At 48.3% G+C, this 118,851-nt stretch overlaps 3 protein-coding genes and 1 pseudogene across 11 annotated transcripts; 2 read left to right on the forward strand and 2 right to left on the reverse strand.

Annotated features, from left to right (window-relative positions):
* The first annotated feature begins 744 nt into the window (after nucleotides 1-744).
* Nucleotides 745-96,741, forward strand: MARK3 (microtubule affinity regulating kinase 3). 9 transcript variants are annotated; one of them, XM_056113749.1, is made up of 19 exons: nucleotides 745-937; nucleotides 9,149-9,340; nucleotides 24,993-25,046; nucleotides 42,728-42,776; nucleotides 47,842-47,907; nucleotides 55,769-55,839; nucleotides 60,545-60,601; nucleotides 61,608-61,844; nucleotides 62,182-62,301; nucleotides 62,561-62,660; nucleotides 64,280-64,392; nucleotides 65,257-65,362; nucleotides 70,983-71,200; nucleotides 74,747-74,850; nucleotides 84,999-85,160; nucleotides 85,836-86,093; nucleotides 90,851-90,877; nucleotides 92,740-92,784; nucleotides 95,960-96,741. In XM_056113749.1, the coding sequence occupies exons 1-19, from the start codon at nucleotides 887-889 to the stop codon at nucleotides 96,303-96,305; spliced, it is 2,376 nt and encodes a 791-aa protein (XP_055969724.1). In that variant the 5' UTR covers nucleotides 745-886; the 3' UTR covers nucleotides 96,306-96,741. The 9 variants fall into 9 exon arrangements, with proteins under 9 accessions (XP_055969724.1, XP_055969730.1, XP_055969722.1 ...); XM_056113747.1 differs by having other exon boundaries at nucleotides 746-937; nucleotides 65,209-65,362; XM_056113748.1 differs by lacking the exon at nucleotides 90,851-90,877 and having other exon boundaries at nucleotides 746-937; nucleotides 65,209-65,362.
* Nucleotides 15,864-15,961, reverse strand: LOC130023277 (uncharacterized; annotated as a pseudogene).
* Nucleotides 96,742-104,845: 8,104 nt separating the features above from the next.
* CKB (creatine kinase B) lies at nucleotides 104,846-107,488 on the reverse strand. Its single transcript, XM_056113761.1, has 8 exons — nucleotides 107,347-107,488; nucleotides 106,851-107,048; nucleotides 106,610-106,764; nucleotides 106,407-106,539; nucleotides 106,138-106,309; nucleotides 105,586-105,709; nucleotides 105,309-105,498; nucleotides 104,846-105,227 (listed from the first exon to the last, which is right to left on the reverse strand). Exons 2-8 carry the CDS (start codon nucleotides 107,041-107,043, stop codon nucleotides 105,049-105,051), a joined length of 1,146 nt encoding a protein of 381 aa, XP_055969736.1. The 5' UTR covers nucleotides 107,044-107,048; nucleotides 107,347-107,488; the 3' UTR covers nucleotides 104,846-105,048.
* A 3,545-nt stretch (nucleotides 107,489-111,033) lies between these two features.
* Nucleotides 111,034-116,307, forward strand: TRMT61A (tRNA methyltransferase 61A). Its single transcript, XM_056113762.1, has 3 exons — nucleotides 111,034-111,401; nucleotides 114,541-114,807; nucleotides 115,742-116,307. Exons 1-3 carry the CDS (start codon nucleotides 111,071-111,073, stop codon nucleotides 115,996-115,998), a joined length of 855 nt encoding a protein of 284 aa, XP_055969737.1. The 5' UTR covers nucleotides 111,034-111,070; the 3' UTR covers nucleotides 115,999-116,307.
* The last annotated feature ends 2,544 nt before the right edge of the window (nucleotides 116,308-118,851 follow it).

A 118,851-nucleotide genomic window follows, 5' to 3' on the forward strand; every position in this document is an offset into this window, starting at 1 on the left:
CTCTCGCGGGCCCAGCAGGTGCTCAGCCTGGTCCGTTCTCACTCCGTCCCGGACCCCCGGTTCTGATGCAGGCGCTCCGCGGTGCCCGGGATACGACCTCGGCGGTGGCCCACAGCAAGCGCCCCGGCAGCCCCGTCAGCGCCGTCTCAACCGAGAAACGGGTTCAGGCCGCGACGTCGGCCCCTCGCCGGACTTTTCCGCAGAGTCCGCGCGGATCGGCCCCAGCGCACCCGCCGCTGCCCACCGACTCCGCCGCCCCGAGGCCGCGGCGGGCGCCGCCCCCTGGACCGGGCCGGTGTCAAGTCGCCCCTAGCAACAGCGGCGAGGCCGGCTCCCGGGGGCCGCTCTGATTGGCCGGGCGCCGGGAGCGGCGGCGGCGTCACTTCCGGCCCCCGGAGGCGGCGGCGGAAGTCGAGGGGCGGCCATCTTGGGTCTGTGAGGCTCGGCGGTGCCGGCCAGCGGCGGCGGGGGCGAGCGGGCGGGAGCCGCGGTGCCGAGTGAGCCGGGGGGTGGACGAGCCGCCGGGCGCCCGCGCCGCTTCCGCAGCCCGCTCCATGGTCGGCGCCCGCAGCCCGCCGCGGCCAGTCTGCTCCGGCGCCTCGCGCACCTCCTCCGCCTCCTCCTCAGGGGCCGCCGGCGGCGCTGCGTGGAGGCCCGGGCGTTGAGGTCCGCGGCGCGGCGGGCGGGAGCGGCGGCCGCGGCGGCCAGGAGGGTCCGGGCGCGCGGGGGTCGAGCCGCCGCCGCGGGGCTCCCCGGCGAGCATGAGCCCCGGGCCCCGCCGGGGGACGGCCCGGGCCGGGGCCGGCATCTAGACGCCGAGGGGGAGGGGAGCCGCCCTGCCCGCTGCCGGGTTTCGCGTGTGGGGGGCGACGCGGAGTGAAGTAAGATGTCCACGCGGACCCCGCTGCCCACGGTGAACGAGCGGGACACCGAGAACGTGAGTGGCCGCGGCGCGCGGGGACCCCCGGGGCCGGCGTCGCGTCCCCGCCCGGAAGTCGGTGCTGGGGCCGCCGGGGTCCGCGCGGGCCCCACCCCCGGGCCGCGCCGCCCGCCGCCGCCGCCGCCGCCGGGCTCGCCTTTGAACTTGGCCGGCCGGGGACGGGCCCGGCGGGCGGGGCGGGGCCGGGGGCGGCGGGGGGACCCCGCGGGGCCCCCGCTTCGGCCCACCAGCCCCCGGAGGTGCGTGGCCAGAGGCTCTCCATCCCTGCCCGGCTTCCCAGTTTCGGGGAACGGACGCTCGGCATCTCCCCCGCCGGCCTCTCGCTTCGGAGGGTCCCGAGGTCATTCCTGGCCAGGAAAATGCCTGCTGCCGGGAGTCCGGCCTAGTGGTCTCAGATGCTGCTTTTTCTTCTCCCGAACGCCTCTCGCCCGCCCGCTGGGGTATCAGATGGTGGCGCCTGTCGGTGTGGACCTGCCCGGAAACGCCCCAGTGGGGTCCGGAGGGTCGCCCCCCCCCAGACGGATGTCTCTCCCACGGCCGCGGAGGACTCGGGAAACCCCTTTCCCACGCCTTTTTCAGATGTGCATTGTTTGTGGCCCCTTCCTGGCCCTGCTCAAGGGATCATTCAAGGGATCATGTGGTGCTGGGGATTGCGCCCAGGTGCCCGCGTGGAAAAGCCGGTGCTCCGGCCCTTTGGGCTGTATCCTGATCCTTGCAGGGATGTTGGAGAACCTATTTCCGAAGTTAATTTGGGGGTGGTTGGTGGTGCTGGGGGATCAAACCCAGAGCCACACACAGTAGTATGTTGTCTACCACTGAGCCGCAAGCCAGGCAGTGGGGAACCGCATCCTAACTAATGTCCCTCGAGTTGGACAAGCAGATGTGAGTTGATTTGCCATTGTGGTCGTTATTTGGTTTTGGGGCCCCACTCGGCAGTGCTTCGTTAGGGCTTGCTTCTGGCTCTGTGCTTAGGGCTCCCTCCTGGCTGACTTGGGGAGCATAACGCCCTACCTGCTGCAGTATAGCTCTGGCGGGGATTTGCTGTTACTTCTGTCATTGGGCAGGGACTCAACCCTTTTTCACCAATGTAAGGCATTACTACTAAGTTGCATCCATCCGTCCTTGGCCAAGTTGACTTTTTTTTTTGATAATTTTGAGCCACACCTTACAGTGCTGAGAGGACTAAATGGGGTACTGGGGATCCAACCCAGGTAGGCAGTGTGCATGGCAAGTGCCCTATCTGCCGCACTGTTGCTCTGGCCCTGAGCTTTTTTCATTGACTTTTTCACTCACAGAAGCAAAAATCTTAAACTGACCTAGAGACGGAGCTCCATACTTTGTAAATAAGATGAAGCTAAAAACTGACATAGTAGAATTAAGATAGTAAAGGATTTACTCTAAATTGATATTTTTCTTGCTCTCTGTGGAAGTTAATGTATTACAATGTAATTTTATTTGTTACTAGAAATGACTACTTTTATCCTATTTTATTTTTGGCTGTGATCAGGAGTTGCTCCTGGTGGTGCTGGGTAGCACGTGCTGAGGAGAGAACCTGGGCCTCCCCCCATGCAAAACCGGCTCTCCATCCCATTGAGCTGTCTTCCCTCTCTAATGTTGCATTGTTGAAATGGGATATGCCTTTGTTTTCATGGCGTCATAGGATATTTTTATGGGCTATGGAATTTTTGGCTTAAAACTCAGATTTGTAACACATTATTGCATTTACAATTGTTTGTTTTTGGTTTTTGACCCACACGCAGTGGTGCTCAGGAGTTACTCTTGCCTCTGCACTTAGGAATCACTTTTGGTGGTGCTTAGGGGACAGCACCAGGTGCCAGGGATCAAACTGGGGTGCGCCCGCACCCCAGGGCAAGCGCCCTACCCACTTTATTATGCTCCCAGGAAGATGTTTTGTTTGTTTGTTTTTGGGGCCACTTTCATCCTCCGGATTTATTCTTTTTTTTTTTTTAGGATGATTCTGGGACCGAATGGGTGTACTATCCTGCTGTACTATCACTCTGTCCCCTAATAGATGGTCCCCCCCCATAGATGTTTTAAAGGCAACAGAACGTTATTATTTTGTTCTTGGTGCCATATCTGGTGGTGCTTAGGGAACCTTGTAGTGCAGGAGATTGAACTCAGTCCTGCATGCCAAGCATGTGCTCAGCTCATTGAGTTATCTCACTGATTCCTAATCTATTTAAAATTTAAACCTGAAGGATAAAACAAATCTCTTTTCTGGGAATCTCCCAGTTCTAACAAATATCTTAGTGAGGAACTTAAAGAATGTGCTTGGAGGAGGTATGAAAGTAGTTATAAGGGGATTGTGGAGATCACCTGTCTATGCAAAGTAGTTGGAGGGGCAGTAGTTGACTCTGGAAAAAGGGAGTTTCTTTTGGGATGTTGTTTTAATTTTTCTTCAGTCATAGTGTTGTTGAGCACTATAGGCACTGAACTGCTTAGCCCTGGTTAGCTTAATATAATTTTAGGTGATTAGGTAGCATTATTTCTATGGGTTAAATGAGACTTCGGTGTTCAGAGTTGAAGTTTGAGTGAAGCCAAAGGTTTATTGTTTGTATTGTTTATAGTTGGGCAGGTGGTTTTGGGTTTGAGTTTTAAATATTGTGGGTTTTGGGAGGAGAGATGGGTCAAAAGAATGAAATGCAACCTTTCCATGGGGAGCCCTGGATTTGATCCCTGGCACCTTATGGTTCCCCCTCATCATTACAAGGAAGCAACCCTGAAGCATGGCTTTTTTTTTCTTTCTTTTCCTTTCCTTTCCCATCTCCCTTGAAGCATGGTGCTTTAAGTAGCCGTGAGTCCCACCACCAGGTGTGGGCCCCTCGAAATACTGTGGGGTTTGATTACGGACATTTTTGTTTTGTTTTGATTCAGGACCATATTTAGTGGTTTTTAGGGCTACACCCAGCTTGGTGCTTGGGGTCACTTCAGTGTTGCTTTGGAAGACCATGTGGTGCCGGGAATTGAACCCATGCTCCCTTGGGCAAAGCATGCACTCCAGTCCTTTGAGCCTCTTCCCTGGCCTCTGATCATGGGCATTAAATCCTCTTCTTTTTTTTAGGCTATGCTGTGCTCAGGGTTTACTCTTGGTTCCGTGGTCAGGGATCACTCCTGATGGACTCAGGGCATCATAAGGGGTGACAGATTGAACTGTCAGCTTCATGCAAGGCAAACACCCAACCTGCTATACTGTCTATTCAGTTCCAACCCCCCTCACACACACCTTTTTTTTGTGGGTTGTACCCACACTTGTGCTCAAGGGTGGTTCTCGGGGATTTCATGCTTTTCCAGGGTTCAAACCTCAGCCTACTGCATGCAAACCATGTGCTAGCCTGTTGAGCTATCTTTCTATCCCCATTATCAGATTCCTTATGGCTTGATTGACTGTAATCCATTCTAGAATGAGAATCTTGGAGAGGAGTAGGCCTGGAATCAGTTCTCAACCCAGCCTTCTGCACTTAGATTTAAAACGCTTTCTCTGTCCAGAGGATAGCTTAAACTGGGGCAAGCACATTTTGTTGTTGAAGGCCGTTGAGGTGTTTTTGATGACATTTTTTTTCACATACTATCTTACCTCTTTGCTTATCAGTTTTCCCTTGCTTAGCTTTTGCCATTCTAGGACTGCCTTGGTATCTCCATAGGCAGGTATTATCTTTACTAGTGGATGGTTGAAGTAGTTTGTTTTCTTAAAATAAGATTGTCATCTAGATGATGGGCTGGAGCGATAGCACAGCGGTAGGGCGTTTGCCTTGCACGCAGCCAACATGGCCGACCCGAGTTCGATTCCTCCGCCCCTCTCGGAGAGCCCGGCAAGCTACCGGGAGTATTCGATATGCCAGACACAGTAACAACAAAGTCTCCAATGGAGACGTTACTGGGCCCGCTCGAGCAAATCGATGATCAACGGGAGGGCCTTTACCTTTACCTTTTATCTAGATGGTAAAGATATTCAATGATAAAGAACCTTTCCACACTATGGTAATGTGTTCCAACTTTGCTCTTCTATTCCTATTCTTTTTTTTTCTTTTTGAGGGCAGGGAGTTTGGGTGTGGGGGAGGCTTCAAAGCAGTGCTTAGTGGGGCCCAGGAGCTACTTGTAGAGATACTAGGGCCAGATGGTTCAGTGCTAGACCCTGGGATACAAAGCTGTTTGGACTCTGCGATGCCAGGAACCACCACGGCCACCTTGGTGATGCTTGGCACCCACTAAGGCCCTTCCTGAGTGCTCTTGAGCTTCAAGAGCTGTGTACTAGAGTTGGCAGTTCTGGGGCAGGGGAAGGTATCCTCTGCTGGAGATTATTTGGGAGGGCACACCAGTAGTGTTAAGGGATTGTTCCTGGGGATGCTCTTGGGGGGTGCTCCGGGGGGTGCTTAGGTGACCAAATGGTGCTGGGGGTCAAATCCTGGTCTCCTGCATGCAGAGCATAGTTACTAGCCTGAGCTCTTTCCTTTCACACCATAAGTTATTTTCTCTTTTTGCAGTTGCCCGGAATTGTACCCAGGGCCTCACATGCAAAGCAGTGCTAATCTACATCCCTCCCTGGCTCACCACTGGACTCATGATCAGTGACTACACTGACCCCTCTGGCATGGAGGCCTCAGTGTGATAGTACTTTTTTATGAGGTGGTTTGGTGTTCCATCAAACAAGACAGAGTTTTGCCTGCCTTTAGTAGCCACAGAAGTCAAGTAGTAGGGGCAGGAGCGATAATACAGCGGGTAGGGCACTTGCCTTGCATTTGGCCAACCTGCATTCTATCCCTGGCATCTCAATCTGGTTCCCTGAGCACCACAAGGAGTAATTCCTGAACATAGCCACAGTAATCCCTGAGCATCTCTGGGTGTGGTCCAAAAACTATAAACAAAAGAAAACAAAACAAATCTCTAAAAACCAAACACCACAAAAACCAAAAACAAAGAACAGAAGTCGCATAGTAGTAGCACTTCTTTTTTCTCGAAGCTATCATTCACACGCACATATTTGAGTGGAAGAGACATGAACCGTAACGTGGTATATTGAAGACTTGGGGTCATGTTTTCAAGCCACTGTGATAGTGACTATTGGAGTCTATAATCTGACCCAGCATTAAGTTCTTTGTACCCCAGGTATCTCATTGATAAGATCGGGTTGGTGTTGTAGGGGTAAGGTAGGCTTGGCTCTAACAAGGGTTAAGCCTTCCATGTGTTGCTCTCCTTTACCTTTTTGTCATGATCCTTAGCCTCTTGTCATTCTTTCTCATTTTTATGCTCTTATGTAGTGGATCTCCAGGTGTTGTCTTGCCTAATTTTTCCACCCTCCTCCTATCCGGTTTTTTCGTTTTTGATTTTGGGCCACACCAGGCTATGCTTAAGGTTATTCCTGGCTGTGTGCTCAGGGATCGCTCCTGGTAGTACTTGGGGACCATATGAGATGCCGGGCATGAACCCACGTCAACCACAGTCAAGGCAAGCACCTTACTTGCTATACTGTCTCTCTGGCCCCAGGACTTCTAATGTTTCTTTGGAGGCATGAAAGGGGCTTCCTAAGCAGTGCTCAGGGGGTCAGGGACTACTCTGGGTAATTGGACAACTGGATGAGATGGTTCAGGTCCAGCTAGGAACTGAAGATACGATGCTGGGGACCACTAGTGCTTAACTTCAGTGGTGCTTGGGGCTCACCACATTACACTCTGCAGCAAGGACCATATGGTACTAGAGGTTGAACTGGGGTCCTTATCATGTAAAGCATGTAACCTGACCACTGTGTAATCTCTCTAGCTCCAACTCCAAGACTTTAGTTATTTTGGGGGCCCACATTTGGCAATGTTCAGGGTTTTTTCCTTGCTCTGTGCTCAGGGGACCATATATGGTGTTGGGGATTCAAATTTGTGTCTGCTGCAAGTGTCTTGCCTCCTGTGCTATCTCTTTCGCTTTAAGACTTTTTTTTTAATATTTGGTTTAAAAATATATATATATATATTTTTTGGAGTGACACCCAGTGGTGCTCAGGTGTTACTCTTGGCTTCACGCTTAGGGATCCCACCTTGTCTGTCTCAAAGGAACACATGGCGTGCTAGAAAGTGAACCTGGGTCAACTCTGTGCCAGGCAGTGCCTTTCACGCTATACTGGCACCCAAGGTTTTACTTTTTTTGTCATTTTTTTGGTGGTGTTTTTTGAGTCACTCCTGGCAGTGCTCAGGGCTTACTCCTGGTCCCTTATTCAGGATGATTCCTGGGGGGCTCGGCAGACTATACAGCATGCCTGGATTGGAGTCAGGTCTGCCATGGAAGGCAAATATCCTTATCTACTGTACTCCACTCTGTTCCCAAATTTACTTTGTGTTTGTTTTTAGGCAATGCCTGGTGGTGCTCAGGGCTTATTCCTGGCTCTGTGCTGAGTCCTGGCGGGACTCAGACCATGTAGGATGCTAGGGATCAAATCCTGTCGGCTCTGTGTAAGGCAAACACCCTACCTGCTGAATTATTGCTGTGACTCCTGACTTGACTTTTTAAATAAAAGATACTTTAAAAAGTTTTGGACCACACCCAGTGGTGCTTTAGGGACCATGTGGTACCGGATATTGAACTGAGGCTTCTTGCATGCAAAGCAGGCTCCCCAGCTCCTTGGTTCATCTCAGCCAGTGGTGGCACAGGTCACAGATTCTTTTACTTTATTTGTTCATTTATTTATTTTGCTTTTTGGGTCATACCCGGCGATGCACAGGGGTTACTCCTGGCTCTGCACTCAGGAATCACTCCTGGTGGTACTCAGGGGGTCATATGGGGAGCTGGGAATCAAACCCGGGTCGGCCGCGTGCAAGGCAGACGTCCTACCCGCGTGCTATTGCTCCAGCCCCCAGATTCTTTTACTTTCGAATATGTGTTTGTTTCCTCATACTAATGTATGACAAAGTAGTGGTTTTTTAAAATTTATTTATTTTTTTCAAGTCTCAGCTATAATCAGGTATTTAAAAAAGACCATATTTGGAAAGAGAAAGCAAGAAAAAGGAGGTAATTTTTTCCAAGATTGAGAAAAAAAATGGATAAAGGGGGTTATAAGTGGAGGGCTGTGAGTGTGAAACTTTCTGGAGTAGAATTGGTAGTCCTCACAGGGGTAAACAGGAGGTGTGGCATCCCGAGCAACTGTGGGGAAGGAGGAAGCACCAGTTAGCTGGATGGTTGTTCATAAAGAATTGTATACACCTTAGGGATGAGTGTAGAGCCAGGAGTAACCCTGGGCATTGGTGGGTGTGGCCCACAAACAAAAAGAATCCTACACATCTGCTGTAACTCTGCTACCTTTGTACTTATTATTTAAGGCCTATGTGATTTATTTTATCTTTATATAGAGCATAGTGAGTACCTTATCCATTTAGTCAACAGTTACGGGTTACCAAGTCTTTGTTTTATCATGTTATTTTGAATTATTATTATTTTTTCTTTCTTTCTGGGTCACACCCGGCGATGCACAGGGGTTACTCCTGGCACATGCACTCAGGAATTACTCCTGGCGGTGTTCAGGACCATATGGGATGCTGGGAATTGAACCTGGGTCAGCTGCCGTGCAAGGCAAACGCCCTACCTGCTGTGCTATCACTCCAGCCCCTGAATTATTGTTAACTGCATTGTGTAGAAAGAAATTAGGAATTCAAATTCTCTTTGGATTTCTCACTAGTGATGTGGCCACAGATCTCTTATACGTGGTATTTTTCTTCTCAGTATTCTCATTTCTTTCATGAATTTGCCCTGTCTTTATTTTTTTGCCTTTTGGGTCTTACCTGGTGGTGCTTAGGGGTTATTCCTGACTCTGCACTCAGGAATTACTCCTGGCAGTGCTCGGGGGGACCATATGGGAGTCTGGTGATTGAACCCGGTCGGCCGAGTCCAAGCAACTGCCCTGCCCACTGTACTATGGCTCTGACCCCAGCAAATTCTAGTTGGGCCAGAGTGATAGTATAGTGGGCATGGCGCTTGCCTTGCGTGCAGCCAACCTGGGTTTAATCTCCATCGCTGCTTTTGGTCCCCCAGTGCTGCCCCTGTGCAATTCCTGAGCATCATTGGGTCTGGGCCAAACTCCAAATAAGAAAATAAACTGCTAGGATGTGTTTGGACTAAAATTTAAGCAGTAGTTTTTGTGTCTGCAAGAAAACAGCTCTTAAAACTTGGCAAGTACTATGTGTTCTCTCATTTCTCTGTCTCTCTATGTTTTAGCACACTTCACATGGAGATGGGCGGCAAGAAGTTACCTCTCGAACTGGGCGCTCTGGGGCTCGGTGTAGAAACTCTATAGCTTCCTGTGCAGATGAACAGCCCCACATCGGAAACTACAGACTGTTGAAAACAATCGGCAAGGGGAATTTTGCAAAAGTGAAATTGGCACGACACATTCTTACAGGCAGAGAGGTAAATACGAATTACATTTGATTTCTCTTACAACTCTTGTTCTTTCTAATGTTGGAAATAGTATTTATTTCTAAGCTAATTAGACTTTTTTAAAAATTTTTTGGCATTTTGGGTCATACCTGGCCATGCTCAGGGGTTAGTCTTGGCTCTGCGCTTAGGAATTACTCCTGGCATTGCTTGGGGAACCATATAGGATGCTGGGGATCAAACCTGGGTCACCTGCGTGCAAGGCAAAGGCTCTACCCACTGTACTATCACCCTGGCCCCCAAAGACTTATTTTTTGTTATGGGGCCCATATCAGGTGTGCTGGGGGGTACTACTGACCCTCCGAGGCTCAGGGATCGCTCTTGGAAGAGCTCCAGGACCAAAAGGTGCTGGGGATCAAACCCAGGCCTCCTGAATAAAAAACATGTGCTCAAGCTCAGCTCATTGAGCTCTCTCCAATCATAGATATTACAGAACTTTGTGTGTGTGAGAGAGATATGATATATACATATGTATGTATATATATAGTGTGGATGTTCTTGTTTTCTATTTTAAATGCTATGAATATTAGAGTGTTTAGTCTTTTGCCTATAAAATGTATATTGTTGGCTGTGGATGTAGTTCAATGGTAGAGTACATTTTTCTTTTGTAAGAAGCCTTGTCTTTTTTTTTGCTTTTTTTGTTTTTGGGCCACACCCTGTAGTGCTCAGGACCTGCTCCTGGCTGTGCATTCAAGGGTCATTTCTGGTGGATTTGGGATCATTTGGGTTGCTGGGGATTAAGTCCAGGTTGGCCATGTGTATGGCAAGTACCCTGCTTTCTGTACTATCTCTCCAGTCTCTGGATTTTAAAAAAAAGTATGTGTGTATGTATATATTTAAATTTTACCAAAGCACCACAATTTACAAAGTTAGTCTTTTGATTTTTTTTATACATTTTATGTTCCAGCACCAGTCCCACTCCCAGAATCTTCTTCCCTTCACCATAGTTCCCAGGTTCTATTCTATTATGCCCCTACCCCATACCTCTCAATTCCCAGCCTCCCACCTTAGTAGGCAGTTTTGTTTTATTTTTAATTTATTTATTTTGGTTTTTTTGGGTCACACCCAGTGGTGCTCAGGAGTTACTCCTGATTCTGCTCTCGGGAATTGCTCCTGGCGGTGCTCAGGGGACTATATGGGATGCTGGGGATTGAACCTGGGTCGGCCATGTGCAAGGCAAACGCTCTACCTGCTGTACTTTTGCTCTGGCCCCCTTGATAGGCAAGTTTTAATTTTGGTTGTTGAAGTTTGAATCTCTTGTTTTCAGTGTTGTTGACTGTTTGGTTTGGATGTTTAGCAATACCATTATTTTATACCACTGATGTACTTGAATCCCCTTTGACGCTTGATACTTGTTACTTCATGTCTGTCTCTTCTTCCCCTCTTAGTTTCTTTTCCTATCTGCTCTTCTCCCTACACTCTGGGGCCAAGAATGATCTAGACATCCCCCTATCAAAAACTGCATTCCCTTGTCCAGTTTTTCTGTATGACACTTATACATGAGGTCCTCCTGTGTATTGTCCTTCTGGCTTCATTTGACCTGGTATCTTCCAGTTTTATCCATATTGCAGAAAATTGCATGAATTTCTCTTATAATTGCATAGTATTCCATCATGTATATAAACCACATTTGCTCCTTTTATTTAATTGTTTTTTTGGGTCACACCCAGTGATGCTCGGGGGTTACTCCTGATTCTGCACTCGGGAATTGCTCATGGTGGTGCTGGGGCGACAATATGGGATGCTTGGGGATCAACCTGGGTCAGCCGAGTGCAAGGCAAACGCCCTACCCACTGTACTATTGCTCCGGCCCCCGCTTCTTTTTGTCTTCAAGTTTATTCCTTGTATGGTTCTACTAGAGTTTTTAGTCACTCCTTCTTGAAGGACGTTTGAGTTGTTTCAAGTGTTTGAAGATTATGATCTACTATTATATATATATGAATGTTTATAGATCTATGTTTTTAGATTTATGAATATATAGTAGATCTATATGTTTATTCTCTCTATATAGGCTTTTTGAGCAATGCTCAGGGATTTCCTGGCTCTGCACTCAGAAATTACTCCTGCCGGTGCTCAGGGGGCCATATAGGAGGCCAAGTTGATTTTTAAGTTTTCAGTCCTTAAGATTCACAGTCAGATCCAGATGTAATAATGTCTTTACTATGTGTATTTCATGTAGATATATAATGGTTTGTGTACATATATATGTTTTTGTATAAATACAAATTCACAGAATTCATCTTTAATGTTAGTGCTACCTGTTTCTCTAATTGTTATGAATCATCTAACCCATATTTTCTTTGGACTTGGGGGTGTCAGTTCCATCTGCTTTTTGAAATAAAAATATGTATTTTTCAATGAATCACAGTGAGATCTACAGTTACAAAGTTGTTCATGTTTCAGTCATACAGTGTTACAATATCCAGCCCTTCACCAGTATATATTTCCTACCACCAATGTCCCCAAGTTCCCTCCTGCCACTCCTTCCAGCCCGCCCATCTGCTATCTTCTTTTTGATCAGCTCTTTTTCAGTGTGTTTGTTTTCATTTTGGGGCTACACTTGTGGTGCTCAGGGCTTACTCCTGGTTTTGCTCTCAACTTGCAGTCCATATGGAAGGCCCCTGTGTTGGTGCTAGCAAGACAGGCACCCTATCCATTGATATGTACAGTTGAAGGTTTTAGCTTCTGAAATAGTCTCTGTTTTGGGCCCTACCTGCTTGTGCCTCAGGGCTATGCTGGGGATGGGAGAACCCTGGTGCAGGTCTAATGCCTTATCTGCTATACTATCTTTTCAGCTCCATGAAATAGTCTGCTTCTTTACTACAGGGTTTTTTCAGGTTTTTTTTTTTTTTGCTTTTTTTGGGTCACACCTGGCGATGAACAGGGGTTACTCCTGGCTCTGCACTCAGGAATTACCCCTGGCAGTGCTCAGGGGACCATATGGGATGCTGGGAATCGAACCCGGGTTGGCCGCGTTCAAGGCAAATGCCCAACCCACTGTGCTATTGCTCCAGCCCCAAGGGTTTTTTTTTCTCCTTTATTTTCATAACCTCACAGGTATCTCATACCTTATGAACTACAGAACTTGGATCTGTCACTTGGTACTTAGGTGAGACTATTGGTTTTTGTTGTTGGGGTTATTTATGGGTTTTTGGTCCATCCACTGGCGCTTAGGGCATTCTCCTGGTTCTGTGGTCAGGAATCACTCCTGATGGTGCTCAGGGTAGCATTTGGGGTGCTAGGAATTAAATTGGGATCAGTTGTGTGCAAGGCAAGTCTGATGCCAGAGGGTATTCTTGATGATCTTATTTTCTGATATGAAGAGGGGTTGTGGTATGTGTTCAATAGTAGTTCCATCCCCAGCATATAATAAAATAAAAAATAACATACATGTAATTTTTTCTTATTATTTTGGGGGTCTTTTAGATGGTGCTCAGAGGCCTTGGAGGCCACTTCCTGCTATCCTTCACTTGTTCTTTATTTTCTTCTGTTCAGTAATTGACATGCAGGCATGACATTTGCAGTGGTTTACTAAATATGTTTGACACACTTGTGAAATGAGAGTGGAAGAAGATTGATTTAAAACACTGGGGTAGCAGTTCTGATTTTTGGTTTTATGTTGGGTATAACCCCAGCCTTTCGCTCACGAAGCATGCTGAGGTTATTGGTCATCCTTGAAGGACTATATTGAAGGATTACAGATTAAAGTGGGATAAACTCAGGTGAATATTGGAATTGTAGAGTAAGGATGAGTGGGAAGGGTAGGAGAAAGATACATATTTGGTCATTCAGATGATCAGAATTTCTCATCAGCCTCTAATCTACAGCTCCTAGTTCACTGATTTTAAAGGCTTTGGAAGGACTGGGGCTGTAGAGTAGTGGTAGAACTCTTGCTTTGGTTGTGTGAGGTCTTGGGTTTAATCCCTGGCACTGCAAAACAGAACCAGAATCCTTGGAAAAGTGTTGAGTAATAAAGGTGTCTCTTGTTATATTGCTGAGGTGACTTAGGGAAACACTTAGGGATGCAGTAGGCTGGTTGCCATGGAAGACATGATTAAGAGTGTTGAAAATCCTGTTCCCTGAACTTGGGCAAGAGGAGAGTTGAATGCTGATTTCATTGTTACGGAAGGTTAAATCTGTTTTGATTTTGTTTGTTAAATTTTTGGGCTATACTGGTGCTGCCCAGGGCTTGCTCTTGGCTGTTTGTTCAGGCAGGTATTACTCATGGTGGGGCTATTTTTGTTTTGTGGGTCATGTGAGGTGCCAGGGATCGATCCGGGATTAACTGCTTTCAAGGCAAGCAGGTGCCCTATTTGCTGTACAATTGCTCTGGCCACTGAATCTGTTTTTGATAGAAATGTGTGTCATGCCTTAAAAAAATCTAAAGGAGGGGCTTTGCAGAGAGCTCTTGGTTAGTGAACGTGAAGATTTGGGGGAGAAAGTTAGGGAGAACCTGGAAACTTTGCCCTTTCCCCCCAACCTGCCCTGCACATCTCCTAATCTGGCTGTTTTGAGTTACTTTCTCCTTTGAAATAAGTGGGGATGTTAGCTTCTTTACAGTCTTGCTGAGTTCTTTGGCCCCTAGTAAATTCCTGGAACCCTGGCAGTCTTTCTTGAGGCCCTTTGATCTAAATCAAGTTGCAGCAGAGGTAATATTGGGGAGTCCTGGGACCCTTCCGTTTGTGGTCAGTTGGTAAGGAGCCCAGGTACCACGTGGAATTAGGCCCTGCTTTTCAGTGGAGAGCAGTTTTGGAGAGGGTGCTCTTCCCCCATGTCAGAGGCTTTTCTCTGTGCCAAGACTGAGTTAAACTGAGCTGAGTTTTCAGACTCCTACTTGTGTTTTGAGAACTCCTTATTGGTGTGGAAAAGCCCACCCCTAGCCTGGGGAATCATCGTGCCACAAGAAACTGATTAGAACATGGCATTGTAAGTGACTATTTTTCTTTCTTTTTTTTTCTGTTCTTGTAGTGCCAGGGATTTAACTTTGGGCCACTTTTATGTGAGGCATATGCTCTACCACTGAGACACAGCACTGGCCTTGAAGTATTTTGTCAAGGGGGGGTTGGGAGGGATGCTGGGATCATTGGTGGTGGAGAATGGGCACTGGTGGAGGGATGGGTATGCGATCATTGTGTAACTGAAACCCAAGCACAAAAATTTCTAAGTCTACAACTGTACCTCATGGTGTTTCACTAATAAAAATTAAAAAAAAAGTATTTTGTCTTTTTCACTTTTTCTTTGCTAAAAGCTTTTTGTTTATTTATTTTTTTTTTTTGGAGCCACACCTGGTGGTGCTCAGGGTTTATTCTGGCTCTATGCTCAGGGATCACTCAAGCTGGTATTTGGGGGATCAACCACCTGAGTGTGGTGCTTGAGATCAAACTGGTGCTTCACTGCATGAAGGCTCTAACCTTTGGACAGATTCTCAAGCCCTTTAATATGGAGGTTTCGGTTTTAAAGAATTGTCTCATTTTACTACTTAAAAGTCTTTCTTCTGGAATTCTTATCCTGACATGGTAACTGTTAAAATACCTCCATTAAAAAATAGCAACTTTGCAGGCTGGGGAGATAATTGCAGACATAACTGAAAATCATAGACTTGATCAGTGTTTTTTTTAATTCAAATAGAGTATTTATAGTGTGCAGCAGAAAACCTTTATTTCTACAAATTAAGTTGTGAAATATCACATAATGAGATCTTATTTTATTTTATTTTTTGCTTTTTGGGTTACACCCAGTGATGCTCAGGGGTTACTCCTGGCTCTGCACTCAGGAATTACTCCTGGAGGTGCTTGGGGGATCATATGGGATGCCAGGGATCAAACCCATTTCAGCTGCGTGCAAGGCAAATGCCCTACCTGCTGCACCTGCTCCGGCCCTCATAGTGAGAATACAAAAAATATTGTGGGGGCTGTAGCAGTAATACAGTAATTAAGGTGCATACTTTGCTGACCCAGGTTCAATCCTTGACATCATATATGGTCCTCCAGCACTTCCAGGAGTAATCTCTGAGCACTGCTGGGTCTGCACACCCTCCCCATGTTGTAAAATATGAAAAACAAAATCTACCATTTAATAATCTAATTTTGGTGAGGGGTTTTTGGGTCACACCCGGTGATGCACAGGGCTTATTCCTAGCTCTTGCACTCAGGAGTTACTCCCGGCGGTGCTCAGGGGACCATATGGGATTCTGGGAATTGAACCCAGGTCAGCCGTGCACAAGGCAAATGCCCTACCTGCTGTGCTATTGCTCCAGCCCCCAATAATTCGATTTTCAAAATTCTTGGGTCACAAGCCCCCAGTAGTTTGTTTTCCAAAATTATTGGGTCACATCTGGCTGTGATCAGGGTTACTTCTGGCTCTGTGCTCCAGAATTGCTTCTGGCATTGCTCAGGGGACCCATATGCATGCTGGGGATCAAACCTGGTTGGGTATGTATTAGGCCTTATCTGTTGTATTATCTCTCTAGCCCTACCATTGACCAATTTTTGAAAAATTATATATAGGACACTTCACAAATTTGCCTGTCATCCTTGAGACAGGGCTGTGCTGATCTTTTCTGTATCTTCCAATCTTTTCTTTTTGGGCCACACATAGTGATGTTTAGGGTTTGCTCCTGGCTTTGCACCAAGGAATCACTCCTGGTGGGATCTGTGGACCATGTGGGATGCCGGGAATCGAACCTGGGTTGAACTCAGTAAATGCCCTGTCTGCTGTACTCTTTTTCCAGTCCCTGTTATAAACGCCTGCTGTTTTACCTTCTGTTTGTAAATGGTCACCAATTTTAGGCCACTTTCATTCTTTTTTTCCTTTTAATTTTTATTTTTGAGTCACACCAGGGACTCTAAAACAAAGCTCCTGGAAGTGCACGGCCGCGTGACCTCTTATACTCTAGCCCACTGATGTACCTAAAGCAGCACACATGTGTTTGGTTTTATTATACTTGCTTGTATTCTCTTATATACATTCTCCATCCCTCTCGGAGAGCTCGGCAAGCTACCGAGAGTATTCCGCCTATACGGCAGAGCCTGGCAAGCTCCCTATAATGAATTTGATATGCCAGAAACAGTAACAATAACGGTTCACATTCCCCTGACCCCGAAAGAGCCTCCAATACGGCACCATTGGGAAGGATGAGTAAGGAGAGGCTGCTAAAATCTCAGGGCTGGGACGAATGGAGACATTATTGGCGCCTGCTCGAGCAATTCCGTGAACAATGGGATGGCAGTGACATAGTCTGATGTCAGTGGTTCTCAGGGGTTACTCCTGGCTCTGCAGTCAAGAATTAGGCCTGGAAGTGCTTAGGGGACCATATGGGATGCCGGGGATCTAACCTGCCTTGTCTCTTTGCAAGGCAGATACCCTACCTTACCCCTGCTGTACTATCACTCCAGCCCCACTTTCATTCTTTTTTTTTTTTTTTTTTTGCTTGTTGGGTCACACCCAGGAATGCTCAGGAGTTACTCCTGGTTCTGCACTCAGAAATTACTCCTGGTGGTGTTGGGGGGGGGGGTATATGGGATGCTGGGAATCGAACCCGAGTTGGCTGCGTGCAAGGCAAATGCCCTACCTGCTGTATATCCAGCCCCCCGTGTACCATATTTTTTAATTTTTTTTTTAGAGAAGCATAATGGTTTTATTGATTGATTGATTGCTTTTTTGGGTCACACCTGGCGATGCACAGGGGTTACTCCTGGCTCTGCATTTAGAAGTTACTCCTGGCGGTGCTCAGGGGACCATATGGGATGCTGGGAATCGAACCCGGGTTGGCCACGTGCAAGGCAAACGCCCTACCTGCTGTGCTACCTCTCCAGCCCTGCAAAATTGATTTAGTAAGAGAAATTTACTTAGAGAAATTGGAATGGGGCGAGAGATGTGTCCAAGAGAGAAAATTTGTTTCTCCAAGGGGGCATAAGGCCTATATATCTGTCATAACTTGCCTTTTAAAATGAATCAAGAGTAATGTAATTAAGAATATAATGAATTAAGAGGATAGAGCAAAAGTGTGGAGCTCAGGTTTTGTATAAAGGAGGCCTAGTGTTTAACCCTGATACCGAATTGCTTACCAGCACCACTGGCTGTAGCTCTGAAACAAAATTTATTATGTTAAGAATAAATGTTACTTAGTTTTAGGTTTTCTCCTCCTTTGTTGTTGGTGTTATTGTCTGGGCAAGGTATACTTATGCCTTTTTTGTTATGGCAGCCTCGGCAGGCAACTGTTCCAATCTACTGTGTCTCAAATAATCTGTTGGATTTTTGGGGGGTTACTCCTGGTTCTGCAGAAATTGCTGCTGGGGCGTGCTCAGAGAACCATATTAGATGCTGGGGATTGAACCTGGTACCAGGAGTAAACACTAGGCCTCCTTTATACAAAACTTGTATGCAAGGCAAACATACTACCAGCTGTACTTATTGCTCTGGCCCCCTAGGGATCTTTTTTGACCTGCATTTTCAGTAGTTGTGGATGCTTGAACCTCTGCCATAAGCAGGAAATGAGTGTCTTTTCACCAGTAGCAAATTGATGGGGACGTTGCGCATAGGGAATATTGTTCAGTGGGTGTTTTTTTTGCTTTTGTTTTTGGACTATACCCCATGCTTCTCAGAGCTCACTCCTGGTGGATATTGGGGGAACCTGTGGGGTGCCGGCTGTTAAACCCAGGTTGGACCCATGGAAAGACAAATGCCCTACCCGCTGTACTGTTGTTCCAGCCCATCAAGTCGGTGTTTACAGAAGGGGGTTGGTGAAAAGTGTGTGAATTCTCTTTATGCCTGTTTTGTAGTTTTCCACTTCTTGCTTCCTGCATTTGGATGAGTACTTGGCATTTCCCAGAACTGCACATCACAATTAGCAGGGACAGTTCTTTCACCTGTTTTTAAATTTTAAATAAATGTTATTTATTTGCTTTTTTGGGTCATACCCGGCGATGCTCAGTGTTTATTTATTCCAAATATGTTTTATACTGTACCACTTCGTAGTATAGCTTGAAGTTGAGGAAAGTGATGGTTCCCCTCTTTTTCCCAAGGATTGTTTTAGCTATGTTGGGGTGGAGGGTTTGTGGTTATTGTTCTTTATGAATTTCAGGTGTGTTTGATCTATTTCTTTGAAAAACGTCATGAGTAGTGGTGGGGTTGCATTGGTGAGAGGGACACTGGGGACATTGGTGGTGGGAAATGTACACTGGTGGAGGGATGGGTGTTGGAACATTGTATGTCTGAAACTCTGTCTTGAATAGCCCTGTAATGTGCATCTCACGGTGATTCAGTTGAGAAGGAAGGGAGGGAAGGAGGGAGAAGAAAAGATGTCATGGGTATCATTATAGGGATTGCATTGAATCTGTACAATGTTTTGGGGGGAGCATTGCCATATAATGGTATTAATCCTCCCAATCCATGAGCTGGGAAATGTTTCCATTTCCTCCTTTCCTCTTGAATTTCTTATAGTGTTTTGTATTTTTCTTTGTATAGATCTTTTATCTTTTTAGTTAAGCGGATTTTGAGGTACTTGATTATTCCCAGTTGTGAATGGGAATGTTTCCTTAATACCACTCTCTCCTGCTGCCATAGAGGCAGGCAGGGGGTGGGGGGCAGGATGGGAGGGATCCTGTGGACATTGGTGCTGGGAAATGTACACTGGTGGAGGGGTGGGTGTTGGAATACTGTGTAACTGAAGTCCAATCATAAACAGCTTTGGGAGGGTCTATCACAGTCATTCAATAAAAAAGTTAAAAAACAGTATCGCTCTCTCCTATTTCGTTGTTTGCATATAGGAAAACCATGGACGTTAGTGTGTTTATTTTGTAGCCTGCAACTTGACTATGCGAATCTATTGTTTCTTTTTTTAACCCATATTTTATTTTACTTATCGCCGTATTTCATGTGCTGTCACATTTAAAGCAAAAGACAAAAATGTGTCTTGCTTCTGCTCCAGTAGACAGCAAGAATCGCAGATCCCTTTCCCCACAGGAAATCTCAGTGAGTAGGAGAGAGCAGGTAGAAAAGTGTGGAAAGTACGAGGATTGAGATGGGATGAAGGAGACGTTACTGGGGCCTGCTCGAGGCAATCGACGATTAACAGGATGATTTGTGATTGTGATTTGTGAGATCTTGTAACTGGAGGGGGCTGCCTGGCCCTGGGGGCTGAGGGCTTTCGGAACCCCCCTTGGCAATCACAGGGCTCCTGGGCCCTTCGTGTATGTCAGGCACAGGTACTTAACCCATTTTTCATTATATATTTTTGAGGGGGAGGTTTGGCTTGCAAAAGGGTTGTATCTCTGACTGTGCTCAGAAGTGACTCGTGATAGTGCTCTAGGACTAAAAATCTGTTGCTTTTGTTGTTGTTGTTTTTGTTGTTGTTGTTGGTAGTCTTGAGGGCTTTCCAAATAAAGTATCATGTCATCTGTAAATAGTGATAACTTGACTTCTTCCTTTCCTATATGGATGCCCTTAATATATTTTTCTTGCTTAATTATTTTTTGATTGTTTTGTTTTGTTTTTTTCATTTTGGGTCATACTCGGTGATGCTCAGGGGTTACTCCTGGCTCTGCACTCAGGAATTACTCCTGGCGATACTCGGGGGACCATATGGGATGCTGGGAATCGAACCCAGGTCGGCTGTGTGCAAGGCAAGCGCCCTGCCTGCTGTGCTATCACTCCAACCCCATCTTGCTTAATTGTTAACGGCAAGTACTTTCAGTACTCTATTGAATAGAAGTGGTGAGAGTGGGCAACCTTGTCTTGTGCCTGACCTTGGAAGGATTTTAGTTCCTCCCATTGAGCCATAGAGTATAATGAATGCTGTGGACTTGTAGTAAATGGCTTTGACTATATTGGGGAAAGTTTCTTCAATTCCCATTTTGTTGAAAAATTTTTTATCATGAATGGGTCCTTGATCTTGTCAGATTCTTTCTCTGCATCAATTGATATGGTTATATGGTTTTTACTTTTTCTTTTATTGATATGGTGTGTTATGTTGACTGACATATATGTTAAACTGTCCTTGCATCCCCGAATGAATCCTACTTGGTCATGATGTGTGATCTTTTTGATGAATTTGGAGTCTATATGCTAGAATTTTGTTGAGAATCTTTGCATTTTATTCATCAAGGATATCAGCCTGTAATTCTCTGGTTTTTTTTTTTTTTTTTTTTGGCAGCGTCTTAGTCTGCTTTTGGTATCAGGTTAATCCTTTGAGTTTCTATCCTGTCTGTTGTGATGTCTCTCTCTTCCTCTCTCCCTACCCCCCTCCCTTCCTTCCTTCCTGAATTTTTGGCCACACCCAACATTGCTCAGGCTTATTTTTGGCTCGGCACTCAGGAATCACTTCTGGTGGTGCTCGGTACCATATAGGATGCTGGGGATCAAAGCCAGGTTGGCCTCATGCAAGGCAAGTGCCCTGCCTGCAGTACTATCACTCTGCGACCCCTTCACTCCACCCCTGCTTCATTTCTGTTTGTTAAAGTTCTCTTTGTAAGTCTTGCTAGTGGTGATCTTATTTAGTTTTTCCAAGAACCAGCTGTTGGTTTCATTAATATTTTGGAATTTTTTTTTTTTTTTTTTGCATTTGGGTCATACCCAGTGATACTTAGGGTTTATTCCTGGTTCTGCACTTGGGAATTTCTCTTGGTTGTGATTAGGGAACCATAAGAGATGTCAGGTATTGAACTTGGTCAGCTGTGTGTTAGACAAACACCCCATTTTTTTAAAATTCCAGTTCTTAATTTCTGCTCTTAAGTTTTACTATTTTTCTTGTCTGCTTTGGACTTTTTTGGGTAATTTTCCAATTTCTTAAGCACTGCAGTATTTATATGGGCCTTTCCTTCCTGATGAATTCTTGCAGAGCTATAAACTTTCCTCTTAAAATTGCATTTGCTGTGTCCCACAACTTTTGATAGCTCCTGTCCTCATTTTCTTTTGTTTCTGGGAATCTTTTGAGTTCTTTGTTGATATTCTCTGTGACCCACTAGTTGTTCAGTTGTGAGCTGTTTAATTTTCAGGTGTTTGATTTAATTCTCCATTTCTGTTTGTGACTAACTTCTATTTTCATTGCATCATGGTCTGAGAAGATAGTTGATACTGTTTCTATCCTCTTGATTTTTGGCAAATGCTCTACCTGCTGTACTGTCCCTCCAGCCCCCTTCAGTTCTTTTTTTTTCTTTTCTCTGTCCAGAATCACTTTATTTGCCACATTTTGTACAGATTGAATCCCATTGTTTGTTTTCTTTTTTTTTTCCCTTCAGTTCTTTTAATGGCAGTTTCAAGTCTATGAAGTTCTTGAGCTGTTGTTGATCGATGAAATTGTGTATTGTTCCTTTAGATCAGAATGAGAGTCTGGCTGGGTAAAGTATTCTTGTTGAAGTGTTCATTTCATTGAGGGCTTAAACATATTTTTGTTCTTGTTTTGCTTTTGGGCCACACCGACTGATGCTTAGGGCTTATTCCTTGCCCTCCACTCAGGAATTACTCTGGGTAGTGCTCCAGGGACCAAATGGAATGCTGGGGATTGATTCCCAGTCTGCTGCATTCAAGGCAAAAACCCCTACTTGCTTGTTATTGCTCTAGCCTCTCTTTTGCGTTATTTTACTGTCTCCCACCATTGTGTTGGACTGGAGGGTCTCATTTAATAGGTCTGCTGTAGATCATAGGGATAATCCTTTGTATGTAACTTCCTTCTTTATCTTGTTGCTTCCAGTTCTGTTTCTCTTGTCTGGTTTTCATCATTCTGTTTAGGATATGTCTTGGAGTGTTTTATTTAGGTCTCTTTAACTGGTACCCTTGGGTCTCTTAACTGGCTTCCTGGATCTGGATGCATGCACTCTCCAGCTCTGGGATCTTTTCAGAAATAATGTCTTTGAGTGTTACTACTTCTTTGGGGTTGTCTTCCTGTCCTTCCAGAACTTGGATGATTCATGTGTTGTTCCTCCTGATTTCATTCCAAGTTCTCTTGTCCGCTGCTCATTTATTTTAAAGGTATTCTTCTATCTTCTACTCTTGCCTGGAGGTTTTCTGCATCTCATCTTGGAGCTCACTGCTTCTGTCCTCAGCTGCTGTTAATTTACTGTTGAGAACTACCATTGAGTTTTTAAGTTCACCTATCAAAATTTTAATTCTGACTTTTCTGAAATGCAGTTTTCTGCTCTCATGACTGCCTGTATTTTACTGGCTGTCCATTCCATTGTTTCTTTGAGCTCATTAAACATCTTCAACATTTCCTTTTTGAAAACTTTTTCAAAGAGATTATATAGGTGGATATTCCTGGTTGAGACTTCAGGGTTCCAATATTTGTCCACTTCTGTGTTGGAGTTCTGTACTTTTCCCCCATGGTGCCTGTGGTAGTCTGGAAGTGTTTTTTGTCCAATACACTATTGACATCCCCACCACTGCAAGGTATGACTCTGGGAAACTCAACGGGTGGTAGTCTCTTATTCCCTTCCAGTGTGGTGTTTCTGTGTAACTGTGTGGAATCTCTTGTGCTGATTGACGGAATGTGTTCTTTGACCTGAACTTACTGTTACTCTGTGATTACGGTCTGTTGTTTCTTGCTATTGTTTGTGGGTCTTTGAGGGAATGTTGATTGGAAATGGGTTAGTCAATTATTGGCCTAATGTGGTTGAAGTAGCTAGGCTGCCCTGATGAAAGTTCAGTACAAGGTGCCAGGATGTGGATGTTTGGGATATAGAGAGGGAGCTGATCTGGTGGTCTCGTTAGCGGCCACTCAGTTTGGGAAACCATACCTTCTCTCTTCTGACCTATTAGGGTCTGGCCATTTTGATATCTCCCAGTTCACACATACTATACACATACACACACACACACACGTATGTATGTACATAGAATATATAGACATAGTCTCCAATGGAGACGTTACTGGGCCCGCTCGAGCAAATCGATGATCAACGGGAGGGCCTTTACTTTACTTTACTTAAGTATATATAAACATACAGTTATTAAACATGAGTTTAGTTATATATTTGTGCATATAAATATATAAATGTATAAATAAATATACATAGTTATTGTGATTGAACCCAGGTTCTCACACACGTAAGGTAAATATTCTACCACTGAGCTAAATCCCTGACTCTTGGGTCTGTTTATAAGGAAATTCACATTAGCGATAAGAGAGATAGTATAGTGGTGAGTGCGCTTGCCTTGCACATGCCAACACAGGTTCGATCTCTGGCATCCCATATGTTCCTATGAGCCCCACCAGGAGTGATTCCTTAGTACAGAACAAGAAGTGATCCCTGAGTACAGTCAGATGTGACTCAAAAACAAACCAAAAAAAGAAGAAAGAAAATCCACATATAAATAGATCTGTGCTTTTTTTTTTTCTTTTTTGGGCCATACCCAGCCGATGCTCAGGGGTTACTCCTGGCTCTGCACTCAGGAATCACTCCTGGCAGTGCTTGGGGGACCATATGGATGCTGGGAATTGAAACCGGGTCGGCCACATGCAAGGCAAACACCCTACCCTCTGTGCTATTGCTCCAGCCCCAAATCTATGCATTTTAAACTTGATCAGATTTGTTGTTCAGAGATCACCTTTGCAAATAAAAATTTAGCATCTTTATTATTATGTGTATTACATATTTAATGTATCACAACCTTGTACTAGGTTGTATAGACTACTCATGCTTCCAAACTGCAAGTTTTCCACCATTCAGCAGAAACTCCCTCTGCTGTTTCCTCCCAGTCCTAACAGCCACTATTCTACTTTCTCTTTAGATTATTATCATTTCTTTGCTTTTTGGGTCACACCCAGCAATGCACAGGGGTTACTCCTGGCTCTGCACTCAGGAATTACTCCTGGTGGTGCTTGGGGGACCATCTGGGATGCTGGGAATTGAACCTAGGTTGGCTGCATGCAAGGCAAACACCCTACCCGCTGTGCTATCGCTCCAGCCCCCCTTTAGATTTTTTTTAAAAGCTATTTTGTATACCTCAAGAGTGAAATCATACAGTATTTGTCTTACTGTGACTTATGTTTTTTTTCACTGAGCATAACTTCCATGTTGTGGCATGTACAAATTGCTGTTCTTTTTCAGGCTGAGTAACATTCCATTTATGTTTGCCACATCAGGCTTATTCATCCGTCTCTAGACACTGTGTCATGACCGACCCTTAGATTTTGGTATTCAGTAGTTTCATACGATGAGTGTTGTGCTGATTTTTTTCTCTCCCACTCTGTGGAGATTTCTTTTCTCCTGTCTGTATGCATTAAATATAAAATGTTATGGTTGTGTACTTATTTACATGAATTTCCTATTTCATTTGTTGTGTTTTATTGTTATTTTGGTTTGGAGATTTCCTGAGTACCTTAGGTTACTCACAGCTTCCTTCTGGCTCTGCTCAGGGCTGACTTCTGGCGGTGCTCAGGGGACCATATGAAGTACGGGGGGCGGGGGGTCAACCACGGGTGGGCTGTGTGCAAGCAAGTGTCCTACTTGCTGTACTATCTCTCCAGCCCCAGAGTTCTTATTTTTTATAGTAAAATTTATAAAATATTTTAACTAATTGGTCTTTAGGTTTTGACATGTACTTTTTCAGACACTGGATATTTATAAAACTAATATTAGGTTATGATTATTAAATACTTAAAATTCACAAATACTTATTTTTTCCCTAGGTTGCAATAAAAATAATTGACAAAACTCAGTTGAATCCAACAAGTCTTCAAAAGGTAAGACTGGTCTGTTATACAGATTTATTTATTTACTTGTTTAAAGGTTTTTTTGGTTTGGTGTCTGGGAGGGGTAGGGGGAAGTGGTCCATTCCTGGTAATACTTAGACATTATTCCTTGCCCTGCACTCAGGAATCGCATGTGGCGGTTCTTGGGACCATATGGGATGGTGGGATCGAACCTGTGTTGGTGTTGGTGGCATTCAAGGCAACCCCCTACCTGCTGTACTATTGCTGTGGGCCTCTATTACACAGTGTTTAAAAAATGATTTTCATTAATGCTGATTTGTTATTTAGGGTATCTTGACGTTTTTTTTCCTTTGGCTTTGGGTCACACCTGACTGTGTTTTGGGTGGTATTCCTGCCTTGGTGTTCAGGGGCTGCTGCTGGTAGTTTGGGGTGGGGCAGGGGGAGACGGACCTTTGGTGCTGCTGGAAATTGAGCAGGCCTTCCATATGCAAAGCATGTGCTTCGCCTGTTGCTGTTCCCTGACCCATTACTTTGGGGTTGTTTTTGGTTTTGGCTCTGTTTTGGGGCCATACACACAGCAGTGCTCAGAGCTTACCCTTGACTCTGGGCCCAAGGACCACTCCTGTCAGGGATCAAGACACCATATGGATTTCCAGGGATTGAACCCTGGACAGTTGAATGCAAAACAGGTGCCCTACCCACTGTTCTATTTATTGCTTTGACCCCTGAACTACTTTTTTTTTCCAATGTTTTTTATACAATAAAGCAAAGTCCCAGAAGATGGCTCTGTGGCTTAAAGTGCTTGTGTAAGTGCAAGATTATAAATTTGAACCTAGGTTCTTCCTGCTTTGCTGAGGTGATCAGGACTGTCCCACTCTTTGTGAATCCCTGCAAGTAAGGCCAGGAAAATGCCTCTGACTCAAGAGCATTCGGAAAATGGGAATTCCTGAACTTAATCACTGGTGTCATAAGTGTGTGAAGGTGATCCTGATTGCCCCATGGACTAGCGGCCCTTGTGAACTAACATTAAAATATATATGTGGTTTTGGAGCAGTAGTACAGTGGGCCAGAGATAATTCCTGAGCGCAGAGCCAGGACTTGGCCCTGAGCACTGCCTGGTTTGACACCCCTCTGCCTCAGACATATACATATATTTCTTTTTGCATATTTTATGCTGTATATATTTTTGTAATTCCTGTTCTAACTCTGGTCCATAATGTAAATATAACCCTGGTACCAGAAAGGGTCCTAAAGCCATGCCAGGAGTGTTCCTGGAGCACAAAGCCAGGAGTGTTCCCTGATCACAGCTGGGTGTGGTCCAGAAACAAAAAGCCCAAACAAGGAAGGACTGCGAGCTACCTTACCTTCCATGCTGCTGTCCCTGGTTAGATCCCTGGCACCACATAGTTGGCCTGGGGCCGCTTTAGAGCCTCTCTGGCACCATCAGGGTGGCCTCGTTAATCCCCAGCACTGCAGGGCCAAGTAGCACCACATTTTGGGATCCTTGAATGTGGTTCAAGGAAGCCAGTAATTCAATGAACCACTGGCTTCCGTGGCTGAGAATTGCTGTTAGGGGCTCTTTAGCATTGCTTGGGAGAAACCCCCCCCCCCCAAAAAAAAACACCCACAACCTCACAGATATGTAAATTTTAATATATATGTACATAATATATATTCACTTGTATTTTATGTCTGTGTGTCTAACTTTGTGTTCAAATGCATGAAACTTTAGTGTAAAAGAAGTTTCCCCTCTGGGGGCTGGAGCGATAGCACAGCGGTAGGGCGTTTGCCTTGCACACAGCCAACATGGCCAACACAGGTTCGATTCCCAGCATCCCATATGGTCCCCCGAGCACCGCCAGGAGTAATTCCTGAGTGTCCTGATTGCATGAGCCAGGAGTAACCCCTGAGCATCGCTGGGTGTGACCCAAAAAGCAAAAAAAAAAATAAAGTTTCCCCTCTGAAAATTTAATTTTTGACTTGGGTTTTTTTGTTTGTTTTTGGACTATACCTGACAGTGCTCAGTGGTTATTCCTGACTGCACTCAGGGATCACTTCTGGCAGGCTTGGGGGAACATAAGGGGTTTCAGGGTACGAGCTCAGGTTGGCTGTGTGTAAGCTAACTCTTACAGACTGTACTATTACTGCTTGATATATTTTTGTTTGTTTGTTTTTGGGCCACACCCAGCTGTTCTCTGGGCTCACTCCTGGCTCTGTGCTCAGGGATCACTCCTGTGAGGTCTTTGGGGACTCTGTGCGGTGCCAGGGTTTGAACTCAGGCCGAGTGCACAGAAGCAGGCACCCTACCCACTGGACTATATCACCATAAAGATACTTGGTTTCATATTTGGGGGGTTGTTTGGTGTGTAATCACCAAAGGGCTAAGAAAGCTGCGTAATCACAAGATGATTTGGAAATTCCCACGCCTCTCACTGCCTGCATTCCGTGGTCTCGAGCCGCTCTGTCACCCGGGACAGCCGATGCCATTGGCATGAGCATGGAAGGAGGAAACAAGGGCCAGGCTGGTTGATGATCAGTTGCCATTTATTCCATTCTTCCACACTCCTGTTCCAATCTCACTAAACTCCCATTTCAGTCTCATACTGCCCCTCATTCCCGTCTCCTCCTGTCTCTCCCACTCATCTCTCTGTGCTCCATCTCACAGCCTGGTCTCACTGTCGACTCTCCCATCTTCCCGCATTGGAGGTAGCCACCACACCCTGGGAGTACAGTTCAGATATGAAAGATCAACATATGAAAGGGCAATATACCACTTAGGAGTGTTTCTCCTCTCCTTAGTCCAATAACTTAATTAACATCGGGGGGGGGGGGGGAACATAAAGTACTCAGGGATCAAAACCAGGTCAACTGCATGCATGGCAAATGTCCTACTTGCGGTACTGTTGCTCCAACCCTGAGGGCTACACTTTTAAATGGGATACTCTAAATTTGGTGGTTTTTTTTTTTAAATGACAAAACACTGTAGTTTCATGTAGTCTTTATGTAGAATTATACACCCTTCTTAAAACTAACACGTATGACATGGGTTTGATCCCCAGCATCCCATGTGGGTCCCCTGAGTGCCACCATAAGTGATCCCTGAGTGCAAAGTCAGGAGTTGCTCCTGAGCACCATCAGGTGTGGCCCTAAAACCAAAAAAATTTTTTTTAAGGGATTGATAAAACATAAAAAAAAAAAAAGAAAGACTGGGGCTGGAGAGATAATGTGGTATGTAGGGTGTTTTTCTTGCATGTAGCTGACCTGCTTTGATCCTTGGCACCCCAGTGTTCGTTCCCCTGAGCCCTGCTAGGTGTAAGTCCTGAGCACCGCCAGGTGTGTCCCCCCACAAAAGAAAAAAGGGAAAAGAAAAATCCTTGACTTTACCACATAGCTGAATGACTGACATGACCTTGAGTAATTCAGGTAGTTTAGAACATGTGTGTGAAGAGAGCATTGTATAGCCACTATTTAATTTTTCTTAAGGACAATAAAAGTTTTTTAAAAAATTGAATCACTGTGAATTGCAAAGTTAAAAAGATATTTATGATTGAATTTCAGGTGTGTATTGTTACAATACCAGTCGCTTTACCAGCGCCTACTACCCTCCACCAGTGTCCGAGTCCCCCCCCCCCCACACACACACACATCCTGTCTCTCTGACAGGTACTATTCTGCCCGCACAGCAGAGCCTGGCAAGCTACCCGTGATGTATTCAATATGCCATAAACAGTAACAACAAGTCTCACAAATGGAGACGATACTGGTGCTCGCTCAAGCAAATCGATGAACAACGGGAGGAGACAGTGCTAACTTGTGCCCAATGCCATGTTTCCTACTGAAAAAAAGTTCTCCTGCTCTTTGTTTCTATTGCCATCGGGCATTTGACATACCTTTGCAAGGTTTCTTTATATCCCACATATGAGAGATCATTCTGAATCTGTTTTTCTCCCTCTGACTATTTTTACTCAGCATAATACTCTCCAGCTGAATCCATCCAGGTAGCAAATAATTACATAGCTTTATCTCTCTCTCTTTTTTTCTTTAAAATTTTTATTAGTGAAACACCATGAGGTACAGTTGTAGACTTACAAATTTTTGTGCTTGGGTTTCAGTTATACAGTGATCAAGTACCCATCCCTCCACCAGTGCCCATTATCCACCACCACCAGTCCCAGTATCCCTCCCACCCCCCATCCCTCCATCCCACCCTACCTCTGTGGCAGGGCATTCCCTTTTGTTCTCTCTCTCCTTTTGAGTGCTGTGGTTTGCAAGAGAGGCATTGAGTGGCAGTCATGTTCGGTCTATAGTCTACTCTCATCACATATCTCCCATCCTGAGAGGAACCTTCCAATACCCTTTATTTGGTGCTCCCTCCTCTATCTGAGCTGTCTTTTCCCTTCGCATGTGTGACTGGCTTCAAAGCCATGGAGTAATCCTCCTGGTACTTATCTCGGCTATTCTTGGGTATTAGTCTCCTATTTTGTTACTTTATGTTCCCCAGATGAATGCAATCTTTCTATGTCTGTCCCTTTCTTTCTGACTCATTTCGCTTAGCATGATACTTTCCATGTAGAGCCACTTGTATATGAATTTTATGACTTCGTCTTTTCTAACAACTGCATAGTACTCCATTGTGTAGATGTACCAAAGTTTCTTTAACCAGTCATCTGTTCTCGGGCACTCAGGTTATTTCCAGTTTCTAGCTATTGTAAAGAGTGCTGCAATGAACAAACAAGTGCAGATGTCACTTTTGCTATACTTTTTTTCCTCTCTGGGATATATTCCCAGGAGTGGTATTGCTGGGTCAAATGGGAGCTCAGTTTCTAATTTTTTGAGGATCGTCCATACTGTTTTACAAAAGGGCTGAACCAGTCGTCATTCCCACCACTAGTGAAGGTGTGTCCCTTTCTCACCACATCCGCGCCAGCACCAGTTGCTTTTGTTCTTGTGGATAAGGGCCAGTCTCTGTGGTGTGAAGTGATATCTCATTGTGGTTTTGATCTGCATCTCCCTGATGATTAATGATGTGGAGCATTTTCTCATATGTCTTTTAGCCATTTGGATTTCTTCTTTGAGAAAGTTTCTCTTCATTTAACCCCCCCCACTTTTTTGATGGGGTTGGATGTTTTCTTCTTGTGGAGTTCAACCAGTACTTTGTATATCCTTGATATCAACCCCTTGTCAGATGTTTATTCGGCAAATATCCTTTCTCATTCTGTAGACTGTCTTTATATTTTGGTCACTGTTTCTTTTGAGGTGCAGAAGCTTCTTGGTTTAAGATAGTCTTGTTTGTCTATCTCTTTCCACTTGCTTGGCCAGTGGCAAGAGAAATTTTTGTGCTTGGGTTTCAGTTATACAATGATCAAGTAACCATCCTTCCACCAGTGCCCATTCTCTACCACCACCAGTCCCAGTATCCCTCCCTCCCATCCCCCATTCCCCCATCCCACCCTGCCTCGGTGTCAGGGCATTCCCCTTTGTTCTCTCTCTCCTTTTGGGTGCTGTGGTTTGCAAAAGAGGCATTGAGTGGCAATCATGTTTGGTCTAAAGTCTACTCTCAACACGCATCCCCCATCCTGGTAGGATCTTCCCAACACCCTTTATTTGGTGCTCCCTCTATCTGAGCTGCCTTTTCCCCTAGCATATGCGGCTGGTCTCCAAGCCATGGAGTAAACCTCTTGGTACTTAGCTTGGCTATTCTTGGGTGTTAGTCTCCTATTTTGTTACTTTATGTTCCCCAGATGAATGCAGTCTTTCTATGTCTGTTCCTTTCTTTCTGACTCATTTCGCTTAGCATGATACTTTCCATGTAGTGCCACTTGTATGTAAATTTCATGACATAATCTGTTCTAACAGCTACATAGTACTCCATTTTGCATTTTGGGTCACACCCAGCCGATGCAGAGGTTACTCCTGGCTTGTGCACTCAGGAATTACTCCTGGTGGTGCTCGGGGGACCATATGGAATGCTGGGAATTGAACCCGGGTTGGCCGCATGCAAGGCAAACACTCTACCCACTGTGCTATTGCTCCAACCCAATATGGAGTATTTTTTAATATGCTTTTTGGTCATTTGTAGTTTTTTGAAGAAGTTCCTGTTCATCTTTTCTTCCCATTTTTTGATAGGGTTGGTTTTCTTTTCTTTTTTTTATGTAGGAGTACTGCTATTTATTCAGCCACTGATTAGCTGATTGAATTGGGCATGAACTCCACGGTTGTTTTTCTTTTAGACTTCTACCAGTGCTTTATATATCTTGGATGTTAGCCCTTTGTCAGATGAGTGGTGAGCACATAATTTCTCCCATTGTGGGCTGTCTTTGTATTCTGGTCATAATTTTCTTTGAGGTGTAGAGAAGCTTCTCATTTGTTATTTCTGTTTCTGCTTGCTTGGTCAGTGGTGTTTCATCCTTTAAGATGTCTCCAGGTTCCATGTAATGGGGCAGTCTGTCTAAATTTAGGACTTTTTAAGCTTTTTCATTTGTGAGCTTGTTTCCTGGGAATTCATCTTGGATGAGTATTGTCAGAAATATCTCAAATTCATCACATCATTGATTTTGAATTAATTATTGATTATTCTTCAAAAATCACCTTTTTTTTTTTTTACAGCTCCCACATTGTTATGTGACCCATAGTTCAAGAAATTAGACCTTAGTTTATTTAGAGGATCTTCAATTTCTCATCTTTGGAATGGAGATAACTTCGGGACTGGAGATGTGTTTTAGTGATAGAACGCATGTTTGCATGTGTGAGACCCTAAATTTGCTCCCAGCACTCCTCCAAAAAATAGATGGTTTGGGGCTGGAGCGATAGTACAGTGGGTAGGGCCTTTGCCTTGCACGTGGATGCATATGTAATGTATTATGAATATAATTTTTTACGTATTCCTAATTTATGATTATTTTTCTGTTTACATCATAATTTTGAACCCATGTGTGTACACACACACTCATAGATACAGGCTTTATCTTGCATTAAACTTGGCATTTAAAAAAAGTGGTTTTGAGGACTGGGAAATAACTTAAAGGATTTGAAAATGGGATATACCTGGGTTGGATTCTGACACTGCTTCATATCCCAAACACTGCCAGCATTCTCGCCCCACCCAGCGACTTGCCAGGACTAGCCTTTAGCATCCCAGGGTGTGACCCAACAAACATACAAGTGGGATTTTGTTTGTTTGTTCTGGGGTCACACTTGGCAGTCTCAGGGCTTACACCTGGCTCTATGCTCAGGGATAACTCCCGGCGAGATGTGGTGATGAATACAGGGATTGAACCTAGGTTGATGATGTGCGTGTAAGTTCCCTATTGGCTGTACCCTTTCTCTGGCCCCAATAAGTGGTTCTTTAGGGTGTATGTTCTCATCATGACCTTGGAGCTGGTAAAAGCTGTGTCCTCTCTTTGACCTCAGTAAGTGGTTCTTTAGGGTATATGATTTTCAGCATGACCCTGGAGCTGATAAAATTTCTAGTCTTGGACTGGGGATATTGCTCTAATGATGATTGCAAATGCTTTGCATGTGGGAGGCCTGAATTCAGTGCCCATCACTGCAGGAGGACCCACTACTCCCCTGTCCTGCGAGAGTTGGAATTTGCCATCACCATGGACTTGTACCTGGTGCTTCATGCTGGTTTCTAGACAATGGCGACTGCTGGAGCTCTTAGAGGGCAGGTTGAGGGACAACATCCGCCCCTGTCTGGAGCAGCCCAGCAGAGAAGGCCTTTTGCAAAGTCCAGGGCCACCTCTGCCTCAAGTTGCTCAGGTCCGACATTCATCTGTGTGTTGAGAGAGAAGTTTCTTGATCTTTGATTTCTTAATGTTTCTGTGAACATGCTACTAAGTAAATTAGAAGTTATTGAAATTTGGTATTCAGAACTAAAATTAGCAAAATAATGCGTATTTACTGAATTGTTTTTTTTTTTTCATTTTTATTAGCGAAACACCGTGAGGTACAGTTGTAGACTTAGAAATTTTTGTGCTACTGAGGTTTTTAATTCAGTATTCTTAAAATGTAACAAAATCTACTATTTAAATCTACATTTCAAAAGTATTTCAGGGGAGTAGATGGGATTGGGCAACAACTGGCGGTGCTCAGGGTTTTCTCTCATTTTGTGCTCAGGGATAACTCCTGATGGGTCTCAAGGGACCAGTTGAGGTCCTGGGAATTGAACCCAGGTTGGCCATGGGGAAGGCAAATGCCCTTCCTGCTGTACTATCATTCCAACACCCTAAATGTTTTTTTGGTCAGTGTTTAATTGCTGTGATTCTATCTAACTGTGCTCTTTGTCACATCATCAGCTTCACATATGGTAGGTTGCTTAGTGTGGTGATTTGATTAGAGGTATTTGCAAAAGCAATAACTGGTTCATAAAAAAAATAGCAATACTTTAATATTCCTTTGTGGGGACAGGAGTGATAGTATAAGGGTGAGGCCATTGAGCTGTCTCTCTGGCCTTTCGGTGAGTACTCACTACTGCTGACCAATCCATCTAGAACTTGTGGTCTGGCTCCTAAACCCCGGGAGACACTCCTGTCCTGACCATCCCAGGGCCTATCGACTACTCCAATGAACCAGTCCTCAGCATTCTGCCTGGCCTTGTCTTTCCCTGTGAAGAGCAGGATAAGGACTTGGCCAACTGTCCGTCTAACCTCCTGGTTGCTTATGCATGTAATCCTGGGCACCCTTTTCTCTCTCGGAAAATGTAACTAGCTTTTCAGAGGCAGGTCTTTCCTCGTCTTTTTGCTGACTCAGACAACAGTGGCAAAGTCAGCAGTTTACGACAGCAAGGTGAGAGGATTAAAAGGATCATGTAGGATTTCAATGAAAAATAGGAGTGTCTTCAGTAGTGCCTCTTGAACCAAGTTTTGTCATGTCTCAGGAATAATTTCAGTCAGCATACTCTGAGTGAACCTATCTGTTGTCCTATAGCATTTTGGTTATAAATGGTGGTAATAACTTTTCACCAAGTGAAAGCACTGTTTGTAGCACTGTCCTCCCATTGTTCATTGATTTGCTCCAGTGGGCACCAATAACGTCTCTATTGTGAGACTTGCTGTTACTGTTTTTGGCATATCGAATATATCACGGGTAGCTTGACAGACTCTCCTAGAGGGACCAAGGAACCTGCAAGGCAAATGCCCTCCCTGCTGTGCTATCGCTCCAGCCCAACCAAGTGAAAAAGATGTAAAATTTGCATATTCTCTTTATTTGGGGTTGGGTCATGCGTGGCAGTGCTTGGGGCTTACTCCTGGCTCACTTCTGGAGGGAGTTAGGGGACATCTAGGTGCTGGGGATCGAACCCAGGTTGGCTGTGTGCAAGGGAAGCCCCTTTCCTGCTCTACTGTCTCTCCGGCCCTGCATATTCTTTTTTTTTTTGGGGGGGGGGTCACACGCAGCGATGCTTGGGTTACTCCTGGCTCAGCATCCTCAGGAATTACTCCTGGCGGTGCTTGGGGGACATATGGGATGCCAAGGATTGAACCCATGTTGGCCGCATGCAAGGCAAACACCCTACCCACTGTACTATCTCTCTGGCCCCATATTTATTTATTTATTTTTTGCTTTTTGCGTCACACCCAGCCCATACTCAGGGGTTACTCCTGGCTCTGCACTCAGGAATCACTCCTGGTGGTACTTGGGGGACCATATGGGATGCTGGGAATTGAACCCGGGTTGACCTCGTGCAAGGCAAACGCCCTACCGCTGTGCTATCGCTCCAGCCCACTTAGAAATACTCATTTGCAGGTACCGGGGAGGAAAAAAGAAACACTTTTTTTTAAGGTGGTGGAAACTTAGTTGTTAACCACCCTGGGGCACAGTATTTAAAACAGTAATCCCTTTTTCTTAAGCTGAAGCTGTTTCATTAAAAATAAGAAATATACCTGGAATGAAATTATTTGCTGGCAGCTTAACAAATGTAGGGGTAGAGGTATACTCTGCCTGTGCTGTCTTGTTTCAGTATTGATGGTGCTAATTGAGGTTTTTCTTTAGTTTCTACTGTCTTCTTGAAACTTCTGCAGCACTATATTCTCTGTTCTGCTGTAAGGAGCTATAGAGGCTAAATTTACCTCTCCAGACATGACTAGTTGTTATTTTAGGTCTTCTTGGTTTCTTCTCTAGAGAAAATTAATACTCAGCTTCTTGGGCAGAAACATAAATTGGATTTAACATAGGTCATGGTGTGTGTAATCACCAAGAGACCAGGAGAAATCCGGTGGCTCTCTCGCTGCCTGCGTTTGGTGGCCTCTGGCCACTTCCCTTCCTGGGACAGCCGATGCCATGTGCAGATGAAGGAGGAAATGAGGGCCAGGCTGGTTGGTGATCATTTGCCTTTTATTCTTTCATTCTTCCCACAGGCCAGTTCCAATTTCACTAAGCCCTTCATTTCCATCTCATCCTTGTCCCCCTTGCGCCCTGACTGGCCACCCTGGTCTCTCTCTAGTCTCTCACCAACTCCCATCATTGGGGGTAGAAACCACACACCTAGGTCAGTAGCACAATCAACATATCAAAGCCCTTCCTGATATTACCACCTAGGGGGTTTCTCCTTTGCTTAGTCCAATAACTTAATTAACATTTAATTCTACTTCTTAAGATTATCTCAATATTATTCATTTTGTATGGACACAGTCAGAGATACAGTAAGTTTGTAGGGTGGCTCTCCTGGGGACATCTCACTATAGATCTCAGACTACAGTGCTCAGGCCAGATTCATCTTTCCTAACTCTAGCAGGGTCTGAATTTAGTTATTACTTTTTGGATCATGACAGAATTTGTCCATGACCATGCTCTTAACTTATAGTTAAGTATTATGGCGCTTTGACCTGCCCCATTTTGATCCCAGGGTAGCTCACAGCTTACCCTGGGTCCATCTGTTCCCTCGTCGAGACCCCGCTTTTGGGGTGCTAGGAAGTAAGGGCAACTGAGGCTTAAGTAGAGAGAACAGATGCCCGAGTGGACGCCCCAGTGAATATTATTAAGTCAGTTAATTCCCAGGTTACAAAAGCATAGCACTAACTTTCTTCCTGTGTCTATACAAAAAAGGACATTGCTCTGTATTAATTATGCAAAGGACCTAGGGAGAGGAGAAAAGCAGTATTTGCAAGTTAACAGAGTGAATAGGAGATAAAGGTGATTGGCCTGTTGGGGAAGCAGAACACAACGAGGTTACAAATAAATACAGAGGAATGGGAGCACTGTGGTGGGAGTAACCCAATAAACCTAAGTCCCTGTGGCGAGCCAGAATGCAGAAACCAATGTTATCCTACAATGGTGGGACCATATAAATAATGAAAATAAACAAAGTACATGCCATGGGTGGGTGTGTTTTTTAAAATTTTTTTCATGAATAGTTATGTGTGCGCATCCAAGGTATATACTGTACCATTGAGTCACATCCTCAACCTCTGTTGAGTATTTGTTTATTTATTTTTGCTTTTTGGGTCACACCCAGCAATGCACAGGGGTTACTCCTGGCTCTGCGCTCAGGAATTACCCCTGGCGGTGCTCAGGGGACCATATGGGATGCTGGGAATCGAACCCGGGTTGGCTGCATGCAAGGTAAACGCCCTACCCGCTGTGCTATTGCTCCAGCCCCCAAGTTTTTATTTATTTAATTTATTTTTTTGTTGTTGAGTTTTTTTAAATGAGGACTTTATTTGTTTTGTTTTTTGGGGGTCCACACGAGGCTGTGCTCAGGGCTTCCTCCTGATGCTACAGTTAGGAATCACTCCTGGCAGACTTAGGGGACCATACAGGAGGCCTGGGTATGATCCTGGATACCCTGGATATCATATGGTGCGCTGTGCACCATGTAGAGCAGACACTCTCACTGCACCCCATCCCTTGCCTCATCCCCCATGTTGGGCTTAGAACAGCACACTCACCCCCTGCCCCCCCCCCCAAAGTATCTTCATTTCCTTTAAGAATGTTTTCCCTAGGAAGACCCTGGATGGATAAGACTAAAGCCAAGGGGAGAGTGATTAGAAGTCACTTTTTCTTTGGTGGGGGCACACCCGGCAGTGCTCAGGGTTTACTCCTGATGGGCTCAGAGGACCATATGGGGTGCCGGGGATCAAACCCAGATCTGCCATATACAAAGCAAACATCCTACCTGTGGAACCATCGGTCCGTTCCTATATGTCTTTATTTCTCTGAGAAGCTCTGAATTTCTCTTCTCCAAACAAGGGCCCGTTGTAAAGAGTCCCTTCTCCAGTGGTTGCCTGCACCGAAAATAGATTATGTATACTGCTCAGTGCTATCTCCTCTAATTTCCTGGGAATGTTTTCTTACCCAATTACAGTTTTCCTTTCCTTCCCCCTCAGTAAAGCACATAATTTTTTAAATCATTTTCCTTGTACAACTCAGCCTATCATTTCCATTCTTAACACCATTTCTTTTCTTATTTCGGCTTGTTTGTAGCAGGTGACCAATTCAGGTCATTTACAGAAGTAGTTATTAGAGTTCTATTAACCAACCATCTAGAATTTGTATTCAGATCAGTGTAGTATTTGTGATAAACTAACACAGATTATGGTACATTACTCGAAGACAAATCCTTCTCTGATACATATATATTTTTATTTATTTGTTTATTTATTTATTGCTTTCTGAGTCACACCCAGCAATGCACAGGGGTTACTCCTGGCTCTGCACTCAGGAATTACCCCTGGCGGTGCTCAGAGGACCATATGGGATGCTGGGAACTGAACCAGGGTCGGCCAGGTGCAAGGCAAACGCCCTACCCGCTGTGCTATTGCTCCAGCCCCTACGTATATATTTTTAATTTCTAAATTTTATTTTCATAAGGTTGTTCACATTAATTGACTACATTCAGTATTTCAACACCAGTCCCACCACCATTATACCCTCCCAACATCATTATTTTGGATTTTCCCACCACCATTCAAGCCTGCCTGCCACAGGCAGATGCTGGATAATTTATTTTCTATTGCTTATTATGAATTTCATGAGAGGTTACATGGCCCATGCTCCTAGAATTCTAAAATTGTAAATGATTGGGTCCAGAGACATCTCTGTAGGAGCTAATCCATTCTGAGATTCATTAGTGAGTGTCTAGATCAAGGCCGTTGCTGCGCTTTTAAGAAACCCACAGGCATGACAGCCAGGACCCCAAGGAGCGGGGAGATGGGAAGGGACGGCCTGTCACTACCGCCTTGTAGCCTGAAGTCTTCAATCCATGGTCCCACGTTCCTGGGTCTTTCTCAGAAAGTTTGTGTCCACCGGGGCTTCATTTGGAGTGGGCATAGAGAGGACACCTGCTCCATCTGAGCTGCCCCGGGGAGGTCGGCTCAGCATGTGTTCCAGAGAAATCTCCGGCGAGCTGCTGTCTTTCGGGATTCATTGCTGCGTCTCTGGTCTGATACATATTTAAAGAATTGGGGCCAGGGAGCAAGCTCAAAGAGCTGAGTGCATGTTTTACATGCAGGAGCCCCAAGATTGATCCCCAGAACTGCATGGTCCTTTGAGCACATCCAGGAGCAACCCCTGACCATAGGAATGGGAGCACCCCAAACACCTTCGACTTGATGGGCCAGTGTGATAATCTAGGAGGCAAGATACTCTTGCATGAAGCTGACCTAGTTCTTTCCCCTGCACCACAAAAGATCTGAGCACCCCAGGATCAAAGTGCCAGGTGTTACACAAATCTCCCTAATTGAGAATTTTAAAAATGTATGCTTATTTATTTTTTGATTTCAACTGTTAATAGAAGTTCAAGAAACTGTCTGTAGCTTTATTGTTGCTGGTGGTTAATGACAAGCTTTTTCCTTTGTTGCTCGATAATTGTCACTTTAGTAATAATAATAGCACAACTTGATATTTTAGGGTAAATTGTGAGTTAAGACTATTGGAATTTAGTTTTAATTGTACCAAGGATTGAATATGCTATTTTAGAAAAGTCACTGAGGAAGCAAAATTTTTATTTATTTGGTTTTGGGGCCAGACCTGATGATGTCGGGGATTACTTCTGGCTCTGCAGTTGGTAATCATAATCATTCCTGGCAGGGCTCAGGGGGCCATATGGGATCCTGGGGGTCAAACCTGGAGCTGTGTGTAAGGCAGGTGCCCTACCCACTGTACTGTCTCTCTGGCCCTGACCAAAAATTTTAATTAGGTTAAACTTAGAGCAGAGCATTAATCTATTAGCAGAAAATCTAATATTGGACACAAATTGAGCCTTTGGAGAGAGTAATGATAATGATAACAACTTGGGTCACAGATATGTATCAGGTTTATTGTGTGTGAAGCACTGTCCCAAGATCTGTACATGTCAGATTCCCTTACCTGAGGGGCCAGGGAGGTGGCTTATTGGTCGCACACATGCCTCTAGTGTGTAAAACCCTGGGTTCAATCTCCAACACCAAGATCAGAAACAAATGCTCTGCTCTGCATTGGGTATATGTACCCGGTTTCATGAGTGTACATATTGGCTCCCAGGGTATTTGTCTCCTTCGCCATCAGAGGAAGCGGGGTTGTTTCCAGATCAGTTTTGCTATAGTTCATGTCTCCACAGAGTAATGTCATGTCCTCATTAGCATTTGATTGACCTAACTTTAGCTTTTCAGGTCATGCTAAACATGTTATGTTTTGGAGCCAGACCTGGCAGTCCTCCAGGTCTACTCCTCACACATTGGTGATTGGGTGGGGGCAGTCACTTTTAGTTGTTCTCTGGGGACTGTGATGCCAGGTATTAACCCCAGGCCTCCTGCATACAATGGATGCATATTAGCTCCATGAGTCTCCCTGTTGTCATTGTCTCACGCCTAGCTCCTCTGAGTACCATGGGGTGTGAACATATCCCCTCACCCCCAATTCCCCACAACACTTGAAATTGCTTGTTGAAAAGTAATATTTTTATAATCCATTTGGATCCAGTGATGGCTCTGATTTAGGAAGCTGCAGCTTGCACAAACGTCCTCATGATTCTGGTGCTGGACACCTAAAATCCACATTTGGAGACACTCTGTTCCCTCAGATGGACCATATCGTCCTTAATCACCTTAATCTGTCTTACCTCCTTATCTTTGCCCACATAGGGAGTACATGTTGCACATTTTTAAGTTCTGGAATCAGAGTCATGGTACAGCAGGTATAGCACTCATCCTGCACAGGGCCAGCCCTTCTGTCCTGACCATTCCATATGGTCCCCTGATCTCGCCAAAGTCGGGAGTCAGCCCTGAGCACTGTTGGGTATGGGGTCCCCCCCCAATAAATAAATAAATTAATTAAATAGAGTTCTACTTAGATAAGGTTTCCAGAGAATTCACCCAGGACTGCCTGAAATTCTAGGAATTTAGTATGTTCTCATGCCTGCGGGGAATCACAGTGGCAAGAACTGAGCTTGATGTACACTCAGCCTGCAGTGCTCTCTTGGAGCTCTCTTTGTAAAAATAAGGATTCAAATTATAAGTACAAATTTGGCAGGTGGAGGGAAAATGGGGACATTGGTAGTGGGAAAACTTGCAAGTGTTGGGGCTGGAGCACAGTGCATAGGCGTTTGCCTTGCATGCGGTAGACCTGGGTTCTATTCCCAGCATCCCATATGGTCCCCTGAGCACCGCCAGGAGTAATTTCTGAGTGCCAAGCCAGGAGTAACTCCTGTGCATTGCCAGGTATGACCCAAAAAGATTTAAAAAAAATAAACAAAAAACTTACAGGTGTTGGACCATTGTATGACTGAAACCCTGTTGTGAACAACTTTGTAATTATGTGTGTCATGATGATTTGATGAAATAAAATGAGAAAATAGAACTATAAATTTAGCAATAATGGATAGGAAAACAGGGCTTCTTTCTGTGTCAGTTTCTCCAGGGGAAGTTCAGAATACAAGCTGATGGGTTGTTAGGATGGTTGTCTTCTCATGTCAGGATCTAATATTTGGCAATGACCGGTTATGTTGGAGAGAAAAGTGCTCCTTGTTTCAGTAATTTAGAAATTCATCTGACTCCTTTTTTTTTTGAACTGCCTCTGTAGATCAGATATACCCTCCATGTCCATCCTTCCAAGCTCAGTAGTTAGCCACTGGTCCAATCCAGATTGGGTAAACTGGATAGAGTTCCTGTGAGTGCCCTGTGGTTCTCAGCAGCTTCTTTCCTGTGGTCTTTTTTTCAGTTGTTGTATTTTGGACCACAGCTGGGTTTACTCCTAGTGGGCTGGGGGACCATATATAGTGCTAGGGATTGAACCCCAGTTGGCTGTGGGCTAGAGAAGCGCCCTGCCTGCTGTTGCTCTGGCCCCTCAGCAGCTTCTTTTCTATGTAAATAACTAGTTCTCATCTTTCAAAGCCTTTGCTTCCTGCAGATTATAGTGTACTAGAAACCTTCTAGATGAATATCGCACAGAAAGAGAGCAGTTGGAAAATCTCTTCCATTCATTTTCTTTTTTCCCTTTTGCCTATAAGAGGGTTGGATGAGATGTCTGCTGAAATTCTGGGTTTTTGTTGTTGTTTTGGGGCCACACCCGGCTATATTCAGGGCTTGTTTACTCCTGGCTTTGTGCTCCTGGATCACTCCTGGCAGGGCTTGGGGAACCATATGTGGTGCCGGGCACCGACTTGGGTTGGCTGTATACAAGGCAAATAAATGCCCTACCTACTGTGCTGTTGCTCTGGCGCCAACAATTCTGTTATTTTTTTTAGATCTTCTGTTAATCTCTGCCGTGTGCTTTCATCCTCCTTTAAATTCACAACACATGTTTATACAATAGTTTAATTTTTTTCTTGTTACTTGTGTCACAGCATTCAGTTGGTATGTTGGTGAGAGTTATAGTCATTCGAACAGTGTCCCCATTCCTCCAAATGATCTTTCAACATATTGTGGCAACATCATCCCAAGGGGAAACTTCAGTGCATGAACTTTTTTTTAAAATATTTATTTATTTCTTTATTTTTTGGGTCATACCCAGCGATGCACAGGAGTTACTCCTGGTTCATGCACTCAGGAATTTTTCCTTGCGGTGCTCGGGGGACCACGTGGGGTGCTGGGAATCAAACCTGTTCTGCCGCGTGCTATTCTACCGCGTGTTCTACCCGCTGTGCTATTGCATGAACAGTAGCCCCAGTGCATGAACTTTTTAATCAGTTTCTGTTTCTTTCAAATTGGTGAAATTCTTTTGACAAACTCCAGTCATTGACCCAGGTATAAGTTGAGCATTGTGGGAAGTGGGGCCTTGCACAAAATCATGAGCAAGTGAGGTCCACCTCATTAGTGCATTAATGTAACATCTCTCACAACCACCATCATGCTCATTCCCTTTTTTCTCTGAGGAGGATTTCCTTAGGGTTTTTTTTTTTCCTAAATCTCACAAAATTGATTGGAATTACCTGTTTAATATGATGTAGTTGTTTGGACCAAATAAGAGTTTGATTCAGAATTGTAATCAGAAACTGTTCTTACATAAACGTGATCTGTATAAGTGTGAATTCAAGGTTGCAAAATACAATGCATGTTGTGGTGTCATTTGGTACCTTTGCTTGTTTTTATTTGGCAAAATTGAAGTTTGAGGTTCATAAAGTTTTGAGGTTATAAACACAAAATTACTTCATCGTTAACCCTAAATATTGACATTCACCATAGATGAGAACTATTAAACGTTATCAATGAGTCAGTTATCTAAGAGAATTGAATTTATATTCCAGCTGTAAAATATTATTTTTAATAATCTAATTTGGGGGTATTGTGTTTGTTTTTTAGCTCTTCAGAGAAGTGAGAATAATGAAGATTTTAAACCATCCAAACATAGGTACTACTTTACATTTTTAAAATACTTTTGGGTCTAAATGTATTTTTAAACTATGTCATAAAACTATACTATATTGTAAGAGTAATAGATTCCTTCCCTTCCAGCTAGGCATACTTTTAGTTATATATTATCAATTGTATTCAGGTGTCTTGGTCCTCCCTTTGTTCATCAATTTGGAGGACCCAGTAACATTGTGAGACTTGTTACTGTGTTTGGCATATGGATACTTCACGGGTAGCTTGCCAGGCTTTGCTGTGCTGGGCGAGATACTCTTGGTAGCTTGCCGGGTTCTCTGAGAGGGGCAGAGGAATCAAACTCGGGTCAGCCATGTTGGCTGCGTGCAAGGCAAACGCCCTACCTGCTGTGCTATGGCTCCAACCCATCAATTGTATTAACTCTTTGAAATTACTAAGGAGTTGTTAAAAACTTAGGTATGAAACATTTTAATTTAAAGCTTTATTAGATTAGAAACATAATTAGATTGTTCTATTTTTCAATAAATTTTAATGTATTAATTTTTTTTGTTTGTGTGGAGGGTTGGGGATCTCAGGCATACCTAGTGATGCTCAAGGCTTAGTCCTGCTCTGCACTCAGGAATTACACCTGGTGGACTTGGGGGACCATATGGGTCATTGGGGGTCTCATATGGTTCCCTAGCACCTCCAAAAGTGATTCCTGAGCAAGGATTGACTCCTGAGCATCCCTGGGTGTGACCCCCAAAAAAACAAAAAAATACAGAATCAATTAAATTAGTAGACTGAAGGGAATTACAGTCAGTTTAGATTTGCAAAGGGTATTACTTTAGTGTTGTTCCTAAGGAAACACTGATACATTGGCTATTTTTAAAGATTATAACATATTTGCTAACCAATGGAATTTGATAGGAATTGTTTTATGGAGCATAAGTTTCTTTCAGTGTATTCTCTGTGTACACAACTATGTCTGAGGTGTGACGGATTTGGTTTACAGGTAAAGAAGGTCCTTTTCCATCTCCGTAGTTAAGAAATAAGATGAATGTATCCAGATGTTTTGATACCACATACACTATATAGGGCTGGAGTGATAGCACAGCGGGTAGGGCGTTCGCCTTACAAGCGGCCAACATGGCCGACCCGAGTTCGAATCCTCCGCCCCTCTCGGAGAGCCCGGCAAGCTACCGAGAGTATTCAATATGCCAGACACAGTAACAACAAAGTCTCCAATGGAGACGTTACTGGGCCCGCTCGAGCAAATCGACGATCAACGGGAGGGCCTTTACCTTTACCTTTTACACTATATAGAACTCTTTAGTGTTTCTTACACATTGATATCTACTGCAGTCTAAAAAGATTATTTCAAAAGTGATGATACGTTTCAGGTCGCAGAGCTAGTACAGTGGTAGAACGCTTGCCTTGTATGCAGCTGACTCGGGTTTGATCTCCTGCACCCTGTAATGGTTTCTTGAAGCCCACCAGAAGTGATCCCTGAACATGTGGCCAAGAATTAGTCCTGAGCACCTCTGGGTATGGTCCCAAACAAAACAAAAGGTGATATATTTCCTAAAATAACAGTATGTCCATTTGCCATCAGAATCAGAAAATCAGTTTTTAAAGTGCGAGGGGAATGTTTGTTATTAAGGATCTATTAAGGGGGCTGGAGTGATAGCATAGCGGGTAGGGTGTTTGCCTTGCACCCGGCCAACACAGGTTCAATTCCCAGCATCCCAGATGGTCCCCTGAGTACTGCCCGGAGTGATTCCTGAGTGCATGATCCAGGAGTAACCCCTGTGCATCATCAGGTGTGACTCAAAAAGCCAAAAAAAAAAAAAAGAAAAAGGATCTATTAAGCATTTTTGTAGCGGAGGAATAGAGTAGAGCCACTGTAGTGGGGAATAAGCTTGTACCCTTTCTCATCAATTCTAAGTCATCATTTATTTTTATTTTGTAGTTCCTGTTCTGAGGTGTCTCATCCAGCAGTGCACAGGTGTTATTCCTGGTTTAGTGCTTAAGGGTAAACTTCCTCTGGTGCCCTGGAGAAGGGGGATGGGGTGCCGGGTATTGAACCTAGGGCTGAGCCATCTTACCCATTCGGCACCAGTATTGGGCCAGGAATATAGTTCAAGTGGGAGGTCCTGGGTTCCCTCCCTGCTACTTGGTGCATGACCTTTAGAAGTACTGGATGTAATTCTCATGTCAAGTGAACACTGCCAGGAGTAGGTCAGAAGAGGTATGGTACTATTTATTCTCTTATACCACTTAGAAGGTACCAGAAAGTCAATATACCGTTATCAACTATAGGTTAAAGTGTGTGAGTGTGTGTGTTTGTTTATATGTTTATATTTTGGTTTGGGACCATAGCTGGCCAACCATGTTTAGATTGTTATTTATGGCTCTGCGTTCAGGAATCACTCCTTGTGGTGCTCAGGGGACCATATGGAATGCTGGGGGTTGAACCTATGCAAGTCAAATACCTACTGTATTATCACTCTGGCCCAGGGAAATAATATCTTAAAATCAATGAAATAGGGGCTGGAGTGATAGTACAGCAGGTAGGGCGTTTGCCTTGCACATGGCCAACCCAGGCTTGATTCCCAGCATCCCATATGGTTCCCTGAGCACGGCCAGGTGGAATTCCTGAGCACAGAGCCAGGAGTAAGCCCTGTGCATCGCTAGGTGTGACCCAAAAAGCAAAAAAAAAAAAAAAAAAAGAAAAAGAAAAAGAAAAAAAATTTGCTTCGAGTAAAGGAAAATAACAAAGAATAGTGAGGAAAAAAACTTTTTCATGTTCTATTTCAAACTTTTTGGATTAACTAGTCAACTCTGATTTCAGATTTTATTCAAGTATTTTAACATACTGCCCGGAAATAGCTCACTTTACCTTTTTTTTCTAACTGAAGTACTAGATGTGACTACTTATTACTAAATGACATCTTTATTATAGACATTTATGTTTGATAAATAGAAGTTTGTTGTTTAGAGATAGATGTCTTTGATAGATTATTGAAATATTAGAAAAAGTTTTATTTAATGATTTACTGCCTTCTTCCCTCCTTCTCATCCATCATCCCTCTCTCCCTCCCTTCTGGGTCAGATACCTGAAAAGCAAGGGCCTTATCCACTGATTTGGGCTTTTTCTTTTTCTTTGCACTGCTCAGGAGTGCTTCTGGCTCTCCTGGTAGTGCTCAAGGGACCATGCAGGATGCCGGGAATCAAACCTAGGTTTGCCATGTGCAAGGCAAGCTTCCCGTTGTACTGCCGCTCTGGCCCCTGATTCGGTGTTTGTTTTGGTAGTGCTATGGTTTGAATTCAGGTCTCATTCATTACCTGAAAGGCAAGTGTTATACTGACCTTCATTTCTGGCCTATTTATTTATTTATTTATTTATTTTTTAAAATTTAACATCTGAGGAATGGTGATTCATCAGTTTAAGAAACATCAGGGGCTGGAGCAATAGCACAGCGGGTAGGGCGTTTGCCTTGCACGCGGCCAACCCAAGTTCGATCCCCAGCATCCCATATGGTCCCCTGAGCACCGCCAGGAGTAACCCCTGTACCTTGCCAGGTGTGACCCAAACAGCCAAAAAAAAAAAACCCACATCAATTGGCCAGAGTGATAATACAGCGGGTAGGACATTTGCCTTGCATGGAACTGACCTGGGTTCGAGTCCCAGCATCCTATTGTTCCCTCAAGCACAGCCAGGAGTGACCCCTGAGCATTGCGAGTGTGACCCAAAAAAAGACCCCCCGCAAAGGAAAAAAAAAGGAGTGTCAAATTATGTTATCCACTTGGTTTGGTCTAGTACTTTATATTAAAGTGTCAGAAAATACTCCCAGGGAATATAAAAGCGGGACTATCCCTTCTCTCTAGCTTTCTGACCTGCTCCTTTTTAGTGAAGTATGATTTTATTTGATTTTAAAATTATTTTTGTTTTGTTTTTGGCACACTAAGCAGTGTTCAGGGCTTGTTCCTGGCTGTGTTCAGGGGTGCTCCTGGTGGGCTCAGGAGACCATTTTTGGTGCCTGAGATCAAACCTGGGTTGGGTGATGGTACCCACTGTACTATCACTTTAGGCCCTGAAATTTGTTTTGGAAGTCTCTATCACCAGCATAAAGGAGGGAAAATGACAGTGTCATTATTTTAGGAATTTCATTTATTTTTTAATTTTTGGCCTTGCTCCTAGCTCTATACTCAGGGTTCACTCTTGACAGGCCTCAGGGGACTGTAGGGGGTTCCGGGGACCTAAAGCAGGTCTGACATGTGCAAGCCTTACCCACTGTACTATCACTCTGGCCGACCACTTTTAACAAGTGGCAGATATAGCAAAAGCATTCTGGTCCACTTAAAATAATTAATGATGAGTATAATCCCTTCTACTTCTTGCCACTTCTGGCTTCATAATAGTAATTAAAAAAATCTTACTCACTTGAGAGTTATGATGTTTGCCCATCAACAGAAGGCTCAGGTGATGAAAATATATATTCTCTAGATGAGTGGATTTGACTTGAGTGCTCTTTCGGTTGAATCTGAAATAGGATGGAGTTTCTTGAGGTGCAAAGGAAGACTTGTTTGTGCCCTAACAGCTTAGCTAGCAAGCCTGCAGGACAAATTCGGGAGAGCTCGGAGGCTGGGGAGATGGTCGGTGGTTAGGGTAACCTGGGTGTGAGCCCCAGCATCCGTTTGGTCCTCTGAGCACAGAGCCAGGAGAAAGCCCTGAGCACTGCTGGTGTGGTCCTCAAAACAAACAAGACAAAGACAGAAAAAAATATATGCACCTCACTAGACTGCTGAGTGCAGGATAAAGTTACATTGCTTGAGTATCCAAAAATTCATTTTTCTGGAGCATTAGGCTTTTATAAAATCACATCCCCCCCGCTCCCCGGGTAATGTATAAGATTCCCTAAAAGCATTTGGGGGGTGGGGGGCTTCAAACACTTTTCAGCAAGACAAAGGTTGCTTTCTGTACTTACTCTGTATCAAGTATTTGTATATTCTATAGATATATTGTGGATTGTGGTTGCTGTCTTTATAGTGTGGCACATAGACATGCTTTTTTTTTTTAACCTCCCATATTTCTTTCCTTCTGGCAGTGAAGTTATTTGAAGTTATTGAGACTGACAAAACACTCTACCTAATCATGGAGTATGCAAGTGGAGGTAAGAAATTTATATATTTTTTCTTTTTTCACTTACATTATCCTCCTTTTCCTTTCCACTCCCATTTCCTTCACCTCTCTTATTTCTCTCTTCTTCCCTTCCTTTTAGATCATAAAATCATACTGCCTAATTGATAATCCTCCAGAGGATTAATACACTAGGCCGAGGCTCAGAAAAGTTGGCTCTTAGCAGTTCTTTGGGGTTTGCTTTGTGTGCTTCATTTTTCACATAATTGATGATCCCCATCTACTTGAAATTTTTATTGTAAAATATAACAATAAGTTGTATTCTCTTTAGCCATTCAAGTACATAGTTAGTGTCATTAAGTACATTCATATTGTTATATAATTGCTCAACTTCAGAACTTTTGATGCCACTCTGTCTAACGTTCATTGATTTAAAGAAGGCCTTTGATTCTGTTGAGACGGAAGCGGTCATGGAAGCCCTAGCCAATCAGGGCGTACAAACTCAATACATCAGGATCCTTCGTGAGCTCTATTGCGGATTCACTACCAAGATCTCACCATTCTACAAAGAAGTAATCATCCATATCAAGAGAGGGGTTCGGCAGGGTGATACCATTTCACCAAAACTCTTCAGTGCCACCCTCGAGAACATCATGCGACGACTGGAATGGGAAAGCATGGGAGTGAAGATAGATGGTCGGCAACTACACCACCTCCGCTTTGCTGATGACATTGTTCTAATAACACCAAACATCAGCCAAGCAGCACAAATGCTGGCCGACTTTGACCGTGAATGTGGAAAGGTAGGACTACAGCTGAATCTTACGAAGACAATGTTTATGAGAAACAGCCTTGTTCCTGACGCTCCATTCACTCTCAACAGAGCCACCATCTCCGAATGCAACAGTTATATATACCTAGGTCGAGAAATCAACATGATGAATGACCTGGCACCTGAGTTGCGCAGGAGGAAGAGAGCGGCTTGGAATGCCTTCAAGAGCATTGAAGAAATAACTAAAAGGACAAATAACCTCCAGCTACGAGCACATCTCTTTGATTCCAGTATTCTTCCTGCATTAACATATGCCTCAGAGACCTGGACCCTATAAAAACAGGATGAGAACGCTATTCGGTTCTCTCAAAGAGGAATCGAAAGAACTATGCTTGGAATATCACGATTCACTCAAATGAGAGATAGAATCCAGAGTTCTGATCTTCGTCAACGCTCAAGAATCAGGGACGCTGTCTCATTTGCCAAGACATCAAAAATCAGATGGACTGGACATGTAATGAGGTTTACAGACAACCGCTGGACTAGAGCCATTACTGATTGGATTCCACGGGACATCAAAAGATCACGTGGACGCCCACCTATAAGATGGTCAGACTTCTTCGTCAAGACCCTAAATGATCGGTTTGAGGCTCTGCATGTTCCTAGAACGAACAGATACCATTGGGCTACGCTAGCACGCAACCGGGATGAATGGAGACGTTACTGGCACCCGCCCGAATAAATTGATGAATAACGGGGATTAAGTGATTAAGTTGATTGCCCCCTTCCCAATCACTAGCACCCAGCACTCTTGGTTCCTCATGTAAATGGAGCAGTGCAGTGTTCCTTCTGTTGGTCCTTCACATAATAAGATGTCTTTACGCTGCGTCAGTGTTGTTGAATGTGTCAGGATTCCCTTATCTTTTAGGTCTAAGTTACAGTCCTGTGCGCTGACACACACGAACACCTCAACATTTGCAAAAATGATAGAAAGTTGAATCACAGTGTCTCCATAGCAAGTTAAGTGCTAAGTGAAAGGTTGTAAATGTTTTGTGGGAGAAAGAATGAGTTACAGAGAAGCACACCTCTGATGCCCCGTTTTGTTTGTTCTAAGTTCTTAAGACTTTTTTTTTGGGGGGGTAGTGCTTTTTGTTTTGTGATGCCAGGAGTTATATGTATGAGAAATGCAAACATTAACACATTTCTGCCCTTAGTTTTGGGGTTTTATTCATTAGGGCCACAACTGATGGAGCTCAGGGCTTATTATTGACTCCGCTCTCAGGGATAACTCCTGGTGGGCAAAATAGATTATATCAGATGCCAGCATTGAACCTGGGTTGGCTGTGTGCAAGACAAATGCCCTGCCCATTGTATGCTCTCTGACCCCTCTTGGGTTTTATTCATTTGATGGATTGATGGGGTGATGGTGTTGTGGACACCATTGCTCTATACAGAGATTACTGCTGGCAGAGCTCAGGGGACCTATGCGGTGTCTAGGATCAAATCTGCCACATAGAAGACAAGTGCTTTAACCATTGTTCTACTTCTCTGCCCTTCACTAGCTAAGGAAAGAAAATTAGATATCTGATCTATCTTTTGTCTGATCCTCCAAACAATGCTGTGGGCCATCTCTGACAGTACATTTAGACCAAGCTAAGTTTCGGGGCTACCAGGACTTAAACCTGATGATGCTGGTGGGGTGGGGGTCATGTGATGCTAGCAAGTGATGGACCGGTGTGTGCAAGGCGTGTGCTGCGGCCCTTTGAAATATCTCCTGGCTTCTTATTGAGTGCACCAATTTATTAGCCTATTTAGTTTATGTTATATATTGAATGCTTTTCTTTTAAAAAATTTTTTTTTCTTTCTTTGCTTTTCTGAGTCACATCTGGCAAGGCTCAGGGGTTATTCCTGGTTCTGCACTCAGGGATCACTCCTGGCGGTGCTCAGAGGACCATCTGGGATGCCCGGGATTGAACCTGAGTTTTGTGTGCAAGGCAAACACCGTACCCTCTGTGCTGTTGCTCCGACCCCTCTTCTTCATATTTTAATGTTACTGGTAGCCATCTTTTCCTAAAGCTAGAAGTGGTGTTTGAGGTACTTTCAGTTAGATTATCCTTAAAGTAAGCATTAAAGAACCAATCCCTGGGTTCAGTTCCTAGTATTACATCTCTCCCCAAGCACTGCTGGGAGTTGCCCCTCAAATTAGTAATTATCTTCTGGTAAGGTTCTATGTAAATGTAGGCATTTTTCTGAGCTGTTGTAGGTAGCTGGGTTTTTTTTTTGTTTGTTTGTTGGCAAGTGTCCTACCCATTATATTAATCTCTCTAGCCCTGATGTAGCTCTTTTGTTTGCCTTAACAAGGAGTTTCTATTTTGGAGTGGAGGTGGAGTTGATGTATGTATCATATATACAGGTAGCCTGTATGTTTGCATCCCATGATAGTTTCATTGTTTGGCGAGCAGAAGCTTTGTGTTTGAGTGTGTTCCTTGTCTTTAACTCTGTGCTTGGTGCAGATGCTCAGCAAATAAGAATTGAACTGAAGGGGCTGGAGAGATAGTATCTGGGTTGAAGCACCTGTGTTGCTTACAGTGATGATGCTGGTTTAATCCCTACACCACATGATCTCTAAGCATCACCAGGAGTGACCCTAGGCACAGTGTCAGGAATAGCCCTGAGCATCGATGGGTGTGACTTAAACTCGCCACCCCAAAAAAGAAATAAGAATTAAAGAAACTTATAGCTCAAAGGTCTGAAGTACAGGTATTTTGGGGAATGAGGGAACACACCCTGGGGTTACTCCTAGCTCTGTGCTCAGGTATCACTCCTGGTGGTGATCAGGGGACCACCAAAAGTGTTGTTGGGGATCACACTTAGCCCTATACAAGGCAAACAACTTAACCACTGTGTTACCTCTGTGGCCCTTTAAAGTGAATGTCTCCCAGGGGTCAGGCCCCAGGTTCAATTCGCTTACACAGAATGGCTCCCCAACACCATTGGTATGACCTTGGTGACCTCTGAGCATTATGTGGCCAGGTGGGGAATGAGATTTTTCTACCTGAGGCAGTGGAGGTGGAGATGTCTTGCTCCAGTCTGGTGCCTTGTAGACTCTCCAGCTTGGCCTTCTGTTTCCGTCCACTTGAGTTGCCAGGTCCTAGAGAGTGCTCCTCTGTGGGGCAAGTCAGAAGCACTGGGAAGCATTCCACTTGAGTGCGAAATGGTAACCTTGGGGAAGATGGGCATGGTGTTGTTCTACCTGATCCGTACCTTTCAGTCTAACCCAGTGAGTCGCTTGTCCCTGGATTTTTTTCTTTGAGGACGCTGTACTTTGCTCAGTATCCCAAAGCAGTATTAGGGACTTGCGACATAGCTGAAGCACGTTTAGTATGCATGAACCTCTGAATTTGATCTCCAACACCAAAAAGAAAGAAAAAAAAAGAAAACTCAAATTATTCAGTGGTGGTTCATCGTACTGGTTTATTTGTTTTAATTAGCTCAACAAAATGCTGTCAACTTTCAGCAGTTATTGCTAATACATTTGCTAGAAAACAAGATATTTTATTAAGTTGACTGCTTCCTTTTCCTGGCCCGGTGTCTCTCAATTTGGTAGAATAGAATTTTGGAATTGGAAGGCATCTTAGAAGTCATTCAAGGTAACTGTTCATTTTTACTGATGAAACTAACCATTGAGAGATTGTTCTTTGTCAGTGGACTAGTTAGTGGTAGAACCTGAGCTCTCCAGTCCACTGTCCTTCCATTTAACTCCCTGAACAAGGAAACCCACTTGTTTGCTATTTTTTTTCTCTAATCAACAGTCATTTCAGCTTATTAATCCAAGTGCTAATATATCTTTAACAAGGAAAAGGAAACCTGGAAATTTCTGACTTTATGATTCCAGAAATCTTTTTAAGAGGTGTATACTGCATATGAAATGATAAAAATACATAGAAGCTGTATTGACAGATATGATCCTTTTCTAACAACCTTTTTTTTTTTTTTTTTTTGCTTTTTGGGTCACACCTGGCAATGCACAGTTGTTATTCCTGGCTCTGCACTAAGGAATTACTCTTGGAGGTGCTTAGGGGACCGTATGGGATGCTGGGATTCGAACCCGGGTCAGCCGCATGCAAGGGAAATGCCCTACCCACTGTGCTATCACTCCAGCCCCTCTGCCAACAATTTTGAGTTTAATGTACTTTTTTGGTTTTATATTTAGACCATACCTGGTAGTGCTTAGGGCCTCCACCAGGGTCAGCTTAGGGTTTGCTCCTGCTGTATTTGAAATTTAAAACCCAGGCCTCCTACCTGCAAAGTTTATGCTTCAGCCAGTTGAGAGAGCTCTCTAATACCTTTAGAATCAAACTTGTTTTGGATTGGGTTTTGTTTTTGTAATTTGCTCGGGGAGGTTGTGTATGTGTGTGTTCTGTTTTGTTTTGTCATCTGGCTGTGCTTAGGGTTTATCCCTGACTCTGCATTCAGGGATCACTCTTGGTGGTGCTCAGGGGACTCTATGTGGTTGTGAGAATCACACCTGGGTCAGTACCTAACGTACTGTCTGTATTTTATGATGTGCATGTGTCTTTAGTTCTTTTTTTTTCCCAGGGGAGGTCCACAAACAGTGGGGCTTCCTCCTGTCTCTGAGCTCAGGAGTCACTCTTGGCAGGATTCCAGGAGAGCCTATGGGGTGCAAGGTCCTTACTCCCTGAGTTTACACACACTTCTTTTAACATTGTATACTGTTTTGCCAGTGGGTCTTTTTCTTAGAAAGTGCTAGCAATTTACTCATCTGACATTTCATGGTTCATAATTAAAGGAATTGAATTGTGCACTGCAAATTAACAATATATTTTGTCTTTCAAAAGATGCAGTCAGTTAATATGAGATTATTTTTTTCCCTATTCATTATTTAAATTTTGTTTACTAATTGATTTACAAACCTTTTTTGGCTGGGGGGTCACGTCTGGCAATGCACAGGGGTTACTCCTGGCTCTGCGCTCAGGAATCACCCCTGGTGGTGCTCAGGGGACCATATGGGATGGTGGGAATCGAACCCGGGTCGGCCACGTGCAAGGCAAACACCCTACCCGCTGTGCTATTGCTCCAGCCCCACAAGTCAAAATTTTTTAAGTAAATAGTTTTATTTAGGAAATACCTGTGTATAAGGGAGAGGAGAATGAGGAAGAGCAACAGGCAGGATGCAGAAGCTTTTGCCTTCACACAACAAACCTGGGTTCGATCCCTATGGCATCATTCAGAATAACTTTCCCCTCAGAATTATTTATGTTCTGAAACTAGCTTTTTCTTTTCTTTTCTTTTCTTTTTTCTTTTCTGTGTCAGTTCGATTCCTCCACCCCGCTACAGTGCTGTGTCAGTATTTTTTATTTTTGTTTTTTTTTTTTGGGGGGGGGGGCTACACTTGACTCTGCCATTTGATTGGGCCACTTATTCCTGCTCTGTGCTCAGGGATCACTCCTGGCGGACTCAGGGGACCTTACGGGGCGCCAGGATTGATTGAAACCAAGTCATCCCTATGCAGGGCAAGCACCTTACCATCTGTAATTTCTCTGGCCCGGTCAGTATTTTAGTTGAATATTGTCACTAAGCTGATACAAAGTATTCTTCATTTGTATGAACATGGAAAGTTGGTAGTAAAGTTTTTCCCAAATACATTCTATAACTATTTCGAGAGTATCTCTCTGCATGGTAAAGCCTGGCAAGCTCCCCATGGTATTAGATATGCCAAAAACAGTAACAGCATGGTGCCCACTCGAGCAAATTGATGAACAATGGGAGGGCAGTGCTACAGTGCTCTTTTTATAAGGATTTCAGTGTTATTTCTTTCATACAAATTGAGAGGAATTGTCAATACTGTTTATTTTCTACAAATGTCTCTTCTCTTCCCTGAAGAGTTGATACTGACTAGATGGTGCCAGTGATTCTGTTGGCTTCCTCTTCACTGTGAGTCCGGGAACCACCCACCTCTAACTTCCATTATTCCTTCCCAAAGAGCCAGCCATGCCTCCTTCCTGTCTCCACACCAGACCCTGTCATTCTCCACTGCCTTCCCCAGCCATTGCCTTCAGTAACTGAGTGATCCTTTTAAAAGGGCAACTGAAGAAGAAAAAAAAAATATTTGAACTTGAAAATTAATAAATTCTCTTTCTAATAAAACTACTAATAATAAAAAAGGACAGCTGATTCGGGTTGGGCAGCGAGCCCAAAGGACTGGGGCCTAGGTCTCCCTTCAAGGCACAAAGCTCTGCATTTAAATCCTGTCACCTTGGGTGTAGGTCGTTCGGGGCAGCCCTTTGCCTCCAAAAGAGCAAAACAGCAAAACTTGATTTCGAAGTCTCCCTTTCAGCAAGTCCTGAATACCTGGCACACATCCGTAGAACTCTCCTGAGCTTCACCCCTCTGCCCAAATCTAGGATGATTGACTCCCTTCTTCTTCTTCTTCCATTTCTCTGTGACCTCCACGCTGGTCCTTGACTCTTTCTTTCAGGTAAAGAACGGGTCCACTCCCTCTCCAGTTAGCACAATGCTCACATACTTCCTACTTGTTTATCTTACTGTCTAGAGGACTTACCATAGGAGAGATACAGTTAGCACAGTGCTCACACACTTCCTACTTGTTTATCTTACTGTCTAGAGGACTTACTGTATGAGATACTGTTTTCATCTGTTTTGATCTCCCCTGCTAGAAGGAAGTTTGATGAGGAAAGGGACTTTGCTGTCTTCACTGCTGACTGATGTTTAGTATGTACTCAGTAAATGTCTGTTGATTGAATGGAAACACATCAAGGAAATACTTTTTACGTATATATGTATATGTTTTACATATATATTCTATAGTAAAAACACTTAAACACGTACATCCCTTTTAACTTTGAATTTTTATTGATAATCTTTTTATTAAAACATTGACAACCTGTAAATAAGTTATATCATTTAAATTTAGTTTTATCAGTAAACATATGTGTTTGTAGTTAAATCACAACTTTTAAAATTCAGGTTCCATTTATTTACAAATAAAAACTAGAGCATTGCTGAAAATGGAACGTTATTTTAATGGAAAAATTAATGCCAGAAGTAGGAATTCACACAATTTCATTTCTCTCAACTATAGGTGAAGTGTTTGACTATTTGGTTGCACATGGAAGAATGAAGGAAAAAGAAGCAAGAGCTAAATTTAGACAGGTATGAATTAATGCATGTTGAGTTTATTAAAATTTATTCTTAAGCCCTGAAGCAAAAAAGGTGTTTTCTTCTGTAAAATGGTTTTAGAGCCCATTGCATGGTGTAGAGGTGGGGTTGGTGATTCAGTTCAACAAAATTTTATCTTTCCATCCCTAGAGCCCCTGTTAAAGCAGGGATTATAACTTTGAAATTAGGATTATAGGGGCTGGAGTGATAGCACAGCGGGTAGGGCGTTTGCCATGCACACAGTCAACCCGGGTTCAATTCCCAGCATCCCATGTGGTTCCCTGAGCACCTCCAGGAGGAATTCCTGAGTGCAGAGCCAGGAGTAACCCCTGAGCATTGCCAGATGTGACCCAAAGAGCTGGAAAAACAAAAGAAATTGGGATTACACCCTTAGTCTTTTCTTTAGTGTTTTGGCGTGTATGTGTAGCAGGGACATACACTGGTGTTGCTCAGGATTTACTCCTGGCTCTATGCTCAGGTGATCTTAATGGGGTTCCAGGAGCTGAAAACAGGTCAGTGCTTGAGAATTAAACACTCTACTGCTATACTATCATACTAAACCTCGCTTTAATTTTTGACAGTTGAGCTTCTAAAAATTACTGCTTTCAATGGATTACATCTGTTGCATACCCCAGGCCCTAAGTTCAGTCCCCAGCACAGCACCATTCCCCAAACACAAAATAGGACCCCAGAGAGGAAAAATCCCTAAATGATATTCTAATTAAAATTAAAGTCAAGGGACCAGAGAGAACAGAGGTACATGCTTGCCTAGTGGGGTCATAGCAATAGTACATCTATGACTATTGTCATAGGTAGGGTGCTTGCCCTTGCACATGGCTGACCCAGGTTCGATCTCTGGTACCATATAAGGTCCCCCAAGTTCGCCAGGAGTGATCCCTGAGAGCAGAGCCAAGAGAAAACCCTGAGCACCGATGATAGTGGCTCAAAGACAAAAATAAATAAAAATAAAGAGATTCATGCCTACCGTATGGCCCACCTTGGTTTGATTCCAGGTACTGCATATGGTCTCGTGAGTACCACTATGGGTGATCCCTGAGCATAGAGCCAGAAGTAAGCCCTGATCACAGCCATGTGTGGTTCAAAAACCAAGAAACTAATAATTTGTTTTTCATCCAACACCTCTAGTCACTTCTTCTAACTGTGAAAATAGAAAGTTACGGACTCAGAGAAGTAGTATTTGGTTTAAGGAGCTTTCCTGGCATATAACTCTCCTTGCCTTGATTGAGGCACCACTTGTCATTTCCCCAAGCCCCACCAGAAGTAATCCCTGAGCACAGAGCCAGGAGTAATCCTGGAGCACTGCTAGGTGTGGTCTCAAAATGAATAATTAAAAGCCGTACATGATTAATTTATTTGTAATCATTTGTTCTATGTTGGCTGTGTGCAAGGCAAACGCCCTACCGCTGTGCTGCACAGAGGTAGGGCATTTGCCTTGCGCACAGCCAGCCTGGCCGAGCCAGGTTCGATTCCTCCGCCCCTCTTGGAGAGCCTGGCAATTTACCGAGAGTATTCAGTATGCCAAACACAGTAACAAGAAGTCTCACAATGGAGACATTACTGGGCCCGCTCGAGCAAATCGATGAACAACGGGAGGACAGTGTTCTATAATCTCTAGAAGGAAACTTACGAGTAGGTTCCGAGCATGTACAAGAGGCTCATGGGCCCCTCCTAGCTCTCCAGCTAGCCAGGCTCACTTTGCACTGCGAGGGCCTTTGGTGCCAGGGCTTAGTTGGGCCACCTTTTTTGCTCCGGAGCTCCTAGTGCTGTGCTCAGTGGTTCTGGGGAACCATCTGGTGTAGGTAATACACTGTGGTCAGGCCTATCACCATCTTACTCCATTTTTTGGGCCCTAGAAACACAAACTTTTTCATTTATTTTTGTGTTCTTAAGTTAGAACCTAGTAGCCCATGAGTGCCATGTATGCACTCTAGTAATTGTCTACATCCCTGGCCCCTCCAGTTTCTCTGTGTCTGCTCCATGGCCCCTCCAGTTTCTCTACGTCTGCTCCATTCTCCCATTACTATAGCCCTAATTATTGTAAATTGACCACCACAAAGCCAGGTTAGTTTTGCTTTTTCACACTTAAATTTCTCTCCTTTTTAATGAGACTGACTTTCAAATTTTCATCAATATAATTTATGGGAGCATGAGCATAAGAATAGTGCAGGCCAGCCACAGGACTGCAGAGCTGGATTCACCCAGGGTGAATTAAACTCAGAATACCTCCCCTCCCTTTTTTTTTTTTCTTTTTGAATGTTTTAATGTCCATTCCCAGTAGCGCTCAGGGCTTTTTTCTGGCTCTGTTTTCAGGGATCACGCCAGTGGGGCACAGGGCCCTTATGGGGTGCCGAACCTTGGTTGATTATATGTAAGGCTGCCAGCTAAACCTACCAGCTAACCTATTGCTCCGCCCCTTCCTGTTTTTTATTTATTTATTTTTTGCTTTTTGGGTCACACCCGGCGATGCACAGGGCTTACTCCTGGCTCTGCACTCAGGAATTACTCCTGGCGGTGCTCGGGGGACCATATGAGATGCTGGGTATCGAATCTGGGTTGCCAGGCAAACGTCCTACCTGCTGTGCTATCACTCTAGCCCCATTATATGTTCTTTTTTAAAATATTACTTGTCTTTTTTTGAAACTTCTCTTTTGTGGGGGTGTACAGAGAGAAAATACAGCCGGTAGGGCACTTCCTTGCATGCAGCTGACCAGGGTTCAGTTCCTCACATCTCATATGGTCCCCTGAGCATTGATGGGTGTGGTCCCAAAACCAAAAGAAATAAATAAAACCTCTTTTCTCATTTTTGTATATATAATTTTTAAAAATTGAATCACTGAGATAAACAATTACAAAGCTGTTCGTGGTCGGTTTCATTCATACATTGTTCCAAAACCCACCCCTCCCCCAGTCTACATTACCCACCAACAATGTCCCAGTTTCACTGCTGCCACCCCAAAACACACACAGCCTGTGTCTGTAGCAGCAGGCGCGCGCTCTCTCTCTCCCCCTCTCGCCCTCTCCCTCCCTCTCCCTCTCTCTCTCTCTCTCTCTCTCTCCCCTTTTGGGCATTATGGTTCGTAAGTTTTACTAAGAGATAATACCTCTCTCTTTTTAATTTTTTTTTCTTTTTCACCCCTCTCTTTCTCCATCCCCTGTGGGATATGACTTATCAGAGGAACATGGACATTTGCTAATCTGATTCTTGAGGAAATGACTCAGATTTTTATTTTTAACACCCATTAGAAATTCCACATTTTTTATGTAACCTTTTGTTGGTTCAGGAAAGATAGATAACATGCATTACAGTTATTGCCTCACAATTCAGATTCATCTTCTTAGTACAGCCCGTTTGCTTATTTGTTTTTGTTTTATTTTTAAGTCACATTCTGCACTGCTCGGGATCTGCTACTGGCTCTGTTTGGTGGGTTGCTCTCTGCAGTGCTTAGGAGACCATGAAGTGCCAAGAATCTAAGTTGGGCCTTTTTTGGCCGGGTGAGCTACTCTCGATGGTGCTCAGACCTTATTTCTGGCTCCGCACTCAGAGATCACTCATAACATGCTCGGGACCATATGGCCAGGGATCAAACCTGTGTCAGCTACATGCAAGGCAAATGCCCTACCCTCTGGAACAGTTGCTTTAAAACTCATTTTTCTCTCATTTTTCACATTGGAATTTTTGTATCCTTGGTTAATTATCTTCTGAACTTTCACTTTATAAAGCAAGAACTACTTAATGAAGCTCTGATTCTCTCTTCCTTTCATCTTAATCCCACCATCTTAATCCCACTTAATAACCATAGTTTCTCCTTGCTGCTCTGGTAACCAAAATTATCAGCTAATAGATTAGATCTGTCTGAGTCTTCATGCCCAGCCTAGCTGAGTGTCAGTACTCCAGACTCTGCACTCACGAATTATTCCTGGTGATGCTTGGTGGACTATATGGGATACCTGCGGTCAGACCCAGGTCGGCTACATGCAAGGCAAGCACCCTATCCACTGTACTATCGCTTCAATCCCTCATTCTACGATTTTAAGAAAGAACATCCCTTAAGAAAGTGAAATAGGGTTTGGAGCAATAGTACAGCAGGTAGGCACGCGACTTGCATACAGTGGACTCAGGTTCAGTTCTTGACATCCCATATGGTCCCCCGAGCATCACCAGGAGTGATGCAGAGCCGGGAGTAAGTCCTGAGTACTGCTGCGTGAGACCCCAAAACAAAAGCAAATAAAATTTAGAAGGGGCTGGAGTAGTTTTTGCTGTTCTTGAGCCCACGTCACCTTGAGGGAAGGGGATTGTCAGGAAAAGGAGGACCAATTTGGATTACACGTTGCTGTGGATTATCTGTAGTAACTGCCATTTTGGTTACATGGATTTGAAAAAAGTTGCTAAGGACCCACATCCTCCAGATCCTAAAGATGAGAAGGGACCCTGATACCACACATACAAGCACTTGGGGTGAGGATGGCCTGGAAGAGATTTTCCAGGTAAAACTAGAAAGAAAGAAAATCCTCACCTTATCCTTTAACCCCCGATTTCCCCAAAATTCAAAAGTTTTAAAGCATAGGAGATTGATTTTTAGAAGCTTAGTCATTCAAATGCTGGACATTTTGCACGTATGAGCATTATTCATGGATCTGTGGCAGGAGGTGACTGTTCGCCTTGCGTCTCTCTATCCAGATAGTCTCTGCAGTCCAGTACTGCCACCAGAAGCGGATTGTGCACAGAGACCTCAAGGTAAGTCACCGCACCTCACCTCACCTGTCTGTGCTGTTTGTGTGTCTGCAATTGACCTGGTAGTGGTCACTACAAAGAGGAAGCATCAGATTGGAGAGATAGCACAGAGGGGAGGGCACTTCCTTTGCACATGTTTGGACTGGGTTCAATCCCTGGCACCCCATAGTTGCCAGAGAATAGTCTGCTGTGTGCCTTCTTTAACAGATTAATGCTTTCTACTGTGATCACTGTTGCTTGTGCCTCTCACATTTTATTTTTTCCCAATCCATAAATATAATATAATCTATTTACCATTCTGCCTTTTGCCTATACTAAGGCATCATCTCTGAGGGCTTGCCGTAACTTTGATAGCCTGTACTTTTATCTCTTTGAACTGACATCACTCATTTGTTATCCTTCACTTTCTGCTGGTTGCCACATCTTATTTATTGCTAGCAAATATACTAGAATTGGCCTTTTCCTTCCATCTGCTTCATCCAAGGGTCATGATTTACTTGCACATGAACTGTGTACAGTTCAGAGCTCTTTTACTATCTCAACTTCAGACTGATTTCTTCAGACTTCTCTCTTCAGTGCTGATAAAATTCCCCTGCTACAGTCTTCTAAATATCACTTCTCTTTTCTTAAGCATAATCTCTAGGGGCCCAAGGCAGTTCACTGGGTCAGGTCCTTGCCTTGCATGGAGCCAACTTGAGTTCAGTCCACAGCACCCTCATACGGTTCCCCAAATCCCACCAGGAGGATTCCCTGAGCATAGATTCAGGAGTAATCCCTGCGTTCAGCTGGAATGACCCTAAAATAAAATTAAAAAGTAAATCAGTGATTGGATTCATACTTAATGTTAACAAAATTCAAAATTCAATTTTACTGCCTGTTTTTGGAAAAATGTTTTCTCATTTTATTAACTTTATAATTAGAAAGACTTATGACATGCCTAGTTCTTTTATAGTTCTAATTCTGTATCTTTTGGTTAAATTTCACTTTTGTTTTGATGTTTTTCCTCTAGGCTGAAAATCTATTGTTAGATGCTGATATGAACATTAAAATAGCTGACTTTGGTTTTAGCAATGAATTTACTGTTGGCAGTAAACTGGATACGTTTTGTGGCAGTCCTCCATATGCAGCCCCAGAGCTATTCCAGGGCAAGAAATACGATGGGCCAGAAGTGGACGTGTGGAGCCTTGGCGTTATTCTGTACACACTTGTCAGCGGATCACTCCCCTTTGATGGACAGAACCTAAAAGTATGTATCTAAAACAGTTGCCTCCATGTTCTTAAATACGAAAGGATTTATGGGGCCAGAGTGTGATAGTACAGTGGAGAGGGGGTTGGCCTTGCATGTGACCTGCCTGGGTTTGATCCCTGGCATCCATTGTCATCCCCTCAGCCACAGTCGGGTAATTCTTGAATGCAGAGCCAGGAGTAACCCATGAGCATCACCAGGTGTGGCCCAAAAACAAAGAAATGGAGGGACAGAGGGAAGTCAAAGGATTTATAAAATGATCAGCATGAGGGATTTCAGTGGGTTTGCGATTTTTTTTTAACTTGAAACATTTCACTGCTTTCCGCTCTTCCCAAAGGAACTGAGAGAAAGAGTATTAAGAGGGAAATACAGAATCCCTTTCTACATGTCCACTGACTGTGAAAACCTTCTCAAACGTTTCCTGGTGCTAAATCCAATAAAACGAGGCACTCTAGAGGTAATGACATAAATGAAAATCACTAACCACTTTAGGGACTGTTTTTTTAGAATTTTGCTTGGTTTGTATGACATAATTGAATTTTTTTTTATTGGTAATTCAATAATCTGGAACTTTAAAGCAAGCCTTGAGACATCAAAAGCTTTTGAAGTTCCTTTGGAACATTAATTTATGAAATGGTGCATTTTACCCCCCTAAATAATGTTATCAGAATGTTTTAGTTTATTGCTGATAATGAAATGAATTCTTCTCCTTTCAGCAAATCATGAAGGACAGGTGGATAAATGCAGGACATGAGGAAGATGAACTGAAACCATTTGTTGAACCAGAATTAGATATCTCGGACCAGAAAAGAATAGGTAATTTATTCTGCGTATGTCCCCTTTTGCGTGTAGTATAAGTAACATTTCTATTTTGACGCATGAATATGTCTAAAATACAAATAGTGGATAGTTAAGCAAAGGTTACATGAATAAGTGCCTCGTATTTAGGAAATTACCTGAAGTTTTTTTTATAACATTCCATATTCAAGAAAGAAGCCAACTTGTAGGATAACATTGAATTGTCTTTCTCCCTGGCCACAGGAAGCTCAGGTTTATTGCATTACTCCATCCACAGTCCTCCCAAGATGCTTGCTCGCTATCCTGTGTTTATCTTAAATTTCTCTGTGCTCTCTTCCCCAACCAGTTAATCACTCACTTCCCCTAAGCAATGACTTGTAAAGTCAGATTATTCAGAAATCTCTGGATTGGTGTTTGTAAGTGAAATACGGCTTTTCTCCTTCCCTTATGTCCTTTTGCATAGTTTACTTTAGAGCAATGTTTTTTTTTTCGTATAGACACAGGAAGAGAATTAGTGCTACGCTTTTGTAACTTGAGAGTTAATTAACTTAAATTAATACTCTCTCCTGGGCATCTGTTTACTCAACTTAAGCCTCAGTTGCCCTTTGTTCCTAGCACCCCCAATGCAGGGTCCTTACGAGGGCTGGATGGACCCAGGGCAAGCGCTGAGCTACCCTGACATCGAAACAGGCCAGGCCAAGAGCCATAATACTTAACTATAAATTAAGAGCATGGTCATGGACAAACTGTCACGACCCAAAGAATAGCAACTGGATTAGGACCCTGCTAGGGTTAGGAAAGACTAATCTGGCCTGAGTTTTGTAGTCTGGGATCTATAGGGACATGTCCCCAAGTGAGCCATCCTACAAGCTTAATTATCTCTTACTGTGTCCATACAAAGTGACTAATATTATTAAGAATACTAATAAGATGAATGTTTAAATGGTTGTTGGCTCAGGGAAGGAGAGACACACCCCTAGGTGGTATGTTTCTTGAGCTGATCTCCTGCTGGCAGGAGATCTTTGTCTTCTACAGTTTCCCTGGAAGGAAGGGCTTTCGTATGTTGCTTGTGCTACCTCACCTGGCTGTAGTTGCAGCTGGAGATGCTTGGAGGCTGGGACTAGATCAGGGTGGCTAGACCCTTGGAGTGGGAAGAAACGGGAATGAGGGGCAGTGTGAGACTGGAACGGACTCGTGGAGGGAATGGAATAACGGCAACTATCACCAACCAGCCCGGCAGCCCAGTTCCTTCCTTCATGCATTGGCAGCAGCCTGCGGCACACGGCCACCAAACACAGGTGGTGGGTGAGAGAGACCGCCGCTGCCTGCTGTCTCCGCCCTCATTGTCATTTCTATTATAAAATCTAAGATCTTTGAGCTTAGAAAAATTATTTTACCGGCTGGAGTGATAACACAGCAGGTAGGGCATTTGCCTTGCACACGACTGACCCGGGTTCAATTCCCAGCATCCCATATGGTCTCCCGAGTACCGAGAGGAGTGGTTCCTGAGTGCATGAGCCAGGAGTAACCCTTGTGCATCACCGGGTGTGACCCAGAAAGGGGGGGGGAGAGTTATGTTAGCCTTTGACAGTGATTTCTTCCGGAAAAAGCATGACTCTACTGTGTCCTTCTTCTAGATATTATGGTGGGAATGGGCTATTCACAAGAAGAAATTCAAGAATCGCTCAGTAAAATGAAATATGATGAAATCACAGCTACGTACTTGTTGTTGGGGAGAAAATCTTCAGAGGTAAGAATAGTAGAAAGAAGTCTAAAGTGTTTTTAATGCAGATTATTTTTTTAAGGTTTTCTTCTCTGTGATACACATAATCTGTTTGGATTTTTTTAAATTCTAAACAAGTCTTACTACTTCAAGATAACTGTAACGATGGATATTGTCACCAATTTGCTTATTTTCTTTTTGTATTTTGAAGTTTATTTTATTATTATTTTTTTTACTGGCATGCTGGCATAGTTTACAGCAATGTGGGCATGAACCAGGCTTGGAATGCCAACCATTGAGATAATTTCATGGGAGCCTCACCGGGTGGTTCTTGTTCAGCCATGTGGCATGTGGTGCTGGATATTGAACGTCCAGTGCACTTACTCTGCCACTTGAGCTACATCCCAGCCCCCAAACCTAGTTTTATTCCGTTAACATATAGTCATTATTCATTTAGAAAAGGTACAAAGCATCAGACAAAGTAAATAAAAATCTTTGGAAAAATCTTATGGCCCTGAAACTAATAGAGTATTGTATCTTAATTATAATATCTGTCAAAGGGAGATAAAAATGGAGCTGGAGAGATAGTGGGTAGGACACTTAACTTGCATGTGGCTGTCCGGGGGCGGGGGGCGCGGAGAGTGAGATGAAAGGGAAACCTACAAAGATCAGAGGTCCCGAGTTTCTCCAGTAGTCACCTGAATTTAAGGCTGTCTTTATTTGTACACTGAGATTCTAAATTAATAAGCTGCATTAGACTAGTGTCTTATGAGAAGTTTACTTTCATCATAAGCCATTTCGGTTCGTGTTGTGGTTTGCTCTGTTTTTCTCATTTTTTCTTAGCTGGATGCTAGCGATTCCAGTTCTAGCAGCAATCTTTCACTTGCTAAGGTTAGGCCAAGCAGTGACCTCAACAACAGCACTGGCCAGTCTCCTCATCACAAAGTACAACGAAGTGTCTCCTCAAGCCAGAAGCAGAGGCGGTACAGTGACCATGGTAAGTGTGACCATTTCAGGAGTCACTCAAGTCTCCCTTACACAGGCAGCCTCCATCTTCTTGCTCAGGGCCTGCCAGGACTGAGGTGAGGGTGGGTTTGATTTTCTCTCTTGGCTTTTCTTTCACCACAAACCTCAAAGGCCTAAAACGCAAGATCCCTGGAGCACGTATATAAAAATACAACCTCATGTGGAATGCTTACTCAGCTCATTTCCCTTTTCTGGACATTGTAACCTTGAAATTTTCCCAGAGTGATCCAGGTAGTGTGGGCAGCTTTGGTTTTGTGTTTAAAGTGATGGCACATTGTCATTGCCTTTTCTCTGTTCTGATACCAGGAATTTTGTTTGTGGCATTAGTAAACAAAGAGTTGCTATGAATCTTATTATTTTTTTTTTCTTTTTGGGTCACACCTGGCGGTGCTCAGGGGTTACTCCTGGCTCTGCACTCAGGAATCACTCCTGGCGGTGCTCAGGGGCCCCTATGGGATGCTGGGAATCCAACCCAGGTCGGCTGCATGCAAGGCAAACGCCCTACCCGCTGTGCTCTCGCTCCAGCCCTGAATCTTATTCTTGTGTCTTGTGTTCATGTTGCTTGCTAACTGGGAGATGATTTCAATGCTTGTGCGCTATAAGACTCTTTGCAGATCACCTATGTACATTTCAGCTCTAAAAGGTTATTCCTGGGGCCTGAGCGATTGTACGGCTGGTAAAACTTTTTGCCTTGCGCGCAGCTGACCCAGGGTTGATCTTCAGCATCCCAAATGGTCCCTCCAGCACTGCCAGGAGTAATTCCTGAGTGTAGGCAGGAGTAACCCTGAGCATTGCCAGGTGTGACCCAAAAGACTTGAAAAAAAAATAAAACAAAAGTTATTCCTTGTGCTGGAGAGATATGATAGGGGTTGAGGTGCTGACGTGCTTATTTTGCAAGGGGTTGACCCCAGTTTGATCCCTTGCACTGCTGGTGTTCCTCTGTCCTCTGCCATTGCCCCCCACTCTCCCCGTCCCCGCCCAGATTTCAGAGAGCAGGCAAAGTAGGTGCTGTCTTTCTCGTGACCTACTCTGATTTGATCCCCCCTTACGGCATATGAAACCCCACCCCACAAAATGCCTCCAACACAACTAGAAGTGATCCTGAGCACAGAGCCAGGAGTAAGCCCTCAGAGCACAGCTGGGTCTGGCCCAACCCAACCTCAGCCATCCCACAAGAGCTCATTCAGAAGCCCGTGTGTATAGAAAAGCCTAGTTTTGGGTTCTTTTTTCATGGGTGAACCTAGTGACCAACAAGAGAAGATCTGATTATGCCTTTGGACTTTTATTTACTTAAATGATAAAACTAGGATAGGTTTATAATCTCAGTGACTGGGAAACCTCGAGGCTCTCTCTTGACGCCTGCCTTCGGTGGTCTCACACCGCTCCCCCACCCAGGACAGCCGATGCCGTGGGCAGATGAAGGAGGAAACGAGGGCCAGACTGGTTGGTGATCAGTTGCCGTTTATTCTATTCTCCCCATGCGCCTGTTCCAATCTAACTAAGCTCCCCATTCTAGTCTCACACTGCCCCTCATTCCCACATCCTCCTGTCCCCCATGCTAATCTCTTCGTGCCCTGACTCCTTGCCTTGGTCTCTCCCTAGTCTCTCCCCATCTCCCTGGATTGGGGGTAGCAACCACACCTCCTCAGGTAGCACAGTCAACATATGAAAGCCCTTCTTCCACTCAAGGGCAAAATATCACTTAGTAGTGTTTCTCCTCTCCTTAGTCCATAACTCAATTAGCTTCTTTATTAATATCTTACTTCTACTTCTTAATATTATTTTGTATGGACACAATAAGAGATACATTAAGCTTGTAGGGTGGCTCTACTGGGGACATCTCACTATAGATCTCAGACTACAGTGCTCAGGCCAGATTCATCTTCCCTAACCCTAGTAGGGTCCTAATCCAGTTTTTAATTTTTGGATCATGACAGAATTTATCCATGACCATACTCTTAACTTACAGTTATGGCACTTTGCCCTGGTCCATTTCAATCCCAGGATAGCTTACATCTTGTCCAGGGTCCATCTAGTCCCTCATCAGGACCCTGCTTTTGGGGTGCTAGGAAGTAAGGGCAAATGAGACTTAAGTCAAGAGTACAGATGCCCAGGAGTGAAGATCATTCAGAGTCAACTAACTCCCAACTTACAAAAGCATAGCATTAACTGTCTTCCTGTGTCTATAACAAATAGAACATTGCTCTGAATTAAACTATGCAAAGGACTTAAGGAGAAGAGAAAAACAATGTTTATAAGTTAACAGTGTCTGATTAGGAGATAAAGGTGATTGACCGGTTAGGGAAGCAGAGCACAAAGAGGTTACAGGGGCTGGAGCAATAGCACAGCGGGTAGGGCCTTGCACGCGCTGACCTGGGTTCAATTCCCAGCATCCCATATGGTCCCCCAGCACCGCCAGGTGTGATTCTTGAGTGCAAAGCCAGGAGTGACCCTGTGCATCACTGGGTGTGACCCAAAATGACCCTCCCCCCCCAAAAAAAGAAAGAAGTTACAGATAAACACAGACGAATGGGAGCACTGTGATGGGATTAACCCAATAAACCTAAACTCCCTGTGGCAAGGCAGAAAGGACAAACCAATGCTATTCTACAGATTGGCTCTAAACATGATGTCTAGTTAACCATATTCACCTGATACTAAACCTTAGATAGAACAGCTTTTAAAAGCTTTTCTCTCACTGTCTTGTTTTTCCCTGTTTCCTTACCTCTTGATGCTTGGACATACTGAAATACAAGATACACAGTAACAGAAATAGTGACCTCTGCTTGAGTAATTCTTTGTTTCATATCCTAAAATGTTTCAACCAGGGCCTTAATTGTTGTTTGTTTAACCCCAGCAATGCTCAGGGCTTACTCCTGACTCTGCACTCAGGAATTACTCCTGGCTGTGCTGCGGACCATATGCCGGGTATCAAACCTGGGTCAGGGATCAAACCTGGGTCGGTTATGTGCAGGACAGACGCCCTTCCCACTATACTATCACTCTGGCCCCCAGGCTTAATTGTTTTTTCATGAAAAAAATTTAAACGTTTATTTTTTCCCCAATTTCAGATTTATTTGCCTTGTAGATTTTTGTCCCAAGAAGTAGCTTTTGTAGACTAATGAGGTTTTTCGAAAGGCTGGAGTGCATGTGGGAGTCCCAGGTTCAGAGCCCCTGGCACTGTACTGGATTTATTCACCAAGTCCTTCTGAGTGTGGCCCATCCCCAGTTTTTCTTTTTCTTTTTTTTTTTTTTAAATGAGTACATTTCGGGTGGCTGGAGAGATAGCACAGCGGGTAGGGCATTTGCCTTGCACGCGGCTGACCCAGGTTCGATTCTCAGCATCCCATATGGTCCCCTGAGCACCGCCAGGAGTATCTCCTGAGTGCAGAGCCAGGAGTAACCCCTGTGCATCACCAGGTGTGACCCAAAAAGCAACAAATAAATAAATAAGTAAATAAGTACGTTTTCAGCCCATATCCTCCAGTCCTTCCTCCACCCACCAGTGCCAGGGAGCTAAGCCAGGGTCTTAGCCATAGAAGGCATGTGTTCTAGTGTTAGCTAACATCCCAGCCCTGTTCTGCCTTTTTTTGTTTTGTTTCTGGACTATACACCACAGTGTTCAAGGGCTGCTTATAGCTTGATGCTTGGGTGACCTTACTTCGAGATTAAATCTGGACATTCCGCATGTAAGTCATGCTCGCTAGCTCATTGAACTAACTCTAGCCTTTTAAAATAGATCCAAAGTATAAAGTCTGTTCCCTTTTCAAGCAAATGATGAGAGTTTGGGTTCATTTCCTTAATATAACCTTTGGCTATAACATACAATGTTAGATATTGTAATGATTTCCAAAACTTTTTGAACTCCAAATTTCCAGTGTTGGTGTCTGCAAATGGTTTATTGTACATGGTTAATTGTTCACTTGGGGTGATTTTACACCCACTCCTTCAGGGCAGGGCCATGTTCAGAATCTGTCTCCTTCCTCTTTCATGTATGTTGCTGCACCGAGGAACATTCTTTTCTTTGCTTATACTGTCTTCTACTTATCAACTCAAATTTTGATTTTTTCTAAATGATTATGACAGCTTTATTTTTGGGGAGGCCATACCCGGCAATGCTTAGGGGTTACTCCTGGCTCTGCTGTCAGGAATTACTCCTGGTGGTGCTCCGGGGACCATATGGGGTGCCGGGGGTCAAATCTGGGTGGGCTACATGTAAGGCAAGTGCCCTCCCCACTATACTATCACTCTGGCCCAATAATGGCTGCTTTAAAATCATTCAAGATAGGGGTCAGACCGTTTGCACAAAGGGTGGGCTAAGCACATGACTGCATGCTTCACGATAAAGCCTCAAAAGGAATAATCCATGAGACCTGAGAGTTGATTCAAAGGGCTAGAGCACATCCTTTACATGAGGGCGGCTGCACTTCCATCCCTGGCATTGCCACGGCCCCCTTAACACCAAAACAAACCAGAAACCATCACTCATAAACCTAAATTTTGGTATTCAGAAAGGTGGAAACCGAAAAAAATGTGAGCTGGGTGTAACCCGCATTAGAGTGCTTGCCCGCTTGTATGAAGCTCTGGGTGTGGCCCTGGCACACACAATATGAGGGAGGGTGTATGTGATCCAGGGCAAACTACTAGGCAGTGTAGATGATGTCTGAGCATCAGTTTGGTAAGTACCTGTAGGGTAGCACCTCCAAAGATGTTTTTTTTTTTATTTATTTTTGGTTTTTGGGCTACACCCGGCAGTGCGCAGGGATTCCTCCTGACACTGTGCCCAGGAATTACTCTTGACAGTGCTCAGTGGACCATATGGGAATGCCAGGGATCGAACTGGGTTGGCGGTGTACAGGGCAAACACCCTACCTATTGCGATATCATTCAGCCCCTGAAGATGTGGTGTTTTTTGTTTGTTTGTTTGTTTGTTTTTGTTGTTGTTGTTGTTGTTTTTACACTTTTTGGGTCACACCTGGCGATGCTCAGGGGTTACTCCTGGCTCATGCACTCAGGAATTGCTCCTGGCAGTGCTCGGGGGACCATATGGGATGCTGAGAATCGAACCTGTGTTGGCCATGTTGGCTGTATGCAAGGCAAATGCCCTACCCGCAGTGCTATCGCTCCAGCCCCCATGAAGATGCTTTTAAAGTCATAGCTGTACAGGTTATTTCAGGCCAGAGGGTTAGAAGGTGAGTGCATGCTTTGATTGCAGGAGCCCTGGCTTTAATCCCAAAACACCACTGAAAGTGATTCCTATCACTGAACCAGGAGTGGTCTCTAAATGCCACTGACTGTTACCTTTAAAAAAAACCCAGGGATGGACCAGGGCAACAGTACATCAGGTAGAACTCTTGCCCTTTGTGTGGCCAACTTGGATTCAGTCCCTGCACCCATGGTTCCCCTAAGCACAGAGCCAGTATTAAGCCCTCAGTACTGCTGAGTGTGAGTTGTCCTCTGTCATCACCCCCGCCCCCCTCCCCCAAAAAAGGGGGAAAAATCCAAGGAAAACTTAAAGACATTTCAAATTTATTACATAAGGAACACATGGGAGTGGAAAATATCTTTAAGGATTTTATTCTTTGTTTTAGCTGGGCCAACTCTTCCTTCAGTTGTGGCATATCCGAAAAGAAGTCAGACCAGCACTGCTGATAATGACCTCAAAGAAGATGGAATTCCCTCCAGGAAATCAGGGAGCAGTGCTGCTGGAGGAAAGGGAATTGCTCCAGCCAGCCCTATGCTTGGGAATGCCAGTAATCCCAACAAGGCGGATATTCCTGAGCGCAAGAAAAGTTCCACTGCTCCCAGTGTAAGTGTCAACTGCAGAACGTTCCTCACACGAGAGAGTTGAGCAGACATCGTCCAACTCTCTTCTCACCTGTCTCTGCGGGCTGTAGAGATTATCTGCTGCAATTGAAGGGGTTACTGCCCCCCCCCCCCCAATTTAATGATAGCAATCAGATTCTTTATATCAAGGGTACTTTTTCTTTTTTCACAACCTTCTGCTGAACTTCAGGTTGTATCAGATGCTAAGAGATAAGATAGTAAGACCTGTTAGTAAATCTAACAGGAAATAAACCAAATGATGGGATCAAAGAAATAATATAGTGGCTAACACCCTACAGTACATGGCTAATCCAGGTTCAGCTCTTGGCACCACATATGCTCCCCCCCCCAAATGATGATAGTACACTAAGGTGACTGCTGAAGAAGGCTGCCTTGAACCCTCTTCTGTCTCTCAAGCACATTGCTGCAATGCTTAGCACTTGTCAGGGAGCCACTCCAGAACTTTCCCAAATATTCAGTAAATTATGCAACCTAGGGTTATGTCTCATGATAGACTTCACTTGCTTTGCATCTGTGAAGGTCTGGGTTCGATCCTTAGCATCGCCAAAAACAAAAATAGTATCACGTATTACCTAAGTTTAAAATAACGAACAATGAGGCGATTGCTTAAAATTATTCTGTGAACCTAAATTCAGCTTTCTAAAATGTCAAAATTGGGGAGGTAGTGTTGTTTAGTAGTTCAGTGAATCGAGTCAGCTTTAGAAATGGTGGTATGATTTGAAATGCGTGCTCTCTGGCCTAATACAGTAATTTTTCACAGCATTCTTTTTTTTTCTATTTTTTATAATTTTATTTATTGAATCACCGTGAGAGCAGTTACAAAGCTTTTGGGTCTAAGTCTCAGTCATACACTGAAACACCCGTACCTTTACCAGTGCCCATTCTCCACCACCAAAAATCCCACTATACCCCCATTCCACACCCTTCCCCTGCCTGTGGGGCAGATGATTTCCACATTACTCTCTCTCTACTTTGATCACATTCACTATTTCGACACCAGACCCACCATTATTTAAGATTTTACCCCAACACTCAGATCTGCTGAAAAGGCAACAATAGACAATTTGTGTTCTATTGCTGGTTATGAATAACATATGATGTCGTGCGGCTGCAGTAGGGCCAAGTGGTTTTGAAATTCCGAAATTTTAACACTTAAATCTGGATGAATTTCTGCCAAAAGCCACTGGGTTTTGAGATCTGCTCCTGAGTCTCTGGGATCATGGCCGTTGAGCAGCTTGATGAGGAGCCAGAGAGGCCGTTCGTGGGCGATGACTTGGGGTCTCGTTGGGGTGGGGAGGACAGGCCCGGCTCCACCCCCCCTAAACCCCCCCATCCCGTGAGGCCCAACAAGTTTCGTCACTGCGGGCCCAAGCCTGACTGTCCAATGGCCTCTGAAGGATGACAGCCACCAAGTCGCCAAGAGGAAGCAGGCGGAGGGACAACACCCTTTCCTCCCTGGGGTGGTCCGGCGACATTACCCTTCTGTGGGGTCCGGATGCATTTCTGCCAAAAGCCACTGGGTTTTGAGATTTGTTTCTGAGTCTTTGGGATCATGGCTGTTAAGCAGCTTGATCAGGAGCCAGAGAGGCCGTTCGTGGGTGATGACTTGGGGTCTCGTTGGGGTGGGGAGGACAAGCCCGGCTCCACCCCCATCCCGTGAGGCCCTGTGTGTCTCGTCACTGGGGCCCCAAATGCGACTATCCAGTGGCCTCAGACAAATGGCGGCCACTGGGCCACCAGGGGGAACAGGCCAAGGCACGAAACCTATTCCCACCTGGGTTGGCCCAGCACCAGTAGCCTACTGCAGAGACCAGACGCATTTCTACCTAAAGCCACTGGGTTCTGAGATTCGTTTCTGAGTCTCTGGGATCATGTCCATTAAGCAGTTCAATCAGGAACCAGAGAGGCCATGCCTCCAATTATATAGCTGAGCCGGAGGTGGTTTGTGGGTGTGTTTCCCACATACCTAACTTTTGGCCGTTTACTTTCTTGGTAAACTTTGCCCCAAGTTTTTGGGGTCTGGCCAAAGGCACAGTAGCAATTTGGGGGTTTCTGGAAGTCTGAAGGCGCCATGAGGCTGCTGATGCACTCGCCTCACAGGTACAGATTGACCTGCTGGCGGCACCATACCCCCAAGCATTCTTTTTTGTTTTTTTGGTTTGGTATTTTATTTGCCCATGGCCGCCCTATTATAATTTGCACAAATAAGACTATTTTTTGTTTGTGTTGCTTTTTGGGTCATACCCAGCGGTGCTCAGGGGTTTCTCCTGGCTCTGCACTCAGGAATTACTCCTGGAGGTGCTTGGGGAACCATATGGGATGCTGGGGATTGAACCCGGGTCGGCCTCATGCAAGGCAAACACCCACTCGCTGTACTATAGCTCCAGCCCCAAATTAAAATCTTTTGTTCCTATACCACACTTGGTGGTATACTCCCAGCCTAGTCTTGAGGAATGCTCCCAGATATTCTTAGGGGTACCATGCCGAACCAGGGATTAAACCTAAGATTCCTACATGCATAGGCTCGGGTCCCTCAAACTATCCCTGTCGGTGGTGTTTGGGGGATCATATGTGATCCTGGGATAAAATTGGGCCATTTGACACAAGCATCCTACCTACTATACTGTCTTTCCTCCCCCTGTTTTAAGGGGAATGCACTCCGGTGGTGCTTGGTCCTGGGAGCGCTGGGGGTACATTTTGGTGCTGGCCTCACCCATCCAGTCAAGTGCTCTCCCACTTGAGCTCCGTGCAGCATCTTGCATTTTCGTCTTTACTTTTTGAGTTCTTAGCTTTCAAAGATAGCAGGTCTCCACCAAATACCACGGGAAGAACCCATGAGCAGCACAGAGCTGGGAGTTGTGGAGCACATCTGTGTGAGACCCAAAGCAAATTGAGAGTGGATGTCTTCTACTTGGAAGTAATCCATGAGTTCTTTTTGGAATTTTTTTTTCTTTTTTTTGAATTTCTAATTTGTTTGTTTGTTTTTGGGCCAAACCCAGCAATATTTAGGGTTTACTCCTGACTCTGCACCCAGGGATCCCTCCTGGTGTGACTAAAGAGACCAGAGCCACCACCGTAGCGATTTTTAGTTATTTCTGCCAAAAGAGAAGGTAGAGATTGTTCTCTTCATTTCTTTTGTGATTTTTTTTTGGACAGTATTGTTAATGGGTTTGGGGAGTGAGGGAGCGATACTGGAATGCCAGGGACAGAGAGTATGTGCTCCAGCCCTGTGAACCATTTTCCCCATTTCTACTATTGATATTTAAGGTGGGTGGAGATTTTTTATTTCCTTATTCATAGGGGTGTGGCTATAAGGTCTGGAACACAGGCCTCACAGACCCAATGCCTTGGGTTCAGTCCCCAGCACCAGATGGCCTCTACAACACCACTGAATATAACCCTGGTGGTCCCCAGCAACATGGGGGAAACCTTTACACAGACACACACACACACACACACACACAGAAACACACTCAAACTTAGTGTGATAAGTGGTATTGTTTTTTAGAGCAATACTGCATCAGGTGGAATGACAAGACGGAACACCTATGTATGCAGTGAAAGAACTACCGCTGACAGGCATTCAGTGATTCAGAATGGCAAAGAAAACAGGTAAGCTTTCAATAAATCAACAAAAATTGTTTTGTGAGAGAACTGGAAGCGTACTATTTCCCATTTTTTTATAAACAAAATTCAAATAATGGTAAGTATTTTCTACTGGTAAGTTAAATTTGAACGTTGTTAGCAAAACTGAATTTCAGTCCCTCTCATTTTCCAGAGTTAATCCCCTGGTCTTTGTATGATTGGAAGGTTTTCCTAAGAAGCTAATAAGCATAGTTTAGTTGCGGGATAGTAGAGAAATTAAAATTCTTTTGTGTACGTTAATGCTCGGCGTAGACTCAAAGGGGGAAGGAAGGGCCAGTCTGGAGAGAGGAGCCACAGCTGTGGGGACATGGGGCCCAGGCATGAGCGCGGCAGCTCAGTAGCCTCCCAGGAACATGGCTTCCGGATGAAAGGAAGCTTCACTGGAGTCCCCCAGCAGGGTCAGATAGAGGGTACAGTGGATTAAGACCCACGCCTGGTCCCCTGAACACTGCCCGGAGTCCTGAGCATGGCGGAGTGTAGCCCTGTCACTGTCCTCCCATTGTTCATTGGTTTTGCTCGAGTGGGCCCAGTAACATCTCCATTTTTTTGAGACTTGTTGTTACTGTGTTTGGCATATTGAATATGTCGCGGGTAGCTTGCCAGGCTTTGCCACGCAGGGTAGCTTGCCGGGCTCCCTGAGAGGGGCGAAGGAATCGAACTCGGATTGGCCGGACTGGCTGCGCTCAAGGCAAATGCCCTACCGCTGTGCTGTCGCTCCAGCCAGAAACCAAAGAAGAAAGATATCTTTTCATTTAATGCAGAGTGAAATCTTCTGGTAGAATTTTACTCTGGTGGAGAAGCAAGCATACATAAAGTTGATTTAAAATGTTAGTAACTGAGACCTGGTGAGAGTACAGCGGGTAAGACACTTGCCTTGTTTGCAGCCAACCCTAGTTTGATCCCTGACATACCATGTGGTTTCCAAGCCCTCCAGAAGTAACGCAACAGGGGCTGGAGAGATAGTACAGCAGATACGGCACTGGCTTTACACACAGCTGACCCAAGTTTGATCCCCAGCATCCCTCTTTCTTGAGTGTGGCCCAAAAACAAAATAACCAAAAAGCTTATAGCAAAGTAATAGATTAATAACAAGGGAGTTGTATCTTGCAAATAGCCTTCTGGAGTTGCAAAACTAGAAATTTTATAGTTCTCAGAAGTGGTGTGATTGAGTAGATTAAGATCATGGGATAAATTAGTCTGGGAGGAGAGAGGAAGAGAGAAGCGCTTAGATGGGTAATATTGAAAAATGCGATTGTAAAATGCTTTTCTCAGATTGGCATAGATTTCTCACCCCAGTTTTGTTTTGTTTTGGTTTTGGTTTTGTTATTGGTGCTTAGGGATCCCAGCTGTATTGGCGGGGTAGGGGACAGTCTACTAGTAGTGCTTGGGGGATCATGCAGTGCTGGGGATCAAACTGGGATCTGGTCACATAAGAGGCAAGTCCTCTAACCCTCGTACTATCTCTCTGGCCCTCTTTTGTTTCTTTCTTTAAAATATTTGCTGGAGGGCTGGAGCGATAGCACAGTGGTAGGTAGTTTGCCTTGCACGCGGCCAACCCGGGTTCAATTCCCAGCATCCCATATGGTCCCCAGAGCATTGCCAGGAGTAATTCCTGAGTGCAAAGCCAGGAGTAGCCCCTGTGCATTGCCGGGTGTGACCCAAAAAACAAATTTTATATACACATATATTTATATAAAATTCGCTTCGCTTCTTGTGGTTCTCAGTTACTATGAGGTGCCAGGGATCAAATCCAGGCTTCCCACAGAGAGCCACTTTAGGGGTTGTACCTTGCACACAGCTGACCCACTTTAGTCCCAGCCACCACCTCGGGTTTCCTAAGGACTATTAGGTGTGATCCCTGAATGTAGACCAGCGCCTCCCACATGCAAAGTAAGTACTCCAGCATTTTAACCTGTCACTTAGTTTTAAGTCTCTCTTTTTATTTATTTTTAAGGTTTTGTATCACAACCAGTAGTGGTCAGGGCTTACTCTACACTCAGGGATCACACCTGACAGGCTCAGAACATGTGGAACACTGGGGATCAGACTGGGGTCAGCCACATGCCAGACAAGAACCCTACCCTCTGTACTATTGCTCCTGGTCCTCTTTCTTTTCTAAGAATGATAGGTTGTTAAATATGGTGATGTTAGCTATTGTGCTGGAAAGAAGTACAGTGGGTAGGCCACTTGCCTTGCACATAGCCAACCTGGCACTACCTATGGTCCCTCCACCCCCAACACAGCACTGCCAGCTGTGGCCTCCAAAGAAAAAACAACATAAAAGAGGATTTATTTTCATTTTGTTTTGCATTTTGTTTATGGACTTTGCCTTGCTGTGCTCAGGGCTTCCTCCTGGCTGTGCTCTCAGGGATCCCTCCTGGCCAGCTTGGGACCTTATGGGGTGCCAGAAAGAGCCGTGTGCAAGGCCAGTTCCCTACCTGCTGTACTATGACTCCAGCTCTGATGTAGGTTTTTGAGTGAAGGTTTAGAAATACATCCCAGTGTCAGAGTGATTGTACTAGCCAGTAAGGCACTTGACTTGCATGCAGCTGACCCATATTCAGTCCCTGGCATTACACCCGTGAGCCCTGCCAGATTCCCTGAGCACAGGGAAAAGGGTAAGCTCCTAGCACCACAGGGCATGGCATTGGCCAGTCCCTTCTGTCCCTCACAGAAATATATCCTAGTAGTATTCTTCAGAGGTTGGTTTTTTTTGGGGGGGGGGGTCACACCCAGCGGTGCTCGGGGGACCATATGGGATTCTGGGAATTCAACCCAGATCGGCTGTGTGCAAGGCAAACACCCTACCTGCTGTCGCTCCAGCCCCTCTTCAGAGTTTTTAGAACTGTAGAATAACAACTTGGCTTGTGTAGTTTTCAAGTAATGATTGATGAATTTATAAATAATAGTTTATTCTCTGGTGTAATTTCTTTTCATCAAATATAATTCAGAGTGATGTAACAGGATCAGGTAGAAAACTTGGGTCTCTATGTCACTAAACTATTATCATACTCTTTCTAAACTCTGTAAAGTACAGTCAGACTTCTTTTCTACTTTTTTTGGTTGGTTGGTTGGTTGGTTGGGGAGTTTAGCACACACTGCACAGTGCTTGGGGCCAAGTGACTCTAATGATTGAATCCAGGGCTGTTGCACACGGAGCTTATACCCAGCCCCAGACTTCAACTCGCCCTAGACTCTTGGGCCCCAGCTCTTTAGTGTGCTGCCTGCCTCGAGTATGCCCTCCTTTCCTGCAGCACAGCGCGGCAGTCCCGCCCAGCAGAGCCATCGTGCCGAAGCTCACTGAGAGGCTTGCTTTCCGACCGATAGATGAATCGAGAATGGTGGGACATTATTAGGAAAATGGGGAGAACGGCGTCTTGTTTTTTCTTTGAGTGAAGGTACAAATATGTTAACTTTCTAACCCTTTTAGTAGCTGTTTGACTCTGATATTGGGGCTGGCTGGGTTTAGTTTTTCAGGCACACCTAGAAATGGCTCAGAGGCTACCCCCAGCTTGTTCATGTGGGTTCTCCTTGTGCTGCCCAAGGTAGCATGCAGTGCTAGGGACTGAACCTGAGCACAGAGCATGTGAGCCATCTCCCTGGGCCCAGATACTGAGTCTTAGAAGAAAATGCAATGAACCTTCTTGAATGCACAGATGTTTCTTAGCCCAATTGTTGATTTTCTCGCTGTTCTACATATCTTAATACCTTAATTAAAATACTGTTGAACTCAGGATATTTGAATCTAACTGCTATAAAACTAACATTCCTACTTTTAACCTTCCCTGTGTTGGGCTGTGTTTCTTTTTATCTGTTTATACAGTGTTCCAGTATGACAGTGGCTAATAAGATGACCAGTGAGAACTGTGAGCCCATGTAGAGACTGGGGGTCATGCTAAGCAGAGAGTTTATCTGCTTCATGTTGAAGCTCCGGAGTCTGATCCCTAGAAACCAGGGGCTGGGTGCTGCCAGGAGTGACCCCACACACACCACAATTTAAAAAAAACTACATGCAAATCTAGACTCGAAGAGGTAGGATAGCGGGCAAGGTGCTTACCTTGCACACAGCTGGCTCGGATTCAGTCTCCAGCATCACATACAGTCCCCTGGACCCTCCCTGAACACACCAGGAGTAATCCCTGAGTGCAGAGACAGGAATAAGCCCTGAGTATAGCTGGTTGTTGCCCCAAAAACAAAAATAAATAGAACTCTACCGAAATTCTAAACAACAACTCCACTTTTACTGTTTTTCCATTTGTCCAAGCTACTTTCTTTTGAGTCCTCTGATGTACTCATCTTTCTTTGCTGTCTCTGCAAAAGATTTATACAACAGTCACGAGGCTTGAGAGGTTGCAGATATTAATTTATGTGATATTGTCAGAGCTGTGTACATTATAACGATTTGAAACTCCTTGGCACAGATACACAGTGTTTATGGACCCTAGCTTTCCTTGGTCGTAATTAGATTTCACACATGACCATGAGCATGTTTAAACCACATGTCATGGATACTCTGTTCTGCGTTGTATCTTTTTTATATCCATAGAAGACTAAAATATGCCTCCTTGTAGGAGGCAAGGTGGTGGACCCCGCATTTAATCCCTGGTACCACGTGATCCTGGTGGCCCCCAGTCCCACCAGCCCAAGCACTGAATGTCAGCCCTTCAGTTGGTGCCGCACTGCAATGCTCAGTGTGCTTGAGAGTGGCTCCGAGGCGCTTGAGCACTGATGGGGAAGCCTCAGAAAATAGTGAAGTAGGGGCTGGAACAATTGTATAGCGGGTAGGTTTGATCCCTGGCCTTCCCATGTGGTCCCTGGAGCCCTCTGCTAGTGATTCCTGAGTTAGAGCCAGGAGTAAGCTCTGAGCACTGTCAGCTGTGGCCCAAAAACAAAGAAAAATTGACAAGCACAGTGTCTTCATAACAAAGCACAGGATTTTTAGGAATGATATAGTTTTGTAAAATTTTAGTATTATGTCATGACTCTATTGTCTTGCATCCAGCAGGCACAAGGGTTGAGTAGCGCAAAATTGGTGACAGTTAACACATGCATTGTTTGGGTTAGATTTTTAATTCTGCTTTTTTTCCAGTCATTGAGTTTGCTTTTAAAATAATTTTTTTTTAGGACTGAAGAGATCTTATTAAAGTTAAGGTGTTGTCTTAGCATGTTGCCAACACCCAGGTTAGTCTCCATCACAGCATAGGGTCACCAAACACAGAGAAAAGTCCCTGAGCATCACTGTTTGTGTTCCCAAACCCCACCACCACTGTTCCTCCCCCCCAGTACAGCTGATAGGGCACTTTTGCACAAGGCCAACCCGGGTTCTATGTGCAGCACCCCATGTGGTTCCCTGAGCAATGCCAAGAGTGATCCATGAGCACTGCCAGGCATGGCCCCCAAATCCTATATCCCTTCTGTTGTGCAATGCAGGGGTGGGGGTGTGGTCACAACCACTGGGTACCAGTGCTCACAGTTGGCTGTTGTTCTCGAGAGAACAAGAGCATTGCTGCTCTGATTGCATTTGACGTTCAGTTCAGTGTCGTACTCAGTTGTTCCCAGTGGTGCTGGTGGGACATGACCGTGTATTGCCTGGGATCACATCCTGGCTGCCCACATGTGCAGCCTGCACTCTAGTCCTTGGAGTCATTGCCCTGGGCCAGCCACGGCTCAGAGGACTGGAGGCACACATGGACACTGGGACCGGCTGGGCCCCTGGCGATGCATAACGACCGGGTTGCTTGGGTCTCCCAAGCAACAAGCCAGACCAAAACAAAGACAACAATAAATACAAAGCAATTAAGAGCGTTAAAAGGAGTATGTGTATAAATAAACAAATATGTGTAGCTTTAATTTTAAGCAGTACTGTGGAGGCTGGGGAGAGAGTACAGTAGGCAAGTTGAAAAGTAAATGGTGGGGCTGGAGCAATAGCACAGCGGGTAGGGCGTTTGCCTTGCATGTGGCCGACTCAGGTTCGATTCCCAGCATCCCATAGGGTCCCCCGAGCACCACCAGGGGTAATTCCTGAGCGCAGAGCCAGGAGGAACCCCTGTGCATCGCCAGGTGTGACCCAAAAAGAAGAAAAATAAATAAATGGTAGGAGAGATTTCTTTTTTTCTGGGTTTTTGTTGGCTGCTTGGGGTATACACACATTGGTGCTCAGGGCTTACTCCTGGATCTGAGTTCAGAGGTCAGTCCTAGCAGGCTCAGGGGACCTCACTGTACTATCTCCTCGGCTCCAGAAGTTACCACTTTTTCTGTACTATTCAAAATGGCAGAGGAACCCAGATGTGCAGGACCCAGGGTATAGATCTCCAAGCCTGCTCGGATTGGGACTGGGGCCTCCTCCACCCAGATCCCCCATCTTCCAATCTGTAGGTGTTATACCGACCTACTGCCCCCAGGGCCGTGTAATCCCATCAACGGCCAAGACCCAGAGACTATAAAACCTAGCTCCTGGAAGCACGCGGCCACATTCACGGCTGCGCAACATCTTATTATCTAGTTCTTACTCTGGAGAACCTGAGAGGCTACCAAAAGTATCCTACGTACACAGCAGGGTCTGGTAAACTCCCTGTGGTGTGTTCAATATGCCAAAAAAACAGTAACAATGATGGGTCTCATTCTCCTGACCCTGAAAGAGCCTCGAATGTGGCACTTTTTAAAATCTCAGGGCTAGGACGAAGGAGACGTTACAGGGGCCTGCTCGAGGCAATCAGTGAACAACAGGATGACAGTGATACAGTGATTTAAAATGGACTTCGAGGGCCGTAGAGATAGCTCAGAGCACTGAAGTGCATGCTTTTCCCCTTGGGGAACCATGCAGTACTGGGGAATGAATGCAGCAACCTCTATTCCCCAACATTGCATGGTCTCCCAAGCACTTCAGGGAGCACTGACCCAGGAGTAACCCCCACCACTGCCATGGATGGCCCAAAAAACAAAATACTGCTTCCTTGTCCACGAGAACTATTGAAATGTGAACAGAGAACAATGTAACTGAAGGATTTGAAGCATCTTCCTGCTGGGCATGCGGAGAGAATCCTCTCCTTCGACTCTGCTCAGCACACGCACCCTGGCCTCCCTCCTGCTTGTTTTGTCCCACATTTGTCGGTCTTAGTTCTGAATTGGGACAGGAAGATGGCAGCTGATGGTGGGTTGGGAGATAAAGTCTTTTGGCCCTTAACCTTTTCTGAATAAATAATAAAGCACAAAAAGCAGTTGTATTATTGTTTTTAAAACATTAGACTGGAAAGAGAGAACAAGAGTGATGTGTTTTCGTATGTTTGGGAAAACTAATCGTTGAGAGAGCTGACATATATTATCACAATGAAGCTGTAAATGGATGTAATAACTTCGGGGGGTGGGCGCTAGGCCACACCTGGCTGCTCTCAGGGTTACTCCTAGAGGTTCCCAGGGGACCATATAGGATGCCAGAAATTGAACCCAGGTTTGCCCCCTGTACTATCTCTCCAGTCCCTAGTATCACCAAACTTTTTTAATCTTGTAATTTATTTTTAAGTTATTAATTTATTGGGTAGGGTTAGTTTATACGGCTGTTGATTTTTATATGGTTCAGGGGTGCACCACATCCTCCAGCAGAGTGTCCGAGAATCAGCCTTCCCACTTAGCCCCGCTTCGGTAGCCTCTGTTCCGCCGGCTGTGTGCAGGTTTATTTTCACTGAACATGGTCCCTTTCCTGGCTTTGTTTCTTTTTTGTTTGTTTTGTTTTGTGGCCACATCCGGCTATGCCCAGGGATTATTCCTGGCTCTTTGCTCAGGAGTTAGTCCTGGAGGTACTTGGGTGTCCATATGAGATGCTAGGGATCGAACTCCGGTCAGACACATGGAAGGCAAGTGCCATACTTCTATATTACCTTTCTAGCACAGCTTTGTGGTTTTTTTTTTTTTTCCGAGTAAGAAAAACAAGTTGGGGGCTGGAGCAATAGCACAGTGGGTCTGGCGTTTTCCTTGCATACAGCCGACCCGGGTTCGATTCCTAGCATCCTATATGGTTCCCTGAGCACCGCCAGGGGTGATTCCTGAGTGCAGAACCAGGAGTAACCAAAAAAGTTGATCTGATATTTGTCTCTCTCCTGATTTACTTCACTTGGCATGGACACCCTTCAGATTTGATTCCTGTTGTAACAGAAGGCAAGACAGTATTTTCTTACAGCTGACTAGTATTCCATACACTGCAGATTTCTTAGCCAGACTGGGATGTCTCCGGGCCTGGCTATTAGGACTGCAGGGGCCAATGAGAGTACAGCAGATAGGGCACTCGCCTTGATGTGGTTGACCCAGGTTCCATCCTGAGCACCATTGGTATGGCCCAAAAACCAAAAAATTAAAGAATGTACAAAACATTAGCAGAACAGTGAACAAAAGTGTGCATGCATGACTTTTGAACTAGAGTTTTTACATTCTTGGATCTGAGGTGAATTTTGATGAAAATAAAACAATGCCACCTCTCCAGGCACAAAGAATAGCTCCTGGAAGTGATTTTTATTTTGATACATGACCAGGGCACATACATAGGATGACCAGGAAGATAAATTCTGAGAAGAATAAAGTAGGGCCAGAGACTAGTACGGCAGGAAAGGGTGCTTGTCTTGCATGCGGTTGACTCGGGTTCGATCCCCGGCATCCCATATAGTCTCCTGCACATAGGAGTTAGTTGTGCCCCCACCCTGCAAAAATAAACAAATGAAGAAGAAAGCTACCAAGGGGAGGTAATGGGAGTCTGAGGGTGTTCCCTGGCTGTGGGTGAGGGGTTTGCGTGTATCCCTGCAGCTTCACTGTGCTTCCGAAAGATCGAAACAGAGAAGGGATGGTAGGCAGCTGTGTGGATGACGGCCAGCGGACCTGTGAGGACTAGGCTTGAGGACTGGGTCTGGGGAAGGGAGCAGGACAGCGTAGTGAATGGACGCGCTGTTAGGAAGCGGATGCGTTCGTCTTTCATTTCCGGCCTCAGGAAAAGGGCTTGATGCTTTCTAGGTTTCAGGCCTGGAAATAACTTTTATAAAATGTTATGAATGTTATGAATGGGGCTGATTAGCCTTGAGTAAAGAAATTGCACCTTTAGTATTCCAAATGCACCCTGTCCAAGTTGCTGAAGAGAGCACTATAGTTGTGAGATGAGAAAGGCCTGTGGGCAGTTTGGCCCTGGGTGTGTCCAGACCCTGTGAAACTGCATGCCTGCAGCCTCTGCTACTGCCTGCAGTTTGCTCTTAATGGCTTGCAAAGGGGGCCCATAGGAATTTAGACCATTGTTTATAAAGAAGTGATTGTGCTTTAGTAGAAAGCTTCTAACTCTGTTTACACAACATGCAAGGTTTTGTCAGGTCTTTGATAAAAAATAAAACTGGTCACTGGGGCCAGAGTGAGATAGTACAGTGGGTAGGGCATTTGCCTTGCACGCGACCAACCTGGATTCAATCCCTGGCATCCTATATGGTCCATCCGTATACTGCCAGCAGTAATTTTTGAGCGCAGAGCCAGGAGTAACCCCTGAGCATCGCCGGGCCTGACACACAAAAAAGTTAATAAATGAATAAAACTGGTCACTGTATATTTAGTTTCATTAAAGTATGTCATTGTGGGGCTGGAGCGATAGCACAGCAGGTAGGGCGTTTGCCTGGCAACCCGGATTCGATACCCAGCATCCCATATGGTCCCCCGAGCACCGCCAGGAGTGATTCCTGAGTGCAGAGCCAGGAGTAACCCCTGTGCATCGCCGGGTGTGACCCAAAAAGCAAAAAAATAAATATATGTCATTGTGGGCGGAAGTTGAGAGCACAGTGCTTTACCACATGGAATTCATTAGAGAGACTGCTTAGGATAAGGATATATTAGAAGGTGTCATCTGCCTCACATATCAAATATTCAAATATGTTAGATGTTCTTTTCTTTAAAGGTAATGAACTTTGTTGTTTGAAAAATGAAACCACAGTTTCGCTGTTGGTCCAGAATCCCCAAACAAGTTAAGATTTTTGTTCTTTGACAAAAATGAAATGGTTTGGGGAGGACGGTATGTGTTTAAACAAGAGGCTGCTCTTTTGTTACTGGTCCATCACACTGTTGTTTCTGCCTCTGCCTGCACCCAAACCCCCTCCCAGCCTGACAGAAATGTTCGCTTACGCAGCTAGCCCTGCCTCAGTTTGTTCCACATCTTCTACCTGTCGGCTGAGACATCAGAAGTCGATGTCCATGTCAGCCTCTGGGCACCCCAAGATGATGTTACCTCCAATAGACAGTGAAGGAGATAACTTCAAGGCTATGTAAGAAAAACACATTCCTCGTGAAACTAATGTGTATCCCCACTGCTTCTTAATTTTGTGCCGTGGATTTCTGATCCACAATTTTGTCTCCACAGTGTCCCGCTTGTGGTTTCAGTTGAGCACATCCTGTCTCCTGGTGTCCTTGGTTGTCTGTGTGTCTTCATGCTTTTGCCTACTCCAGAGAGTGCGAGCGATGCCTTCTCCTCCCCAAGTTGCTTTTGGCATGTGGAATTTGACGATACTTATGCCATTTCTGTGCTTCCAAAACTTTTGTTGCCTCTTCTTCAGTGTCACCCGCATAGCCTTTATTATGTATTGGCAAGGTTGTCTGCATGTGAGCTATTTGAGAGGGAAGCAAAGGGAGAAAAGCTGAAGTTAGTCCTTCTTTGTCTTAGAACCTCTCTGCTTTAATCTTGTCCTGGAAACTCTCTATGTGCTGTTCTCTGAAACCCCCGAGGCTGTTTCCATTATATTCTATTCTTTTGGTGCCCTTTCCCATTGAACTTGGCTTTTGCTCCCTATGTCCTGTAAAATCCCCCTGGAGTCTGGATTTATTATAACTGGGTTTTGCCACATTGTGAAGGTACATTGTAACTATAAGGTTTTGTGTGCCGTTTGCCACAAAGCCAGGGTTTTGTGAACAGAGATGAGAGAGTTTGTTCTCTGGTCTTTCAGCGCGATTCCTGATCAGAGAACTCCCGTTGCTTCGACACACAGTATTAGCAGTGCGGCGACCCCGGACCGAAGTCGCTTCCCAAGAGGCACTGTCAACCGCAGCACTTTCCACGGCCAGCCCCGGGAGCGGCGAACTGCCACATACAATGGCCCACCTGCCTCACCCAGCCTCTCCCACGAAGCCACACCCCTGTCACAGGCTAGAAGCCGAGGCTCCACTAATCTTTTTAGTAAATTGACTTCAAAACTCACAAGGAGGTAAGTGAGTGCTGGGCGTGCTGGTTGTTTGGAGCAAACCGAGAGATCATCTCTTCATCTCCTCTGTTGTGAGAAGTTGTGACCAGATGCTTTTCATTTTGTCTTTAGCATTTCAGTTTCCGATTTGTAGATTGATATTTAAAAATCGTATAGAAGAGTGATGGTACGGTGGGTAAGGCATTTGCCTTGAACGCAGCTGATCCCCAGAACCCTGTATGGTCCCCCGAGCCTGCTACAAGGGATTTCTGAGTGCAGAGCCAGGATAAACCTGAACTATAGCACAACCTGAACTTCTGAGCACAGCCAGGTAGAGCCCCAAATCCCACCCCACCCCACAACCACCACACACAAATCAACCACACAGAGTAGAAATTCCAGAGTTCAGAATAGGGGTGTGTAGCCCCGAGGTAGAGCGCGTGCTTGGCATGGACTGGACTCCCTCTCCAGCCTCCCCAAAAGAAAGAAGATTTAGAGTTCACAACACAGTATTTCTTTAGCACTTCACAATCTTTCATTCTTCCCATTAGCGTTGGATCACACACCTGTCTGCACGACATGTTTGTTCATTTTAGGAAACCTAGGCCCAGTGTCGGTGGCCACTGGCAGGGACAGTGAGGGGAGAGACGCTATCTCTCCTCTCACTTCATTGTCCTTCACCGTTCGTAGCATCCATATCTTGGAATTCTTCTCTTCATTGGGTTCAGTACACTACACTGAGAACAAGGCAGTTTATTCAGTGTTAACATCTTAGAGATGAGGTCCCTTGTTCTCAGAATGAAACTGGCATCCAGTTTTATAGAAGCGTTGTAATGTGTCCCACTGAATGTCAAGCGCTCTCAAATCCTTAGGAGGTACTTGAGCTTCACTCATCAGACTGGAAGTTTCAAATATCTAGAAACGTTGGCTGCGGTCAGAGGGAAGAGAGAATGTCTCACTTTGCCCACTCTGGCAAGAAGTCAAATGTGCATTTACCCAGAACCACAACTGGGAAGCCTCTGTGCCCTGCCCAGCTGGAAACCCACTGAAGTGGGAGGCTCTCTGGGCTTCACTGGGACCATGGTCATCGACCGGTGGCCTTGGCGTCCTGAGAGCGTTAATGCCATCTCCCTGAGAGTGGTTTCAGCAGCAGTAATCAGCGTGGGGAGAGGAGCTGTGCTGGAGCGCAGGTTTGAATTTCAGAGCCCCGGCTCATTCCTTACACCACGCAGTGCTCCTGCACTGGCTGTGACCCAGAAGAACAAAGCCAGACACAGCAGCCGCTGGCCAGCAGGTGTGGGCAGGTCGAAATCTACCGGGTAGTGTGTTGAAGGCATTGTGCAGTTTGCCTGTTGCAGATTCTTGTTCGCCACCTGTATCTTGCTGACAAGACCCCACCATGGGGCAGTCATCTAAGTGTGAAATCATTGATGTCCTGTTTCTCTGTCCGCCCTCCCTGTGACCCATTAACCTCCAGCTCTGTTTTTACCCTTTCCTTTTACGTGTAAGTTAAATTCCATTTTTCCATCTCCTTTCCATTCACCAGCGATTTAGTTTATGTTTATTTAAAATAGATAAGTCTGATTAAACCCTCTTTTCCTAAACTAACTGTTGTAAGGATATTGACTCAGGGCCGGCAGGGACTTCGGCCACCGTTCGCATTGACCCAGAGTCAGAGGGGAGTCGGGGTTTTAGTCCACCCTTTCATTTTTTTCTCAGCCGCTGTGCTGGGACTCCCCTGCCAGACTGCAAAGAAGAACAGAATGGACCAAATGCCCCTACCAGGTTGGGGGTACCAGTTCGTGCCCTGTGGGAGACAACTTAAGAGTCTGGTGACCCTCAGAATATTTCTTTCCTTTCTGGTCATCCCAAGGCCTAGCCCTGCCCGCTCTGTTCCCCGGCTCCTCCCCCAGGGCTACGCCGCTCTGCATCCTGAGTGGTAGCTGCCATCCCTGGCCTTTTAAGCGGTTGGGGTTTTGCCCTTTGAGCCCACACACGGAGGAATGGAGTTGCACCTCTTGGAACTGGCCAGACGCTGGTCTCTGACTCTGTCAATAAAACTTTTCACACCGTGAAAATTCTTGAATTTGTCGCCTTTGTGCTCTTTTTGGGTCATCTTCGTAACATAAAAATACAGCAACTGTTTACTGATGCTTGCTCAGGCTTAAAGAGTCTCGAAGTCGTCTCCTCTCCCCTTGATGCACAGCCTGTGTTCCGCAGTTGCTAATTCACTGTGATTCTGGCATCTGGATGAAAGAGCAGGTTTCTAGGCATCACCTTATTTTAAAATTTCCACCTCTAAATTATTAGAGATTTAACAAACCTTGCAAAACTATGGTCTGTAAGTTTTGCTTTTTATTAATCTTCAGGTAGGGCCAGTTTCTTTGGCGAACAGTTGTGGGAATGCAGTTCCAGAGGCGGGAGAGGGGCACATGCTCTGTGTGCCACCCTGCCTTTGATCTCCAGCACTGCTGGGCTCCCACAAGTAAGCAGATTAGATTCATTGCTCCTTGGCTGTGTCTCCCATCACCCCCGACAGTAATTGCCAGAGTTCCTGCTGTCCTGCTTGAGAGGTGTTTGCACCCGGGAGGCTGCAGAGCAGATGTTCCGTGACTCGTTGGGTTGCAAGGGCCAGCTCTGCTCAGCATAACATTTTGTTGAAGAGCTGTGCCTTCTGTCACCAGAGACCTTTGCTGTCAGATCAGTCTTTCCCTTCCTGCGGCCACATTTGGCCTTTCCTGCACATTTCCGCAGTTTCCCAGAGCCTGGGGGAAGATAACCTGCGGTGGATGCAGATTCTCATCTCACTGGGATTCACCCACGTTGCCCCAAGCAGGGTGTAGGGGCCTCAGTCTTCTAGCATCTAGGTATCTGGGACCGAGGTCAGGGAGATGTCCTTAGGGGCTGGAAGTACAGAGCGTTGGGCGTGTGCCTTGCCCAGCACATGGCTGGCCCCACCTCTATTCCTAGTACCACGTGTGGTTCCCCTGGCATCTCCTCAGTGATCCCTGAACATGGAGCCAGGAGTCAGCCCTGGCACTGCCAGTTGTGGCCCAGAGATCCAAACCTCCCACTTCCTGCCTAAACTGAAACGCATTCCCATGGCCTTTGACCCAAAACTTAGTTTGTTCAGGTAGAACATTTAGAAATGAATGTGTTTATTTTAATGACCTCTTAACAAGTTTTAACTAAAATTGTCTTTTTTTAAAAAAAAAATTATTTATTGAATCACCATGAGAGCAGTTACACAAAGCTTTCGGGCTTAGGTCTCGGTCATACAATGAAACACCCATACCTTCATCAGTGCCCATTCTCCACCACCAAAAACCCTAATATACCCCCATTCTAAACCCTCCCCCTCCCTACCTGTGGGGCAGATGATTTCCACATAAAATTGTCTTTTAAATAATATGTAGTATTGGCTGGAGCAATAGCATAGCTGGTAGGGCGTTTGCCTTGCAAGAGGCCGACCTGGGTTCGATTCCCAGCATCCCATATGGTCCCCTGAGCACCGCCAGGGGTGATTCCTGAGTGTAGAGCCAGGAGGAACCCCTGTTCATTGCCGGGTGTGACCCAAAGAGACAAAAAATAAATAATAAAATAATAATAATATGTAGTATTTATAAAAAATTTCGGAGAGATACTACAGTGGGTATGACACTTGTCTTGCCTGCGGCTGACCTGGCTTCAATTTCTAATACCCCATATGGTCCCCTGAGTACCGACAAGAGTGATCCCTGAGTATAGAGCCAAAGGTAAGCCCTTAGCATTGCTGAGTGCGACCCAGCCACCTTCTTCCCCCCCCCCCCCCCCCCAGCAAAATACTTGAAGCGGTGAGAAGTCATCTCAGAGTAGGGAAAAAAACCCAAGAAACCTAGTAATTCAATCACTCAACAGATACGTACGAGTGGCCCCTTTCCAGTCACAGAATCCAGAGCTAGGGTGCAAAAGCACACGCCTGCCACCACAGAACCCACTGCCTAGTGGCAGCTAAAACAACAGTCACAAACTCTGCACTTTAGAAATAGCTGGCCCTAAGCACAGAGCCAGGAATCAGCAGTGAGCCACCAGCAGCTGTGGCCACAGGGCCTTCCCTTTTCCCCCAACAAAGAAATAGTTTGACAGTCAAGTGTATACTTGCCCCGGAATGCAGTTCTTACTCTCAGACAAATTCAGTTCATAGTTCAGAATTTCTTTTTCAGATTCTGCTAAACACAATCTCAGTAGCTCAAATTGTTTTAACAAGCAGTCACTTGCTTTAAATGCAGCTTCTAGCTGATTGCATGAAGCATAAAAATCAAAGACCCACTGTTACTTGTCATTAATTTTCGATTCGTTTTGAGATGTAGAACTCTGGAGAAGTCTACTTCACTTTAAACCATAGTAACTTCTGGAATAATTGATTATTTTTTAATGGTTAAATATTCTAATAATCTTGTATTGTTTATGTACAAGCAGGAGAGATTTTTGTCCATAAGTATTCTAAAGAATGAAAAATGCTATTTTACGAGTGCATTGCAAATAACATGTCATTTCTTTAACATAATATGTTGAATTTTATTAACAAATTTAATTACGTTTAATGTCAATATTTACTGATGTTTGTTTTGTACAAATATACTTAATTTTACTTTCTCATGTATGTCACTGTTATTGATTAGACAGAATAGGAGCCCTGTTTGGTTATTCTGCTTTCTATAATTAACTAGATTTTCTATTTAATTTATACATCTATGCAAGTCGCTTTCGTTAATTTTTTTCTTTGACTTAATTTCTTTTAGAAACATGTCATTCAGGTTTATCAAAAGGTAGGATTTATATATACACGTTTTTGGGGTTTTTTTGTTTTTTTTTTGTTGTTTTTGGGTTTTTTTTCTCCTCAAATCCTCACTCCCAAACGGCTCCTGCAATTAACATCAGGTTTGGCTTTCTAGCCCTTTTTTTTCTTTTTTTCTTTTTATTTTTCTTTAAAAACTAAACTTTCTGCTGAGAACTAAATACTTATGTCTTTGAAAGGAGATTGGAAAGAAATAGATTAACGCCCTTAGGCATTTTTGAAGAGCGGGTGGTGCCCACGTAACAGGCCTACGCATGCTCTGTGCATTTCTTCCTTTGGTGGAATTATTTAGCATTCCAAATAATTCTGTTTTCATACTAATAACACTTAGCATGCTCCTGTTTGAAGAATGAGATGTTCAATAACATGTACAATTAATGATTAGCCTCAAGCATGCAAAAGGTAAGTGTCACTTGTGTTGTCTTCCCTGACCCCCACCTCCCCAAGTTTGAACTAGGAGCGCTGGCCTTTAAATTCACAGGGACTTTAGTCAAGTGTTCTGATGGAGAAGCATATGGAGTATCACCCTACACCTTATTTGGCTGCCCTGGTTTTTGTTTGGGTATTTTATTGCTGTTTTTCGTGGTTTGGGAGCTTTTTTGTTTGGTTTATTTTTGTGGCTGCTTTTTGGGCCACACCCAGCAGTGCTCAGAACTTACGTCTGGCTCTTCGCGCGGGCGTCACTCCTGGCAGGACTATGGGCCGTAAGGTTGCTGGAGATGGAACCCCAGTCTGCCAGGGTGCAAGGCAAACGTTCTGCCCGTCCTACCCGTTGTACTGTTGCTCCCTCCATGGTTGTTTCTTTCTTCAGAGATCCAGATCCAGACAGCTGCGTAACGGATATCTGGAGAGCCAGGAAGTAAATCATATTCTGCTTGCTTCAGACTCACTTTCTGGGCCAGAGAGAGCGAGCTCAATGCACTGAAGCACTTGCTTTGTATGCTAGATGCCCAGGTTTCATCCCCAGCATCACATGGTCCCCAGAGCACTGAACGAAGAGTGTCCCTTGAGCAGCACTGAGCGTGTCCCCAATATGAACAAAACTGATTTTCTACCAATGACTGAAGAAAGCACTGTTTTTTTCTCTTTTAAGTAAAGCTTTATATTATATGTTATTTCTACCAGATGATTACTTGGGAGGACCGGTGGAGCTCAGGGCTTGCTTCTGGCTCCGCGTTCGGGGATCACTCCGGTGGGCTTGGAGGGTCAGACGTGGTATCAGAGATAGAGCAGGTCGGTGAGGCGTGAACCTTACCTACTATATCATTGTGCCAGGCCGTGGTCAGAGGGAGCAGCACGTTGACAGTGCGGGACACTCGTCAGAAGACCACTGAGTCACTGAGTGAGCTCCTTCTGGAAAGCTAGAAAGCGTGCTTTCTGCTGAAAAAATTCCACTCTTGTCTTTTGGTGTTTCTTGGGGGATTTTTGGTTTTTGCGGTGCCTGGCATCAAACCCAGGACCTTATTATATGCAAAGCGGCCGTTTTACCGCTGAGCTGCATCTCTGGCCCATGATTATTTTTTAATCTTCCCAGTTGCCAAATTTCTCCTTGTACAGAAAATTTTGCGGTTGTAGAGCTCAACGGTCCTTTTAACTGAAGCACATTCTACTTCAGCGAGTGCCTGGAAAACTGAAATAATGCCCGCCACAGGCGGTGTGTGTGCTGGGTTGCAGACCTGTATACGGAAGCAGCAGCGGGCTTTGCCGGTGCTCGGCGAGTGCTGGAGCACTGTGGGTGTGTCCGTTTCTAATGTGTTGACCTTGTGCCGTGGACTCTGTATAAGATTTCTTTTCTCTTTCCCACTTCTCTGCTTCTCCATTCTATTCCTTGAGGCTTCCAACTGAATATGAGAGGAACGGGAGATATGAGGGCTCAAGGTGAGGGAATCCATTTTTATTTGAAATTTTTCTAGGTGTTGACCTCATTCTGTGGCAGATGCAGTACTCATTATGAGTGGGGTGTGTGTGTGTGTGTGTGTGGTAAAGTTGTTGTGTTTCAGGAAATTTACTTAGAGGATTGTGAGGGAAGGGTGATGTGTATTCAGGAGTGAATGTAGGCTTCACAGAGAGGGCAAGGCCAGGCAGGAGTCCACATCTCAGGCTGAGATGCAGACTAGGCAGGCTTCAGGGTGGAGAATGAGATTCTTCTCAATGTTCTTTTCCTGGGGGAGCATTCAGGGCAAAAATGGTTTTTTTAGTAAATGTTCCTTTCCTATGTAGTCCTGCTGTATACGGTTGCCAGGTGAGGTCCCATGAGATGGTTTGTGGATTTGGGAGGGGTGGGGTGTTCGGTCACACCCAGCAATGCTCAGGAGTTACTCCTGGCTCTGCCTTCAGGAATTACTCCTGGGTGTGCTCAGGGTCCATATGGGATACCAGTGATCAAACCCTGGTCAGCTGCAAAGGTCCTCCCCCTGTACTGTCGCTCCCACCTCTGGCCCCCTTCTGGTGATCAGGGCCCACAGTTGCACTGCACCCCAGTGGCCACAGGAGGGCATAGGAATGCTGCGGCAAATGATGCCACTGAACACCTCCTTTGTCCCACTTTGACCTAGGCCTTGCCTTAGTTTTCCTGCCAGGGACAGCCCTGAAGTGAGTGGGTGGAAGTTTCTAGCATGTGAAAGTTTCCTAATTCTGTTAAACAGTTTCAGAAAATAAGAGCAGAATATTGATTAGAATTCTAATATTTTGGGGCTGGAGCTGTAGCACAGCGGGAGGGCGTTTGCCTTGCACGCAGCCAACCTGGTTTGAGTCCCAGCATCCCATATGGTCTCCTGAGCACCTGAGTGAGAGTCAGAAGTACCCTGAGCATCGCCGGGTATGACCCCAAAAGCCCAAAAAGTAACGTAAAGAATTCTGATATTTAAGACTAAAGTGGTTTACAGGGCTGGAGAGATAATACAGCAGGGAGGGAGTTTACCTTGCACACGGCGGATCAACCCAGGTTCAATCCCCGGCATCCCATATGCATCCCCGAGCACTTCCAGGAGTGATTCCTGAGTGCAGAGCCAGGTGTGACCCCTGAGCATTGCTGAGTGTGACCCAAAAAGCAGAAATTTGAAATGGTGAAACTAATGTGGTTTCGGGCTGAGGAAGTTGCCAGCCAGCCTTAGGACTCTCGGCAGGGTGACTCTCCTTTTCGCACGCGTGCTTTTGTAGCAGGCAGCACCGCTCTGTTTGGAACCCTTAGCTCTCCTCCTGGCCTCTCTGCGGCGTGGCGCTCATCAGAGGACCTTCTGAATGCAGTGGCCCTAGTACCTAATACCTACTAAGGCTTGTGTGCAGTTTCTCCAATACACAAGCATGCATGTGCCCACGTCGTCAAGGTAATGCGTTGTATGTGCCAGACCTTCTCTCGAGCCCGCGCTTGATGTCCTGAGCTTGTTGCCCCCGCCATGGCAGTGAAGTAGCCTGGGACCAGTGTCAGTGTTGACGGTGAGGAGCAGGAGCTCAGTGAATGCCACCGACTGTTCACGGGCGGCATTGCCCCGTTCCAGTCCCTGCACTTGGTTAGGCGCTAGAGATGTTCTGCTTCCTTTACCTCCTGCTTGTGTCGCTGACCAGCACCCCCCCCCCCCCCGCCATCCACGTAGTGTTGAAATTCCCCGTGTCTCATCTCTCTCCCCAGCTGCCAGCCCCAAGGAAGCTGTCTCCTCAGTCTGCTGCCTACCTTTCCCTCTCACCCTCTCCCTGTGCCCAGCTTAGTTTGTAAGCTGCTGCTAATCCTCCTACTTTTTTCGACATTAGTATAACTAACTCAGAAAGCATGCAGCCAAGTGTGATGAAGACAGATCCAGTTGAAAAAAAAATTTTTTTAGTCGTTCGGCAGTAAGAGAATTAGATGCAGAATCAATTCTGTATGCAGAATCAATTCTGTATAGCATAAATTGCCATAGTATTTTGTGTATTTAATAAGATATGAATGTTAGATATTAGTTGTCTTATTTCAGACATGCAGGTCCATAGAGAAAATAATCAGAAGAATTAGTAGCAAGAGCGGGAGCAATATTGCAGTGGGCAGGGTGCTTGCCTTGTGCCCCACTGACCTAGCTCAATCCATGCACAACATATGTTCCCCCAAGCCCTCCAAGAGTGTCCCCTTAGTACAGAGGCAGGAGGAAGTCCTGAGCACCGCTCGGCATGGGCCTCCCCCAAACAAACAGTTCCCCTGACAAACAGTAAGATCATAGATGCTGTAGATGTTCCCAAGAGAACTGTGCCTCGGGTCCAGTAGACTCCGTGGTTTGGTGGCTTTGGGACCCCAGTCTACACACAGATCAGACCACTGTGACACCGTTTTTTTCCTCTGTCCTCGGTAGCAAATACGCCTTAACATTATATGTGTCTATTTTAGTAGTAAGATTTTATCGTCGACGGGTTCTTTTTTTTCCCGTTGTGAAATTGGAGGTGGAGATGAACCCGAGAGAAGGAAAGCAGGGTAGGTGGACAGACGCAGGTCCCGCCTCTGGCCCGTGTGCCCAGTCTGGTTCCTGTGGGGAAAGTGACTATAAACCAGGCCAGCTGCTGAGTCCACGGCTGTACCGAGTAGTAATCACAGTGAAGGCTCCGGGGAGTGAATGGAAGTACTTGCGGTAGGGAAAACACTGGAACAGGCAGAGTAGGAGGCAGTCTGGAGGTGAAAGGTCAAGCTCTTGGAAACAGTCAACTCTCAGCCTAGAGAGATAGTCCAGCGGTTAAGACGCTTGACTTGCTCACAGCTGACCTGGAGCCCATCCCGGGCACCGCATATGGTTGGTTCCCTGAGTTCCACCGGGAGTGATGCCTCGGCCCTGCTGGGTGTGACCTAAAATACAGAAAAGGAAATGGTTGACTGTTGGTCTAGCTTCCCTGTTTCACACGCTGCTCTTCTTAAGTGCAGGTGGGTGGCGGGGAAGGCTTTTTCTGGCCAAGGAGGTAGATGGGGCTGGGGTGCAGGGTGCCGATGCAGGGAAATGGGAAGGCTCATGCTGGATGAGAGGTGTGATGAGCTTGCTGAAGTTGAAAGTATGTTTTTCACATGTCATTCAAATAAACCTGCCACTGTACATTGCAGTCGCAACGTATCTGCTGAGCAGAAGGATGAGAACAAAGAAGCAAAACCTCGTTCCCTGCGCTTTACTTGGAGTATGAAGACCACTAGTTCCATGGATCCGAGTGACATGATGCGGGAAATCCGCAAAGTGCTGGACGCCAATAACTGTGACTACGAGCAGAGAGAGCGCTTCTTACTCTTCTGTGTCCACGGCGATGGGCATGCGGAGAACCTTGTGCAGTGGGAGATGGAGGTGTGCAAGCTGCCAAGACTGTCTCTGAACGGGGTCCGGTTTAAGCGGATATCAGGGACGTCCATAGCTTTCAAAAATATTGCTTCCAAAATTGCAAATGAGCTCAAGCTGTAACCAGTAATTATGGTGTAAATTAAGTAGCAACTTAAAATGTTTTCCTGAACACTGATGGAAATGTATAGAGTAATATTTAGGCAATAGCATCTGCATCTTCTAAATCATGATATTAAAATACAAGGACGAGAGCAATCCTGGGAGCGGAAGCTGGCGTTTTTTTAGCAAATGCACTACATTAAAGATTGTGACTGTGTGCCCTCTGTCTGATCCCCTGCCCTGGCGCCCAGCCGGGGGCCTCATCTCCGCCCCGTTCGCGTGGTGAGTGGCGTGTGTGCGCGAGCAGCTCCTGACACTGGCAGCACAGTGCTCCGAGGGCCTCTGTGGGAGGCATTTGGTGCTAAAATACGAAAATTGCCAAGGAGGAAAATACTGAATTACTACTAAGAATTAACCGTAAGACTAGTTGATAATTAATACAGGTTTACAGTTCGTGCCTGTGGTTGTTTGTTGTTTTGTGGGTTTTTTTGTTTTTGTTTTTGTTTTGTTTTTTTAGTGCAAAAGGTTTAAATTTATAGTTGTGAACTTTGCTTGTGTGTGTTTTCTAAGTAGATTCACAAGTTAATTAAAAATTCACTTTTCTCAGTAAAATCTTGCATTGTCTCCTAATACTGTATTTAAGACTCAGATTAAGGCAGTGACTAAATATTAAGGTTTTTTGCTTCCCTGTGCTGAACAGAAGCCACTGGAAGCCATGCAGAACTGGGGCCAGTCTGCCCTTTCGGGGTCCTAGAGTTTTCTGGTCACTAGCCTCGTCTCCTAAAGTCAGGAGAATGAGCGGACGGAGGTCGAAGCCTCTCCCCCACCCCGTTGGGAGAGATGCCCAGGTCTTACCAGTTGGGGGTTTGGCTTCAATGAAGTATGTCATTTTCATCAGCTGTTTGTGGTAATTTGGTCCGTGAATCAGACCTGTATGTTGGGGTGTGGGGGAGGTCAAGGAAATCGGCCCTCAGTTTGATACTCTGCTCTGACAGGGAATTGTGTTGCTGGGTGTGCTGTTGAGGGTTCTAGACTGACTGCAGAGCATGTTGCCGGTGTGTAGACTCAGCCTCGAACCAGGCAGCAGTAAGCAAACCCTATTGACTGTGCATCGCAACAGGCCATGGCAAAAATCACGCTTTGTGGAAATTACCAGGGGCCTGGAATGTAGGCTGAGAACAGGCATCTGCAGTGATGCAGTGGCACTGTGTGAGGTGGCCACACCTGTGTTCTCAGAGCCCTGAACTTTGTGCAGATGGGAAGAGTGCCTAGAGGCACTGTTGGCAGGGGAAGTGTGTGATGCTGGCCTGTGACTGGTGGGCACCAGGTGTTCTTGGCTGGGGTGAACGAAAGACAGGAACAGTGTGACAGAAACAATGTACGGCTTTGAGCCTGATCAGCAGTGGGGTGGGAGCAGGTGTGGGTGCGCTGGAGATGGAAACTGGGAGAGACCCTGGTATTTTCTGCAGAGGGTTCTCGGTAATGACGAGGAACAGAAGAGAGCCAGATTGGGGGGCTGGAATGATAGCACAGCGGGTAGGGTATTTGCTTTGCACGCGGCCAACCCGGGTTCGATTCCGAGCGTCCCATATGGTCCCCCGAACACCACCAGGAGTAAATTCCTGACTGCAGAGCCAGGAGTAACCCCTGAGCATTGCCAGGAGTGATGCAAAAAAAAAAGGAGAGAGAGCCAGATGGAGGCCAGGAAAGCACAGTGACAGGGTGGCGTGAAGGGGTGCTCTGTGCGGGCGTAATTCCAGTTAGTGCTCTAGGAGGCTGGGTGACCGTATGCAGTGCTGGGGATTGAACCCGTGTCGGCTTGTGTGCAAGACCAGTCTCCTACCTCTGTACTATCACCGACCTCAGGGAGGACTCTAACCTTGTGAATCATTTCTAACTTGCTGGAACATTCAGGTCTGTATTTAAAAAAAAAAATGGGGGTGTTGCAGGGATGGGTTCTGGGTCACACCTAGTGGTGCAGAGGAGTCACTCCTGGCTATATGTTCAGGAATTACTCCTGACAGTGCTCAAGGGACCATATGGGATGCTGGGGATCAAATCCAGGTCGGCCACATGCAAGGCAAACTCACTCCCCACTGTGCTATCGCTCCAGCCCCAAGAATATGATTTTTTTTTTTCCTTTGGCTTTTTGGGTAACACCCGGTGATGTTCAGGGGTCATTCCTGGCTCTGCACTCAGGAATCACTCCTGGCGTTGCTCGGGGGACCATGTGGGATACCGAGGATCGAACCTGAGTCGGCTGCATGCAAGGCAAACGCCCTCCCCGCAATACTATCGCTCTGGCCCCAAGATTATAAAATTAAGGTGCATGCCAACCCCAGTTCAGTCCTCAGCTCTGTGTGGTTCTCCAAACCCCACTGGGGTAGCCCAAGTAATCCCTAATACTGTAGGACCAGGCAGCACTGCCCTGGGCAGCAGGGACTCCCCCAGATCTCCTGCACGTTGGGTGACTTCTTCCCCTTCTGTAACCACCCCTCCACCCCCTACCTCCCCCGCACACACACACACAGAAAAAATAAGAATCGGGTAGTGCAGGGGTTAAGTTACTCGCCTTACATCGGATTCAGTTCCCAGCATCACTGATTCCTCCAGAGCCATCAGGAGCAGCTCCAGCACAGAGTTGAAGGGGCTCCAAACAAGAAAAACAATAATGCCTCCTAAGCCAAGTCATTTTTTGGATTGATTTTTTTATGATTTTTGAGAATAATAAAGGGGAGGTGGAGACATCATACAGGGGAAATAACAGCAACATCCATTGTCCCCCAGGCACTGCCAGGAGTGTTCACCGAGCACTGCGGGTAGCACTGGAGCACTGTCCTCCCGTTGTTCATCGAGTTGCTCAAGCGGGCCCAGTAACATCTTCATTGTGAAACTTGTTGTTACTGTGTCTGGCATATCGAATACGTCACGGGGAGCTTGCCAGGCTCTGCCGTGCGGGCGAGATACTCTCGGTAGCTGCCGGGCTCTCCGAGAGGGGTGGAGGAATCAAGCCCGGCTCGGCCAGGCTGGCTGCGTGCAAGGCAAACGCCCTCCCTGCTGTGCTATCGCTCCAGCAGTGTATGGTCTCAAAAAATCAGGGCCAGAGAGAGAGGCACTTTCCTTGCATGTGGCCAGCCCGGGTGTGGTCTCCAGCATCCCATGTAATATCTGAGCTCTACCAGGAGTGATCCCTAAGCACAGCCAGGAGTAAACCCTGAGCACTGCTGAGTGTAAGCCCTGAGCATCAAAAAAAAACAAAAAACAAAAAACAAGCTGGGGGTTGGGGAGATGACTCACTAGGCTAGAGCACATGCTTTGCTTATGGGAACCCCAGGTTCAGTCCCTAGTGAAGCCTGGTCCAGCCCGTACCCACACTGCTGTGTAACCCGAAAGCTAGAAAAAATATATATAAAGGGGCCAGAGAGCTTTAAAGTGCTCTGTGCATGCTTTGCAGGTGAGAAGCTCCAGGTTCTATTTCTGGCACCAAATGGCCCTCTGCGCACTGGCCCCAGAGTACCCCTAGCCTGCTCCCTGTGACCCAGAAATAAGCCCATCTGTCCCTCCAGCGATGACACCCTCAAGGCCATTCTTCATCGCTTGTCCCACAGACACTGTGCAGGAGGCTGGGCCCTGCTGGGAACTCGACTGCACAGAGGCTCCTGACTGCTCTGGGCAGGGACCGACTTGTTTTCCAGATTGACCTTCTCAGGGGTAAATCACATACTGCTCATCCTTTAACCACACATCCCGTGGATAGCCACACTGCAGACACTAGCAATCCACAGTCTTTGCAATTGCTTATTTGTCATAATGTCTGCATTTTATTTAGGGGGTAGGTGGTAATTGGGCCCATCTGGCTCTGCACAGGGGTCACTCCTGGTAGTCTCAGAGATCACTGTGCCCTTGGAATCCCACAGAGGTCTCGTTTGGCTATTCCCCATCTGTGTGTTCCTGGTCCTGAAAGTAGGGTTATTTGAGGTTCGCTGCTGCCGTTGTCCCGGCCAGCCTCTCAGGAGCCCAGGCAGCCTTCATAGCATTCCGGTGCCAGGCCTGCTCTCGTGCAGGCCAAGGCTGTGCGTTCACACACGGCACACACCCTGCAGACACGCAGGCGCGCGCACCCACACACACACACACACACACACACACACGACACCCAGCTGTGCATTGTGCCCTCTGACCTGGGGATCGAACCCAGGTCAGCTGCATGCAAGCCAAGTGTCCTGCCCGCTGCACTGTTTCTCATCCTCTGGGTGTGACGGCCCCGGTTCTCCCTGGCCACCCTGCCCTTACTTTCCACCGCGCCCTTGTGTGCTTGAATGCCCACACAGACACACGGCAGGCGGCGCAGGGAAGCACTGGGTGGCCTCAGTGTCTGTCCAGCCCAGAAAAGGGCGCAGGCAGAATCGGTTTCCGGGTGGAGCTGATGCTGCCTTTTTCTTTGCCACAGGGCTGGACAGCTGTAACTAATGTTCTGTCCCTGTGGGCCACGCCTCACTTGAATAGTCAAAACACTGGGTTTAGTGCCTGCCTGTGTCCCACACCACAGTCCCAAGGTCACTAGAGTATGTGGGCTTCGATTTGTTAAGGGATGACGTGGGGCAGTGGGCCGAACGCGGGCTTTGCATGCATGAGGCCTGGGTTTGATCCCTGGTGCTGCACAAGCCCAAGCATTGCACTGAGCAGCTGCTGGCGGGGCGCCCAAGCCGAAAGGAACAGCAAGCTGTGCTGGGCGGAGGGTGTGAGCTAATGTCTGCTGGGATCCGTAGTCTCCTCTTGACCACAATGCCGAGCAAGAGTCCTGGGGCAGCAGGAGCGATTGGGAAGCAGGCCCTGGGGTTCATGGCCGGATATTGAGGCCACCACTGCTCGGCATCTGTGTCTCCTAGGTGAAGACGGGAGAATCAGGGCAAGGGGCCCGGGCTCCCCCATCCTTTCTTTGTGCCCAGGATTGACTCAGAATCTGGTTTCAGCTGAGGGGGAATTCCTTCTGTCCAAATGGAGGGGCAGCAGGGTCCAGGATATAGTGTCTCCCTGAGCTGTGGGTCCACCCCACCTTACTGTCCTTTTCTTAGCATCCTTCCCCCCTTTCCCACCTCAGGAGGTGGGGGGTGGTGTTTACATTTTTGGGTCACACCCAACGATGCTCGGGGTGTGACTGGGGGTGAATGGATGGACTGTACGGGATGCCAGGTGCGAGGCAAACGCCCTACCCACGGTGCTGGTGGTTCTCTGGGCTTATTTCTGGCTCTGCACTCATGGGACCGTAGAGGGTGCCACATACCAAATCCAGGTCCGTGGGTAAGGCAAGCCCCCTACTCACTGTACTATTGCTCCAGCCCCCTTTAGTTTTAATTCTTCCACCTGGGTTGGGTTCTGCCACTTCCACTGGCCCGGGCTCATGTGTTTGAGAAGCGGGTGGGGTTGGTGACACAGCAGGGGGTCCCTTAACCATGCTCGAGCGAGTCTCTGCCCCTTCTTGGTGCTAAGATGCCCCTCCTGCCAGGGTTTCGGGGTCAGGACTTTTTCCCCGTGTTCACTCGTCAGAAGGCACATGGGGCCTGCCCGGGAGGGTGAGGCTGGGAGTGACAGCAGCCACGGGTGTGACGTGGGGGCGGCAGGCCGAGGCGGGAGTGGCGCAGTGGCACAGGCAGTCAGGTCAGCCCGGTCCGGTCTGCTCTTGGAGGGAGGAACCAGCACATGCAAAGCAGTCGCGCCCCTCCTGCCGCGAGTCTCCGCTCACTGGGGCGGTGGCCGGCCCGGCTTCCGGACACTCGGCCACCCCGTCACAGCGGGCAGACAGCATGCTTCTGTTCTGCTGAGGGGACTTCGGTCCTGCATTCTCTGGGGAGGGGCCTGGCACGCCCCTGGGTGGTGGGGCTGCTGCCGGATCTGAGCCAGCCCCGCTACATACACGGGGACAGGTTCTGGGGGCAGCCCACAGGGACATGGCCTGGTTCCGGGCAGCTTTCGGGTGCCCCGCGCATTCTGGGGCAGCATCTGCATGGACTTGTCTCTTGGGGCAGCAGTGGGTGGTGTAAACACCTCACACGTGTGGCCCCGAGGCCTGTGGGAAGAGGAGACCCTTTGTCCTGAGTGCAGTGTGTGCTGGTGCCCGGCCAGGGCTGCTGCATCCTCACTCGGACACAGTGCCGTGTCGTGGCCACCCGAGACCCCCCACTCCCCATTCTGGTGTCTGAAAAAGCCCCTGAAGTTCCCAGGCCAGGTGGTGTGATGTCAGGCCGCCTCTGGAGGTGGTCCAGGAGGGCTGCGCTGCCCTGGCCAGGCTCGGGGCCTGGGTCATCCATCTCTCTGGCTTCCTTTTGGCAGTCAGTGCCCTCGCACAAGTTTGCCCCGTTAAGGGAGCTGCCCACTGGGGTATGCTCAGGGGTGCCACAGCCTGCTTCCAGCTGTGTGACTGTTGACAGGCCCCCGAGGCCTCCAGCGAGCAGCCTACTGCGCGCCTCCTGTTGGCCTGAGACAGTCTGTCCTGTGCAGGCCACTGATCTCTGCCACCCGAGTGGGGCATCCAGTTCTCGCCGTCTCTGTCAGGAATGGACAGGCCTTACCCTTACTTCACATCCCAACATGACCAGGGCCGCCCAGTGCCTCTGGCCACCGCTTCCACCCCCACAGACTGGCCCTGTGCCCTCTGCCGGGCAGCATGCCAGGCTTGAGCTCCAGGTTGGGTTGAATTTAAGTCAAGCCTTAAACTTCGAGAAGCCCAGTGGAGTGGGAATGGGGGAGACAAGTAGATGCGGGTTGCCCTGTCTTGGAGGGGGGACGCTCTCCAGGCCCCAGTGACCGTTGGTGGGGCCCTGGTGCCATGTATATGGGACTTGCTCCTCAGTCCCCTAGGCACGCGGTCCCCAGCCTAGAGGAACTGCTTACAGTCAGCTATCTGCCACGCTTGGGGGAGGGGGCCCCCTGTGGTCGAGAGGCCTGAGCAGGATCCCTGACCCCATGTGGGCCTTGAGCGCCGCCGGGGCTGACCCTGTGACAGGAAGGAAGCAGGCTGGGAACCCAGGAATTCCCAGAGCAGCCCCGGCATGCTCTGCGAGGCCTTGGTGTTAGCCCCCGGTGACTTGAAATAGAAACGCAGAAGGAACCTTCCAGACAGCTGCCGCCCTTTAGCTGCTGCTAAGAGCCCACACATGGGCGGCCTAGGATGTTTGACTTCAAAGTCAAAGCAGTGAATCTCTGCAGGGCCGAGATGAGAGCTGGAGGGTCGGTCTCCCTGGGAACCCTCAGCCAGTCCCTAGTGCTCTCGGCCTCAGTTTCCCCAACTTTGGTTGCTTTGGGAGTGGCAGGTGGGCGGTAAACAGCACATGGGGGCGGTGCAGCTCCTACGAACTGTGACACATCAGCATTATCAAAGCGTCACTGGCGAGAACGCGCTTATGTAAGTCCTGCATGCTCGCTGTGGGAAATCGGGGAGCTCGAGAACCAAGATCACCTGTTCCCCGCCGCCCACTCCGGCTCCTGTGCTCCCGTGGGAGCCGGGCACAGGCTGTTCCGGAACTGCCACGCCCCGGCTTCCTCGGGGGCTGCTGTCAGTCCGTGGCCCCGGGGACCTTCCATTGTCTCGGCCTTGGATGCAGGTGGAGGTCAGAGGTCAGAGGCCAGGGCCTGCGCAGAGGGGCCTCCCCCTCTGCTCTCACTTCCTGTGTGGACTGGGTTGCTTTGTTATTTTTTTTGGGGGGGGGGTTGTTTGTTCACACTCCCAGCATAGTCCTGGCTCTGAGCTTAGGGATCAGTCTTGGTGGGGGTCATACCGGGTGCGGGCACCCACATGCCAGGCAAGCACCCTGATTTGCCACAGAGGTGCCCTCCGCCCGCCCAGGCAGCCAGAAGAGACTTCTCCCCATGGGCCCCAAGAAGCAGTACCCATGGGTGGGCTGCGGGGGCTGATCTCAGGCAGAGAGGCAACGCCTGCTCCACCTCTGCACCCGCCCTGCCCCAAGCCGCACCTGGGGGGTGCGACCAGTCTCCTCCCACCTGCCCCGCGCAGGTACTCCGGCCGGGGTGCGAGAGAAGCACAAGGCCTGGCCGGCAGGTGGCAGCACACACTGTCCACAGAGCTGGAGAAGTGGCTGCCCCCCACGCGCCCCGCCCTGGCGCTGACCCATGGCAGGGGACCCAGAGACCCGGAATCAGCTGTGCCCTGGGAGGCTGCAGGCTACCCCTGAGCACTGGGCACCCACCAAGGAGATCAAGGGCCTGGAGACCGGGTTGAGAGCGGGCGGCTGCTGGAAGGGAGTGGCAAGTTGCACAAGGCTGGAGGCAGGGAGATTTTTTAGGAGAAGAGTAGGTGTTGGGAGGAGCCACTGCCGAAGACTGGAGGGGGTTTGGAAAAGTTTCCCGGCGCCTGCCTCCCCTCAGCCCTGCACACCTCCCACCCCGGCAGCCCAGACCGGGCTCCAGGCTCCGCCCCCCGGCCCGCGAATGCCCTTAGATGCTCATGAGCTCCGCGGTGGGCACCTCCCTCGCGTCCAGCCGCCCACCGGGCGAGAGGGGAGGGTGGGGCTCAGGCCCAGGGCAGAGGGAAGCACCAGTCGGCAGCAGGCCAGAACCCGACTTTATTTCGACATCAGCAACATCTTAGCCATCACAAAAATAAACTCTACCCAGGGCAACAGGAGTCTCTACAGCGAGGCTATGGGCTCAGCCGCCGGCCAGGCGGAGAGCGTCGGGGGCATGGCGGGCTGTGCCCGGCAATAAGTTAGGAAGCTGCGGGGCCGGTGGCGGTGGCAGGGCTGGGCTCTCACTTCTGGGCTGGCACGAGGTCGTCGATGGCCTGGCCCTGCTCCAGGCGCTGCTCCATCTCGATGAGCAGCTTCACGCCGTCCACCACCATCTGGACCAGCTCCACCTCCGAGAAGCCCAGGCGGTCAGCGTTGGAGACGTCGAAGACCCCGCCCACGGCCGCCGTGTCCACGCCGCCTGGGGAGAGGCCGGGTCAGCGCCGGGTCCGGCCCGCGCTGGGGACGCGCCGCGGGGAGCATGCGCACCCGCCGGGCTCACCTGTGCCGCGCTTCTGCAGCCGCAGCCGCTTCAGCACCTCGGGGAACTTCTCGTGCTTGCCCAGGTGGGGGAGCTTGATGTGCACGCCCGCCCGCAGCCCCGTGCCCAGGTTGGACGGGCACGTGAGGATGTAGCCCAGGTGCGGGTTCCACATGAACTCGTAGTTCTTGGACTTGAAGAGCGTCTCGATCTGGGGGCGCAGTTATGGGGCGGGGTGAGCGGCGGGGCTGGGGCGGCCTGCCCCTCCCCCCTCGGGTCGGGTCTGGTCTGGCCTGACCTGGGAGAGGCCGGAGCAGAAGCGGGTGAACACCTCCTTCATGTTGCCCCCCTTCTGCATGGAGATGACCCGCAGATGATCCTCCTCGTTGATCCATACCAGGAAGGTCTTATTGTCATTATGCCTGGGGACAGGGGTGGGTTCAGCCCGCGCCGGGCACAGGCACGGTGGGAGAAAAGGGGATCCGAGCCCCGCCGCCCCCCGGACTCAGGCTGTGGCCAGGAGCATCGGGAAGGCACTAGGGAGTGGGCACTGCCAAGTCATGTCGGGGTGGGGGTGCGGGGACCAGGAGAGGTGAGCCCTGCCCCCTGGAGGAAGCTCCTGCGTCACCAGGCACCTGGCAGAGTCCCCGGGGGCAGAGAGGAGGGGTGAGCGCAGAGAAAACAAGCGAGGGCTCCCCGGGGGCTGCAGGGGAGAAGCCGGAGGTCAGCCCCCACCTCGAGGTCCCGAGGTCTCCGGAGCCCCGGGCCTGGCCAGCCAGGGCCCCCCGCCTGCCCATCTGCTCAAGGTCACCTGCGGGGTGGGGGGGGGCGCGGAGCCCGACACACGCACCAGATGCCGCGGCCATCGGGCCAGTCGCGGGCCATGCCCGAGGCCAGCAGCAGGGGGGACACGGGCTTGTCGAAGAGGAAGTGGTCGTCGATGAGCTGCTGCTGCTCCGCCTCGGTCATGCCCTTGAGCGCGTAGTACCTGCCGGCCAGGTCGCCCTCCAGGCTGGACAGGGCTGCGGGGGGTGCGGGTGCGGGCGCGGCTCAGCAGGGCGGCGGGGGCGGGCGCCCCCCGCCCCGGCCCGCCCCGGCCCGGCCCGGGGTCGCCCCTACCTTCGGCCGCCAGCTTCTCGATGGCTCGGCGCTCCCCGCGGCTGCAGTGCGGGGGGAGGCAGAAGCCGCGGATGCTGCGGCCCGTGCGCACCCGCGAGCTCAGCACGTAGTTGGGGTCCAGGTCGTCGCCGCCCTGGGGGGCCAAGCGGGGGTGAGCGCCGGAGCCCCCGCCCCCGCCCCGCCGCCCCGGGGGGCGCCCGCACCTGCAGGTTGTCGGGGTTCAGGTCGGTCTTGTGCTCGTCGCTGGGCTTGTAGCCGCCGTGGCGGTCCTCGATGATGGGGTCGAAGAGCTCCTTGAACACGTCGTAGGACTCCTCGTCGCCCGCCACGCAGCCCACCGTCATGATGTAGGGGTGGCCTGCGGGGGGCGCAGAGGGGCCGCTGACGTCACGCCGGCCCGGGCGGCGCGGGGGGCGCGCGGGGCGGGGGGGGGGGCGCGCGTACCCGGGTTGTCCACGCCGGTCTGGATGACGTCGTCCAGCGTGAAGCCGCTCGGCGTGGACTTGGCGCGCAGCTCGGCGTACAGCTCGGGGGTCAGCACCTTGGCCATGTGGTTGTTGTGGCTGCTCAGGTCGGGGAACTCGTCCTCGGCCGGGAAGCGCAGCTTCAGCGCGTTGTGGCTGTTGGAGAAGGGCATCGCGGCTGCGGGAGCCGCGGGCTCAGCGGGGGCCGCGCCCCGGGACGCGCCAAGGTCAGCGGGGGGCCCCCGACCCGCGCGCGCCCCCGCCGGCCCCGCGCCCGGCGCCCTGGGCACGCCCCGGGGCCCCCGCAGCCCCCGCGCCCGGCGCCCTGGGCACGCCCCGGGGCCCCCGCAGCCCCCGCGCCCGGTCCCCTGGGCACGCCGCGGCGCCCCCGCGCCCCGCGGCCCCCGCGATCCCCGGGCCGCGCCCGCCCCGCCCCCGCCCCGCGCCCGGCCCCGCGCCCGGCCCCGGCCCCTCACCGGGCGGCGGGCTCCGGCGGGCGGGGGCTCGGTCTGTCGGCAGCTCCGGGAGCGACGCAGGCGAACAGCGGCGCTCGGCGCTCCCGCGGCTCTTAAGGGACGCGACGCGGGCCGCCCATTGGCCGCTATTTATAGCCCATTCATTCCATTGGGCCGCGCCGCGGGGTGGTGCCGCCGCTTTGTCCTCCGTCCGCAGCCCCCCGCCCCCTCCCCGGCCGCCCCTCCTGCTCCCCCCTCGCCGGGACCCCGCGCCGCCCGCCCGGCCCCCGGCCCGGCGCGCCCCGGAGCCCACGCGCCTCCCGCCGCAGGCGGGAAACTGAGGCAGGAGCGCCACGGGCAGCGGACACCCGGACCCGCCGGCCCGCGCGTCCCCGCGGCCCGGTCCGGGGCCGGGCGAGCGCGCGCGGGGCCCTCGCGGCAGGTATCGCCTCCCCCCGCTGCCCGCCGTCCGCGCTGGCCGGGCGCCACCGACCTTCCCAAGGTGCCCGCGGGCATCTCCGGGCGCCGCGATGCAGCGCGAAGATGCGCGGGAGGCGCCGTGTGGCAGCGCCCGGGTCCGGGCGCCCGCCTGTGACCTTGGGCAAGCGCCGGCGCCCCGGGGCCCACCCCTCCTGGTGGACGGGGAAGCACGGGACCCCAGAGGCCCAGGCTGCGCCCCGGGGCCCCAGTCAACACCCTGATCTCCGGGGCACCCCCGGACTCCAGCAAGAACGGGGTGGGGGGGGGGACGGCGAACAATGAGCGTTATGTGAGATTAGAACAAGCGCTTCAAAAGTCACAACCACGCAAATGACCACGGCCAGGCCCACGCCACCCAGATTGGCCACACGGCGTGCGTGGGGGCGGGGGGCAGGTCCTTCCGCTGCCCGCTGCTGAGAATTGCGGCTTCCGCTCTAGGAAGTAACTTGGCAGTATTTTTTGAAATTAAAAAGGCTCAGACTCCTCCGTGATCTAGGAATTAGGAATGCTGCCCGCAGGGGCCTTCAGTCCAACAAAGGGGAACCACGGGGCAGACGCGGAACGTGTGCAGCGGCTCGGCGGTGACCTGGAGCTCCAGTCCACCAGCCGCGACCTCTGGGGCATCACAGGCTGGAAGGGACTGGAGGGGTTGGCAGGTCATGGGAGCAAAGATTCAAAGAGTCGCGGTCCCTGGTTCCTGCAGGAGGCCACCCCCATCCGGCTGCCAGGGCCTGCCCAGACCTGTCCAGGGTCCTTGTCTGACGTCTATAAACACCGAGGTAGAAAGACAGTCGTGGGGGAGGGGGAGGGGGGCTCCAGACAGCAGGTGTCAGCCCCTGCAGTTCCTGCACTCCAGCCCCAAAGCTCCGATATTTTCACAAATAGCAGCCGTCCTCCCTGCCCCCACCCCCAGGGCCTCCAGGCTCGAGTTTCTGTTTCTGGAAACCAGAGCTGGACAGGCCTGGGGTGGGGAGGGGGGGGCGGGTTGTTCTCTGTTCTTCTTTGTCTCTGGTGCCTCCTCTGGAGGCCTCAAAGCCGGGCTGCCTGCCTGGGGGTGGGGAAAAGGGAGGCCCCAACTGTGGACGGTGAGGGGTGCAGTGAGCCTGGGGCCCAGCCAGGGTAGGACTTCACAGGCCTGGACCTTGAGATGGGGCTTTGGGGCCCATTTTGTGAAGGAGCAAAGAGGAAGTCAGATGGTGGGACAGAGGCGCTGCACAGGGGCTGGAGTGCGGCCCCAGGCAGCGGCTGCACGGGGTGGGGACGGGGCTCCTGGGCCCTTAGGTCTGGATGTGGGGTGAAGGGAAGCAGAGAGACCCCAGCCCCAGCCCCACTCCGAGGACCTCCATCCCAGCGCCTGCAGGAGCCGGTTTGGCTGCATCGGGCTGAGGAGCTGGGATGCGGGTGACATCATCCCACAGTTTATGGTCCGGGTTCTTCAGAAGCCACACCCGGTTACATGTTAACCCCCTGGAGCCTGGACTGCGTGTGTGTCGTTGTTTTCTGGGGGGGAGAGGAATCCTCGGGAAATTCTCGGAGGCACAGTCTGGAGTAGGCTGGGCTGAGGCCCTCCGCGGGGTCTGTGCCAGGCAGCCCTCGGGCCCCACCTCCAGCCGCCCCATGCTGGGCTCTGCAGAAGGCTGCAGGGAAGCTGGTGGAGAGTCAGCCGGGGCAGGGGCACCCAAGGTCACAGAGCACCGTAGGGTGCAAGGTCGTCACCCGATCCCTTTTCCTTCCTGTCTTAAACCTGCAGGGGGTTCTCTTCTCTGAAGCCCGTCTGCTGGCCCTGTATCCAGGTCCCTCTTTGGCCGTGTTGGCTGGGCTCCCTGAGACGAATCACCTCCCTGGGAGATGTTTTCCCTGCCTGTAGGGGGCCCTTCCCTCTCAGGCCGGAGGGGTGGGGTTGTATGAAATGACCTTAGCTAGGCATAGATGAATCTGTTCCGTAGGGGAGCCCCAAATATAAACCAAGTCTCTGCAAGTGACCAGCTGGGGAGGCCAGTGCGGAAATTCTCAGTGGAGGGCTGGCACAGAGGACCACCTGGGAAGGCTGCCTGGAAAAGGGGGCTCCCCCAGAGGAGCTGGGAAAGCTGCCTGGAAGAGGGGCAGCGTTAGGAGCTGGCCGGCAGTAAGGAGAGAGGCGAGTGGGAAGTCAGGACCACAGGAAACCACTGCCGAGTCACCAAGTCCTATTTTAGGCCCTTTCCTAAGCATTCAGCTGAGCTCCACACCACAGCTCTGCTGAAGAGGCAGGCAAAGGGGAAGCAATCAGCGCAAAGTCGAGATACCTCCCCCACCCCCAGGGGAACAATTAGGGGGTGATTCAGGAGGCTGCCTCCTCCAGGGGCCGCGCAGTCCCCGGAATGAGAGGCCCCGAATCCGTGCCGGAGCCCCGCAGACAGGGAGGGGACCCCTGGACGGGCTACTGCGGCCTCTCCTGGTCTCCCGGGGAAGGGGCGTGCAGGGGCTGGGCGGCACTGGCCTTTCCCCGCCCACCGCTCGGGAGCCCCAGCCAGGCCTGGCCGCAAGTACCCCCGGGCCGCGCCGGCAGGGCTGAGACTGGGGCAGCCAGGTCGGCTAGCGGCCCCGGGGGGCAGCTTCGGCTGGGCAGCTGGTGGCCGGTGGGGGTCGAGCAGGGCAGTGAGTCAGCTCAAAGCCCGCTGCTTCCAGGCTCCCGCGGCTCCGGGAGGTGGGGGGAGCACAGCCCGGCCAGGCGGGGAGGTGGGGGCGCACAGCCCGGCCCCGGGAGGCTGGGGAGCACAGCCCGGCCCGGCAAGGCGGGGAAGGGGAGCATAGCCCGGCCCTGCGGGGAGGGGGAGCACAGCCCGGCCCAGCGAGGAAGGGGAGCACAACCCGGCCCCGGGAGGCGGGGGAGCACAGGCCGGCCCTGCGGGGCGGGGAGGCCTCCCGCACCGTCCGCAGACGCTCCCTGGCAGCCCTTAGGGGGCCGTGTCCCTCCGACTGCGCCGGGTCCGCTCAGAGGCTTCCCGGTCGGGCAGTGCCGCCGCGGACCCCGGGGAAGACGCCGTGGGCGGGGCTCCGGGGCCGGGCGGTGACGTCATCGGCCGGCGCCGCGAGCCGGAAGTGCTGCTGCGGCGGCGGCGGCGGCGGCGGCGCGGAGCCACGTGTGGGCCGGGGGCGCGGAGCCTCGCGCGGCGGAGAGCGGGCCGGGGGCGCCCCGGGTGCCAGTGCCGGCGCGAGCGTCCGGGCGCTGACTCCGAGGTCCCCGACTCGCCCCGCGGGCCGCCCCCCGCCACGCCGCGGCACCATGAGCTTCGTGGCCTACGAGGAGCTGATCAAGGAGGGTGACACGGCCATCCTGTCCCTGGGCCACGGCGCCATGGTGGCCGTGCGCGTGCAGCGGGGCGCGCAGACCCAGACCCGCCACGGCGTCCTGCGCCACTCGGTGGACCTCATCGGCCGCCCGTTCGGCTCCAAGGTGACGTGCGGCCGCGGCGGCTGGGTGTACGTGCTGCACCCGACGCCCGAGCTCTGGACGCTGAACCTGCCGCACCGCACGCAGATCCTCTACTCCACCGACATCGCGCTGCTCACCATGATGCTCGAGCTGCGGCCCGGCGCCGTGGTGTGCGAGTCGGGTGAGGGCGCGCGAGGGGCCGCGTCTGCGAGGGGACTCGGGCTCCGTCAGGCCCGCGTGTGGGGGGCGGCTGAGGTTCGGCCACAGGCTCTGTGTGAGGACGGAGTTGGGTTCTGTCAAAGGCGTAGTGAGGGGATTCGGGCTCTCATGGGTGTGTGTGTGTGTGTGTGAGGGGACTGGGCGCTGTCATGGGGCCGTGTGAGGGGACTCGGGCTCTGTCATGGGTCTGTGAGGGGACTCGGGCTCTGTCAAGCCTGCGTTTGAGGGGACGAGGTTCAGCCACAGGTTCTGTGTGTGAAGGGAGTTCGGTTCTGTCAAAGGCATAGTGAGGGAACTTGGGCTTTCATGGGTCTGTGAGGGGACTCGGGCTTTGTCAGGCCTGCATGTGAGGAGACTGAGGTTCGGCCACAGGCTCTGTGTGAGGACGGAGTTGGGTTCTGTCAAAGGCGTAGTGAGGGGATTCGGGCTCTCATGGGTGTGTGCGTGTGTGTGTGTGAGGGGACTGGGCGCTGTCATGGGGGCGTGTGAGGGGACTCGGGCTCTGTCATGGGTCTGTGAGGGGACTCGGGCTCTGTCAAGCCTGCGTTTGAGGGGACGAGGTTCAACCACAGGTTCTGTGTGTGAAGGGAGTTGGGTTCTGTCAAAGGCATATGTGAGGGGACTAGGGCTCTGTCCTGGGTGTGTGTGTGTGAGGGGACTTGGGCTCTGTCAGGCCTGCGTTTGAGGGGACGAGCTTCTGCCACAGGTTCTGTGTGTGAAGGGAGTTCGGTTCTGTCAAAGGCATATATGAGGGGACTTGGGCTCTGTCATGGGGGCGTGTGAGGGGACTCGGGCTCTGTCATGGGTCTGTGAGGGGACTCGGGCTCTGTCAAGCCTGCGTTTGAGGGGACGAGGTTCAGCCACAGGTTCTGTGTGTGAAGGGAGTTCGGTTCTGTCAAAGGCACAGTGAGGGGACTTGGGCTCTCATGGGTCTGTGAGGGGACTCGGGCTCCGTCAGGCCCGCGTGTGGGGGCTGAGGTTCGGCCACAGGTTCTGTGTGAGGACGGAGTTGGGTTCTGTCAAAGGCATAGTGAGGGGACTCGGGCTCTGTCCTGGGGGTGTGTGTGTGAGGGGACTGGGCGCTGTCTGGGGGGTGTGAGGGGACTCGGGCTCTGTCAGGCCTGTGTGTGAGGGGACTGAGGTTCTGCCACAGGTTCTGTGTGTGAAGGGAGTTCGGTTCTGTGAGGGGACTCGGGCTCTGTCCTGGGTGTGTGTGTGTGAGGGGACTGGGCGCTGTCTGGGGGGTGTGAGGGGACTCGGGCTCTGTCAGGCCTGCGGGAGGGGACGAGGTTCTGCCACAGGTTCTGTGTGTGAAGGGAGTTCGGTTCTGTCAAAGGCATAGTGAGGGGACTCGGGCTCTCTCATGGGTCTGTGAGGGGACTCGGGCTCTGTCAGGCCTGCATGTGAGGAGACTGAGGTTCTGCCACAGGTTCTATGTGAGAATGCAGTTGAGTTCTGTCAAAGGCATAAGTGAGGGGACTCGGGCTCTCTCATAGGTGAGTGTGTGTGAGGGGACTCGGGCTCTGTCAGGCCTGCGATTGAGGGGATGAGCTTTGCCACAGGTTCTGTGTGTGAAGGGAGTTCGGTTCTGTCAAAGGCATATGTGAGGGGACTCGGGCTCTGTCCTGGGGGGGTGTGTGTGAGGGGACTGGGTGCTGTCTGGGGGGGGGTGAGGGGACTCGGGCTCTGTCAGGCCTGTGTGTGAGGGGACTGAGGTTCTGCCACAGGTTCTGTGTGTGAAGGGAGTTCGGTTCTGTCAAAGGCATATGTGAGGGGACTTGGGCTCTGTCCTGGGTGTGAGTGTGTGTGAGGGGACTCTAGCGCTGTCATTGGCCACTTTTATGGGGGGATTTGTTACAGGCTGGGGGGCTGGACTAGGACTGTCACAGGCTGCATGGGGCAGGGGGATTCTCACTGGTCACGTGTTTATAAGGTGACCTGAGCTCTGTCACAGGACACAGGATGCTTGTGAGGGAGGACTCGGGCTCTGTCACAAGCTGTGACAGAGGGACTCAGGCTTTGTTTCTGGTCATATGTCTGTGAGGGGACTGGGGCTCTGTCACAGGCTGCACGTGCATGTGGCAGGCACTCAGATTCTCACAGGCTACGTGTATGAGGAGACTCAACGCTCAGTCTCTGGATGGTATGAAGGGACTTGGGCCCTGTCACATGCCACATGTGCGGGGGGGACTTGGGCTCTGTCACTGGTCACGTGTGTGAGGGGACTCGGGTTCTGTCACAGGCCTCGTATGTGGGGAGGGGGTACTCAGGACTCCTCAGACTCTGTCACAGGCTGCGTGTTTGGGGGAACTCGGGCTCTGTCACAAGCTGTGACAGAGGAACTCAGGCTTTGTCACTGGTCAGATGTCTGTGAGGGGACTGGGGCTCTGTCACAGGCTGCGTGTGCACATGGCGGGGGACTTGGATTCTCACAGGCTGCGTGTATGAGGAGACTCAGGCTCAGTTTCTGTGTGTATGTGTGAAGGGACTTGGGCTCTGTCACAGGCCACATGTGGGGGGCGGGGGAACTCGGGCTCTGTCGTGAACCACATATGTGTTGGGGGGACTTGGGCTCTGTCAAAGACCGTGTGTGTGTGTGTGTGTGTGTGTGTGTGTGTGAGAGACTGTCAAAGGACTTGGGTTCTGTCATGGGAACGTGTATGAAGGAATTTGGGTTCTGTCAAAAGCAGATGTGGGGGGACGCGGGCTCTGTCATACGCAGTGTGTAAGGGAAATCGGGCTGTCATAGGCGTGTGTACATGAGAGAACTTGGGCTCTTTCGGGACTTGGGACTTGGGGGCATGAGGATAAGGACATACTGCAGAGCTAAGACCAAGCGCCACCCTAGGGAGGCTCGTGTCAAGGCCCTGATGGGGTGGTGGCCAGGGCCAGTCTCTGAGGTGAGCTGGGGTGGGGCGGGCCAGCGTGGATCGGGAGCTGCAGGATGAGTTCCGCAGCCGCTGTGGAGGACTGTCGAGGGAAGGTAGGGGCTGTGAGCCAGTGACCCCTCTGGGGGGGCACAGGGGGCGCGGGGAGGGGGGTTCTGAGCCTGCGGAAGGAGCAGAGATGTGAGCACAGCCCACCCCACTCTGCTCCCCCAGGCACCGGCAGTGGCTCCGTGTCGCACGCCATCATACGCACCATTGCACCCACGGGCCACCTGCACACGGTGGAATTCCATGCACAGCGTGCAGAAAAGGCGCGGGAGGAGTTCCGGGAGCACCGTGTGAGCCGCTGGGTGACAGTGCGCAACCAGGACGTGTGCCGCAGCGGCTTCGGCGTTAGCCATGTGGCCGATGCCGTCTTCCTGGACATCCCCTCGCCATGGGAGGCCGTGGGCCATGCCTGGGACGCCCTCAAGGTGGAAGGTACTGGGGTGCTCCTGGGGACCTGGGTTCGGGGATGGCCCGGGGTGGGGGGGGTGAGAGCTGAGGGAGGCGCCTGCTCAGGCCTCGAAAAGGTTCTGCCTCGCCTGGGAGGCCCAGGTCCCCTCCCAGGCTGTGTCCACTCCTCCGCAGAGTCTCGGCCCCTTTTAGGGAAGCTGGAGCAGAGCAGCCGGTGGCTCGTGGCCAGCGAGACTCTGGGTTTTCCCTTTTCAGGAGAAGGAGCCTCTCGGCAGAGGGAAGTGGGGGGGCAGAGGTGCAGTGAGGGGTCAGGCCGCTGCCAGGTTTCAGCTCCAGCTCCAGGGCGAACCTCTCTGCAGCTGCATGGGGCTGGGGGTAGCCAGACCTACCCACCAACATTGCCCCTGGACCCCAGACACCGCCGCCCCCCCCCCCCTCAATCTTGTTCCAGCACTCACCGTCTCCCACCCTCCCCACGCCTTCTCCAGTCTCCAGGTCCCTTCCCTGCTTCTCTGCGTGGTCGGTCTTTGCTCCACTTCCTACCTCCCTGTTCGGAGGGAGCCTGGAGGCCGTGGCTTCCTGGTGACTCCTCTGGCCTCCGAATCCCAGGATGGCTTCCCCGCCCCCTCATGGGAGGCCGTGGGTGGGCTTAGTGGGAGGGGGCAGGAAGGGCTGTCGCGGCCGCCCCCACCCGTCATGCTTGGAGGTGGAGCCGCACCGCCTGTCCCGGCATCCACGACAGCCTCTAATTTCCTGTGACAGCAGCAGCCCCCGCCTGCCCGCCCGCTGTGGCTGCCTGCGTGTCTGGAGCCTGTGAGGGCTCTGCACCGCCTTCCTGCCTGGCCCCACTGCCTGCTGGACTGGGGCCCAGGAGAGGGGGCCCTGCGCCGCATCTGGTCGCACCCGCCTCCTCCGCGCCCTCACGCCGGGCAGCACCCTGAGCCTTGTCCTCCCGCAGGTGGCCGCATTGGGTCCTTCTCGCCGTGCATCGAGCAGGTGCAGCGCACCTGCCTGGCGCTGGCCGAACGCGGCTTCTCGGAGCTGAGCACGCTGGAGGTGCTCCCGCAGCTCTTCCACGTTCGCACCGTCAGCCTGCCCGCCCCCGACCTGGGCCGCCCCAGCCCTGACGCCGGCCCCTTCCGCAGCGGCACCCCCATGAAGGAGGCTGTGGGCCACACCGGCTACCTGACCTTTGCCACCAAGACCCCAGGGTAGGGACCACTGCGTCCCGTTCAGCCCTTGCCCTCTGTCATACCAGGCCCCCACTGGGGGTGAGTCCGTGGGTGTCCCAGGAGGGACGGAAAAAGGATGCTTGATGTGTCCCACCTGCGTCCCAGACCTGCCTGTGCACACCCCTCAGCCCCCATCTCTGCCACCCAAAAGTGCCTTCTGTGGCCTGGCGTGGGGCTAGGTCCCTGCTTGGCCTCAGCGTGAAGCGGCCCCATCCTCTGGGAGCTGCTGCTCAGCCTGGTGCTGTTGGGGGACACGTCCAGGACACCTCGCCGGGACATGGCCTGTCACTGGCTTTTGACAGCCAAGGGTTCTCCCGGGGAGGATGGGGCTGTCCCTGCCTGACAAGTTCAGAGGTTCCGTGCGGGCGAGGAGAGGGCCCTAATAAACTTACCAATCCTGGTATGCTGGCCGGTGTCATTTCTGTTCTTGAGGCCAGACCCTCTGCACCTGTGTCCATCTGTTCTCCTGTCCTAGGGCAGGTGCTACGGGGCGCCTCATACCAGGACAGTAGCCAGATGCGGGGCAAAGGGTCCAGCGTGTGACCACCCCCAGCGGCTGCAGAACGGCCGTTTGTCCCTGGGAGCGGGAGGAGCACGTGTGGAGGCATGTCAGCCCTCTCCCCAATGTGTCTTATGAGTGGTGCTTGTGGTATGGGTTGGGGGGGCCTCCTCGTGGCCGTGGCTTTCTCAGTGTCACGTCACCCCTCCCCATCCTGTGCAGCCTCTTGTGGGAAGGGCCCAGACCCAGGCTGTAGGGCGGGGCTGGACTGTCAAGTGTGCAGCGGTGGCACCCGCGTGGGGATCTGCCCTCCTGCTTATGCACTTGCCTGTAGCCCACACTTCTCTGGGCCACACGGACCCTCCTGACCCTGAGCACAGTCTGCATCCTCAGGGGCCCACTCCAATGCCCCTTCTCAGTATGCTGCCCCACGTCCCAGGCTGGACTCCAGCTGTGACGCTGCAGGGCAGAGGCCAAGCTGCAGAGCTCTGCAGGGCAGGCCCAGGCCGTGAGGAAGCGCTCAGTGGATCTGTGATGGTTCCCTTGAGTCAGCAGCATGAGGCTGGTCACAGGGCGAGGATTCACCAGCACCTGCTCATGGTGCGTGTCCGGCGGTATCTGGTGATCTGGGTACACGGAACCAATTCCGATGCGGTCTATGACTGATGGTCAGTAGGTGCGGACTGCAGGCTGACGGCACAACGGACAGTTTTATTCAGGATGAACAGTGTTTATATAGGGGCAAATCATAGCAGTATATGTGGGATGAAGGAAGTGGTAAGTGGAGGCAAATGATTAGATTAACGGTTACGTGGGGGAAGATTGGCACAGGGTGGCTATGATCTATAAGCAGAAACCACTGTTTTTCCTAGATCCCACGTTCCAAACCCGGCCACTGGTAACTGCCAATCATTGATGTATGTTAATCTCCGGGAAATGTCAGCCCCCGCGGCACCTCTCCGGCCATCCCCTGTCTAGGTTCTGGAGTGTTCTCGCAGTTCAACCGGTCCACTTGGTTTCAGAGCTTTGCCAGCAGGAACTCTGAATGCCCCTCGCCCACTTGGAGCCAGGGACAGTGCCTGGCCTGTGCCCGACTCTGTCAAGCCCGACATCCCTGGCAGGCTGCACCCACACCCTCAGTGTGACGAGGGGAGCTCACCTGGACCTCTTCTGGCCCCTGTGTGGAGAACAGGCCCAGGGGACCTGCCTGGTGGGAGCTGTGCAAGGGTTCTAGGTGGGGGTGCAGGCTCACCCTGGGGAGCTGCATCACCCAGGCTCACGGGCTGGCGTCCGGCAGGAGGCCTGGGCGCACAATTATGCTGGGAAGTACCTCCAGACCCAGGCAGTGAAGGCTGAAGTGTTGTGTCCTGGGCTAGGATTTGGGGCTTCCCTCCCGGCTGCAGTGTGATCCCCTTCCTTCTCAACACACCCTCCTTTCCCGGAGAATCTCCCAGTACGTTGCCAGTAGGTGCTGCCACCACCTCCAAGAAGCCGCCCCTGCCCACACTCCAGGTGCCATGTTGGAGGCACTTCTGGGTCCTTTGCACGTTGAGGCCTTTAAGTGCTTTTGCGCTTCTGGGGCTGGAGTTGATGAAGGTAACTGAGCAAGACTGGACTGTGAGACTTGGAAACTCTACACCTGCCATTGGCTTCTGCCTCTAGGTTGTGTTGTGTGTGGCAGCGAGGGTAGGGGGGGGGGGGGGCACGGGACTCTCCAGTAAGGTATAGGGGCAGGTGGCAAGTGACTTGCACTTGCTGCCTGCGTCCACCTCCAAGGCCTGTCGGGGCCGGGCCACCTCTGTGTTAGTGCTCTCGGGGCTCGGGATCGACAGGAACCTGTCCCTGCTGTCCTGGGCACCACAGGCAGCTGGCGGTGGCCCGGGCATTTCAAAGTCGCAGTGTGGAAGCGGGGCCACGGGAGGGACTCGCAGCTCCCACCGGGCTGAGAATAGCTTGGAATTGGGTCAGGCTCGCCGCGCCTCAGCACAGCCTCCGCCTTGGACAGTAATCAGCTTTCCCCCGACATCTGTCCCTGCCTGCGGGCAGCAGGGCGCTCTCAGGACTAGGGGTGACTGTCCAAAAGGGGCAGTCCCCCCAGGCCCAGGCATGCCCCTGCAGCCAGCCAGACCCCCATTTCCATTCTGTACCCCAAGTCTCCCTCTGTCTTGGGAAAAGGCAGTGAGCGGAGGGGCTATTCCAGCCTTGCACAGGTGTGGGGGTTCAGGCCCCCATTGTCACCCTCCCAGTTACTCTTCTGTCCTCAGGCTCTCTGGGCACCAGGCTCTTGTCCCAGTCCCCTGGAGGGCTGGACAAATGGGGGGCAGTTGCCCACAGTCT

This window comes from Sorex fumeus, unplaced genomic scaffold (assembly GCF_029834395.1).
Source record: "Sorex fumeus unplaced genomic scaffold, SorFum_2.1 ptg000022l, whole genome shotgun sequence".
In the NCBI taxonomy this organism is placed as follows: Eukaryota; Metazoa; Chordata; class Mammalia; order Eulipotyphla; family Soricidae; genus Sorex; species Sorex fumeus.

Coding starts and splice junctions, on each gene's coding strand:
- TRMT61A (XM_056113762.1), top strand. CDS start 111,071: ATGAGCTTCGTGGCCTACGAGGAGCTGATCAAGGAGGGTGACACGGCC. Junction 111,402..114,540: donor CGCCGTGGTGTGCGAGTCGG/GTGAGGGCGCGC, acceptor CTGCTCCCCCAG/GCACCGGCAGTGGCTCCGTG. Junction 114,808..115,741: donor GGACGCCCTCAAGGTGGAAG/GTACTGGGGTGC, acceptor GTCCTCCCGCAG/GTGGCCGCATTGGGTCCTTC.
- MARK3 (XM_056113747.1), top strand. CDS start 887: ATGTCCACGCGGACCCCGCTGCCCACGGTGAACGAGCGGGACACCGAG. Junction 62,302..62,560: donor TAAAACGAGGCACTCTAGAG/GTAATGACATAA, acceptor TTCTCCTTTCAG/CAAATCATGAAGGACAGGTG. Junction 64,393..65,208: donor TGGGGAGAAAATCTTCAGAG/GTAAGAATAGTA, acceptor ATTTTTTCTTAG/CTGGATGCTAGCGATTCCAG.
- CKB (XM_056113761.1), bottom strand. CDS start 107,043: ATGCCCTTCTCCAACAGCCACAACGCGCTGAAGCTGCGCTTCCCGGCC. Junction 106,310..106,406: donor CGAGAAGCTGGCGGCCGAAG/GTAGGGGCGACC, acceptor CACCCCCCGCAG/CCCTGTCCAGCCTGGAGGGC. Junction 105,228..105,308: donor GCTGCAGAAGCGCGGCACAG/GTGAGCCCGGCG, acceptor GCCTCTCCCCAG/GCGGCGTGGACACGGCGGCC.